The sequence below is a fragment of the Homo sapiens genome, chromosome 17 (genome assembly GCF_000001405.40).
Source record: "Homo sapiens chromosome 17, GRCh38.p14 Primary Assembly".
Classification (NCBI taxonomy): Eukaryota; Metazoa; Chordata; class Mammalia; order Primates; family Hominidae; genus Homo; species Homo sapiens.
The window spans coordinates 14793793-14937971 of record NC_000017.11 but is presented as its reverse complement, the minus strand read 5'-3'; the positions used below and the strand labels follow the sequence as shown (position 1 = coordinate 14937971).

At 38.8% G+C, this 144179-nt stretch overlaps 2 long non-coding RNA genes across 2 annotated transcripts; one reads left to right on the top strand and one right to left on the bottom strand.

Moving 5' to 3' along the window:
• Window positions 1-37417: 37417 nt before the first annotated feature.
• LINC02096 (long intergenic non-protein coding RNA 2096) lies at window positions 37418-103367 on the bottom strand. Its single transcript, XR_001753053.2, has 4 exons — window positions 103030-103367; window positions 99756-100031; window positions 97849-98003; window positions 37418-37711 (listed from the first exon to the last, which is right to left on the bottom strand). It is a non-coding gene; the product is annotated as a long intergenic non-protein coding RNA 2096 (long non-coding RNA).
• A 32331-nt stretch (window positions 103368-135698) lies between these two features.
• LOC105371545 (uncharacterized) lies at window positions 135699-137372 on the top strand. Its single transcript, XR_934243.2, has 3 exons — window positions 135699-135777; window positions 135885-136150; window positions 137178-137372. It is a non-coding gene; the product is annotated as an uncharacterized LOC105371545 (long non-coding RNA).
• The last annotated feature ends 6807 nt before the right edge of the window (window positions 137373-144179 follow it).

The following is a 144179-nucleotide window of genomic DNA, read 5'->3' as shown; positions in this document are numbered from 1 at the left end:
CTATGGCCTCTTTTTTCTTGCCTTCTTAGAGAAAACATCTTTCACTTCCAAATTGACTTGAAAATTTATGATAAGAATGAAGATAAAACAACTAGCTTACTGAGAGCTTATTGGCAAACACTTCACATGTTATATTATAAAATTTCATAGCAATCACATGACATAGGTATGTTTCTACTACATAGCTTTTCAGAGGATGACACTAAGGCTCAGAGAAGTTAAATTATTTGTCTAAGGTCACACAGCTAGCAAGTAGTGGAATTGAATTATTCACAGCTTGACACCACAAACTCTGTGCTGGGCTTTGTTGGTGTCTGCACTAGAAAGGGCTGACATGATGCCTGTGATTCTGGTCTTCATCTGTTAACCCCTTCAGCCTATGTACAGAAGGCATGGGCTGTACCAAGGACTTTCTCCTTGGTAAGATTTGCCTTCTGTCGTATGCAAAAGAAAAGATTTCCTCTTCACATCAGTGGTCTTCAGAAAATAACCTACCAAATCCAATCACTTGCCTCAAGGCTGGACAACTGTGATATGCAAAACACTCTGGAATTCTCATGGACTAAATCAGCACTAGACTTGACTTGAGACCACATTCTTCTCGATTCCTTCTGCTGCTCTAGCCTGCTTCCCTCACTTACTAACATTTTTTTTTCTTCTAAAGAGCATTCAGTATATTAAGAGTATGTGAATCTCCATCTCAGAGTCTACTTCTGGGAAACCTGAGCTGAGACCATTGGTACCAGGAGTAGTCCTAGGAAGCTGACTTTAAGGATGAAATTCTGAAGTTGGATCACTTCGAACCTTCTGCTAAAGGAGGTTATCATCACTGGTGGTAGGTGCAGAGTGATAGTCCCTGGCTGCTGTAGCAGCTCAGTTAAGAAGACTCTCACCTGTAGTGAACTGGGTGGGACACATGGTAAATACATACGGTATTGATTCCCCCAGTTCTTCTCTAAAGGGAACATTGGTCATTTACTCAGGTAACAGCACAATGAGAAAAATGGAATACCCATACCATTTGAGGGCTGTAGATACAAAGTTCAAGTTGACACTGACGCACAGGGACCCAAAACTCCATCTGGCCTCCAATAGAGTAAAAGTACAGGGGAGTCATGTAATAAATGAAGTCCTGACCCAGGTCTATCTCACAATGTCCACTGGATCCAGATACCACCCAGTGGTCGTTTCCTCAGTTCCTGAATACGTAATGGAAAGGGACACATTAAGTTGTTGGCAAAATCCTTACACTGGTTCATTGACCTATACACTTAGAGCTATTTAATAAGAAAGGTTCAGTGCAAGCAACTGAAACTCCCTTCATGTCCAGCCAAGATAGCAAATGTAAAGTAATCATTATATTTTTGGGGAAATGGTAGATAAAGATTTAAAGGATGCAGGGGCAATCGTCCTGCAAAAACTAGGTTCATCATGGAGAATAACAGTGTGCCACTGCAAACTTAACCAATTAGTACAGCCAATTGCACCTGCTGTTCTGGAATGGTGTCTTTATTAGAGACTCTGGCAAGTGGCATGAAGCTATTGATCTGGCAAATGCATTCTTTTCAATACTCATCAAATAGGAAGACAGAAGCAATTTGCATTCATATGGGATGAATAGCAGTATACATTCATGGTCTTGCCCCAGAGATATGTTAATTATCTTTCTCTCTGTCCCTATATTGTCTGAAAGGATCTGGGCCATCTGGACATTCTATAGATGACCACATTCACCCATATTGCTGACATCATGTAAGTTGGCCCCGATATGCAAGAAGTGGTAAAACACATGCACTCTAGAAGGAGAGAGAGAAATTCTAAAAATATTTAGAGTCCTGATGCATCAGTTAAATATTTATGGACCCTGTATTCTGGCACAAAATGGGTCATCCTTTCTAATGTAAATGACAGGCTATTGCACCATGTACCTCTTACCACTGAGAAAGCAGCACAGGGCTTAGGTGGCCTCTTTGGGTTTTAGACACAGCATACTACACTCTTGAGAATACTACTCTGACCCATTTATTTGGTAATGCTGATGTTTTAAGGGGACCTAAAGCAAAAAAGGGCTCTGAGGCAGGTCCAGCCTGCACTGTGAGCAACCCTGCCACTTGGGATGCTTTACGGAGTTTCTAGCAAGTCCCTATAGAGAATTCATAAGGTTTCCTATGATTTCCTAGGTTCTTGAGCAAAAGAATACTATCTGCAACTTAGACATACATGCTATTAAAACCACACGCATGTGTGCACACACATGCTCAGACTCATCTGCTACTGAGCCCTGACAGAGACACCATGAATTACCATAAGACATCAAATGGCCGTGGAGTCAGAATTGCACATAATGAACTGGAGACTGTCAGACTCATCAAGTCATAAAATTGGGGCGGCCACTGCAAGATAGGAGTGGTATATTCTGAATTGAGCTGGACAAGGTTCAGAGAGTACAGGTGGCCTAGACATCAGACCTCATGTCAGTTTCCTCTATTATATCAATGCCTCTCGCACAGCTCACACCTTTCATCTCAAGAATCATTCTCTATGTTCAGAAGGCGGAGGAGAAAATCTCCTGTACTTAATACATAAATGGACTCAGATCGGTAGGTTTGTATGAACTGGAGATGAACTGCTTCACTCTAGCCCCACTTAGAGGTGGCCGTGAAAAACAAATGAGAAGAAAACTTATCAGTGGGCAGAGCTTCAGGTCATGCTCATTGCCATCTGCTTTGTATGGAGGGAGAATTGACCTGAGATTAGAATATATATGGACTCAGGACCAATGCAAATGGCTTAGCTGGTTGGTTAAGGAAGTGGGAAAAGCAAGATTGGAAGAGAAGACAAGGAGATCTGAGGAAGAGTTATGCAGATGGACATGTGGGAATGGACATCAAGTGTGATCATCCTTGTACTGCATTTTATGCCCATCATAGAATATCCACTGAAGAAGAGGCACCAACACCCAACTGGAAAGGTTGATGCAACCAGTTAATGGCAGCCAACCTCGTTCCCTGACCACTCCATTGTTTAGTAGTGAGTGGGGTTGCCATTACAGTAGAAATAGAGGCTATACATCTGTCTAGCAACACTGGCTTCCTCTCACCAAGACCGAGACTTGCCAGGTTGGACTTCAACTGTTTAACATCCAACCTGCCAGTAAAAGAAATCAAATTGAGCAACTACATGGTTACCATGACATCAGTAAGACCAACCAGCTACTACTGTTGGCCATTCAGTTACACCGGATCCCTTCTTCTCTGGAAATAGCAATTCATCTTAATCACAATTGGTATGTATTCTGGATACCAGTTTACCTTTTCTGCCTGAAGTCGCTCTGCCAGTACCATTATTCCAAAGGCTCACGGAGGGCTTGATCTTCCAACATGTAATCTTGCATAGTACGTCCTCAGTCCAAGAGACTGGCAAAGAGTGGCACAGCAGTGGGCACATGGGCATGGTATTTGCTGGTCTTACCACATATTATACCATGTAGAAGCTACCAGCCTGGTAGAACAGTAGAATGTCCTTTGGAAAGTGCAGCTGAGGCCTCAGCTTTGAGATGACACCCTCTAAGAATGGAGATTTAAAAATGTTTGGAGTGCGTCTCCAATATAGCTATTGGAAGCAGTATTATTCTAGCGAACACATGGGTCCAGGAACCAAGCAGTAGACTTAGGAGAGCCTCCTATGACTTTCATTCCAACAGGCCCTCTTAAGGAACTTGTGCTTCCTGCCCCTGAGTGTGAGTCTCAAGTTCTGGTTCTCAGAAGGCCTGTGCTTCCATCAAAGGACCCAGTAAACATCATGCTGAACTTTAAATTGCATTTACCACATGGTCACTTTGGGTTTCTCATGCCAATAGACCAGCAATTAAAGAAAGTAGTTACCATGTGTCTTGTGAGGGGCTATAGCCTAATCATCATGAAGAGGTAGAATTCTGATTAAACAAGGCAGGCAGGGAAGTGATCCACTGGGGTACCTCTGGGCACTCTCATGCCCAATTATAACTACAAACAGGTATAGAGAAGGAAAACGATAAAATCAAGTAAAGCCTTGAGTTGAGATCAAGTACAGCAGCAGGGGTATGATTTATGCTGTTCTTATCAGTTTCCCCAGAATTTACGACCAAGCAGGATCATGGAGAAGCTGTATCCAGATGGGGGAGAACTTAGCGCCAGAAGCACCCATAGGGCTGAGAGCTAAAGGAGTGGACTGTAGTAGTTGCTATTGGTACTTATGCCACATTCCCCTTACTACCCAGCAAACCCACCCCTCAGCCCCTGCAAGTACCGTGGCTAATGGTTCACACCTGCAACTGTCCCTATCTTCCTTCTTTTGCTACTACTGTGTAGCTGCTTATGCTGCTGTTGACCCTAACGTGTTGCAACTTTAAGGAGAGTCACTTTCCTCTACTGCTGACCCCTACTTCTAACTATTCCCTAGCATTTGGGAAGAGACCCTGCTCAGTCACAATCACAGTAGTAACTGAATTTCACTACTACTACTAACTAAATTTCAGTTTAATTCAGGGAAGATGTTCCTCCTCACTCACTGGATATGGTCTACATTCCACAGCATAGAAAACTCACTCCCAAACTTCAACAGTGTCCTGATAAGGTGTGGCATGGTCAGCCTCTCAGCAACACTGTTAATCCAGGTACTCCAGCATCAAATTCAGTTCAATCCCTGCAAGTCTATCCTCTAGCACAGTGGTCCTTACTGTCTCACTTAAAGCTTCTGCATGGCTCTCAAACAAAGTGGTTGGGGGCCCTATCCTTTAACAAGGAGGAGCAGTCCACTTCTACAGGCCCAGACAATTCAAGGCTCTCCAGGGCGCCCACCCAGATGTCCTCTCCAGAGTCTCAGTATCCCACCCTATAAAGACCTAGACTTTAGTTTAGGAGACTTGCTGGGGCTGATTCGTCAACCTTTTCTCAAGTTCTGGTGCTCTTACAGATAGATCGTGAGCCTGGTTCTCAGAATGACCAGCCCTCCAAATATAAGAGAGAAGCAGTTCTTTAAAGGATGCCAAATAGGTCCTCTGGTGTTCACATTTTACTTTGAATTTTTGATGATCACCCTAAACCTCTCATTTTCTCTCTTCAAAGCCTCAGTGGTGTTCAGCCACCCAGTTCCTCAGTTCTTATAATTACCATTTCCCCCATGCTGCTCCACTCCCAGAGAAAGTGCACAAGCAGGGGCATATCCTTCTGCCTGTGTCCCAGCCCAGAGGCTGAGAAATCTTGCTCTAGCAAGAGGAGCCTGTCCTCCCAGTCGTAATGTGGCTCTCCAATAAAAGTCTGGCTATAAACATAAATATCTCTCTCAAGAACAAGCTATATATTTAAGGCACAGAGCAATTTAAATCTAATTTAAAGAAAGCAAGTCTCTAATTCTGTGTTAATCTTGTCCCTAAAAATGTTTTACCTAGTTCATATAGTTGAACTGAAAGTTAATATTGCTCAATCTGAAATTATCTACATTTAAATTAGTTCACCGATTCTAGACAGCATTGGTTACATGTTTGTTTCACAGCTATGCCACAAGAGGGTTTGTCTTCCCTAAAGATAACTTCTATCTTCCATCTTAAAAATGAGGTGAGAACTTGCAATGGCCCCAAGGACAGTTTTCTAACTTTGAAAACATAAAGATACAGCCTCTATCAAGTACCTGTTCCATTTAAAGATCAATGCATGTGTATAGACAAATTGTTACACCAAAGAAAACAAACACTACCCAAAGCTAATTACTCTTAACACGTTGATATATTTCCCACCAGTAATGTTTGCTCAGAAGACGCACATCAGAATGAATGCGTTTTTAAAAATCTCAAGGAGATAATTTATATTATTTATATTTTGTAATTGCAGTGTGAATTATTTTTGTGTGTAAATTATTTAGAAGGTTACTTCAAGGTTTTTATTTCTGTGGCTTAATAATTTGATCATTTTTAGTTTTATTTTATTCTGGTAAGAAAAAAGGACGATAGGAAAGGCTGTACCGTTCATTTATCGTTTTTGGTTTTTTAATTTGAGATTTTTTTTGTAACCTAAAATGCTCAATTTAAAAAAATGTATTCTATAGATGGTGAATGTTGAGGTTTATTGCTCATTTCTAAGAGGTATCCATGCTACTTATTGAGTAGATTTTGTAGTTTCTATATACACACTTCATCATTGCTTGTTTGACCTATCACGAATAGTGATATATCTTAATATCCTCAACTATTACTGCATGACCATTTTTCAGGTTTTGTTAAATCTGCCTTGCTGTTTTATTCACCTCATACATGTATGTACCACTCATCAAAAGAAGTGAACTTTTGCTCCCTTCAATATTTTTGTCTTGAAGTTGGTGTTTGATATTCTTGCTTGTACTTCTCCTTCCTTTTGTTTGATTTTGATTGATGTATCTTTGTCTAATATTTTTCTCTTCACGTTCTGAACACCTTTGTTTTAGATGTTCTCTTGTGGACAGTAATTGGCTAAATTTTGAAAAAAAAAAAAAAAACAACTCAAGTGTCTTTGCCTTTTAAGAGCCGTTTAACATCAGCTCTGACTACCACAAAAGGCCTATTTCATGTTCTAACATATAGTTTTATACTTTTTAAATATTGTTTTATGCTGTTTCATTTGTGACTCCTATTTGCTCTATAAACCATGTTTTCTTTGCTTTTACTTTCTTTGATGTTTATCTTTTAATGTTTCAAAAGCCTCTGGCTGCACCTTGACTAATTCTCAGAGTCAAGAAGGAAAGGATCTTTTGAGTACACAATCCTCCACGCTCTCCTCTCTCCACATTTCTCAGGCTTTGTTAATATTAGCTGACGTTTTAAACTCAGATTTTTTTCATAGAATCATGAATTTTACATTATTTTAAAAGGAGCAGATGTTTTGATTTTAGATTCATTTTACAACTAGATTTACATTTATCCTGGAGAGAACAAGATAAATATGAAGCATGTTTATCTAGTTTTAGAGCTGAATCCTGTCAAATTTAATGCAAAGTCTCCATTTTTCAGTTTGTAATATTTTAGTATCTCTCAGTGAGTTGGAGATAATCTTTAAATAATTGTTTCCTATGGATTTTTTGGAGTTCTTGTTTAATACCTACATCTTTTTTTTTATCACTTCCATTGATAAAAGACGACTTGTATCTCAACAGTTTTTGCTCCAAACTGTGACTGTTGCTCCACTACCTTGTGGGATTGATACTGCAGATGAGAAGTTAGAAGATAGCCTCTAATTTGCTTTTCCTTTTCTACATAACCCTTTCTTTTTTTTTTTTGAGACGGAGTCTCGCTCTGTCACCCAGGCTGGAGTGCAGTGTCGCGATCTTGGCTCACTGCAAGCTCCGCCTCCTGGGTTCACGCCATTCTCCTCCCTCAGCCTCCCCAGTAGCTGGGAATATAGGCGCCCGCCACCACGCCCGGCTAATGTTTTGTATTTTTAGTAGAGACGGGGTTTCACCATGTTAACCAGGATGGTCTCGATCGCCTGACCTCGTGATCCACCCGCATCGGCCTCCCAAAGTGCTGGGATTACAGGCGTGAGCCACTGCGCCCAGCCTCTACATAGCCCTTTCTTTTTGCTGAAGTATTTTTTAGGTATATTGATCCTTTTAATTTAAACAGTATTACAAAATTAAATGAACATGTTCATACTATTTTGCCTAAGACAGCATGGGAATTGCAATCCATACACAGAGATCATTTTTTTTTTTAACCTTGGCCAGTGAAGGGTTGATTTGTATTTTTTCTTTGATAATTGCTTATGCTTTATTTCTCCCCTTGATCTTTACTCCTGGTCTTTCATCTCTGTTATTTCCTTTCTTAGTATTTCCTTTCAGACCTTTCCCTCTGTATCCTTAAGCATGGATTTAATTTGTTTTGCAGCATCAACTGTCTTCTCCTTTTTTTTTTTTTTAACTTTTCAAATGATAATTCGAGGAGGTTTTCATCCATAGAAGCTCCATTCTACAAGTCTGACATCTTTGTCCTCCACCGTTCCCCTGATCCTCCTGATCTTCCAGCCTTGTGGAGAAATAGAATTGGCTTTGGGGTCCCATCTGTGCTCTGCCCACTCCGGTGTCCTTGTCCTTCCTTTCCTTAGCCAGGCTCTTCCTCTTAGGATGTATTGCACCATGGCCACTTGTCACCACTGTACGCCCACTGTTCATGGAGATTTAACCTCCAAATAGATTTTAGAAAGACAGGAGGTGGAGTGAAGAGAGAGAGAAGGGAACAACTGCACTCTTGGTGTCTCAAAAGAAGTTTCTTGGGTACTCTCCATTGGGGTCCTCAGAGTTCTGGTTTGCACCAGTCCTGGATTGCTTTTTCTTTTTCTTTTGAGACAAAGTCTCACTCGGTTACCCAGGCTGGAATGCAGTGGCATGATCTCAGCTCACTGTTACCCCCACCTCCCGGGTTCAAGCAATTTTCCTGCTTCAGCTTCCCAAGTACCTGGGACTACAGGTATGCACTACCATGCCCGGCTAATTTTTGTATTTTTAATGGAGACAGGGTTTCACCATGTTGGCCAGGCTGGTCTCAAACTCCTGACCTCAGGCGATCTGCCCGCCTTGGCCTCCCAGAGTGCTCGGATTACAGGCATGAGCCACTGCACCCAGCCCAGTCCTGGATTGCTGATGGTGTATCTCCCTCTCCCTTCAGGGTCTCCTTCTCACCAGATGAAGGTTTTTCTCAATCCATCTTCACCTGCCTCATCACTCAAGTTTTCCTCCCAGACTCAGGCATGCAGTTGCCTGCTAGTCACAGGAAAGTCCACCTTTTAAAACCGTCCACTCTGCCATCTCCGGTATCTCCCGAGAATCTTTGAGAAACTGCACCAGAGGCTGCTGCTCAGATGCCCTTTTAGAGTAGGAGTGTGGTTACTGTTCTTTACGGAAAAAAATGAACAAACAATATCAAACTAACTGTGAAGAAAAGTATGAAGGATGTAGGAGGTATCCCATAGGAAGTAAAACTTAAAAACCAAGTTACTGGAAAGGCAAGGGTGATGTTGGTCCTCAGGAATAAACGGAACCAGGGACTTCAACACTGCTACAGTTCTTCTTCATCATTACCTATATTTATGTGACATTTCATTCTCTCTCTGTCTCTCTCTCCTGTTTTTGTCTCTCTCTCTTCCTCTCTCTGTCCCAATTCTGGATCAATCTATTGTAGCCAAGGAATAAGCTTATCTTAAAAAATGTAACCCTCCATAGAAACCATGTGTTTAAAGTGGAGGAATAAAATTTGCTGAGAAAGGAGTTTGCATTTTTAGAATAATCACGGGGAGAAAATGGACAGAAAAAACAATCAAACAACCAACGACCAAATAACTGAACAAATAAAAAAAAAAAAACGTGTCCACTACATCATCCTCTGTTCTTGTTCATTAAAAATTTATTTAATGATACATACATACATGCTTTAAAAACTTACAGCATTGCAGTAGTGATAATGAAAATCAGCAGTCCCAAGTCTTATTCCTTCCCTGTACCCTGCCCCCTAAGACAACTGCTTTCATCTTTTAGCCAATGTTTCTAGTCTAAACCTCCATATTACCAAATACTATATTGGCACTGCTATATTTCTTAATATCATAATTGTAGACATTATTAAATTTTTAATTGAAAGTGAACATCCAATTCTTTTACATACTCACATACGCTTATTGTCCTTTCTCTACTCTCAGTATAGCTAAATCATGCTTATTGGCAAATTCAGAAGTTTGTCCTTATGTTATTAATATTGTGATAGTGTAAGTATTATTCATTACTAAGCCACGTGGTATACTGTAAATAAATATATTTGTCTTTTTTTTTTTTGAGACGGAATCTCGCTCTGTCGCCCAGGCCAGAGTGCAGCGGCTCGATCTCGGCTCACTGCCAGCTCCGCCTCCCAGATTCACGCCATTCTCCTGCCTCAGCCTCCCGAGTAGCTGGGACTACAGGCGCCTGACACCATGCCCGGCTAATTTTTTGTATTTTTAGTAGAGACGGGGTTTCACTGTGTTAGCCAGGATGGTCTCCATCTCCTGACCTCGTGATCCGCCGGCCTTGGCCTCCCAAAGTGCTGGGATTACACCGCGCCTGGCCATATTTGTCTTATGTAATGTTTTTCCCCTTGCAAATTTGTAATTGTCTTAACTTTTTTTGTTTTTTTATCATTACTACTAATACTTCCCCAAATATGTAATGCAATTATTAAACTACTAATTTTTATTTTTCCTCGTGGTCAAGAATTGATGCTAGGGAAAGCTCAGAAGTCATTGGAATGGCATAATACTGGAAAGAACGCCTTTCCTGATTTCTCAGAACCAGAAATAATTTCTCCTTTGAGAATTCCCATTGACTCTATCTCTCACGGTCCTGAACCTTTCTGACTTATCACAGCTATTTGTCTATGCATCTTATCTTTTCTACTAGACTGTTTTTGCTCTTTGAGGGCAGGATCTATGTCGAATTCATTTTCCCAAGTTCCCAATCCAGTGTTCTTATGAGAGGCCACCCCATAAACACAGAGAGAATAAATAAACTCTGCAATTCACTCTAATATTTTTACATTTTTTCTGTGTTCATGTTGAATAGGTACAATGATGCTGATGGAGGGAGATTGAATTTCATGAACTTAATCCATATGCTGTGTTGAAATACTTAACGGAGAGTTATATAAAGGAAAGTTAGTGGCTTTAAGTAGCTTCTCCAGTAAGTAGAAGAACTAGGGTTCGAAACCAGGTGTAACTGTAAATCCTATGCCCTCATCCACCACATGCCAGGCTCAGATCAAGGCCAAAAAATAGGTGGCTATACATTAGCATGTTGCTCGGGTCTCTAAGATGTTTCCCATTTTTATCATGGTGGTGCTAACCTTTTTTTGTTCCATATAACCTCAAAGTCTGTAATTTTAAACATGAATATCCTTAAATTCTAAAAAGATTTCATTTTTAGTGGATGCGAACATTCCATCTGAAAAGCTTCTAAAACCAGTGTTTGCCATCTCTGAGCCCAGGGTACTCTTTAAAAAATTGTAATAGAAGTGAGCACAGACACCTTCCAGGATTTGTAAAGACATGAAAAGAGTTTTCTTCAATGAGGTATGGCCTGGTTTGAGCTTGTTTTCCATTTGTAAATCCCTGAAGACAAACACCTGCATTCTAGGTCATTTCAGGAAGAACGAGGATCCCAGAATTGTAAAAAAAATCTTTCAGCATTTGGTGGTTTTCTGTCGAGTCTACCAGTAGAGGGCGCCTAACCATCAGCAATCTTCTCAGAAACTTCCCTCCATGCGTTCAGGCACCAAATTTATCTTGTACTTTTTCAAGCTGCCAATTAACAGAATGGGCAAACCCATTGTCTCTTCATTTTGCAATTGTCTCGCATTGTGTAAATGAAAATGCCTGCCTGCGGGGTGGTGGGGATTTGGGGGGCTGTGTAAGAGAGGAAAACACAGCTTTCCCTTCACATAGAAAATTGGAATAAATTATAGACAAGATGTTATTAATTCTGGCACTGTGTTTACCTGGTTCATCCATCGCAATTTGGCGACTGGCATGCGGCTTTCTCAGCTATTTATAAGGTCTTGTATATGATTATGCCAAATGTGTTTTTTTAACTCATCCCTATGAACTTATGCCAGATGTCAATGAATTATACAACCTCAGACTGTTAGCAGAGACAACGGTGATCATTAGTAAACACTGGTCAGTATACAGATGAGTAGACTGATGCCAGAGGATGCAAAGGTCTTCGCCAGGAATCCCCAGTTAGTTAAAGAAGAACAGTGGGTACCAAAACCCACTGCTGACCACGCACCCAAAACCACTTATTTAATCCTTTGGATGGGAAACGCATTTAACACTTCTGAGTAGGAAATCCCCTGTAACCAGTACCTGCGGGAACCCAGGTCATAATGTCAGAGCCACTGGAGCAATGAGATTAATTTATGAAGATTTTTCAGAGGGTTTAACTCAAATGCATACACGTGGATTGGCTTTAGTACTGGGGTTTAGATTGGCTCTCGCTTATGTAGCCCATTTTGCCTTCTTAACTTCTCATGCATGCCTTTGTCCTTCTGAGCTAATATTTTCCACTTTTTTCTACCCTAGGCCACCTCTAGGAGACAAGGTTTTAAAGGGAAAGTCATACCTGTTACCATGATACACAAAATCCTGCATGATCTAGCCCCTAGCTACTGACTGATCTGCACCAAATTCTGCCTGTACTTTGACCCCCTGAACTAGTGCCCTTCATTGACACTGTAAACTCATCCCTGCCGTAAAACCTTTACATAAGCTGTTCCCTTTGCCTGCAGTTTTCTTGCCTCAGATCTTCTCATGGCTGGGTGTTTCCCCTCCAAATATCAGCTCTTCCACCATGAAGCCATCCCTGACCAGTGGAACTAGGTGGTCACCCACTGATGCTTTACTCCATCAACTTGTGTTATTTATGTCGCCCTTGTAACTCACTGGTAATTTTTTCAATTTTGTGTTTACTTTTGTCTTTCAACCCACTCCCATGACTAGAATGTGTATTTCATGAAAGCAGGGACCTCATCTTCCTTTTTCACTATTTTCTCTCCAACCCTCTGAACAGGTACTCAAGTCAGGCTACAGAGAAATGTTCCTCTGAGCTGTGCGTAGGGAACCTTTCCTTAAGCCTGTTGTCATACAGCATCCACAAGCCACTTTCTCTTCAGAGGGAGTTCAATGTCTTCACGGCCTTTGGAGGTTTCTTTTCTTTGAGTGGGCTGCAGGCTGCAGTTGTTGCTAACTCTAAGGTTTGAATGGCTTTGGGGTGTACCCACCTCCTCCTCAACATGTAGACAAATCTGGTCTGGCTGCGTAATAAGCACAAATCACCTGCCTTTGCTGACTCTCCCTTGGGACTCCAGAAGTCCCTCACTAAGGTTATTTCCGCCATAAAACTCTATGGAGCAGAGTCACATGGAGGGCATAGACGAGTTGTGGGTGATGAGTTAGGATATTATCTGGAAATTGACTTTAAGGGAATGAGCAAAAGCAACTTAATCAGTTAGTCTCATGGGACTGTGAAACATCTTGGGATATCCAAGGTATGTGATGAGGTCTGCCCACTCATTAAAATTATTAGATCCTCTGGGAGGACAAGTTTAATAAATTTCCTTCGTGTCTCTTAAAATAAAACCTAATGTTGTTTCTTTTGGAAGAACGAGCAAGGCCCTTCTCTCTGCTCCGTATCTCAGACTTGTGCTACAATTGGTGGGGCGAAATTAGGTGTTAAGAGGAGTTTGGGAGGGTCAAAAAGAAAGGAATTCCACTGCATGTAACTGTACAGCCATCACGATTTCTGCCCTCTCTCTCTTCAACCCACGTCAAGGAGCAGAGGTACAACTGAATACTCAGTAAGGTGAATATTATTATTAGACTTGGGTATCAATGGTGTCTAATATTATTATTATTCCTAATAATTAGGACTAATAGACACCATTGACTGAATGCTTGTTCTGTGCTAGGTGCCATTCTAGATGCTTCCTATAACTGGTTTTATCTAATTCTCACAACAGTCTTATAAGGAATTAGTTTTCCATTTTGCAGATAAGAACACCAAGGCTCAACGAAATTTAGGGCTACTATCTCAGGCCACTTAGATGGTGAAGTCATGATTCAAATGTGGTCCTAGTGCCCTCCACTACTTCACAGCGTTTCCCCATACTACAATGCTGTGAGCCACCAGAATGTCTCTTTCTACAAGCACTGACTCTTTAGGGATTTACGGAAGCCAAAAAATTTTAAGGGGTCACTAGTGATCTCACAGTTAAACAAACTAAAAACACATGAGTCATTCAGACTGAAGTGTGCATGTTGGTTACACTGTTGGCAATAGAGACTTCATGGTGATAGAAGATATTGCATTTCTTTATTTTCAAGCTCTAACACTCATCAGTTCAAGTTTACTACTTTTGGTTATTTATTTAGCAAATATTAGGTGCTTAAACTGTCAAGACCAGTGTTGAGCACTGGTTATAGGGTAGTAGACAAGGTCAACATTGCTTCATTCTCTGAAATAACTTAGTTTAAAATTCTCATTGAAGGAAAATAAAAAAAAAAACATAACTCACATTGTCTAAATTTCCTTTAACTTGCCAGAAAATTGTTTCATCCTTAGCAAAAGTTACTAAGAAATGACTTCTGTTGTCACATTGGTTCTGGCCCTTCTCTTCAACTTGTTTCTGATATCACTCACAAGATGTGTATTTATAATAAAAGGTTCCACTATGGGGTGGCCTCTGACAGAAAGGAAGGCAGGTGGAATACTTACCCAGCCCTACTGGCCACGCTTTACAAAGACTAATGACCAGGCCCCCATTGATTCTATTCTTCATAGGGCCCCAGAGCTGGAAGAGGTCATTGCTATTCTTTAAGAGCCCCAGTAATAGAATAGAAAATACAGGTCAAAATTAAAAAATGGAAATTTAATTAAAATGAAGAACTGAATCTCCAGATTGAATAAATCACTTTCAGGAAAGTAGTGACAAATGCTACCAACAGTAGATATATTCAGGTTATGCTAATGAAAGTCAAGGCTAAAGAAAAACTAGAAAAAAACTTATGCCTTCTTTAAAGCAGAAAATTATCATGTAGGTCTCAGGTTTCTCCACAAAGACCATTTCAACACTGTAAGAAAATGGAGTAGTGTCTACAAGTCTAAGAGAAGGAAGCACGACCCAACACTATTATACCCAGCTAAGTTGTTCAGGAGTGTAGGTAGCATGCAGTCATTCTCAAACACAAAACAACTTAGAAAGTATTGTACCCATGACTCCTCCTTGAAAAAAAACAAAACAAAACAAATTTTACTTGATGAAATTTAGCAACCAATGATGAATGGAAAAGCTAGTTACTCATGCCTCTGAGGAGTTTCCAGACTTAGGAAGCAAATAGTGTTGCTTGGATATAAGATCTTGCTGAGCTTTATGAAAACTGTGTGGGATAGTAGAGAGAGCCCGGGATCCAATCTTGGTTTTATCACCAACTTACTGTGTTCAAGAATATTTCTCTTAACACCTGGGCCTTAGTTTTCTGCATCTGAAAAATGAGACTACCCTAGCTATGTACTCTCCATATACAATGAAAGACACAAATTTAGACATCCCCAAATAATGGTGCCATTTCTCTCCCATCAAATTCTGCATCTGCCTACAACCCTGGATTGGTATTCTTTTTTGATTCCTGTTTACACTCCATGTCAGTGACATTTGGGGCATTCCACAGTTGGTTATCCCTCTGGTCAGTTTACTGCTTAGTCAAGGCTTTTGTTAAAAGCCAAGGCTCATTCAATTGAGGCCTCATCTTGCTTGCTATGACATCATTAATCATGGACTTGGCTGGGCAGCCACTCTGGGACTTGGCTGAGCCCCAGCAGCTGTATTGTTAGCAGAAGGTTGCCCTGAAAATTGTGATGCTGCTTTTCTTCCTGGGTTTGCAGCAAAAGCTTCGTTTGCTGGCAAGGTTTTAGGGAGGACATTCGAAGAGAGGACTTTTTAGCTCTACAGTTCTTTGCTTTCACCTTTCCTCTGATGGGGACACTTGTGAGATCTGTGTCTCTCGAGTTTTCTTACCACACTGACAATAAAACAGCTGTCACTGCCTTCTGTACAGCAACAGATACAGAGATTAAAATGGTGAGAGGAGGGACAGGAACGCTGACGCCTGGCATAACTGCCTGTTCTATGGGTGCCCATGACATCCTGTGATTCTTTAGATTAGAGCACTTGCCACAGTATCTACTTGTTGTATCTCTCAACAGGCACAATTCTGCATTTTATTGGTATTGCATCACTAACACCACATTCCTGCTACATAGGAGTGCCATTAATATTTGCTAAATAGCTGAACTAATGGATGCCAAGGCAAGGGAATCACAGGGGGAGAGTTAATGATAAGCAATGTAGGTAACACAGGGTTTATTTATTCATTGGCACAAGTAATTCATTTTTTTGACCCAGCACACTGGAAAGAGTGTCTACAACGGACACACTCAACATCAGATCCTAGCTATCCTTCTATCTTATACCTCCATACTTCTTTACCCTACCTTAGCCCCAACAGCCAAGGTGATGAACGTAGTCCACTGTCCATCATCTTTCTATGGACTGGAAACCATTTGACACTAGGTTCTTATTTAGCCACATGGATACTGTAGACTATTGCTTGTGTGACTGCACCAGTTATAGTAGAAATGATGGCCTGGCAGCATGCTTCTCTCTTGTATTGCTCATTTTGGAGCCAGTGCCCAGATTTTAAACTTCCGCTCACTTATTTAATGAGCACATTCTTTTTGCCAGGCACTGTTCTGAGCACTAAAATGCCTCAGACTCAGTTATCTGCCCTCAGGAGGCATTAAACCTAACTATTGACTCACGCCCTCTAGTAGCACTTCTAATAACCTAATGCCTTTGGGTCGACTTGCTCATCTTCCTTTCTAGGGCTTTTTTCACTGTAATGATGGCATCTGATGAGGCAATATAGATATAAAAATGTACATGAGTTTATTTATTTGGAGTGGCCATAGCCAAGGTCAATAGGAATATAATAGGCCAGTAAAACCTATCATATATCTAAATAAACAGGACCAATTTTTCCTTCTGTACACAAAGTTCAAATTCTCCTCATAGTCTCATTTTTAGTATGTGGTACAATCTCTAATCCCCACATAATGTCTCCCCAAGGTGGAATTAGCTGGATTAGCTGGACTGTAATTTCTTTCATGACTCTTTATGTCATTTGCGTGGGACTCTTCCCATCATTAGAAGGGGCTGTGTTGAAGGTACCCAAGACAATGCATGCAAGGTGGGCTCTTGGTGACAAATATTTGCATTTTGTCTCCATTCTTGAGTCACTGCATTCACACCAAAGTTTTAAGAATAGAAACATTTTGCAGCTTCCTCCTCTGGTTTTTCCAAGAGGTCTTATTAATAACCTGTACCATCTTCCTTCAATTTACCAATAATACATTTCATTCCCACTTCCCAAACCTGGGTATTTTTTCCCTCCTGCAGTATAATGGATTCCTCCTCTTCCCAATACTACCTATCCAATATTTATCACCTCTAATTCCATGAGTTAAATTAAAATGAACTTCATCTTTAATACAGGGACTTTCTCCAAATTTCACATTATTCCAATGATGTCCCTATTCTATAGTTTCCTATGACAGAAAACTTGGAGTTATCTTGTTTCTTTTTCCCGTCACCTCTGTTGAATATTTTCTCGAACATTCTTTCTCTAACCTCTTTCTCCAACACTACTGTAATCTCTTCAGTCCATAAACACTCATGCAAATGCACACACCTGACCACTACCACCACACTGCCTTACATACAGACCATGGCCATAGATTTTTAGCTGATCTCCCTGCTAGCACACTCTTGAAATGCTAAAGCATCCTGTGCTCTACCCCCAAATTCAACTTCCTGAAATCTTGCTTTCTGTAATTCAAAGTCAATACTTAATGTCTCCCATGGTGTTAGCCCATCTCTTCCTGCCCGTGAGACTGCCTCCATCACAAACCACCTCCTCTCAGGTGCTACTTCTGTCCATGTCTGCCAATGTTAATTTCTCCTTTCATTAAACTCCTGTCAACATCGTGTCTTTCTTTCACTCTTAATAGCTTTGAAATCATTTTCATGTGTTAATCTTGTCCATCTTCTCCTCTGGTATCCTAAAATTCAGGAGGTCTGCAAAAAATAATTTAGCATTCACTTCTTTAATATTTCATGTATTTTAATCTTGTTGCCCCAAGCCAGATCTAGGCAAATTCATATGCCTTTTAAAAAATTCCTGAGAGAGAGTCCTCAGGTGAATTTCTTCCTTAATCTTCTGAGTCACTCTTTAACTCTGGTTTTGGACAACTCCCCTCTCCACCTTTGAATTGCCTAAGAATTGCATCCTCACCAGTGAGCCCAGCCTCTCCCCCTCCGCATCCTCTCTAATCTGATTCTGATTCCACCTCAGCTGGGACAGCTCAACTTGCATCCTCCCATCTTCCTCCCTGACCTCTTCATGACTGAGCCGCGTAAGAGCAATACATACGAACAACTACTAATATTTATTTAGCTCTAACGATGTACTCAGAGTGTGTTAAGCACTTTCTCTCATTTAATCCTCACAAAAAACCCCTCTGAGGTAGGTAAATGTTTTCTGGAAAGAAACCACAGAGGGCCTGTGCCACTTCCATGGAAACAAAGGCTGTTTTCAAACACTGTTAAGAAACTGTTTCTATCTTAGGCTTTCAATGACCTGGATTGTCCATGTGTGGAAGAGGGAAAAAAAGTAAGAGAGAGAAAGAAAGAAAGAAAAAAATTGCTAAGGGAAGCTCTTCTTTTAATGCATTGGTTAATTAATCAATTAATTTTGGGTTATGCACAGGCACTTTCTTCTCTGTGATTAGAAGGGAAAAAAAGCAGGACTTTGTGCTTCTGGGGAATGCTCTGATACTGAAAGGTGCAGGCTTTTGCTGCTGAAGTTTCCCTTTTCTCCCCAAGACCCATCCGTAGGTATTTCAGTGTTGAATAAACAGGCCTGCACGTTGTGTGCCCGGCTCAGGACACCCTGCTGAGAGTATGTCCTTAATACCAACAATGCTACACATTTATTCTAAGCTGACCCCACTGACCCTCAAAAGTTTGTTCCCTCAACTGGGTCTCCTTGGTCCTTTCATTCGCCTGAATTCCCTACACAAAGCCCTTGTCACATTCACAGTTCTCTTGCAACTAAACTGGGATGGGAAGAGAGGGGGAGTGGAAAAGAAGTTGAAAATAGCCAAACCTTGATCCTCCACCTAAAAGAAAGTGAGGACATTTGCATGTTAAACCATCCGCACACATTTCAGCTTCCTCTCACCCACACCCACCCCCGTTTTAACACATTCTTTTCTAAAATCCTGAGAATTGGGGCCCACATCCCCATCTGTAGGAACTAGAGGTCAGTGTAGATAAGAAACCCCACTGCGAAGAAAGCTCTTTTCTCTCCTTTACATTTGTAATTATCAAGAGTTTTAAAAAACATTTATATTCCAAATGGAAGGCTCTGGCTTTTAGAAGGAGGAGAGAAAAGATACTTTTGGCTTTAAGGGTGCATTTTATTCCCGGTTTCTGCCCATGCCTCCTTCCCACCCCTGGGCTGTTTGTTTATCTTTGATCTGTGGAGGCAGTATTTCAAGGAAGAATGACATCATTGGCTGTGAAAAAATATTTTACGTTTTTCCTCATCGTTTAATTATCAAATTCTTCTTTGCCACTCACCCACCAGGAATGGAAACTGCCTATGAACTTAGGATGGACTGGCTTACTTCAAAGAAGAGTCTTTCCTAGCCAGCCTCTTCTCATTTTTCTTTGTTATTAGTTTTATCTCTTCAAACCCAATGTAATGAGAACGCTCCCTTGAGTACAAGTAAAGCAGATAAAGAACTCTGAGGGTACATTTGTGTTTTTCCACATGTCTCCATGAGGGGAAAAAAATAGGCCAATACACACTTTATTTCATTAGCATTCACACTTGAGCCGGGGGAGACTCACTTTAATTTCCCATCATGCATCGGCTCCCACAGCCCTTTGACCCTAGAAATCGCCTCTGAAGATGGGGAACAATGGTGAGAACCCTTGTGATATTTGACATCCTGATGAACGGAGATTATTTTGTTGTTGTTGTTTAATCTAGGGGAAATTCATGTAACATAAATTTAACCATTTTAAAGAGAACGAGTCAGTGACAATTAGTACTTTTACAATATTGTGCAACCATCACCTCTATCTAATCCTAAAATATTTTCATCACCCCCAGATAAAGTCTCATACCCATGAAGGAGTTTATCTCCACTGCTTCCTCACTCTTAAGATCTTGGCAATCACCAATCTGATTTCTAGAATGTGTTTATCTATTCTGGATATTTCCTATAAATAAAGTTATAAAACCTGTGACCTTCTGTATCTGGCTTCTGTCACACAAGACAGTGTTTTTGAGTTTCATCCATGTTGTAGAATGTATCTGCATTTCATTTATTTATATGGCCAAATAATATTCCATTGTATATACCATAGTGTATATATTCATTCTTTTCTTGATGGGCATTTAGATTGTCTTCAACTTTTGGCTATTGTTTTCCACTACTGTGAACAGTGACACTATGAACATTCCTGTATAAGTATTTATTTGGGTTTATTTATTTATTTTGAGATGGAGTCTTGGTTTGTCACCCAGGCTGGAGAGCAGTTGTGTGATCTCGGCTCACTGCAACCTCTACCTCCCAGGTTCAAAAGACTCTCATGAGTCAGCCTCCTGAGTAGCTGGGATCACAGGTGTGCACCACCATGCCCAGCTAAATTATTATTTTTTTGTATTTTTAGTAGAGATGGGCTTTTGCCATATTGCCCAGGCTGATCTCAAACTCCTGGCTTCAAGAGATCTGCCCGCCTCGGCCTCCCAAAGTGCTGGGATTACAGGTGTGAGCCACCACACCCGGCCCCTGTCTTTAGTTCTTTTGGTAATTTATCAAGGAATGGAATTGCTGGGTCATATAGTAATTCTATGTTTAACTTTTTGAGGAACTGCCAAATTATTTCCCACAGTTGCCGAACCATTTTACCTTCCCACTGCAATGTATGAGGGTTCCTATTTTTCTGCATCTTTGCCAACATTTGTTATTTTCCTATTTTTTTTTGTTTTGTTATAGCCATCCTCATGGGTATGGCACCTAAATGTATTGTACATCCTAGTGGCATCTCAGTATAGTTCTGATATTCATCTTTTTACCTACTAGTAGTATTGAGCATCTTTTCATGTGATTTCTGGCCATTTGTACACCTTCTTTGGAGAATGCTTATTTAAGTCATTGGCCCATTTTTAAATTAAGCTGTTTGTTTTTACATTGTTGAGCTATAAAAATTCCTTATGAATTCTGGATACTAGACCCTTATCAAGCAAATATTTTTTAATTTGATAAAGTCAAATTTATCTATTTTTTTCTTTCATTGCTTGTACTTTTGGTGTCATATATAAGAATCCATGGCTAAACCCAATGCTATGAAGATTTATCCTTATGTTGCCCTAAGGGTTTGATGGTTTTAGTCTTTGTATTTAGGTCATTGTTCCATTTTGAGTGAATTTTTGTATGTTATGAAACAATCCAAGAGTGGAGTCTAACTTTATTCTTTTGCATGTGGATGTCCAATTGTCCCAGCACCATTTGCTGAAGGGACTGTTCTTTTCTCAGTCAATGGTCTTAGCATTCTTGTAAAACATCAATTGGCCATAGTCATATGAGTCTATTTCTGGAATCTGAATTATATTCCATTGGTTTATATGTCTATTCTTACACAAGCAGCACACTGTTTTTTGTAATTTATTTTCAATTTACAAATAATAGTTGTGCACATTTATGGGGTACAATGTGATGTTTTGATCTATGCATACATTGTGAAGAGATTCAATCAAGCTAATTAACATATCTATCACCTCCTCAACTTATAATTTTTTTTGTGGTGAGGACATTAAAAATCTATTCTTTCAGCAATTTGAAATAGATAATACGTCATTATTAACTGTGGTCACCGTGCAGAGCAATAGATCACTAAAACTTACTCCTCAGTCTAACTAAAACTTTGTACCCTTTGTTCAGCATCTCTTTTTTCCTTAGTCACCCCCGCTCTGCCACTCTATCCCCAGCCTCTGGTAACCACCTTTTTATTATGTTTCTATGAGACTGACTTTTTTGGATTCTACATATAAGGGGATTACACAGTTTGTCTTTCTATGCCTGGCTTATTTCACTTAGCATGATGTCTTCCAGTTTCATCCAGTTTTCGTGAGTGACAGAATTTCCTTCTTTGCAAAGGCTGTATACTATTTCATTGTTTGATTGCTATAGCTTTGTAGTAAGTTTTGAAATTGAGAAGTATGAGTCCTCCAAATTTGTTTTTCTTTGTCAAGATTGTTTTGACTATTTGAGATGCTTTTCAATTGCCTATAAATTTGAGGATTAGGTTTTCCATTTCTGAAAAAAAGACCACTGGAATTTTGATAAAGATTCTGGTAAATCGGCCGTGTGCAGTGGCTCATGTCTGTAATCCCAGCACTTTATGAGGCCAAGGCAGGTGGACCACCTGAGCCCAGATTGCACCACTACCCCCCAGCTTGGGCAACAGAGCAAGACCATGTCTCAAAAAAAGGCTGGGGGTAGTGGCTCACACCTGTAATCCCAGCACCTTGGGAGGCCAAGGCTGGTGGATCACCTGAGGTCAGGAGTTCGAGACCAGCCTGGCCAACACTGTGAAACCCCATCTCTACTAAAAATGCAAAAATTAGCTGGATGTGGTGGTGTGTGCCTGTAATTCCAGCTACTTGGGAGGCCGAGGCAGGAGAATCACTTGAACCCAGGAGGCAGAGGTTGCAGTGAGCCAAGATTGTGCCATTGCACTCCAGCCTGGGTGACAGAGCAAGACTACATTTCAAAAAAAAAAAAAAAAGATGATGATTCTGGTAAATCTAGATTACTTTGGGTAATAAGTCTCATTTTGAGAGTATTTACTTTTCTAATCCATGAACACATGACATTTTTCCATTAGTTAGATCTTCTTTACTTTCTATTGGCAAAAGTTTGTAGTATTTATCATACAAGTCTTTTACACCTTTGGTTAATTTATTCAAGGGAATTTTATTCTTTTGGGTGACGTTGTAATTAGATTTTAAAGAATTCTACTTTTCCATTATTCATTGCTGGTGTATAGAAACACAATTGATTTTGTGTGTTGATCCTGTAGCCTGAAGCTTTTTGCTGAATTTGCTTGTTAGTTCTTGTAGTTCGTGTGTGTGTGTGAATTTGTATTTTCTTTATATAAATCATGTCATTTGAGAATAGAGATAGTTTCACTTCTCACTTTCTAATTTGAATAACTCATTATTATTTTTATTGCTTAATTGTTCTGGCTAGAACTTCTAGTGCATGTTGAATGACAGTGGTGAAAGTGGGAATCTTTTTCTTGTTCTTGATCTTAGGTGGAAATTTCAGTCTTTCATCATTGGATATGATGTTAGCCAGCAAGTTTTGATAAATACTCTTTATCATATTAAACAAGGTCCCTTCTATCTGTAGTTTTCTGATTGCTTTTTTAATTATAGAGGGCATTGGTTTTAATTAAATGCTCTTGCTACATCAGTTGAGACTAATTAATTTTTGTTCTATTAATGTGGTGTATTGACTAATTTCCTTTTTGAACTACTCTTGTTTTCCTGATGTACACTCTTCTTGGTCACGGCATAGAATCCTCTTAATATTCTGTTGAATGCATTTTTCTTTTAAAACACATAGGAAACAAAGAGAGGCGTTACAAGCTAATAATAGTATTAATTTTTACATTTACCTACGTAGTTATCTTTACCAGAGTTCCTTATTTCTTTAGATGAGTTCAAGTTACTAGAGTCTTTTCAGTTCAACCTGAAGAACTTCCTTCAGCATTTTTTAATAAGGCAGGTCTGCTAGTGACTAACTTCTTCAGCTTCTGTTTATCTAGGAATGTCTTAATTTCTCCATCATTTTTAAAAGGACAGTTTTGCCAGTATAGAATCCTTGGTTAATTTTTTTCTTTCAGTACTTTCAATATTTTATCCACTGCCATCTTGCCTCCATGGCTTCTACTGTAAAATTGTCTATTGATTGTATTGAGGATCCTTTATATGTGACAATTCACTTCTCTTTTGATTTTAAGATTGTCTTTTTGTGTTTGGCTTTGACAGTTTAATTATAATGTGTTCTGGTATAGATTTGAGTTGATTTTACTTAGAGTTCATTGAGCTTTTTGAATGTGTTGCTTTATGTATTTCACCAAATTTGAGAAGGTTTCCTGCCATTATTTCTGCCATTTTTTTTCTTCACCTTTGTATCTTTCTTCTCTCTCTGGGACTTTCATAGTGCATATCTTAGTATGCTTGATAAGTGTTCCATTGGCCCCTTACATTCTGTTCATTTTTTAAATTAGTTTTTCTTTCTGCTTTTGAACACGAATAAATCCAGTTGTCTTTTTTTCCTAGTTTTTGCATTCTTTCTCCTGTTTTCTCAAATCTGCTATAAAACCCTTCTAGTGAATTTTTCATTTTAGTTACTGTGACTTTCAGTTACAGATTCATTCTTATACTCTATCTCTTCATAATCCTTATTTACCTTTATTTATCTTTCTTCTTTATCTATGGATACTCTGTATTTTTTAATACATCATTTTCCTGGTTTTATTTGTTTGTCCATGCTTTCCTGTAGTACTTTGAATATATTTAAGACAATTTGATCAATGAGTCTTTGTCTAATAAGTTCAATGTCTGGGCTTCCTCAGGGAAAGCACCTATCAATTTGGTTTTTCATCTGAATGGACCGTATTTTCTTGCTTCTTTGTGTGCCTTGTAATTTGTTTTTGTTGAAAAATGGAAATGTTTAATATTATAATTTAGTGACCCTGTGATTCAAATTACCCATTTTCCCTATGGTTTTCTGATGTTGATTGTTAAGGGCTATGGCCATCTGTTTGGTCATGTTTTTCAAACCATTTTTTCTGAAGACTGTAATTCTTGTCACATGTGTTCACTGAGGTCGCTGTTAAATTATCCCAGCAATCAACAAATGACTTTATAGAAATTTGATTATCTAGAGCCAAAAAGAAAAAAAAAGTTATTCCTCTCTCAATCTTTATATTTTGACTCTTAGCTGAGGCACTCCTTCACTGTTAAGTCAGGCTTCCTACAACTCTACCTTACCCTTCACCTCCTGCTTGCAGGAAGCTCATAATTTGTCAGAAGTGCAAGTCAAGATCTTCTCAGATTTTATCTGAGTATGAATCCAGTCCTGGCCTTACATGATGTGCTCTATCTTCCTCAGTACATTCAAAGGCTTTTCTAAACCTGTGTTCGCTCAAGAACCTCCCTCACTAGCCTTCTCTTTCCTGTGCTCTTGCATTTGCCTGCTGCTTGCTTTGTCATCCATTGATCCAGGTGGGCATTGGTAGTGTATGTTTTAAATCTTTCTGCAGAGACCATTGCTGATGCCTCCCAAAAGCCAGATCCAGCCTGAGGAAGTGTGTCAAAACAGGACTGCCAAACAGGTAAAAGTGCATAACCACTGAAATTTAAAGAGTAGGTCAATATTATCTTCTTCACACCAGCAAGACATACCAGGAATGTGAGTTGTAATCATCATGACTGCTGCCACAGTACTAGGGAACTAAGAATGGTAGGCAGGCAAGCAACAATGCCACAGTACTCTTCGTTAAAATTCACTTACTTTTTTATTTTTTTGTATTTTGCCAAGGACTCTCCTGGTTGTTGCGATTCTTTTATTAGAATCCAGAATTCTAAAAGAAGTTGATTCTGTCATTTTTTTTTTTGCCAACTATGGCCATTTCAGTGGAGGGACCATTCTTTGAGCACCCTACTTTGCCATCTTCCCTGATGTACCCCCTAATCTGCTTTCATCTTTCTTATTTTGTGGGCTCCCAGAGGAAATGGCAAACCTATTGAACTTCCTTTCCACAATGTGTGTGTATGGTGGGGGAGGGCATATAAAAAGAGAGGTATAGTAGAAGAGAGGGGTTGTGGAAGAGGAGCAAAAATGTGAAACTCAATTTAGGACTTCCTTCTAAGAGAAGCTGTAGTTAATCTCTTTCTCTTGCATACCTTCAAAGCCCACTATAATCAAAAAATATATATTTTGTTAAGGAGGTATAAATTACACAAATGCAAAAAGGACTGCTTGCTCTCAGACATGCTGCCAGAACAAAGGACGCTCTTGCGAAAATGACAAGTCAGTGCTCTTCAAATAATGTTTGATCTCTTCATGAGCTCCTGCCCAAAAACAAATTAACTTCAACTGCATACAATAGTGTGGATGAATCTCACAAAGCTAATGTTGACAGAAATAAGATGAACAGAAAAGCATACACACTTATTATCTAACTTATACACATTTCAAAAGCAGACAAAACTATTCTACGGTGCAAGACATCAGGTGGTGGTTACTATTGTGAAGGTCAATGGTCAGAAGATGCTCCTGGGGTGGCGTCTATAGTGCTGGTAATGGGACGGAGAGCTGGCACCGCATGTTCAGTGGTGCTCCAGCAGGGAAATATTGCATAACATATTTATAGACAGAACATGACCATAAGAAAAGTTGGTCAGCCATGCAAACACAGAAAAAAGAAATATACAGAATCCAAGCAAATAATAGGAAAGAGTATTTTGCTTAAGTTCATACTTTAGTTGGGATTATTTTGATTGTACCTATCAGAAAATCTTGACTCAAATGGATGAAATAATATTGAAAATATACCTTTAAATAAGTACCTTGGCTCCAAGATTAATTCAATAATGTAACAATTAACCACAGATTCAGATTCTCTGTTTTCTTCATTTTGCCTTCTTTACTAAAATCCCCCTCGTATTCTTAATATAGCTGTTCACAGTTCCAAGTATCACATATGAATTGAACATGACATGACAGAGAAACGAAACATGAAATCCATATTATTTCCCTGTATCTTTTTATCCATGAAGAAAAAAATGTCTAAATCTTCAAGAGTATTTGCTTCAAGTGGGAACTGCATCATATTTCACTCCTAAACCATTCAATGGCCTTGAATTCCATGTTTTGCGCTGTTTGTCTACATCTGATTTCTTTTCAGTTTACATTTTCCTGGTATCATGGCACCTTTATTTTCAACTAGAGCCATGTTTCTTTTTTAGAAAAATCAGATTATCTTATTAAAGAATTTAACTAAAATGTTCAGAAAAGGCAAATACATATAGAGAGAAAGTAGACTCTTTGTTGCCTGGGGCTGGGATGGGAATGGGTAGTGAGTAACTGGAATGGGCATGACAAGTCTTGTGTGAATGATGCAAATGTCCTAAAATTACATAACTCTGTAAATTTTTAAAAAATCTTTGAATTGTATTTTTATGTTATGTAGATTATACATCAATAAAGCTGTATTTTAAAAAGTATTTAATTCATTCTCATTTGCTACAACAAATTTTTAGGTCCTCATTCATCTTGTTTTGAATTTGGTTTTATTTACTTACTTATTCATTTATTTATTCATGTTTTCTTGAAGTAGCTTCCCCTGGTTTTGTTATAAGGACCAAATTTACTTGATCATGTTTCTTTAGTGGTCTTAAAATTTTACCTTATGATTTTATTTTATTGTTATTCATAACAAAATCAATTTCCTCCTACATACCAATATAAAGACAGAGACGGTAACTACTTACTTCACCTTATAAAAGATGAGATGTAAAATACCTTACTGATTACCTCTCACTCATTATCCTATCACTTCCTAGTTTCAATAAATAATTCTGGAATATTCTGATCAAGAAAATTTTCAAATAAAATCCATACTACACAAATCCCAGATACATTCAGTTTTATAATTATGTTACACCTCCTTTCAAAGATTTAATTATTTCACCTATTTTATTGCTCACCATCACTTCTTTTGTATCCTGTTTTATCTGTTAATTTCTTAGTTCAGTATATTTCTCAATAATTTTAACATTTGATTAAGCAAATATCTATTAAGAATTTAATATGAGCCAAGTATTGAGGAAGGCTCTGGGGTTATAGTAATGGAGAGGATTAATTTCCATACATACAATGGTTATTATACATTAAATGAATGGGTATCGTATTTGAACTTTAGCATTCTTACATATGGAATGAAATTTTCAGGAATGGTAAGAACTATGTGTTGTATGTTCTATTCATTATTATTATTATTTTTAATTTAGGAGGTCATTAGGCTGGGTAGCTCCAGTGCTTTAAGTAAGCAAACTGAAGCTCAATGTAAATAGTAAAATGAAACACGGGACTTTACCAATCAGAAAACAGCAACTAGCCTCTTAACTAGGGTCTTTTCACTTTAACCAATCAAATAGGCTTTCTTTCTCTTACTTCCACATCAACCTGTAAAAGCTCACTGCTTATGCTATTGCAGCAGAGCTCTTGGAACCTCTTCCAGTTCTGAGTGATGCCCATTCATCAATCTTTCTTTGCTCAAAGAAAGTCTGTTAACAAATTTATTTTGTTTAAAGCTTTTTCTTTAACGTGTTATATGTCCAAGACTGTATTTCTGTTGTTCTCCTACAAATTATAGTTTGACTGATTATAAAGTTCTGTCATATTTTCTTCTTCTCAAAATATGGGACATTATTCCATTCAGCATTATAAAAGAGAGCTTTCACATCAAGCCAATTTTTTCCTCTTTTAGGCAATCTGATTTTATTTGAATTTTATTGCTGTTGTATCTCCTCAATACACACACACAATCATTATTTGTTTTATCTTTGGAATTAGAAAAATATTTGAATGAGAATGTGGCTGAATTAGGGTCTGTTGCTTCTACCTGGGAATTAGTGAATCCTCTGAACTTAAAAGAATTTTCTTTAATTCATTCTCTATTACTTCTTCTGGTATTTTCTCTATTTTGATAAATATATGCTATAAAATATATAAATAATCTCAGATCAGTTTTACTGTTATAGCTAAGCCATGCTGCAGTTATACAAACTTCAACATTTAGTGGCTTAAGTTTTACTTCTTGCACAAGTGAAGTCTGGTGTATTCAGATCTTTCAGGGTGATTCCCTTCATAGCAAAGATCGAGAGATCTAAGATTGCTTCTATTTTGTATTTCTACTATCTTAACGTGTGACTTCTATGGTGGCTGTAGAGGATAAAATGAGAATCCAGAGACTTTCTGCTGCTTCTTCAGTCCTGCAGCACATGACTTCAGCTGGCTGGCCAGAGCTAGTCCTGAGCTCCAACCTGGGGAGCACATGGAATATTGAATGAGCACCTCATGAGGTCATCCCTACATCCAGATGACTTGTTTTACTTTCAGAAGTGTTACAACCTTTTGATAAATGAGAGGTTCTATCAAGGGGGAATTTGATCAGATGTTTTAGATCTGTCCCCATTTCAGTTGCTTCCTATGTCCCAAATGTTCAGATTTGGGGAGAGAAGTCTATGCTTGTCCAATGTTGGAAGCTGAGATGGGTTCTCTCATGGATCATATAGGCCCCATATGAGTTTTTCAGGTCTGAATGAAGAGGGAAGTGAAGCCTCTAGTTTGATTTCTGTTTTCTTCAACTAGGTCAGAGCTTCAGCAGCTTTCCAGGGGTGAATATGTAGCCCAAATATGAAAGATGCCAATGTCCAAGCTAACTGCAATAGGGAGATTCAATTATCTCCAGAAAATTCACAGAAGAAACGCTCACGATCAACACACACATTAAAAATCGTTTCTACCCCACTTTCACCTGGGTGGCTACTTTGTCTCTAACTGGCCGTTTTGTCCAGGAGAGCTGGCAGAACTAAATGGCAGGAGAAAATCCACCCAGCAGGATGTATGAATCCCAATGTCAGGTCCATTTCCTAGGTCACTGGTCATCACTCACTGTCTGCCTCCCCCAGAGCCCTCACTACCAGCCACTGCTCTTGGGAAATGTTAAGGAGAACTTGTCCAGTGTTTTTTTTTTCCCCCCTTACTTCCCAGGAGAGTTTTTTCTTCATATGTGGTGAATCGCCAGTTGGCCAAATCTTTCCTTGGCTTGGTCTTATTCATAATATAGAGAGCAGAAATACTTTTGAATTTCTACATATGGATAGAACTCTTCCATAGTTTCTAATTCTGATAGAAAACTTATATTTCTTGGCTTATATATTATTTTTAATATTTATTTTTCTGATTAGAAAAAATCAGAAAAAAAGAGTAAAATGGTTGTTGCAAACAATCCAAACATTTCCAAAATGTGTAACCTAGAAAATGGATGTCGAGTTGAAAGGGTCAGAGATAAATAAAGACTTAAATGTTTATTGTGTGACCTTACATTGCTTAAATTTTATAAAATCTTTATACTTGTGAAACTGAAAATATACACATGCAAAATTTAATGAAAGTCTTAATTTCCAATGTAACTGCTATGGTCCTTTATATACATACTTACATACCAACTGGTTCATTTGTTAACTTGCATACATATATTTACATATTTATTAATATATATTTATTATATTTACTGATATGGTTTGGATCTGTATTCCTGCCCAAATCTCTTGTTGAATTGTAATATCCAGTATTGGAGGTGGGGCCTGGTGGGAAGTGATTGGATCATGGGGGCCGGTTCTCATGGTTTAACACCATTCCCCTTGGTGTTGTCATCACAATAGTGAGTTCTCATGTGGGTGACACTTCCCTCTTCATGCTTTTGTTTGTTTTTGGTTTTCTGTTCCTGTTAACAGTTAGTCTACTGAAGATAATGGTTTCCAGCTTCATCCATGTCCCTGCAAAATTAAACTAAAGAGCTTCTGCTCAGCAAAAGAAACTATCATCAAAGTGAACAGGCAACCTGCAGAATGGGAGAACATTTTTGCAATCTATCCATCTGACAAAGGCCTAATATCCAGAATCTACAAGGAACTTAAATTTCTAAGAAAAAAACAAACAACCCCATTAAAAAGTGAGTGAAGAATATGAACAGACACTTCCCTTCACACTTGTGCTCCTGCTCTGGCCACGTAAGATGTGTCTGCTTCCCCTTCGGCTTCCATCATGATTGGAAGTTTCCTGAAACCTCCCCAGAAGCAGAAGCCACTGTTTTCTCTGTACAGCCTATAGAACTGTGTGCCAATTAAATCTGTTTTTTTTTTTAATTACCCAGTCTCAGGTATTTTATTATAGCAATGTGAGAACAAACTAATACACTTATAAATGTTAAATTTATTTTACAGAAATGAGATACAAATTATATAACTAGTTTGATCTATTTAATATTTTTTCTTTTCTTCCATGTCACTATCTGTAGACTTTTCTCAGTACTTTTCATGGCAGTATATTGTACTCTTTCATTGTTTCAACAAGGATCTGGATTGAGGAGGGATTAAATATATGTTCTGAATTGTTATGTTTTCTGGAAATCTGTCTTATGACTGTTTCACAGTAAACCTCCTATTCTCTTTAAATAAAGAAGTTGATAGATTACAAATTTCCAAGGGAGTTTGGTTTATATCACTTGTGACTGCTCTGTTCTCATGAGATGTACTAAACCCTTTCGCTTTCGGTAATCAGTCCTCACATACATCTCTCAAACTGGTATTTTTTTTTTCTTTTGAGACAGAGTCTTGCTCTGTTGTCCAGGCTGGAGGGCTGGAGTGCAGTGGTACGATCTTGGCTCACTGCAACCTCTGCCTCCTGGGTTCAAGCAATTCTCCTGCCTCAGCCTCCTGGGTAGCTGGGATTACGGGTGCAACACCACCAGGCCCGGCTAATTTTTGTCTTTTTAGTAGAGATGGGGTTTCACCATGTTGGTCACACTGGTCTCGAACTCCTGACCTCGTGATCAGCCCACCTCAGTCTCCCAAAGTGCTGGGATTACAGGTGTGAGCCACCGCGCTGGGCCACATCTCTCAAGCTTTCTTCCAAGATTCACTATTATAGGATATTCTGTTTGGACATGATGTACATAAATACAGTCTTCCATGTGGTCCTTTTCCATTACTGGCAACAGAAGCCAAAGAAATAAAACCTACAACAGCAACCCTGAAGGTAGAAGGATAGTGTTGAAGATAGGACAACAGAATCATACCAGCCTCACCAGGAAGCTTCTGCCTATGTATTCTCATCCATCCATCTTTAGAGCCATAAGATTCAGATAACTGATGAGCTGAAACATGTAGTGCCCGCCATGCTGGAATTTGCTTCTTTCTGGATCAACCTATGTTGCCGTTTCACTTGTTTTATGATAGAGTTCACCTCAGTATTTAGATTTTGTTTAAACATTAAAACAGTGAAGACAGTAAAAATAAACACTTCTCTTTAATGCCAAAGGTGAAATTCAGTTCTCAGCCAATTAAAGAACCCACACACAATAGATATGCTGTTTGCTGAGGAAGTGCTTTTGGAGAATCGCCTCTTACTTGGTTTTAGCTCTGTGTTTAATAGCAATCAAAGTTTGTCTTCTCAAAAAATGTGCCACAGATAAAAAGCATTGTGTTCACAAAATAAAACCATGGACAGAATCCATGGATGTGTAACCAGAATGTAACCTAGTTCTTGTGACAGTGACTTCAGGGATCTTTCGTCTAAGGCCATCTTCCCCTGAACTTGTCTTTGTGTTAAAGGCTCACCTGATGCCCAGTGGAGACCCACCTGAGCCTTCTTTCTTCAGCTTGTTTACTTGTATAACCTTTTCATTCTCATCCTTAACACATATCAAGGTGTGTCTGTGCCTCATGACTGATCTTCAGGTGAAAAACAGCTAACCTCATCACCTAATCCATGTTGGCCACAAAGTCTCCACAGTTTTTATTGTGAAACTGAAGACATAAAAAGAATAATTTTTTAGACAGTGAAATGATGGCCTGGATTTTCATACTCTTGAAAACCTGTTCATTCATCCATTTTGCACTTCATTCACCAGTTAGAATGCATAGAGTATTGTATTATTCTTATGGCGCCTCAACTCAGGTTATAATTCACATCCAGGTGGAAAAATTAGAGACTTGACTTGGAGAAATTGTCTTTCTTTGCTCAGCTCAATACCTATGATTGTTCCTCAATCAGAATTTGCTTCATTCCTTCAACCCTATACAGTCTAGTCTTTTTGTCAGCTTATAGTCCTCAGGAGGGAGGGATGAGAAACTTTATGATTGGACTGAGATACACTGAATTTAATTTAAAAATGGATTCTCTGAGGCCATCTGAGACTTCTTTTAAGTCTTCTCACCTTGGATCACTTGAGGCTTGCAAGATTCTTGGCCCCACTGATCTCTATCACACACATCAGATGGGTTCTAGTCTTGAACTTGTGTCTCCTCTGTCCTCTTCCTTCCTGGCTCAAATTTTATAAGCCTGTCTTGTTTGGGATCTTCTTTTCCCACCTTCCTGGTGCTTCTCTTTGTCTTGTCCTTCTCCTCAGCCTCCTTACATTCACTTTGCCCTGGATAGAATCCACAGTATTTATCATCATTTAGTGTCATTTTGTCCACCTATAGGATGACCCAATATAAATTTTTGTTTGAAATAACATAGCTTTTCTCTGTTACCCACAGTAATACCCAGACTATGCAGATCTTGATGATGGCTGATTTTGTAAATGGTAGAAGGCAAGTACCAAGGATTTTCTTCTGTTTCTAGTTCACAAGTGCATTTCAGGAGGGGCTTCATGAAAGTGTATCTTGTGGGAAAGCAAAGCATAGCAGGATAGTGGAAAAAAATAGAGTGGAAGAAAAGCATTCAAGTTCCCCTCCCCTTACAAGTGATGCCCTCCATCTCTTGCGTACAGAGTAGTTTTGACTCAGCATTCAGGAAATGACAGTGGCTATTTTTGCTTAGACAAAATAGGCCCTTGGGCTTTGGCCTGAAGCTAGTAGAAACCCGTAATGAATAAAAAAGAATGCCCCCATTTAAAATTAAAGCAGTATCACTGCCTGTGTCCGAAGAGCTGTGCTAGGGACTAAAAGCCTACAAAAAGCTGTGTAACATCAGCTATCTCCGTTTAGGATATGCACACTGAATTGAGGAGGTATTTATGGAGAAAAAATTTTAGACATCCAATCCCATGATTATGATGATCTAATAATTAGAATTTGTAGGACTAAAAAGGTAAGGTCTACTTTATGAAATAATGGAAGCAGCTCAAAGCAAATGTAAACAGTTGAATCCTTTGAAAGAAAAAACTAAAAACAAATAGATGACTTAGATGCACACTGACTAAGATTCAATGCAGAAGACAGGCCCTGCCTTCCAGAATAAAGCTAATGAGGGCAGCTGCAGTCAGACTCCATAGTTTAGATAAAAAATGCACATAAAACCTCAACTTGGCGACACCAAAGAAAGTCTGGCATCAAATGACTTCACAGTTCTGAGATATGCATTTGCTCCTCCAGTTGCTGATAAGTGGAGTGGGTGTGGCAAGGCTCATTCCTGACTAGACTATAAACAATCCAAATTATGGGACACTTGGAATTGAATGAGCTCATAGCATTGACAGTGAAATCAGAGAAAAGGATTTCTAGTTACAACAGTGGTGGACATTATCAGAGCTCAGTCCCCTATTAAGAAGACTATATCCTAAGAGGATGTGCACCTAGTCCTGGGAGGTGCTAGGTGTTTCAGTCAAACATCAGGCAAGAGACAGGAGAGTCCTGAAATGGACAGGACATCTGTATCTTACATAGAAAACCTCAGATACTACAAACAGACCAATCTCTGTTATTTATATGTAAAGAGAAAGAATGGATGGAAATAAATATAGTGTAAGAAATTCTGGAAGAATGTAGGGATAGATGTTGAACCTTTGTTGGTCATGTAGTCAGAAGACAAATGGGCATTTAAAAAAAATTTTAGAGTGGCCTATTTTATGACAGACAGAAGGTACTTAAAACTGATGACAGGATGGTTTATCTCATGAGAAAGTGAGGTTAGGGAGGAAAAAAGTTTAATAACAATGAGGGGTTCACATATATGTTTGTAAGACAACAAAGACAGGAGAATGAGGGTGTAGGAAAAGAAACCTCCAAACGTTCCAATCTACTGGGAACATGAGAAAAAGAGGAGGAGAGATGAAATGGAACAGAGAATCAAGGGGAGGGGAGTTGGGGTGTAGGAAGAGGCAGCTAGACAGACAGAGACAAGAGGACTTTGCCGAGGACTTGCTGAGACTTTTGGGACAATGTAAAATGCTTGGTGCCCAAGGATGCTTACCCTAAATTGTGCCTTGAGATATGCAAATTCTGAGAGGAGGTGCAGAGATGATCCTGATCAGAATCAGGATCCTGATTCTTTTCAAGAATCTATAGCATCAAGATAATTTGACAAAATAGAAAAGAAATAGTCTTCATGTTATTTTAAGTGGAAAGAAAAGTCATTTTGCTCTAACATTCTCCACTATATTGTCAGGTCATCAATTTCCCTTCACATCTGAGAGGCTCACAATAAACTATTTCTTGTAATAGCTGGAGATTATACACATTGTAAAATTTCAAAATATTAATTAGTTACTAGACCTGTATTAAAAGAACTGTTTTTTCTCTTTGAAGGCTTGCAGACCATGTAGCCTAATCTTTTGTGATTTTTCTCCCCAAAGCCAATGGTAAACTTAAAAAAAAAAAAATTAAAAGATTCCCTCATTTTCTTTTGTTACTTTTTAGAACTAAATTTCTTTTGTGATTTGGTCATGCAAGCTTTGTAACTTCTACAATAAGGCTTTTCTCTATGGAAACAAAAACAATAAAAATAACTTTTAAAATGTTACATGCAAGACACTGAAAATGAGATTTTTAAAAGGAGAAAGGATCTGGGATACAGGGAACACAATTCCTCCCAGGGCCATTTGCATCATAAAATGTGATTCATCAGCCATTACATCTGCATGGTTCTCCAACTGATGGACACTGATTGCAATAACCAGGGGACGTTGCTATTCATGGTGCGTAATGAGCAAGTCTCTGAGACACACTGCCAGTCATGGGTCAGGCAGAGGTTTGGGGTTTCAGAAAACTCAGAGATCCAAACACCACCACCAACACAGCGCCTTGCAAAAAATAAACCCAAACCAAACAAACAAAAACACTCTCTCCTTTATTTCCAGTTTTCTCTGATTTTGGAGAAAGTTGTTGATAGCTGTCTGGTATTTTGCATATAGAATATATCTTATGTAAGAGTTCAGATACTTCTTTCTATATACTTCTTGAAGAGTTTAGAGGCTCGAGCTCAAAATCTAACTAGCTTGAAACAATAAAACCCTCAAAAGATTAAATACAGCCACTAGTCCATTTCCAACACTGTAGCCTGTCTGAATCAACTACTTTCCTCGCCATTTATAGAAGATACATAGTCTCTGGAAGTTTAACAGAACTTAATTGAAGGTGTTAGAATGTGTGCTCATATATTTCTTCCAAGGTTTGCTCAGTTTAGATTATGCAAACACACCCAGTCTTTGCAGAGGCTGTAGGTTATTTTCAGAGACTTCCATTAGTGTCACTCTTTTAACCTTATTACAAAAAGTAAAGTTTACAGCATAGAGTTGAAGGTTAAGAAGTGGTTACTTAATACTTTACAGATAGACTTACTTTCAAGGAGTTCATATTTCTGCTCCTGGTGCGAACTACCATGAGCAAATAAAGCCACATTTTTCAAAAAAATTATTTATTTTTTTCTTTTGGTAGAAAATTGTCCATTTTTTGTTGTTGCTAAAGCAAAAGTCTGATGTGAGTAAAGTGAACCATGCCTCCAAATGACTCCAAAACTAAAGAAAGATTTACTCAGTGCTTCAAAGGGATTCTGTAAACTTTTCAAGGTTTTGCAAACTATCTTCAGATTATTGATCTGCAAACACATGCAGGTGTGCAGGCACATGTACACATAGTAAGTACGTGTCTGGTTGAATTATATGGTCAGTTAAGTTAAATAACAAGGCATTTCAAACAATAAGTTGACTGATTTTGTATTTTGACTAGTTAAAATTCTTAAATGTGTTATTTTGTGAAAACTTAGACATATTCATGCCGCATTGTTAGAAGTTATAGTGGTTCCATAGTTGGTGATTTTTTTCTCCCAATGTTTTCTTTCAAGTTCAATGAAGTTTTCTTTCTTTGATTCCCCCTTTTTGCAGCTGATTCTTAAAAAGAACATTATTTCTTCTTCTGAACAAGAACTATCCATTACATTTAAAGCTTATTATTTAAGGCATTTACCCATGGAGCCCCAAGGGACTATTTCTAAGTAGAGACAACTGCTCCAAATGTCCCTAGATTTGTTTTTGTCATTATGCAAAGGAAAACATAAAAGAGAAGAATGAGTCCTCAGCGCTTTGGGACATTTATTGATCTTGCTGGAGGATGAGCTTCAAACAACAAGTCTTCCTCTGAAGACACAACTTTGTTATGACCAGATGCTTTTGAACATGTGAATTAATCCTGCATCACTGCATGGATGATTGATGTTTTTACTCTGAAAGCTCTGGGGCCCCTGTGAAATTTCTGAGGTCCAATGATATTGAGACAATGATAACCTTGGCACCATTGATTTTGCTGTGAATTGGGATCATGTTGCAATATGTGCCATGTCAAAGATATGTACTCAAACAATACACTGTGCTATTCTAGAAAACTCAGCAAGCTTCTTCTCCCTTTAAGCAACAAAAGCTCAACAAGCTAACAGAGCAAAGCTTCCAGTGGAGATCTTTACTCTTTGATGTATGCCACATGTGTCTTCAGACTACAAATCAGAGCCCTGAGCTTCTTGGCTGGCAGTATACTTCATCAGTATTCATCTTTGTGGGAGGCCACATAATTAATAAAAAAATGAATCAAGAGTCTCTGGGTGAAAAAAAATCATATCAAGCTTGTTTAAACAAATAGGGAAATTTATTGGGTCAGTAAAAAGGAAGCATAGAGGTGCATTTAGCTTCAGGCAAGGCTGGAACCAGGGCTCCAACTAGGTTGGTAGAGTATCTTCTCTGCTCTGCTTCAGTTGGTTTGCTTTCTCAGACAATCTCACCCAATGTGGCCACAAAATGACTACAGGTAGCTTTAGCTAACATGCTTCCAGTTTGGCAACCCTCATGGAAAGAAAATGCACTTTCCTAGTACTTCCTGCAAGTGTTCCATGCTGGATTGTCTCAGTTTAAGCCTGTGTCACCCTAAAGGGAGAAAGGAAAGTAAAGGAGCATGTATGGGTTGTAGCCCACTTGAATCTCATGGGCAGAATATTTTCTCAAATGGATGCCACACAGGAGAAACAAAATTCCTTAACCAAGCATCTCACAGCAGGGAATGTTGCACCATATTCACAGTTTATTCTTGATTGGTTTTTAATAAAAGTTATAAAATATGAATGTATATTAATCCATTAATTTTTAAATAATAAAATTTGTCTAGACTATTAGCTGACAGAGTATAACGTAACTCAAAACTTATGGCCAGGTGCGGTGGCTCACGCCTGTAATCCTAGCACTTTGGGAGGCCGAGGTGGGCAGATCATGAAGTCAGGAGATCAAGACCATCTTGGCTAACACAGTGAAACCCCATCTCTATTAAAAATACAAAAAATTGGCTGAGCGTGGTGGCGGGTGCCTGTAGCCTCAGTTACTTGGGAGGCTGAGGCAGGAGAATGGCATGAACCCAGAAGGCGGAGCTTGCAGTGAGCTGAGATCATGCCACTGCACTCCCACTTGGATGACAGAGCGAGGCTCCATCTCAAAACAACAACAACAAAAACTTATACTACTTGTCACATTTTTAAATGTGCATAAATTTGCTTGTAATTTCAAACTACATGAAAAGAAACAAATATGTCTCGAATTTATCCTGGATAAAAGGAAATTAAATTAGAAATAATGAGCCACTCAGAAAAAAATAGCAAAGAACACTATTTGAAAAAATATTTCATAAAACAACCAAAGATTTAGTCAGAGGCAATTTCATTGCCTTGTAATTTTATTAAAATAAAAAGAAAAAAGTAAACATATTCATTACCAAAACTAGGTCAATGAAGTAAAGAAGAAAAGTGAAAAGAAAAGTAATGAATTAGAAGACAGAGCAATAGAATTGATCAATTCAGAACTTATTTTTTGATGTATCATGAAAAAGTGACAAAAATTTGTTGTATCTAATAAAGTATAAATGATATGAATATAAGAAATATTTAACAAAAGTACAATATAAAATTTTGAAAAATTTATATATACTAATAAAAATTCTGTTTGAAATAGATATTTTGCAGATTAGTGACCAAAACTGACTCAAAAAGTGAAAAACTATACTAAATTAGTGGCAATGACAGTTTATTTAATTTATTCTAAAGAACTATCTGCAAATGAGATCCCCGGCTCAAAAAAAATTTATGGGCAAATGTTTACATCATAAATAATTCTCATGCTATATAAATTGTTTCACTTGATATCAAAAGCTATTATCATCCTACTTAAGATGTCTGCAGAAACCTGAAAAAGATGCAACAGAAAAGTAGATACATATTTTAAAAATTGTAAAAATCCTCAAAAGTATAATTAAATATCTCAGAGTATTTCAAAAGTATAGCACATCAAGCCCAAGATAGGCTTTTTCTAGTAATGCAAAGATGGTTCAATATCTGGAAAACTTTTAATATAATTAATCATTCAAATAGGTTAAAAAGTTGAGGACTTCATAAAAATTTTAAAGGCTTTTTTTTGGTAAAATAAGACATTTATAAATAAACATTGGGATACATCTTTAATATAATAAAGATGTTTTCCCCAAGACCTGCTCCTATTTCAGTACTCTTAACAAGTCCAAACCAAACTCTTATTTTTCTCTTATAAAAAGCTAAGTTGTTCATATCCTTCGGATCAACGATTCTACTCTTAAGACCTTACTGTTTGATATATTCATATACATTCGTGATAAAATATATATGTTTGGAATAGCAAGGAATTGTACACAAACATGTCTTTCAGTGGGATACATGCTGGTTAAGCACATGCTACATAGAAAAAAATTTACAGCCACTTAAAGTAATGTCTACGAACTGATGTGAAAGATCTCCAAGACAGTATATAAAATGCCCCCCTCTTTTCTCTCTCTCTCTCCTCTCTCTCTCTGCCTCTCTGTCTCTCTCTCTCTCTCTCACACACACACACACTTCAAATAGTAAGAGTTCAGAGAACACATATAATGAGATTCTATATTACTCAAATCTATTTTATTTCTGAGTTTCAGAGAGTGAGAAGAAAATCAGAGGGTTTATAAAACACAACTTAGTTAGATCTATTTGGATTCCAAGTTCTGACCATGACAGTCTTGTGTGTATACACATAAGTGTATGTGTTTATGCAGATAGAATTAATTCTCAGGAGAATATACTATCAGCTAGATTCTGATTGCAAGGGAAAAAAATTCAATCCAAGTTTGCAACCAGGGAATTCCTTATCTCTTATAAGCTGAAAAGTATAAAATTAGACTTCACATATAACTGGGCAGGGTTCAAAACCATACTATCAGTCTCTGATTTCCTCCATATCTTGGCTCTGCATTCTGTTTGTTGGTTTTATTCTTGGGCTCTACGTGGTGTGATTTCTAACAGCTCCAGATGACATCTTGACTATACCAAATTTAAAGTTTTTTTTTTTTCTTGCTCAGTAGTTGAGATAAAACTCCTAAAATTGAGTCTTGTTGGCTCTTGTTGGCCTGACTTGTATCATATTCCCTTTCCTGATGCAATTTCTGTGACTAAGGAACCTCATCAACTTTGGGTTAAAATCAAATCCACAAAAATTATATGAACTGAGTTAAAGTGGGATGCTTTATGCAAAGCTAAATTATTAAAGATGCTGCATGGAAAACAATTATTTACTGCAGTGCAAAACAACAACAGCAACAATAACAAAAAATAGGAAGACTGGTTGTCTTTGGTAAGAGAGATAAAGCTATAAATGGAAGGAAGGGTTTCTTTTCTCTTGTGCTTCATTTATGGTTTTCCTCCACGTGCATACATTATTTTTTCAGTAGTAAAAAACAACTTGAAAATATTTATGGAGAGTGAAATAATGGTAAAATAAAATCCCTACATCACACCATATACTAAGCATACATTCTAGATAAATAATTTATACTATCCAAAGCAATCTGCAGATTCAACACAATTCCTATCAAATTACCAATGTCAGTCTTCACATAATTATAAAAAACAATCCTAAAATTTATATGGAACCAACAAAAAAGCCCAAATAGCCAAAGCAATCCTAAGCAAAAAGAATAAACTGAAAGTGTCACATTACCTAACTTCAAATTATATTACAAGGCTATAATAACCAAAACAGCATGATACTAATATAAAAATAGACATATAGATCAATAAAACAGAATGGATAACCCAGAAATAAAGTCATATACCTACAACCGACTGACCTTTGACAACATCAACAAAAATATACACCTGGGAAAAAGATAGCCTCTTTAGTAAATGGTGCTGAGACAAATGAATAGCCATGTGCAAAAGAATGAATCTGGACCCCTATCTCTAACCATATAGAAAAATTAACTCAAGATGGATTGAAAAAGTAAGACCTGAGAAGATAAAAATCCTAGAAGAAAATCTAGAAAAATCTCTACTGGACATTCACCTAGGCAAAGAATTTATAACTAAGTCCTCGAAAGGAAATGCAACAAAAGCAAAAATAGAAAAATGGGACTTAATTAAACTAAAAAGCTTTGCACAGAAAAGTAATTGACAGAGTAACCAGACAACCTACAGAAAGAGAAAATATTTGCAAACAGTGCATCTGACAATAAGCTAATATCCAGAATCTATAAGGAACTGAAACAACTCGACAAGAAAAAAAAAATCTCATTAAAAAGTGGGTGAAGGACACGAACAGACAAAACAATATTTTTTCAAAAGAAGGCATACAGATGGCCAAGAAACATATAGAAAAAAAGAAGTTCAACATCACTAGTCATCATATAAACGCAAACTAAAACCTCAGTGAGATGCCATCTTATACCAGTCAGCCTTGTTAATATTAAAGAGTCAAAAAATAACAGATGTTGGTGAGGATGCTTATACACTGTTGGTGATAATGTAAATTAGCACAACCTGTATGGAGACCTCTATGGAAAATTGTATGGAACTTTCTCAAACAACTAAAAATAGAACTACCCTCTAGTAATCCCACTGCTGGTATTTACGCAAAGGAAAATAAATCATTTTATCAGAAAGACTTCTGTGCTCATATGTATATCACATCACTCTTTACAATAGCAAAGATATGGAGTCAATGTGAGTGTCCTACAATGCATGATTAGATTTTTTAAAATGTGGTAATACTACTTGGCCATAAAAAAGAAGGAAATTGTGTCTTTTGCAGCAACATGGATGGAACTGGAGATCATTATCCTAAGAGAAATAACTCAGAGACAGAAAGGCAAATATAGCATGTTCTCACCTACAAGTTGGAGCTAAACAATGGGTGGCTTCAGCTTGTAAGTGACATATAGAGTGGAATAATAGACATTGGAGGAGGGTGGGAGGGGAGTGAGAGATGTAATACTATCTATTGGGTACAATGTTCAATGTTTGGGTGATGGATTCATGAAAATTCCAGACTTCACCAGTATGCAATAGATCCATAACAAAACTAACTACATGTGTACCCCTAAATCTGTAAGAATAAAAATTTAAAAAGTAAAACATATATTAAATAGTTTAAATATGAAATTACTCATTTAAACTGTGCTGAAGAATATATAAGTAAATACTTATTAATTATTGTATTCAGGGAGATCTTCAAAGTGAGCCACAATTGGCAAGGTCCACAAGAAAAATAATGATATTTCCAACCCATTTTTACAGTAAAATAAAACAAAAATACCAAAAAAACCCAGCTGAATATAAAGCTTGTAAGGTGAATACCCTTTTAACCACCATCCACGTATAGAAATTTAACTTTGCCGCCCATACCAGAAGCCCCTCGGTATGCCCCATCTTAATCTTAAGCCCCTTCTTTTTCCCCACAAAGTAACTCCTATCCTCATTTCTATATCATTATTTCCTTCCTTGTGTTACTTTACAGTTTTATCACCCACGTGTTCAACTCAAGACACAAGAGTTTAGTATTGCCCATTAAAAAAAAGGATATGTCTTCTAAATCTCTTTTACTACATAGATTTTCTTTTCATTCCCTTCTTCCCTTATGATTTATTGTTGAAGAACCCAGGCTGTTGGACCTGTGCAATTTCCTGCAGTCTGGATTTTTCTGATTTTGCACCTGTGGGGCAGTTCACCATGCCCTCTACCCTCTGGAGTTCCTGCATGTTGTCCATTAGACTGAGACTGGATCAGCCTGATCCCAATGGTAAGACTGTAAGTGGAGCTGGGCTCTTTCATCAGGAGGGACATGATATCTCAGTCTCTTTTTTATGATGTTGAGCAACTCTTGATGCTTACAACTTAGATTCATTAATTCAATGGGATTGCAAAATAGTAATATTCTATTATTTATTTGTCATTTATTAGTGGAAAACATTTACAAATAGGTACTACCCCTCATCTACTACTGGATGCCTTAAGTGAAAGTTCATACAGAAAAGACAAAATAAATGTTAGGTTCTTTTTCTTGATTTACCAGTTTTAAATAATTAATATGTTCCCTGCTCATCTCCACAGGTGACTTATTAGGTTTAGGTTTTTAAAAATATGTTGTTATGAGTTCAAGGATTTAAATTTTTGATGGGTTTCAAGCCATTGCAATTGTTATCAAAGCTCAAATTGTTCACTTTTGACCTGTGAAAATGTCTTCAAATTAGCTTCTGCTTTCTTTTCTACATGAGTCTTGTAGTTTGGGATAGTACCCACACATTTGGTGTAAAAGATATTCCAGGGTAATCCTGTACAATTCCTGCCACAGATGTGGATCAGCTGTTTCTCGAAAGACAAAAACCAACCAAACAAAAAACCTTGATTTCTTTTAATAGAAAATAATATTTCAAGATCTCTGTGTGGACTCTAGGGATGTTCTCTATTACTTGATTGCTCATTGTTTCTAGATCTCTTCAGTAAATAAAACTAGAAAATATGTATATAGCACCTGTAAAATAAAACATCCCACAAATTCATACAAATATTTACAATCCAAATTTATAAGTACAGGCTTTTTGAACAAGATTTTTGTTTGTATTGTGTGGCTACCTTCTTTCTTCAACACTGAGAATCATGGTTCTTAAGGACACAGGGGATCATAGAATTGGAATATCCATAATGATTAATTTACCTTATTACACATTACATAGACAAAAGCCTCAGTTTAACAATATATTATAGCCATCCATTATAGTTTTTGAGAATAGCTTAAAAAGTTGGTTTTGTCCATAATCTCAGTATTCTTTCCCAGTTTTTGAAAAGAATTGAATAAAATTTGAAACAATTTATAAATATTTGATAAATTTAAAAAATTAATTTTATTCTTAATTTATAAATCTATTATATACTATACATTCTATAATGTAACCCCTTTAACTCTTAGTTCTACTAGTAACTATATGTTTATGCCCCAGTCCCTATTCCCATGTGACCTGAATCATTTTGGTTGTCTAAAGCTGGTTTTCTGGCCAGGTACAGTGGCTCATGCCTGTAATCCCAGCACTTTGTGAGGCTGAGGCGGGTGGATCACTTGAGGTCAAAAGATTGAGACCAGCCTGGCCAACATGGTGAAACCCCTCTCTACTAAAAATACAAAACTTAGCTGGGCGTGGTGGTGTGTGCCTGTAATGCCAGCTACTCTGGAGGCAGAGGCAGGAGGATTGCTTGAACCCGGGAGGCAGAGGTTGTAGTTAGCCGAGATCTCGCCACTGCACTCCAGTCTGGACGACAGAGTGAGACTCAGTCTCAAATAAATAAATAAATACATAAATATAAGGAAAAAAATAAAGCTGGTTTCTTGATTACTCCTCAAGAAGAAATCATGGGAACAAAATTCCTTGAGTTCTTGCAATTTGACAGCCGATGATCTATGCCCTTTATACTTAAAAGTCATATTTGCCAGATATAAAATCTTTAGCTCACATTTTTTTGAGTTCCTCACATGTATTATTCCATTTTATTCTGGCATAAATTATTGCTGTTAACAGTCAGATCATCTATTCTTTGCCTTACTGTTGTTTTGTACTCCTACAAAGCATATGGTAATTCTATGTTTAGCACTTTGAAGAAAAGTGACTGTTTTTTAAGATGTGGTAATTTTATTAGAATATGTCTTTATTGTGGTCATTCTGGGTCAATATTTTTTTTTTTAACTTTTAAGTTATAGGGTACATGTCCAGGTCTGTTATACAGGTAAACCTGTGTCATGGAAGTGTGTTGTACAGGTTATTTTGTCACTCAGGTATTAACCCTAGTGCTTATTAGTTATTTTTCCTGATCCACTCCATCCTACCACCCTCTGCCCTCCGATAGGCCCCGGTGTCTGTTTTTCCCCCTACGTATCCATGTGTTCTCATCATTTAGCTCCCACTTGTAAGGGAGAACATGAGGTATTTGGTTTAATGTTCCTGTGATAGTTTGCTAAGAATAATGGCTTCCAATGGATCAACTCTTAAACACGTGGTGTGTTCTCGCAATACATACCGTGGAATTTTTTTAACTTTATAAAAAAGTTTTTTTGATTTATGGTTTTTGTTTTGCATTTTGATTTTTTTCTTTGGGAACTCTCATTATCTGTTTATTGAACACTATCTTTACCATTGTCCCTTTCTCTTAAATTCATTTTTATCTTTTCCATTATTATTTTTACTCTTTCCTTCCTTCTACCTTCTTGGTGTGTATTTTACTCTTTTTTCTAGTTTCTTAAAGTGAAAGCTTAAATTCTTGATTTGAGGCCATTTTTTTATTCTAATATACGCATTACTTCCAAGGAAGCAGTTTTACCTGCATCCTACAAATTTTGATGTGTTAGATTTCATATTTTCTCAGCTAAAAACATTTTCTATTGTTCTCCTGAAATGACTTCTTTGATCCATAGATTATGTCCAAATGTGCTGTTCAATTTTCAAGTATTTAGAGATTTTTCCTTTGTCTTTCTGCTGTTAATTTCTGATTTCATTCCATTAAATTTAGAGACCATACTATGTATAATTTTAATTATTTAAAATTTGTTGAGGTTTGTTTAATAACCCAGATATGATCTATCTGGCTGAATGTTCTGTGTGCCCTGAAAATAATGTGTATTCTGTGGTTATGAATTAGAAAGTTCTATAAGTGTAAGTTAGATCTCATTTTATGACAGTGTTGTTTATTTCTTCTATTTTCTTGCTGATTTTCTCTCTACTAGTTCTACATATTAGTGAGAGAGGAGTGTTGATGCTTCCAACAGTAATTGTGGATTTATTTCTTTTTTTAGTTCTTTCAGTTTTTGCTTCATGTATTTTTAAAGTTCTGTTGTTACATGCATAAACATTTAACTTTGTTATGTTTTCTTGGTGAATTAATCTCTTTTATTAACATGCAATGTCCCTCTTTAACCCTGCTAATGATTTTTGCTCTAAGATATACTTTGTCTAATATTAACACAGCCACTCCAGCCTTCTTCTGATTTATATTTGCAAAGCCTATATTTATCCATGCTTTTAATTTTTTAATTTTTAATGTTCCTACAATGTTATATTAAAGTGAGCTTCTTGTACACTCATAACGTAGCTGTGTCATTTTCAAATTAATTCTGACAATCTCTGTCTTTAATTATTGTCTCTAGATCATATACACGTAATATAATGATTGACATATTTGGATACAGGTGTACCCTTTCACCGTTTGCTTTCTTTTTACTTGTTTTTCCCCCTTTTCTCTTTCGTTTCTTCTGTGATACGTGAACATTTAAAAACCTTCCCTTCTAAGTTATCAATTGTATAGTTTAGAATATCTCTCTATATATACATATATAATATATATATAGCTGTTTTACCAATTGCTGTAGGGATTAAAATATGCATAATAATAACAGAGTTCTCAGTCTATTTGAATTAATGTTTTATGTAGAAATTTCACCACCCCATAGATCCCTTTACTTTACCTATTTTATGTTTTAGTTGCCTTGTATATCATTCACTGAAAATTTCACAAGACAATGCTGTGATTTTTGCTATTAGCTGTAAAGCATATTTTAAACCTAAGAGGTGAAGTCCAGTCTATATTTGCTCAAATATTTACTATTTCTGATATTGTATTTTTTCAATTAAAAAAATTCCTTATTTTCACCTTCTATTTCTCTTAGGGCACTCTTTGTTTTGTTCATTTTTTCTGTGTTTCTATGAGTTTGTATTTTGATTCTAATTTTTTACATTTTTTTTCTGAGTTTTGGCACCTCATTGCTGAATATTGCAAATTCTAATTTATGTTGTTCTTTTATGATATTGTATGACACACTTAAAGTCTTTTATCTTGTTTTTAAATGAAATGTTATGGTTTTGATATGTTCAAAGGCATGCTTATGGGATGCTTTAATTATCTGCGGGGATATTATTTGGCTTCTCATTATCTTTCACCTAATAGTAAAATTTTGTGGGAAGCTTTCTGTTTCTAGACATAATTTAGTCTTGGACTAGTCCTCCTACCATTTATAACTATAAAATTGTTACTATATATAATGAGGAAATGGCTTTCAGGCAGTGAAAAACAGGCAGTATAAGACTGCAATCATTCGGAAAAGGGAAACTCGTTAGAAACCCTATAATTGCTTTGTTCTTTTCCTTGAGACAATTTTCCGAGTAAAGAGGGAGCTGGATTCTGAGCAGAACCCAGTAGTTTTTTAACCTGGTAGGTAGCTGATAAGAAATAATTAAAAATTCAGAGCAGCTGAAGTGTCTAGGATCTGTGAGGGCAGCAGAGCTGAGGGAGCTCTATAGAGGGGCAGCCCCTAAAGTCTGTTTAGAGGAGTCTCCTGTGAGTCTGTAGCTACACATAAGAGAGCGACTTCATTCAACAGAGATCAGTTGATTTGGGGCTGAGATACAACAGATACTAGAGATCAAGCTATGCTAGGGGAAGAGTACTGCCCAGGGATGTGAGAGCTATGGTCCTACAGAGTAGAGAGATTTTCATAATTCATCAACATCTTGGCATCCCACTGAAACACCAGAAAAACTATATCTTCAGAGTGAAAACCAAGCTTTAGAATGAAACTTGGTCTAGAGCCACCCTAGCTAAGCATACAATCAAGCCCAAACAGACAGAATCTGACGTCAGGTCCTGCCAAGTTAGAGGTTCCTCGAAAGCCTACAAGCATAAAGTAATCAGCCAGTAATTTACCTGCTTAGCAGGACAAGAATGAATACTCTCTAGAGATCATTAACAGAACCCAGAATCTCTATTACATATTTTTAGAGTACTTGTATTATCCATTATGGCAATTATTTTATTTAAAAATAATGATTCACATAAAAACAAAAACAAGAAAATATATTTTAATAAAGACAAATTTGTTAAAGAATTAAATAAAAATATGATCTCAGATAATGAAAATATAGGGAATCCAAGCAGGAAAAAAAGTATTAAAAATGGAAATTCTAGAACTGAAAAGGACAAAAAAAATTTAAACTACTGGATAGACTTAGGAGCACATTAGAGATGGCAAAATAAATACTAACCCTGAAGACAGACCAATAGAAATTATCCAATCTGAAAAAGAGAGAAAAAATTAAATGGACGAGCCTCAACAAGGGAAACAGTATCTAATGGTTTGATATAAATGTAATTGGAGATCCTGAAGAAGAGAGTTATATTTGGATGGAAAACAAAACTGAAAAATATTGAATAAAAATATTTGAGGAATAATAGCTAACAATGTCAAAATTTGATGAAAAACACTCATCAACAGATTGAAAAAATTCAGCAAAATCCAACTGCAATAAGTATAAAAAGAATGGTATCTAGACTCATCCTAGTCAGACTGTTGGAAACCAAATTAAGAAAAAATGTTGAAAGTAGTAGGGGAATAAAGGAGTTTATAGAACACTTTATGTACAATAATCCTGCAATAAGAATAATCGTTGACTTCTTACTATAAGTAATGAAACTGGGAGATAATGGCGTAACATATTTACCATACTGAAAGAAAATAATTATCAACCTAGAATTTTATATCCAGAAAATATGCAAGCAAAATGAAGATTTTTTAGGTAAGTGAAAACAGAACGTATTGTAAGCAAACTTGCTTTCTAAGAGATGCTAAACTATGTCTTTCAGGCTGAAGGAAAATGATATTAAATTGCAACCTGGATCTATCTAGAATGGAACGCACTGGTAAATATTCATAGTTAGAAAAATATAGAATATCATTTTTTCATAAATTTTCTTAAATAACCAACTGATTAAATTAGAAGTAAATACACTGAGATAAGGGTTACAATATACATAAAAATAAAAGATAACAATTGCATAAAGGATGAGGGAATGAGTAAATGGAATTGTACTGTTGTAAATATATTACATTTGTAAAGTAACAATGAAAAGCAAAAAGTAGGGAGTATCTGGTCTGAACTGAGAATAAAAAAGAATAAAGCAGGAGGTGTGAAGAATCAGGAATAAAGTGTGAAAACATACAATATTCATTCTAAGTAGACTGTAAGATAACAATGCCTAGCTAAAAGACAACAAAGAGGCGTGCCAAGGAGGCAATAAAGGAATTGTAATTTAACACTAACACTTATTCAATTAATTCAACAGAAAACGGGAAAAGAGAAAACCAACAAAAACAAGAAATTACAACAGAAGATACAAAAAAATACATAGCAAGATAACAGACTTAAACCTAACCACATCAGTTACTACATTAAGTATAAATGTACTAAATGCCCATAGTTAAAAGGCAGATATTGACTAAGTGGATAAAAAGGAAACACCAAACTAGAATCTGTCTACAAACTAGAAACTGCAGATTTTAGTTATAAAGATACAGATAAACTGAAAAGAAAAGGCATGTAAAAGATATGCTTTGAAATAATTAAGCCCAATAATTCTAAATATATCATATATAATTAGAAAAATGAAATATACATTTAGAATTATGCTAAATATATATTTATAATTATGCAAAGTATATATATTTAGCATAATTACAAATATGTACATATTTAGAATAATCCTAAATATAAACCTATATATAGGAATAATACTAAATATGAACATACATATTTAGAATAATCCTAAATATGTGTGTATATATGTGTGTGTGTGTGCGTGTGTGTGTATATATATATGCAACTAATGACAGAGAACAAAAATTCATGAAGCAAAGTGACATGACTAAAAGGAAAATAATCATATCTATAATCATAGTTTTACACCACTTTCTCAGTAATTTATTAAGAACAAGTAGCAAAATGAGAATTCAGGAGCCTAAATTGGTATTTACAGTATCCTACATAGCAAAACTACAGTGAAAAACACTATTTTCAGCAAACGTGGAATATTCATCAAGATATGCCACATACTGGACTATAAAATGTCTCCATAAATGTCAAGAAATTGAAATATTTCAGATTATCTGATCCTGATAGAATTAAATTAGAAATCAATAATAAAGTATTTCAAAATCCACAATATTGAGCATTAGATAAAAAACTCTTCTAAATAATTCATAGACTAAAAAGGAAATTATAATATTAGAAAAATGAAATTAAACACATTTTTAACCAAAATGATAATGAGAATACAACATATCAAAATTTGTGGAATGGCACTTAGCAATGCTAATTGAAAAACATATAGCTTCAAATTCCTGCATTAGGAAAAAAGTGATCTTTTTTCCAAAATGGTGAATTAGAGGCTTTCGGCATGCCTCAGCCACTTGGAAACGGCAAGAAAGTGCATAAAGATCAGTTCTGTGAGCTTCAATTCCAGAAGGAAAATGGGAGTCCACAGGAATCAGGAAGGTCACTCCAGAATCCAGGGAGGAGAATGTGGGCAAACAGTCTCATGATGGCATCTGGCTAATAAAAGGGAATGCATCCCCAGTATGTGAGAGAGGCAGAGAGCCTCCCTCATTCCACTCCCCGACCTTTTCACTGGGCATCCGAGCAACCCAGACTGAAGGAGAGCACTCTGCTTCTCCAATGCCCTGGAGTGAACCTGGGGAGAGGCTTGGAAATGCCGTGAGGGAAAGACACTGGGAAAAGCTGCAGACATTTTCCCAGGCCTGAAACAGACAGCAGAATGCCCTTGTTAATCTGGGTGCATACAAAGTCACCCATTCCCTTTGATGACCTGGTAACATGGCCATGCAGACAATTTGGTCTCAGCCCAGAGACTGGAGTGAATGCTCTGAAGCTAGGTAGGGTCCTAGGTAAGGTCCTCCTCAGCCAGAACAATGGAAAGCATCTCAGCAGTAAGCACTGGATTGTGCTCTCCCTCATCACAGGGGCAGGAAGAAAGCTGCTACAGCTATAGGTTTCTCCTGGGCGATGAGACTTGCAGTTAGGTTGGCAACCTGGAACTGGTCTGTGTATGCCATACTGGGTGCCCCTGTCTGCTTCTCTTAGATCGTGATGCAGTAAGGCCCTCTCTGCTTGATGCCAAGGCAGATTTCCAATCATTCAGAGAAGCTGCTCATCTGAATCATCAGCCTGAATTGCCCCACCCGTCCTGTGCATAGATTTTGGTGCAGAAGGGCCCTCTCCACTCCATACTCAGGCAGATCTCCAAGCATTTGGAGGACCCACTCTCCTGGATTTAAAGTTTAGTCTACACCCCATCCCTGTGCAGAGAACTTGGGACCAAGGAGTTTTCCCAACTCCCCACCCAGGCATAACTTTTGGTGCTTGGTGGTCACCCACTAGATCCTCCGTTTGTGCTTGCCATCAGCAGACCGGTAGGCCAACCTACAGGTCCAGCCCTGTCCATATTGGTCCCCACCAGCCAGGGGCTGAGCAGTGAGCTCATACCACTGTGCACTCCTTGAATCAGCTCTATGCCTGGGGCAACAGAAAGCTTCTCCCAGTAAACAAAGATCAAGTATATACCCAGCAGTGTTGACTGCAACCAGCTCTTACCTATAAGTGCCATCTACTGGCTTTTATGTTGAACTGCACAGCCCAATATAAAACCTGCTGACCTGAGTGCATAGGGCTACAGAAACAAAGCCAAAATACCTACCCAGCATTCTCTACAATCACATTCTTTAGGAAAGGAGGAGAGGAAAAAGGAAAGAAAAAAGCAATAATATTATAGGGAAAGAATGAAAAAGAAAAAAATCTACCCACACGAAAATAATTACAAAAATTAGAATTGCCAGCTTCTCCTGATGAGAAGGAACCAACATACGAATTCCGGCACCATGAAAAATCTGAAAGTGGTGATACGACCAAAGGATCACACTAGCTCTCCAGCAATAGTTCCTAACCAAAAAGGAAACTCAGAAATAACAAATAAAGAACTCAAAGCATGGATTGCCAGGAAGCTCAACAAAGTGCAAGTCAAGGTTAAAAATTAGCACAAAGGAACTTCTGAAGCAACCCAAGAAATGAAGAAAGAGATAAACATCTTCAATCAAAATTAATCAGAGCTTCTGGAATTGAAAAACTTACTTAAGGAATTTTAAAATACAATTGAAAGCTGTATTAATAGACTGGGTCAATTAGAAGAAAGAATTTCAGAGCTTCAAGACTGGTCTTTTGAATTAACCCAGTTAGACAAAAATAAAGAAAAACAAATTAAAAAAATTAACAAAGTCATTGAGAAATATAGAACTATGGAAAGTGACCAAACCTATGAATTATTGGCATTCCTAAGAGAGAAGGAGAAAAATTATACAATCTGGAAATCACGCTTAAGTAAATATTTCAAGAAATCTTTCCTAATCTTGATAGAGACGTAGATAGCCAGATATAAGAAATCTAGAGAATATCTGTGAAATACTACACGAAATGAACACCACCAAGGCCTATATTCACCAGAGTGTCCAAAGTCAATGCTAAAGAAAAAAATAATACTGGTAGCTAGAGAAAAAGATCAGATCATTTACTAAGGGAATTCCATCAGGCTAACAGCAGACTTCTCAGCAGAAAACTTACAAGCTGGGAGAGACTGGGGACCTATTTTCATCATTTTTAAAGACAAGAAATTCTAACCAAGGATTTCATATCCTGCCAAACTAAGCTTCATCAGTGAAGGAGAAAGAATATCTTTTCCAGACAAGCAAGAGCTAAGGGGATTCATTACCAGACCAGCTTTACAAGAAATCCTTAAGGGAGTTCTAAACATGGAAAAGAAAAAACAATACCTGCTGATATGGTTTGGCCGTGTCCCCACCCAAATCTCATCTTGAATTGTAGTTCCTATAATCGCCACATGTTGTGGGAGGGACCTGGTTGGAGGTAATTGAATCTTGGGGCAATTACCCTCATGCTGCTGTTCTCGTGAGTTCTCACAAGATCCTATGGTTTTATAAGGGGCTTTCCCCACTTTGATTGGCACTTCTTCTCTCTCTTGCCACCATGTGAAGAAGGATGTGTTGCTTCCCTTTCTACCATGATTGTAAGTTTCCTGAGACCTCCCCAGCCCTGTGGAACTGTGAGTCAATTAAACCTCTTTCCTTTATAAGTTACCCAGTTTCAGATATTTCTTCATAGCAGCATGAGAATGGACTAATACAGTAAATTGGTACTGGTAGAGTGGGGTGCTGCTATAAGGATACCCAAAAAATGTGGAAACAACTTTGGTAACAGGCAGAGGTTGGAACAGTTTGGAGAGCTCAGAAGAAGACAGGAAAATGTGGGAAAGTTTGGAACTTCCTAGAGACTTGGAGGGCTCAGAAGACAAGAAGATGTGGGAAAAGTTTGGAACTTCCTAGAGACTTTTTGAATGGCTTTTACCAAATGCTGATAGTAATGTGGACAATGAAGTCCAGACCTAGATTTGTCTCAGATAGAGAAGAGGAACTTGTTTGGAACTGGAATAAAGGTGATTCTTATTATGCTTTAGCAAAGAGACTGGTGCCATTTTGTCTCTGCCCTAGAGATCTGTGGAGCTTGAACTTGAGAGAGATGATTTAGAGTATCTGGTGGAAGAAATTTCTAAGCAGCAAAGCATTCACGAGGAAGCAAAGCATAGAAGTTTGGAAAATGTGCAGCCTGACAATGCAATTGAAAAGAAAAACCCATTTTCTAGGGAGTAATTCAATCTGGCTGCAGAAATTTGCTTAGGTAATGAGAAGCTGAATGTTAATCACCAAGGCAATGGGGAAAATGTCTCCAGGGCACATCAGAGACCTTCATGGCAGCCCCTTCCATCAGAGGCCCAGAGGCCTAGGAGAAAAAATGGTTTCTTGGGCTGGGTCCAGGACCCCCCCTGCTTTGTGCTGCCTTGGGATGTTGTGCCCTGCCTCCAACCCTTGGCCACTTCCAAGTGATGTTGAACCCAGGGGTGCACAGAAATCAAGAATTGAGGTTTGGGAACCTCTGCCTCAATTTTAGAGGATGTATGGAAATGCTGGGATCTCCAGGCAGAAGTTTGCTGCAGGGGCAGAGCCCTCATGGAGAACATCTGCTAGGGCAGTGTGGAAGGGAAATGTGGGATTGGAGCCTCCACACAGAGTCCCCACTAGGGCATTGCCTACTGGAGCTTTGAGAAGAAGGCCATCATCCCCCAGACCCCAGAATGGTAGATCCACCAACAGCTTGCACTGTGTACCTGGAAAAGCAGCAGGCACTCAAAGCTAGCTCATGAAAGCAGCTGGGAGTGGGGTTATACACTGCAAAGCCACAGGAGTGGAGTTGCCCAAAGCCATGGGGCCCCACCTCTTGCATCAGCGTGACCTGGATGTGAGACACGAAGACAAAGGAGATTCATTTTGGAACTTTAAGGCTCATAGGCGGAAGGGACTTGCCTCATGTCAGATGTGACCTTGGACTTGGAGTTTTAGGTTAATGCTGGAATGAGTTAAGACTTTGGGGAACTGTTGGAAAGGCATGATTGTGTTTTGAAATGTGAGGACATGAAATTGTGGAGGGTCTGGGGTGAAATGATATGGTTTGGCTGTGTTCCCACCCAGATCTCATCTTGAATTGTAGTTCCCATAATCCCCACATGTAGTGGGAGGGATGCAGTGGGAAATAATTGAATCACGGGTGCAGTTACCCCCTGCTGGTGTTCTTAGGACAGTGAGTGAGATCTCACAAGATCTGACGGTTTTATAAGGGGCCTTTCCCCCTTTGCTTGGCATTTCTTTCTCTTACCACCATGTGAAGAAGGATGTGTTGCTTCCCCTTCCATTCTGATTCTAAGTTTCCTGAGGCCTCCCCAGCCCTGTGGAATTGTGAGTCAATTAAACCTCTTTCCTTTGTAAATTACCCAGTCTCAGATGTTTCTTCATTGCAGCATGAGAACATACTAATACACCTGCTACAGAAACACACTTAAGTATATAGCCCATAGACCCTATAAAGCAACCCCAGAATAGATCCTATTGTGAAATAAGATCAAAACCTCACAGATCAATATTAACCTTGAATATAAATGGCCTGAATGCCCCTGCTTATAAGGCACAGAATGGCAAGTTGAATTAAAAAACAAGATTCATCCATTTTCTGTCTTCCAAGAGACTCATCTCACACACAATGACTCCCATTAGCTCATAGAAAGGGTTGGAGAAAGATCTATCACACAAATGGAAAACAACAACGAAAAAAAGCAGAGGTCACTACTCATATATCAAATAAAACACATTTTACACCAACAACAGTAAAAAAAATGACAAAGAAGGACATTACATAATGATAAAGGGTTCAATTCAACAAGAACACTTAACACTTCTAAATAACATACCCAACACTGGAGCACCCAGGTTCATAAAACAAGTACTTTTAGACCTAGAAAAAGACTTAGACAGCCACACAAGAATAGAGGGGGACTTCAACACCCCATTGACAGCATCAGATGGATCACTGAAGCAGAAAACTAACAAAAAAATTCCAGACTTAAGTTCAATGCTTGACTAAGTGGACCTAATAAACATCTACCAAATACTCCATCCATCAATTGCAGAGTATACATTCTTCTCATCTGCACATGGAACATAGTCCAAGATTGACCACATGCTTATCCATAAAGCAAGTCTCAATAAACACAAATAATTGAAATCATACCAACCATATTTTCAGACCACAGTAGAATAAAAATAGAAATAAATGCCAAGAAGATGTCACAAAACCACACAATGACATGGAAATTAAACAACTTGCTCCTGAATGACTTTTGGGTAAACAACAAAATTAAGGCAGACACCAAAAATTCTTTGAAATAAATGAAAACAGAGACACAACATATCAAAATATCTGAGATACAGGAAAAACAGTGTTAAGAGCAAAGTTTGTAGTACTAAATGTCTACCTCAAAAAGTTAGAAAAATCTCAGATTAATGATCTAACATCACATTTAGAAGAACTAGAAAAATAAGACAATACTAACCCCAAAGCTAGCAGAAGAAAATAAATAACTAAAATCAGAGCAGATCTGAATAAAATTGAGATCTAAAAATCCAACACAAAGAATCAAGGAAACAAAAAATTGGTTATTTGAAAGTGAAAACAAGATCAACACACTGCTAGTTAATTAACCAAAGACAGAGGGAGAGAGAGACAGAAGATTCAAATAAGCACCATCAGAAACAACAAAGGTGACATTACAACTGATCCTACAGAAATACAAATGATCCTCAGAGACTATTATAAACACCTCTATGCCACACAAACTATGAAATCTAGAGGAATTTGACAAATTCCTAGAACCACAAAATCTCCCAAGATTGAATCAGGAAGAAATTGTAACTCTGAACTGGCCAATATCAAGTTCTGAAATTCAATCAGTAATAATAATAAAAAAAAAATCTCCCAAGCCAAAAAAAAGACCCGGACCAGATGGACTCACAGCTGAATTCTACCAGACACACAAAGATGAGCTGGTACCAATTCTACTGAAATTATTCCAAAAACTCAAGGAAGAGGAGGAGGGACTCCTGCCCTAACTCATTTTACAAGGTCAGCATCACCCTAATACCAAAACCTGGCAAAGATACAATGAAAAAAGAAAACTACAGGCCAATATTCCCTCATGAAGTAGACATACGAATCCTACACAAAATACTAGCAAACCAAATTCAACAAAACATCAAAAAGTTAATTCACCATGATCAAGTAAACTTCATTCCTGGGATACAAGATTGATTCAACATATGCATATCAATATATGTGATTCATTACATAAATAGAATTAAAAACAAAAAAGTGATTATCTCAAAAGATAAAGAAAAGTTTTTGATAAAATCCAGCATCTCTTCACAACAAAAACTCAAGAAACCAGGCATTGAAAGTACCTAAATAATAAGAGCCATCTATGACAAACCCACAGCCAAAATCATATTGAATAGGCAAAAGCTGGAAGCATTACCCTTGAGAATTGGAACAAGACAAGAATGCCACTCTCACCATTCCTACTCAACATAGTACTGGAAGTGCTATCCAGAGCCATCAGGCAAGAGAAAGAAATAAAAGACATACAAATAGGAAAGGAAGAAGTCAAACTATCTCTCTTCACAGACAATATGATTCTATACCTAAAAGGAACCTAAAGACTCCACCAAAGGGCTCCTGAATCTGATAACTGACTTCAGTAAAGTTTCAGGTTACAAAATTAATGTACAAAAATCAGTAGCATTTCTATACACCAACAACATTCAAGCTGAGAGCCAAATCAAGAATGCAATCCCATTTACAATAGCCACAAAAAATAAAATACCTAGAAATACATCCAACCCAGGAGGTAAAAGATCTCTGCAAGGAGAACTATGAAACACTGATGAAAAAATCATAGATGACACAAAAAATGGGAAAACATTTCATGCTTCTGAATTGGAAGAACTAATATTGTTAAAATGGCCACACTGCCCAAAGCAATCTACAGATTTAATGCTATTCCTACCAAACTACCAATGTGATTTTTCAAAGAACTAGAAAATTCTATCCTAAAATTCATATGGAGCCAAAAAGGGCCTGAATAGCCAAAGAAATGCTAAGCAAAGAGAACAAAGCTGGAGACATCACATTACCTGACTTCAAACCATTACCCAACTTCAAACTAAACTATTGGGCTACAGTAACCAAAATAGCATTGTATTGGTATAAAGACAGACAGACAGACAAATGGAACAGAATAGAGAACCCGGACATAAAGCCACACACACATCTATAGCCATCTGATCTTTGACAAAATAAAAAAAATGGAAAACAAGGAAAGGACTTTCTACTCAATAAATGGTGCTGTGACAGCTGGCTAGCCATATACGGAAGAATTAAACTAGATCCTACCTTTCACCATATATAAAAATTAATGCAAGATGGATTAAAGATTTAAATGTAAGACCTCAAACTATCATAATCCTAGAAGAAAGCTTAGGAAACATCATTCTGGATATCAGCCTTGGGAAAGAATTTATGACTAAATCCTCAAAAGCAATTGCAATGAAAACAAAAATTGATGAGTTGGAGCACAGGAAAAAAAAATCTGCCAATAGAGTAAACAGACAACCATAGAATGGGAGAAAGTATTCACAAACTATGTACCTGACATAATCCTAATATCCAGAATCTATAAGTAACTTAAACAACTGAGCAAGCAAAACCCAAATAATCTCAGACGAAAAATAAAGAAAACAGCCAGGTGCGGTGGCTCATGCCTGTAATCCCAGCACTTTGGGAGGCCAAGGCAGGCGGATCACCTGAGGTCAGGAGTTCAAGGCCAGCCTGGCCAACATGGTGAAACCCTGTTTCTACTAAAAATGCAAAAATTAGCTGGGCGTGGTGATGGGTGCCTGTAATCCCAGCTATTTGGGAGGCTGAGGCAGGAGGATCGCTTGAACCCGGGAGGCAGACGTTGAAATAAGCTGAGATCACGCCACTGCACTCCAGCCTGGGTGACAAGAGTGAAACTCTATCTCAAAAAAAATAAAAATAAAAATAAAAAAATGAAGAAAACAACAAAGGCAAAAGTTGATTTATTACAAATATTGGTAAAATAAAAATCTTTAGCAATAATATTCAACAAAAAATGTTGGAGTAATAGAAATACAGAAAATTGGAACTAGAATCCAGAAACAGATTTTCACTTATAGAATAACTTGACACGTTTCAATGTAATTTGTTTTCATCTTTGACATGACAAAAATCCGTATTTTATAATTTGTTAACAGCTTTATTGAAATATAATTCACATACCATAAAATCCACCCACTTAAAGTATACAATTCAACGATTGTGCTATATCGCATTATTAACCTTTAAAAATTATAGTAATATATAACAAGATTTGCCATTTTAACCATCCTTAAGTGTACAATTTAGTGGCATTAATTATATTCACAATCTTGTGTAGTCTTCATCACTATCTACATAAAAACTTTTTAATCATCCACACATAAGTCTGTCACAATCAAGCAATAACGCCTCACTCCCCTTCATCCCTAGCTCCTTCACAGCCTCTAATCTACTATGCTAGATAGTTCATGTAAGTAGAACCGTACAATAATTTTCCTTTTGTGTTTTATTTCACTTGGCATAATGTTGTCAAAGTTTATGCATGTTGTAGCATGTTTCAGAACTTTATTTCTTTTTATAAAATACAGTAATCTTCCGTTATATGTAGAGATAACATTTTGTTTATCCATTCATGTGTTTATCACCTGGGTTGTTTCTACCTTTTGGCTATTGTGAATAATGCTGCAATTAACATGGGCATACATGCATCCATTCAAGTCCCTCCTTTCAAAAACACTGGGTATATACCTAGGAGTTGATTTGCTAGGTCATATGACATTATGTGTTTCGCCTTTTGAGGAACTGCAGAACTGTTTTCCACAGTGGCTGGACCATTTTATATTCCCACCAGCATTGTATGAAGGTTTCAATTTCTCCACATTCTCACCCACACGTGTTATCATCTGACTTTTCAATTATAGCCATTCTTATAAGAGTGAAGGGCTATCTCACTGTGGTTTTGATATGCATTTCTCTGATGACCTATGATGTTGAACACTTTTTCTTGTCTTTTTTTGGTCATTCGAGAATCTTCTTTGAAGAAATTTTTATTTCTATGTGTTGCTTATTTTTTATTTGGGTTATTTACCTCTTTATTATTGAGTTGTGTCATTTATATATTTTAGACATAATTTCCTTATATGAATGACTTGAAAATATACTCTTCCATTCTGTAGTTTGTCTTATCACTTTCTTGATAATGACTTTTGATACACAGAAGTTTTTAACTTTGATGAGGATAAATTTACCCATATTTCTTTTGTCGTCTGTGCTTTTGATGTCATATCCAAGAATCCATCACCAAATCCAAGATCATAAAGATTTACTTCTACGCTGTCTTCCAAGAATTTTATGATTTTAGCTTTTTAAATTTAGGCCATTCATCCATTTTGAGTTAATTTTTATATATGATGTTGAGGTAGGAATCTAATTTTATTTTATTTTATTTTTGCACATAGAAATCCAAATGTATTAGCACCGACTTTTGAAGGTACTATTCTTTTCCCATTTGTTGGTCCTGGCACCCTTGTTGAAAAATCGGTCGTCCATTGATATGTGTGTTATTTCTGGATTTTTAATCTATTCCATTTTTCTCCTTGTCCACACTGTTTTGATGAATGTAAAGCTTTTAATAAGCTTTGATGTTGAAAAGTGTAAGTACTTTAATTTTGTTCCTTTTCAAGACTGTTCGGCTACAGAGCACCCCTTGTAATTCTTTATGTATATGAGGATTGTCTTTTCCATCTCTGCAAAAAAACTGCTGCTAGAGATGGCATTAAGGGCTGGGTGGGGTGGCTCATGCCTGTAATCCTGGCACTTTGGGAGGCCGAGGCGGGTGGATAACAAGGTCAGGAGCTCGAGACCAGCCTGGCCAAGATGGTGAAACCCCATCTCTACTAAAAATACAAAAATTAGCTGGGCGCAGTGGCGGGTGCCTGTAATCCCAGTTATCCGGGAGGCTGAGGCAGGAGAATCACTTGAACCCAGGAGATGGAGGCTGCAGTGAGCTGAGATCGAGCCACTGCACTCCAGCCTGGGCAACACAGTGAAACCCCATCTCAAAATAAAATAAATAAATAAATAAATAAAGAGATTGCATTAATCTATAGGTTGCTTTGAGTAATACTGACATCTTAACTGTGTTAAGTCTTCCTGCCTGTCAACATTGGGGTATCTTTCCATTTATTTTGGTCTTATTTAATTTTTTTCAGCAAAGTTTTTTATTTGTCAATGTACAAGTCTTTTACCGTTTTGGTTAAATTTATTCCCAGGTATTTTATTCTCAATGTTACTGATTTTTGGGTTTTAAAAATGGTGTTAAAACTGGATATCTATTTTAAAAAGGATAAGCCATGCCTTCTACCTCACATCTTACAAAATTACTTGAAGTGAATTACAGACCTAATGTAAAAACCAAAACTGTAACATTCCCAGAAACACAGATGGGAGGAACTCTTGCAAACCTGGGACAAGAAAGGATTTTCTAGGATACAAAAAATATTGACCATAAATGTGAAAACTTTTGTTGTTTAAATGATACACCCAAGAGAATTAAAAAGCAAGCCATACTCTTAGAGGAAATATTTGCAACTCATATATCTGGCAAAGGGCTTTGACCCAGAATTTATAGAGAATTCTTACAACTCAGCAATAATAATAAGAAAACCTAAAAATGATCAAAATACTAAGTAAAGTCAATGGGAATGGAGAAGTAAGGACCTCTGAAAACCATCTCACTCATAAAAGCAATAAGAAAACTGGCAAAAATGCTCAGAATCAGTTTTTTCAAAACTCTGGAAATTAACCAAAGGCTTGCTTGCAGCAATCCAAAGAGTCTCACACACACACACACACACACACACACACACACACACACACACACGTCTTGGTAAAAACAATGAGCTTTGTGTTATTTTATTTTAATAATATGTAGTCCCATTCCCTCCTCTCCTCTTGAGATTGCCTGTAGTTTCACATAGGACAAAATCAACCCTCCGCAATCACAGCCCCAGGAAGGAGTAGAATGCAGTAGGAACTCCTTCAGAGTTGCAGTTTGAGAATTGTTATTTGACCTGTCGGATGGTTTCCTGGAAGACCTCACCTACCAGGTTTATCTTTCTTGCACTAACCTCAAGGTCACTTAATGTGAACAGACTTAGGGCATTTGCCAAAATCAATCAGAGTTAATTGTTAAACATCACAGCTGCCTGAAGAAATGGATACTGTTTGGACAAACAATGGATTGGCAGAAAACTTAAAAGGAAAAGCTGGGGTATGAGACACCCAGGGGGCTTTGAAAAGCTCCAACATATTCTGGGACTCTGGAAGGCCATGTGCACATGCAGGGCTGTGTGTAAACCCAGGACTGTACACATGCTTAGAAAGGCCCAAGAAGGCCTTAAATCCTCACCTCTGGCTGACCTTGAGGCTCTGCATTAGCAAAAAGTGAAGACTAAGGCAGGGCTGTCAAAATTGCATGGCTGAGTGTTAAAGGCGTGCCCCAACACACAGTTTCTCAACAAAGACTGGGAGACTTACTTGTTACTGGCATTAAAAAAAAATGTCGGTCCAATCATTGACTGACTACTAAGCTAACCAAACACAGATTTGAATGGCCACACACAACAAAGAATACAGACTTTGAAGAGTTAGTTCAGAGAGGTCACTAAACCAATAAGCAGCAGGAACAATAAACAGCATAAACAGCAAACTCTGTAGAAGGGGTAGAATCTGATTTCGAGTTTTCACATATTATTAAAAATGTTCATTTTTTAACAAAAAATTATGAGACTACAAAGAAACAAGAGGAGATCAATCTCTCCACTTCAGAATAATTAACTTAGAGCATAAATTCTACTTCTCTAAAAGTAGACAGTAGCATTGTCTCTAAATATGATGCGTCATTCTTTGTTTTCTAAACTGGAATTACCTAGTTCACAGAACTACAAACAGTAATCTTGTAGTTGCACCAAGTTACTGAAGCAAGAAAGAACACAGAAATACAGTGCAATGAAAAATGTTTGTTGTAGAATGCTAGACATAAACAAAATTACCTCATTTATTTTAAGGACCATTATCCTATTTCTTTTTTTCTCTTTAGCCAGACCATTATTCTATTTCTTTTTTCTCTTTAACCCAGAAGTGATGTTCTAGTAATGATAATCACAGGGTATAGATGTGGTCTTTATCTCATGGATATTTTTATCTGGATTGCTAAATGCTCGCCCTTTTCTGAGAAAGGTATAGTCAAACATCCTATCACGCTCTCCTTTTTATTGTCCAGAAGGTCCAAGAAAGGGACTAAGGACTCTCTGAGGGACCAAGGAAGAGGCCCTCTGAGCTAATCATTAATAAAGGTTGTCTTTAAGAAGCTCAACTTGTTTTGGGCCGGGTGCGGTGGCTCATGCCTGTAATCCCAGCACTTTGGGAGACCGAGGCAGACGGATCACCTGAGGTTGGGACTTTGAGACCAGCCTGACCAACATGGAGAAACCTCATCTCTGCTAAAAATACAAAAATTAGCTGGGCGTGGTGGCACATGCCTGTAATCTCAGCTACTCGGGAGGCTGAGGCGGGAGAATCACCTGAACCCAGGAAGCGCAGGTTGCGGTGAGCTGAGATCAAGCCATTGCACTCCAGCCTGGGCAATAAGAGCGAAACTCTGTCTCAAAAAAAAAAAAAATCTCCGTTGGTTTTGACACTGAACAATGAGGATCGTGGTTTTGAGCTTCATTCTGTTCACAGACAATCTCATTTGCAGATGATAGCATAAGCCTGTCCAAATTTATTACTGCAAATGATGCAGCCAGTGTATGGAGGACTCAGGACTAATTCCTCTCTCAGAAAACCAGCAGCACATCCTAACAATGTGCTACTCATCTCACTCTTTAAGGCACAGCAGATCACAAACTTGAAGATTATACAGAGAAAGAAAGCCATAGATCCCACAGCCGAGCAACTTGAATCCGAAATATCATATCTGCCTGCCTACTTCTCTGAACTGACAAAACTACAAAGAGTATACATTCTGCCATTAAATTCCCCAGACCTTTAAAAAATTCAGCCAACTATTTAACTACCCTGTTGTAAAATCTGATGTTAAACCACCACCAAAAAGTTTGAATTACACAAGTTTCCATAAAAGCATTTTTCTCACCACACATTCACTTTATTATCCTTTTTATTGGAGGACTGAAATAGTCGGGTCTCACGTCCTCACTGCCATCTGGCCAGAACAGCTAGTGACCTCGGTCAAGGTTTATGCTGACAGTTGAGCATAGAGTTTTCTTAAACAGCACTTTTCCCAAAATTTACCTTATGGCAATGTGACTCTTAAAGCTAAAGGTTCATATTTGATTTAGGGATAATTAATGAGACTATATTATGGCACCAAAATGCATTCAATGGGAACGATGAGTAGGTAAAGCATGCAAGGCTGCGAAGGTAGACATGGGGCAGAACATGGTTGGGGAAAGGGTTGGTACACAGACATAAATCCTGGAGAGAATTTGTTTGTAGCTCTATGAATGGAGGTGAATTTGCTTCCACTCCCATCCCCAACTGAGGGTAGAAGCGAATGTACAAATCAGAATGCCAATTATGTGTCAACACCAGGCACACACTGTCACATGCCTTTTCTCATTTGTGGCATATGAACCTGGAGTCACAGTTTATGGTTTTCTGCTATCTGGTGGCTTTGGCTGGCATATTAATACTTACGTAGAGCAGGCAAAGAGGAACAGACTTTTTTTAAAAAAATCTATTCTTCTCATCAAATCTTATGATGACTATCTACCATAAAATGAGTAGATAAGTGTCCAAAAAGTGTTGACAAAATTAAAAAAAATTTTAATTTTGTAATAATTTAAGTCTCATAGATTAGATACCATTTTTCAAGAATCAGCTGTAAGGATTTTGGCTTCCAATTTATGGCTATTCCAGCTGCATCTGAACTTTCCTTTAAATATTTCCCTTTCCCTTTTCTTTTCATTAGGGTTCTACCAACAAGCAGTTTTGTTTCTGAAGTGAAGGACAGTTATATGTATATTTTTTATGAATAAATATACATTTGTAAAGAAGCAAAATCAAGAATAGGACTAAATATTTATGAGAATTCAAGTCAAAATGAAAAATTTATCTTTTACTACCTTATAAAACTCTTTAAATGATACAAATTTTTGAAAAATAATAATTTGAGTCAATAAGACATCACAATACCTGTTCAATGAGTAAAAGATTCACAAGCAAAATATCAAGAAGATATTTTATTACTAAATTCAAGAAAATATTTATCACACTAGGTATTTATCTTTGTATAGGCTAAAGCAATAAAAACAAAATAAAGCCCCAAATGGCTAAATTATTAACTGAAAATAATCAAATCTGTTTTATTTCCACAATGCCAGACACTAAAACTTAGAAAAATGAAAATCATTGATTCTGTTCTTATGTTGTGAAATTACCTAGGTTTCTGCTTTGTTTCAACAAATCTTTAAGTGCCTATTGTGGACCATAAACTTTCTAAGTATCTGGGATACAGAATAAGGTATGATCTCTTCCTTTGCAAAGCTTAGAATCTGGTTGTAGAGATAATGCTGAGCAAACGAGCCCACAAATAAATAAGAACTTAGAACGCCCATGAGTAATCTGAAAGAGTAGCGGAAGGTATTAGTGATGGCATAGAAGGGAGGAGTGGGCCATAACAGGCAGGTCAGAAAAGACAGCTTCAAAATGTGCCACTTAACACAGGGAGCTCAAAGAAGAAGAACTCAAGTCAGCTAAGGAAAGGATTTGAAGGCGGAAGATAGGTTCATGTAGAGGGACCGTCACATATACATCCTGAGTTCAGATGGAACATGTCATGCTTGTGCAACTACAAAAAGACACTGTGGCTAGATTACAGAAATAGCATGTAAGAAAGTGTGGATTGAGATAAGACAAGAAAGGTGAGTTCAGCCAAGGAAGGTTTTATGGATTACATTAAGATTTCTTGCCTTCAACTAAAGCCTGGGAGAAGCTTAAATATGTTTAGAGTCGTTTAATGGGAATAAAATCCAAGGAATAAAGTTAATTTTAAATTTCACCAAATTCAAAGCAGCACAGGACTTAACTTTAAACTATTTATTAAATCTACTCTAAGTTCTATGAATTCCAGTTGGTAAGATAGCAAAGGGAAAATTACTTAAAAATATATTGCATAAGCTATGAGTCACTCTTCCCTAAATGGACACATCATTACAACTTCTATTTCATAGATTTTTTTTTTTATTTGGAATGTTCCCAATCTTTTTTAGTATATTTGGTCCTGGATTTCAGTAATGGTTGACAAACCTGCGTAGAGTTTTGTAAGTTCTGGGGAATGGTTAGGCCTGTGACCCAGATTGTTAAGAACTTGGAAATCTATACAAATTCATTGCACATAACTACAAAGACAGAAAGAAGGGAGGAAAAGAAGAAAAGGAAGCCAGCAAGCGAGCAAGAAAGAAGGCTGGGGGAGGGAGGAAGGGAGAGAGAGAAGGAGGGAAAAAAACAGGGACACAGTCAAAAAGAGAGGATTAAAAAGAAGATGGAGAAAGAAGAACAGAGAGCAAAAAAGCAAGGCAATATAGCAAATCCAAGAGTATGTTGGGAAGGAGTATTGGCAGGTGCTATCAACTTTAATCAAATGGAAATGTTGGCTAAGTTTTGAAGAGAATTACATCACTGAATAAGACAGTGATTTCAAACAAGCTTGGGACCCCAACTATGATCAAGAGGTGGTATTCTGATGTCCTGTTTAGAAGTGGTCACAGTGGGACAAGAAAAGGGAGAACTTCTCAGAAGAAGAGAATTGTTCCAAGGGTTCTAAGGGCTCCAAACCAGTAGACAGCTCAGTGAGAAATGCAGAAATGGTCTATAACCTCAGGGGAGAGGTCTCCGCAATGATTTCCCAGGGAGATTTCAGAATTGCCATCGAGTGGTGATTGCTCTTTTTTTTTTCTCATTCTCCCTATTTCACTATTTTATATTGAGTATGTGTGGAGATAATTTGTCTTTTAATTTCAAAGGGCTCTAGACCAAGAGGAATCACCTTCAGTCCTAATAGAGAGATTGTGAATATCACTTAGAGATTCCAGACACCAGACACCATGGTGGATGCAGTGAATTTTGTTTCCTGTGAAGAGAAGGTGTGTTCTGTTTGTGAAAGAATATTTTGTGGGAAGAAGAGCAGATAATAGTAGGTATCAGTGTGGTCCACGAAATATCCGTTTTTTCTTCTTGCTGTGAGGCAGTATGCCTTTCCCTGCCCTCTTAAGGTTGAGTTTGGCTATGTCTGACTTGCTTTAGCCAATAAAATAGCAGATGTGATATTATTTCTCTTGTATATATAGCTAGCAGTGCAATTGCTGGGTCATATGGAGACTTTACATTTAGCCTTTTAAAGAACTACTAGACTCTTTTCCAAAGCAGGTGCAAGATGTTACATCACCATCAGCAATGAATGCAAGAGTTTCTTTAAATTTCTTCACATCCTCACCAACACTTGTTAATATCTTTTTTATTAAAGTCATGCTAGTGCGTATTAGACTGTGATTTAGATTTGCATTTCCCTGATTACTAATGAGGTTGAGCATCTTTTCATGTGCTTATTGACCATTCATATATCTTTTTTGAGAAATCTCTATTCAGATCTTTTTCTATTTTTGGAGATCTGTTATTATCCTTGTGTTGTAGGAATTATTTATATATTCTAGAGACAAGTTCCTTATTATATACAGTTGACCCTTGAACAACCCAGGTTTGAACTATGTAGGTCCACTTACATGTGGATTTCCTTCCATCTCTGTCCTCCTTGAGACTGCACGACCAACTCCTCCTCTTCCCCCTCCCTCCTCCTTAGCCTACTCTACATGAAGACAAGGATGAAGACCTTTATGATGATCCATTTCCCCTTAATAGTAACTATATTTTCTCTTCCTCATGATTTTTAAATAACATTTTCTTTTTTCTAGCTTACTGTATTATAAGAATGCAGTATATAATACATACAACATACAAAATGTGTGTTAATCAACTGTTCATGTTATTAGTAAGTCTTCAGGCCAACAGTAGGAGATGAGAAGTTAAGTTTTTGGAGGTTCAGAGTTGAATGTGGATTTTCAACTGTGTTGAGGGTTGGTACCCCTAACCCTTTTGTTGCTCAAAAGTCAGCCGTATATGATTTGCAATTTTCTGTCATTCTGTTGTCTTTTCACTTTCTTCATGATGTCCTTTGAAGCGTGAAAGTTCTTAATTTTGATGATGTCTAGTTTATTTATTTATTTAATTTTTAGATGGAGTCTCACTCTGTTGCCCAGGCTGGAGGGCAGTGGTGCGATCTCGGTTCGCTGCAACCTCCGCCTCCCGGGTTCAAGTGATTCTCCTGCCTCAGCCTCCCGAGTAGCTGGGATTACAGGTGCCCACCACCACTTCTGGCTAATTTTTTTTGTATTTTCAGTAGAGACAGGGTTTCACTATGTTGGCCAGGCTGTTCTCGAACTCCTGACCTCAGGTGATCTGCCCGCCTCAACCTCCTAAAGTGTTGGGATTACAGGCATAAGCCACCACGCCTGGCCCAGTTTATTTATTTTTTTCTTTTGTTGCTTTTGCTTTGGGTTTTTTTTTTTTTAATCGCCTAATTCAATGACATGAAGATTCACATCTGTTTCTTCTACATGTTTTGTAGTTTCTTCTCTTACATATAGGTCTTTGATTCATTTTGGGTTTATTATTGTATGTGGTATGAGGTATGGGTCCAACTTCATAGTTTTACATATTCAGTTATCCCAGCTGCATTGGATAAAGAGACTCTTCTTTCCCCCATTAAATTGCCTTGGTGCCATTGTCAAAAATCAATTAACCAGAAATGTGATAGTTAGTTTCTTGATTCTCCATTCTATTTCATTGATCTATGTCCTTATGTCAGTACCCACTATCTTGATTACTTTAGCTTTGTAGTTAAGTTTTAAAGTTGGGAAGTGTGAGTACCGTAACTTTTTTCTTTCTTAAAGATGTCTGACTATTCTGGGTCTCCTGAATTTCCAAATGAATTTTTGGACCAGTTCATCAATTTCTGTAAGCAAGCCAACTGGGATTTTGATAAGGATTATGTTGAATCTGTGGGTCAATTTCAGAAGTACTGTCATCTTAACAATGACAAATCTGATTTATGAGGATGGGGTGTCTACTTAGTTTTCAATGTTTTGACATTTTTTATAGATTACAACAATGTTTTGCACTTCTTTTGTTAAATTTATTTCTAGGTATTGTATTATTTTATGCATACATTGAATCACTTTCTTAATCTTTTTTTTTTTTTGGCGTTTGGGTGGGGGAACAGGGTCTCACTCTGTCGCCCAGGCTGGAGTGCAGCGGAATGATCTTGGCTCACTGCGACCTCCATCTCCTTGGTTTAAGCGACTCTTGTGCCCCAGCCCCGCCAGTAGCACGAATTACAGGCATGCACCACCATGCCTGGCTGATTTATTATTTTTTTTAGTAGAGATGGGGTTTCGCCATGTTGGATAGGCTTGTCTCGAACTCTTGACCTCATGTGATCCACCTGTCTCTGGCTCCAAAAGTGGTAGGATTGCAGGTGTGAGCCACCACACCCAGCCTGAATCACTTTCTTAATTTCAATTTCAGTTTATTCATTGCTACTGTATAGAAATACAATTACTTTTTACATATTGATCTTGCATTCTGCAACCTTGCTGAGCTCATATATTAGTTCTAATCAATTTTTAAATGGATTCCTTGGTGATTTTTATATAGAAAATCATTTCATCTGCAAATAGAGATAGTTTTATTTCCTCTCTTCCAATCTGGATGTCTTCTATTTCATTTTCTTGCCTAATATGCTCCGATTAGCCTATCCAATACAATGTTAAATAGAAGTGGTGAGAATGGACATTCTCCTTTCCTGATTTTTAAGTGTGAGGTTAGCTGCGAATCTTTTATAGATTCTCTTTATCAGGTTGAAGAACTTTCCTTCTATTCCCAGTTTGTTGAGTATTTTTATCATGAAGTAGTATTGAGTCAAATTTTTTTGTGTTGACTGAAATGTGTTAAAAAAATTTTAATTCAATATTTGTTTTATCATTGAGTTTCCTTTGAACCCAGTTTGAGAGATTTGTTTAAATGACATGATGACCTCAATACAGAGATACGCAGGCTACTGGTAGGGTTAAGATCTGAAGGTGTATAAAGAGTGCAACTAAATTTGTATGTGGCACGGTATGAAAAATTTTCACAAACCAGCTGAAAAATTACATTGAGTAGTGTTTTAAAAGAATAATACATCATGAGTAGGAATGCTAGGAGAGCTCAATATATGAAGATCTATTAGTATTATCTTTTATAAGCAGAAGAGAAATGCCTGAAGACTTAACGATCATCTCTTGATGATAAGAAAACATTTGGCAAAATTTCCATTTACAATAGTTAAAAACATTGCAGTATCTAATGCATTTCTGGCCCCTGCTCACTAGTACCAGTAGCACCTCAAGGTTGACATAGAAAATGTAAAATAAGCATTTTACTTAGCACTAGAGGCATTTCTATTAAAAATTGGGTGCTCATTATTTTTCCTATTATAGCCATTATTCAATATTGTGAAAATCTCAACAAACGCAATTATACATGAAAACAAAAACTTGCAAATACTGGAAAAATGAACAAAGTATTATTTTCAGATGCTCTCATTGTCCACCCAGGTAATCTAAGGGCCAAGTAGGAAAGTGCCAAAGTAAGATTTCAGTAAGATTGCCTGTGAAAAAATGAAATGCCAATATCTATCCAATCAATATATCAGCCATATATAAAGAGAGGAAACAATGGGGAAAACGCACTTATAATGGATAGCGTAATTATAATATGATGTCCAGGGAAAGATGGAGCCATGAGAAGTGGCACCTGTTTGACATGGTCAAAGGTGAGTTAAATAGCATGAAACCTGAATCGCACTAAAACTAGAGAGATGTGTCATAGACATGCCTCAAACTTTGAGGAATTTTCTATAAAACACAGTGCAGATAACACATTTAATGAATTCACTAAAACTAAGTAATAATTTTTTGTGAGAAAGAAGTGTAGTACCTAGGGAAATAAGTAAAGAAAATCTTGGCAGAAGGCCACCAACACCTTCTAATTTGGAGGCACTAGTGTTCTGGCAGCAAGAGCAGGAGTAGGAATAACCCTGTCTGGAGACCCTCTTCCTGCTACAGATACAGCTGCACCACAGACCTGAGAGCAAAGGTTATGGGGCCGCCATGTCAATGCTGGGACAGTCTCCAAGTGGCCAACCACTTCCCTGCACATCTAGCGCTTTCTCCAAAACAGGGGCTTTGACTCTCAGTTGAGGAAACTCATGAGGAAAAAGACATTCATTTGACAACATTAAAACCACAACAACCATGACAATTCAAAAGCAATTCAAAATAACATGAATATATTTGCAACACAATCAGATGCAGAGCTAATATTATTAGTATGCAAAGACCCCTGCAAATGAATTAAAAGATCACCCAGTAAAAACGGGCCGGGATGGATGAGCAGTAAACTCACATCCACCCAAACACAGAAAGACCAGTATGCCAGTATGTGCCAAGACGCTCCCCTTCATTAGTAATAAAAATATTTAAATGTAAACATTGAGAATTCATTTATTTGACACATATTTTCAACAGTATAATACTTCAAAGAGTACGTATTGCCAATGGGGCGAAAATCGGAACAACTTATCTAGAGGAAAGTGTGGCAAATATTTCAACAGTCTTGAAAATGTTCTTATCCTAACCCAGTAATTCCAGTGCAGGAAATTTAACTGTAAGGACATGAGCATAGATTTAGTTATAGGAATGTTCACTGCCGTGCAGTGCGGTTTGGAGAGTGGAAATTTGGAAACCACTTACATTCCTGACAAAATGAATTGCTTTAAAACATTAGAGAGCCGTCATATAAATACCAAGGAACTATGAAAACACAGCACGTGAATATTGATATTCAAAGAAGAGCTCCATGACCATTTTAAAATCCATCTGAAAACATGGTTTTATACACTTGCACACGTATGAGAAGCCAGAGTGCGAACTTAGTTTTTCCTCTTGATGGTGCATTATTACTTTGTTGTTCATTTTTAACAGCAAAAGGAATAAAAGTTCATAAATAGATAAAAACGAACTAAATGACATTTAGGAAAAGGTGGGCCCAATGAGAAAGGAATCCGTTATTTTTTCGGTACCAATCATGAGGACACTTTTTTTTGTATGTCCCAATCAAAGAAAAAGTGTCAGACTCCAGATCTTGCCTAGCGAGGAATTTGTTTGGTTTGGACTTCATTCGATGTGTCAAGGAAACTGTTTATTGTCTTTCTGAGGGGCCTTTCAAGCTTGAATCCCAAATAGGTAAGGCTGATTGGATAATGCCCTGCTTGCTCAAACATTTGCTGACTTGAATCTGCTGCTTTTGATGGTGGTACCCATTGTCTGAACTGCAAACAAATCAACCTTTAACAATGCATCCAACCGAACAAAACAAGGAGGTGCAGCAGCTCTGGTTGTGGAGAGGTTTCTTGAGTGATGGGCTTTGCACTGTCTGCCTCTTTGACATAGCTAAAGACATCTATAAGGGACAGGGGAGAAGAGGAAGAGTTTAAAGGTTCTTGGGTAGGTAGCCCAGGGTAAAATGTGGAGTCTATAATCCTTGCAGATTTCAGTGTGAATGCTAGCCCTGACTCACCTCATTCTGTGCAATGGGATTACAAGAGCACTAAAGCACTATAGGTGGAGGCACTGGCAAGGTTGTTAACAGATCTGATCAGGCAAAAAGAACATCGTAAATGGCACAAATTCCTGGAACCAATAAAAGTTACCTGGGCTTTATAACACAAAGCATTTTACTTGTGTTATCTTAAATTCTCACAATAATATGGTGAGGAAAAAAAGAGCAGGAATTTTTCCTATTCTTCTGATGTAGAAACTTAGAATTTTAAATGATTTGTTCAAGGTCAGATAGGGCTTCTGGGTATCAAAAGAAAGTTTTCTAAAATCGTAGAATAGGGTTGTTTCCACCTATTATTTTGAATTCACACAGTAACAAAAAAACTTTGTGTGAAGAAGCTTTGAATGTCAGAGTAAGAAAGTGGCAGGGGAAGGGGTACAGAGAGAAAAATGAGTTGCATTCTATTTGGGGAGGAATAAATGAGCATGTCAGCATGATGTGGCTTGCTTGACTCTGCTCCCTATTTTTTGTTTGTTTGAGACAGGGTCTCGCTCTGTTGCCCAAGCTGGAGTGCAGTGGTGTGATCACGGCTCACTGTAGCCTCAACTTCCCAGGCTCAAGTGATCCTCCTACCTCAGCCTCCCCAGTAGCTAAGACTACAGGCATATGCCATAATACCTAGCTAATTTTTATTTATTTTTTTGGTCTCACTATGTTGCCCAGGTTGTCTCAAACTCCTAGGCTCAAGTGATCCACCTGCCTCAGCCTCCTGAAGTGCTGGGATTACAGGTGTAAGCCACCATGCCCAGGCCTGCTCCCTCATTTTTTCAACTGCTATGTATTGATCACCTATAACGTGCCGAAAATTGGGATGGAGCTTTCAAGTATGTGCATACAAGCATGTCTGGAAGATGGAATGGCTTTCAAAAATCATCTCAAAACATTCCATTTCAATAATATAAAATGATATCTCTTTCATATTACTACTGACTAAATAATTCTTCTTTATCCAGAGATATATTTTAAATGCTAAAAATCTTATTTCTGAGTATAAATTGAAAACCACTGCTGACTAGAAAAACTTCCATTGAAAGAGATTTTTACCCGTACTATAAATTAGAAAGAATCTCAAATGTAGAGTGCAGGTACAATAATGCATCTACTATGCTTTACTGGTGAATGAGGTCTTGTCAATGGTTGTATGACAGTTTTTTTCATAAAGCCAATTACAGTTTCCATAAACAGAGATTCCTAGCAATCTCTCATAGATGTTTCTATCAGTGAAATGATCCTCACACTGGATGTCTGCACATAGTTTACAGTAGTAATTGTCATAGTTATGTCTTCACATTTTGACTGATGGCACTATTTTCCATAGTACTTATTACATCAATGCATAAAGGTAATTTTCACTAAGATAGATAGATATGAAGAATGAAGATAGATAATTGCAGGCAGTGAAAACCTAAATATAAAATACTTGTTGAGTTGCAAAAGCAATAAATGCTGATTATAGAAAAAGTTAGATAATATTGGATTGAAAGAACAAGACTAAAATCGCCAGTATTGCTGTTACCCCAGAATCCCACTGTTAGAATTTTAATATATATAATTCTAGAACCTATTTATGCGTGCACAAATCAATACGTGAAAAGGCCTGTACCCTATTTAGTTCTTTAAATTTCACCATTAGATTAGCATGTAGGCAAAAACATATTCTCAATATGAGGAGGCTTCAAATTTTCTACTGTATAGATGTACCATAATTTATCCATTCTCTTATACTTATTAGCATAATTTTCTAGCACTAGAACTTTTGGGTCAAAATTTACAAACATTATAAATACGTTTAAAGTACATGTTGCCAGTTGTCCTGCAGAAAAATTATATTTTACATTCTCAACAGCAGTACATGTAAGAGCTTTGGTTACTCAAACCTTAGCCTGCAGTGGACTTCTCAAGTATTTGCCAATCTCATTAGCCAAAGTAATAGCCTTCATATTCAGATTTTCTTTTCTCTGATGACTGGCAAATGGCCTACTATTTATACCCTTTATATAATTATTCCTGTGACCTCTTTTTATATTGGTGTGAACTCTTCCTATAAGAGATTATCAGCCCCTTGCCATGTGTAGCCAATGCTTTTCCAAATCTGACATTTATGTTTCAGCCAGTTGGCCTTTTGATGTCAGCCTTTCCTCTCCTCATGACTCTCAGTTCTTGTTTCAGAGAGGCCATGGCTCCCTGTGCTTTGAAATCTAAGATATATTATCTTCCTCGGCATACCATTGCTTTAAAACCTCAAATGCCATTCCAATTTCTATCTGTGGTGTGATTTTCTCTTTTCTTCATCTTTGTCCAAACTGTTATGTGAACTCTGCTAACCAGTCAGGATAAGTGGCTTGCACTTGGCCCTGCAACCCTTCTTACCTTCACTTGCCCAGTGACTGAATCTGCTTCTCAAAGTCAGAGGTAGGAAGGCAGGTTGTGCATGGCTTCAAGTCCAGCCCCCAGTTTATAACAGGATCTAGTGTATCCCTGCACCTTCAGGAGGACACATCTTCCTCTTTTCTCATTACATGGTCCTCTTCTTCTCTGATCTAACATAGGCCAATTATCAGCAGGCATCTCCACCACAGTCCTTCCTATCTCTTCCCCTACCACTTGACTTGAAGCTCTTTTCTTCTCTGTAGGCACTGGGAGTTGCCTATTTTGCAGCTTCTGCTTTATTCCTAAATGTTTTGTGGGATCCTCAATCTCTGTCTGGTTGTAGAAGTGCATCAGGGCTAGAAGGTGGGAGTAGCAGATCGGGGGAGAAGAGGGAAGCGAGGCAGAAAACTACCGTATTTTGATAGTCCCAGGGAGCAGCACCAGAAAACAGAGGAGGCCAGTTGCCCCATGTTTTGGTCAATACTCACTCATCACCTGTCCCGATTCAAGGTACCTTCTACCATTTTCCGTGACCTCTTGTTTTCATGATTGAAAGTTCAACCATGAGCTGAAGTCTGAGTAGAACTTTTCTTAATCCACTTCTTTCTGTCTTATAATTAATACCAGTTCTTCAAAGTTTCAGGCATACTTAGTGGAGAATTCAATGACCTTCATAGTTATTTTTGAAACAAAAGCAGAGAATAACTGAAGTGCAACAACTGTTAACATGTATCTTCTATCCACAAATGGTCTCTGGGCCTCTTCTCCCACTTCCTGTGTAATGGTTTACTTTTATAGAAGATTCTCACTGCATAAATAGATATTGTATCATGGCCCTTAGGTTATGGGGAACACAGGTAAGGCAGATTTTAAAAAGTGATTCATGTGCCACACCTTTTGAAAGGATTCTTATACAGGAGAGACTGTACAACATATAGCTAGGAATAATTTTTTTAACCCTGAGGTAGTGGGCTAATGTAAGAAATAGCATGTTTGGGAAGGTAAAGGGCAGATTTCAACTTTCTAATTCGAGAAGAAATGAAACAAACATCTGAGCATCCACCACTTGTGTATTAGTTATTTATTGCTGTATAATAAATGATCCCAAAACTTAGTGGCTTAAAACAATGAGAAACATTTATTGTAACATGCAATCATGAGTTCAGGAGCAGCTTGGCTGGGTAGTTCTGGCTTGGGATCTCTTTTGTTATTGCAGTTTGATGTCAGCTAGGGTTACAGTCATCCAAAGGCTTAACTGGGGCTGGAGGACTCTTTTCCAAGGCAACTCACTTACAAAGCTGACACTTTGGTAAAGGATTTTGGTGGGAGGCTTCAGGGTCCTCCCCATTTGAATGTTTTCATAGGGCTGCTTGAGTGTTTTCATGACATGGCCTGTATCCAAGACGAGAAGGCAGAAACTGCAATGCCTTTCATAATCTACTCTGATAAGAGAAGGCTAGTCTTGGCCTCACAAGACTAGCTGTGATTGAGTGTAGAAGGACACCTCACAAAAACGTGAACACCAGGAGGTGATTATTGAGGGCCATCTTGGGAGATGGCTACCAAAATACGTCAGATCCTCTTTTATTTCTTTTTATTCCTATCCATTTTGTGTAACACATGGAAAAAATAAAGCACAGAAACTGGTAAGTGACAGACATAGGATTTAAACCCAGAATTCTCTGGCACCTAAATCCATGCTCTACCCACTGCAGTGGGCTTCAGAGCAGGTGGCTGTGTCTCTGTCACCTGGGATTCTGGAGGAGGAGCCTGAGGCAGTAGTAGTCTCAATGCATCATGGCTTTCCAGGGTTAGTAAGTGCCTGAGTAGGGGTTCACAACCAAGGATAGTTGAGTTTAATTTGTAGCTTGAGACCACATGGAATGTATGAAGGGAGGACATGGAGCAGATTGGCTCTGGAATGAACTACAGGTTGAATGGGCAGGAGAGGTGACCAGGAGTAGAGCAGAAGAGTATGTGCATTAGAACAAAGGCTAGAGTGATCTGCATTGTCTAACAATCACTTTAAGGGAATGTAGGGCCTGTGGTTATGGGGATAATAATGAGGAAGATAGTTTCAATCAAATTGTGTGTAAGACAAAAATGAGGCTAGGGTAGATATGTCATCTGAATCCAGGTGTGTCAACTTACTTGGTAACAAAGGAGCAGCTCCAGTTCTGTTTACAGTGTGAGAGTACACAATGATTATGCTCCAAAGGGCCCCTCTGACACAAAGCTAGTTGCCCGAAACAACCTTGAAACAGACCCATGATCTCTCTTCCAGGTAGTTCTCTTCTGAAATTGGGCATGTTTTGGAAAGAATTTAGCTCCTCTCCCTTCTGATGTTTCTCATTTGGAGAGCTAAGTGGATTTTAACTATGACTTGTCTGAAGATTATCTGCTTGGGAAAAATGGCTCAAGCCCCTGAAAAGTTTCCCATGGAACATGCCTAGTGAGAAATGCTTAGCTTGCGGGGAAGTTGATCTTTTAGAGGTAATGATGCAGTTCAGGCTCTATTACCTGCTTTAAGCTTCAGAGAAAATATTCTTTAAATGGAAACAGATTGAGAGGGCAAATGGCAAACCTGTGGCTCTTGAGCTCTTCTTCCCCATTAACCAAGGCTAAAAGGCAGGCCTTGGAAATCCCTTTTCAAGAGCTGCCAATGACATAACTTCATTTTAATGTACTACAAGTTCTTACGGGCACATGCTTGATTTCATTTTTTCATCTGAACTTCTGATGTAAAGGAACCCAGTGCAACTTTTAACTTGGCCAATGTCTGAAAACCAGGCTGCTGGATTCTGAAGTACATCATCAGCAGAATGAATTCTTTTCATCTTTGTTCTCTACTTTTTATTTGCCTGCATAAAGGAAAGAGAGTCCCTTTAATGTTGTGTGGATAAAAGCCACAAGAAAGAGATAAAGCATGGAACATGCACGGGGCCCTCGGGGTAGACAGAGCAAGGAGTTTTGGATGGCTCTTTTCAACAAAGAAAGGCATATTGCTAGTTTAGACAATTACAGACAAGACAACTGTGGTTTAATTTGCATTAATTGAGAACTGTCCCATTGTGTACAAGGAGATTTTGGCAATGACAGATGAAGACTGATGTACATCTATAACCGACAGTCAAACAGATTATTACATTGAGGGGAAAACAAATAGCTTGAATGTTGCTTTAAAGCTATTCACTTTTGGCCCTAAAAAGTCACCAGAATTTCCAAGCATGGCTTAAAGCAGAGTCTTTGCCGTCTTCCTGCTTTCTCCAAATTCCTTATCAAAGGTCAAGAATGCAGTGCCCTTGGCATATTATCATGTCTGCATATGTTCCTTTTCAGCCACTGACCTAGTGTTCATTTTAAGGGCCCAACTGTGGATATTCCTACTATGTCCACCCTCTTGTCTGACTATATTTCATTAGTCCTACTTACTACTTTTAAGACCAGCAGAAGGAATGATTCATCCCTCTCCTCGTTAAATATAGGAATGTGTTCTTTTCACATTACAGCAGCAATGGCCACAGAAGAGAATTTTATTAAGGTGGACAAAGCCCTCCCTTAACTTCCTTTAAATTCCAACGTTCAGTTAAGTGGAGTGAGATCATCCTCCTCAGGGAAAACTATTAAGCCCTTAATTCATCTTGAGTTAATTTTTGTATAAGGTGTAAGGAAGGGGTCCAGTTTCAGTTTTCTGCATATGGCTAGCCAGTTTTCCCAACACCATTTATTAAATAGGGAATCGTTTCCCCATTGCTTGTTTTTGTCAGGTTTGTCAAAGATCAGACAGTTGTAGATGTGTGGCATTATTTCTGAGGCCTCTGTTCTGTTCCGTTGGTCTATATATCTGTTTTGGTACCAGTACCGTGTTTTGGTTACTGTAGCCTTGTAATATAGTTTGAAGTCAGGTGGCCTGATGCCTCCAGTTTTGTTCTTTTTGCTTAGGATTGTCTTGGCTATTCATGCTCTTTTTTGGTTCCATATGAAATTTAAAGTAATTTTTTCTAATTCCATGCAGAAAGTCAATGGTAGCTTGATGGGGATAACATTGAATCTGTAGATTACTTTGGGCAATATGGCCATTTTCATATTGATTCTTCCTACCCATGAGCATGGAATGTTTTTCCATTTGTTTGTGTCTTCTCTTATTTCTTTGAGCAGTGGTTTGTAGTTCTCCTTGAAAAGGTCCTTCACATCCCTTGTAAGTTGGATTCCTAGGTATTTATTCTCTTAGAAGCAATTGTGAATGGGAGTTCACTCATGATTTGGCTCTCTGTTTGTCTATTACTGGCGTATAGGAGTGCTTGTGATTTTTGCATATTGATTTTGAATCTTGAGACTTCGCTGAAGTTGCTCATCAGCCTAAGGAGATTTTGGGCTGAGACGATGAGGTTTTCTAAATATACAATCATGTCATCTACAAACAGGGACAATTTGACTTCCTCTCTTCCTATTTGAATACCCTTTCTTTCTCTTGCCTGATTGCCCTGGCCAGAACTTCCAATACTGTGTTGAATAGGAGTGGAGAGAGGGCATCCTTGTTTTGTGCCAGTTTTGAAAGGGAATGCTTCCAGCTTTTGCCCATTCAGTATGATACTGGCTGTGGGTTTGTTATAAATAGCTCTTATTCTTGAGACATGTTCCATCAATACCTAGTTTATCGGGAGTTTTTAGCGTGAAGGGGTATTGAATTTTATCAAATGCCTTTTCTGCATCTATTGAGAAAATCATGTGAGTTTTGTCACTGGTTAAGTTTATGTGATGGATTATGTTTATTGATTTGCATATGTTGAACCAGCCTTGCATCCCAGGGATGAAGCCAACTTGATCATGATGGATAAGTTTTTGATGTGCTGCTGGATTCGATAAGACCTAAAACTATAAAAATCCTAGAAGAAAACCTAGGCAATACCATTCAGGACATAGGCATGGACAAGGCTTCATGACGAAAACACAAAAAGCAATGGCAACAAAAGCCAAAATCAACAAATGGGATCTAATTAAACTAAAGAGCTTCTGCACAGCAAAAGAAACTATTATCAGAGTGAACAGGCAACCTACAGAATGGGAAAAAATGTTTGCAATCTATCCATTTGATAAAGGTCTAATATCCAGAATCTACAAGGAAGTTGAACAAATTTACAAGAAAAAAAACAACCCCATCAAAAAGTGGGTGAAGGATATGAACAGACACTTCTCAAAAGAAGACATTTATGTGGCCAACAAACATATGAAAAAAAGCTTATCATTGGTCATTAGAGAAATGCAAATCAAAACCACAATGAGATACCATCTCATGCCAGTTAGAACGATGATCATTAAAAAGTCAGCAAACAACAGATGCTGGAAAGGATGTGGAAAAACAGGAACGCTTTTACACTGTTGGTGGGAGTGTAAGTTAGTTCAACCATTGTGAAAAACAGTGTGGCGATTCCTCAAGGATCTAGAACCAGAAATACCATTTGGCCCAGCAATCCCATTACTGGGTATAAACCCAAAGGATTATGAGTCATTCTACTATAAAGACACATGCACAGCTATGTTTCTTGCAGCACTATTCACAACAGCAAAGACTTGGAACCAACCCAAATGCCCATCAATGATAGACTGGATTAAGAAAATGTGGCACATATACACCATGGAATACTATGCAGCCATAAAAAAGGACAAGTTCATGTCCTTTGCAGGGACATGGATGAAGCTGTAAACCATCATTCTCAGCAAACTAACACAGGAAGAAGAAAACCAAACACCACACGTTCTCACTCGTAAGTGGGAGTTGAACAATGAGAACACATGGGCACAGGAAGGGGAACATCACACACCAGGGCCAGTCAGGGGGTGGGGGACTAGGGGAGGGATAGCATTAGGAGAAGTACCTAATGTTGATGACGTTGATGGGTGCAGCAAACTACCATGGCACGTGTATACCTATGTGACAAACCTGCATGTTCTGCACCTGTATCCTAGAACTTAAAGTATAATAATAATAATAATAATAAAAGAAATTAGTAAGCCCTCACATTTCTTTCAGGTGTCTTACTTTTTCATGAAGCTTTCCATATCGACCCATTCCATAGATGAGCAAATAGAGACTTGTGAGACCTGCAAAGTTAGGCAACCCGAGGGGAAGTTTCTGGTAATACAATCCAGGTGAATTTTCTAACACCCTATGAATGAGCTGCAAGCCTAAGGCTAAACGGAAAACCAAGTCCCAATAATTTTCACCTTTCCTTCAAATTAAGGAGACAGTATTTTGACATTTGTATAGCCCCAGAGAGATCTCCTGCTCGTGAGCTGAGCTTTAAAGTATTATTGGATATGCTCCATTGAGTCTTCAGGTTTGAGCAGCATTTATCCAAAAAGCAGAACTTCAACGTATTTCTCTGAAAATCACCCTGGTTTAAAATATCCAGGCTGCTCTGTGAAAGCACCTTTGCCTTTTCTCCTCTCAAGCTTTCTTCATATGCTCAAGTAAACAAGCCACGCTGAAGCTGAAGGACTCAGACCAAAAACAAAAGTCAAGGGGAAGGCCCAGAAAGCGGGGCCAACACATTCCCACATTTCCATATTTCCAGATTTGGGGTTCTGTGTTCAGAGCATGAACTCTCTCAAACGTTCTGCTCCCATCGGTCTGCCTTTTTAAGCAGCAAGATTTGTTGCTGGATAATTCTAAATGACCATCGCATACTAACAAAGCCATCCTATTTAGACGTGGGCAGATGAGATAGAAAATGGGTGGTTCGGGCAGATTTCATGAGGTCTAATAAATCTTCAGTAAATTAAAGCTCATCCCCCGCTCCTCCCTTCGTGGGCTCTTTGTCTTGCTAATACACATTAGGCCTTGCCTGGCTTCACACTTTCAGGCATTTCAGAGGTGAGGCCTGTACAAAGCTGCAGATGTGGAGACGGAGGAGACCTTTGCCCCAAATGTTACCCATTAACATTAGCGTGGCCCACAGAAGAATTTTACTATGGTTCTCCCATCTCAAAAGAGCTCCCAACGAGCAACTTGGGAGCTTAAAGCAACAAGAAGAGAGGTGGTGAAGAAGCAGAGAAGGCCACTGTATATCTCTGTTTCCAAATTGTGTGGTTCTGGTTCATTCTTTTAAAATATCCAGAGAGAGAGAGAGAATGAGACATGGCCTTTATAATTACAAAAACAATACAGTTTGAGTATGTATAAATGATAGTACTGACTGGTGTAGAGTGAAAAGTTAATCACCCTCTCTGCCTACATTTTGATAACTAATGTTAAGTTTCTTATGTATGCTTCATGAAAATTTCTAAGCACTTGTAAGCACACAACCACCTTTGAAAAAGGAACACATACAAATGGGATCATACCGTCCTGCAGGTTGCTTGATGCAAGAAGAGTAGCAAACTGGAAAAACATACATGACAGAAGACTAATTTCCTTAATGCATAAAATACTGGTGTAACTCAATAAAATAAGGAGTAGTTACCCTATGGAAAAATGAGCAATATATTAAAAAAACAGCAGCCAACAACAACAAAAGTGGCCAAAGAAAAGTTTCCCATTCAATTGAACAAATAAAATATTAAACAACAAGCTGCTACCATATTTCTCCTATCAGCGTGGCACAAATTCATAAGCTTACTAATTAATATCCAGTGTTATCAAGGATGCAAGAAAACATATTCTCATAATCGGAGTAGAAATTTTTGGACAGCAATTTGACTAGGTATCAAATGAAATATCCATATATCCTTTGACTTAGCAACTTTCTATTGGGGTTTTTCTTATTGACAGAACTTTGTACGGTCCTACAAATGTATGTACAAGAATGTTTACTACAAGCAACACTAATAGGAAAAAAGAGAGGAAATCTATATTTGCATAAATAAGAAATAGTTTAAATAAAATACAGACCCTCTATGAAATGGAACACTAAAAGTAGAGGTTGTCACAGAAACCCTCCTTCAAAGGGATAAGAACTAGGAGGGGCCTTAACTGATTGTTCGGATTTGGCCAGGTAGATGAGAGGAGAGGAGGGGAAGGGTATTCAAGAGTGGTTTGTAGTGAAGACCGCTCCTCTCCCAACAATCCTCCAGATTCAACCCCATCTAGCCCCATGGCTGCACAATCTGGAGGGTAGATCGGAGGCAGCAGCAATAGTAGAAGGATAAGCAAGGATTTAAAGTGAATCTACCCAGAATCAGAATGCACAGCAATTAGGAGCTATGGTGACAATGGGGGGGTTCTATTTTTCCTACTCGCAATAGCTCATTGGGCACCTGCTGGCCAGGCAATGCACTCTGGGAGAAAGAGTGATGCATATGCCAGGAACAAAGTCCTGTTCTCATAGAAAATTATGTGTTTTCTTTCTCATTCCATGCAGCAAATATTTTGGTCTGGGAAAATGAGCACATGCTTCTTTTCTGCACCTATCTCTTTACCTATAAATTTAGCCTCTCATTTCACTTGTGGCTTCTGAATTGCCTGGATCGCAACACGCATTAACAAACAAACACACAGTTATAGCCAAATCCACCTATAGGAATTCTGAAGGGGATTAACCTCACACAGGTCACATTCTGAGCAAGGCATGGCCACATCACCATCTCCTTTCTTCCTGTGCTGTCTTGGGCTGTTTCTGTCTTAGACTTCCATGGCTTCATTTTCTTCCAAATATTTCCACTGTGCCTTCTGCAACTTTGTCCCATAATAAATAAATTCTGTCTCTTCACAGAACATTTCTCCAACCTTTCCTACCTGGCCACAGCTCAGAAGTGGAGGAACCATTGTTTCACCAAATCTTGCAAATTCCAAGCATTTCCCTGTGCTTTTGTTCTTGCATTACACTCAACCAAGAAAATCCCAAACCTGGGAGAGTCTAACAAAAGCCTCCCGAGGGCAGCCCTGCACAACTAAGTCCTGCTAGGAAAAAGACTCACAACAGAGCAGATGGATAAGCAAAGATTTGAAGTGAATCTACCCAGAATCAGAATGCATCTCCTGGTGTGTTCTGCCTTCTGTAGTGACTGTTGTCATACCTCCTTTGCCACTCCTTTTCACCTTTGACTTCCGCCCATACCAAACGAAGACCAATTTCCATCACCACAACTACAACCCCCGCCCCCGCCTCTGCACTCATTGTCTTCTCTCTCCAATTAGAGTGCAGGACATTCCTCTCCTGCATTCTAAGACCAACTCCATCCATTTTGCCTCCTCACTGACCTCATTTCCTCACCCACATGCATTTTCAATTTTCTTCTCTCTCTCTTACTCTCTTCTCCCAGATCACTGCCTTCAAAAATCAAACATGTTCCAGGTTCTCCCATCTGAATGAACTCTCACTGCATCTTGCATCTTGAGCTGTTCTAAACAGTTGTAGATACATACCATCTTCTCTTCCTCCTCCATTCAATCTCGCACCCTACCATTCTATTGAAATTGCCTCAGGAAAGGTCAGCATTTCACTCTATGTGGCTAAATAAGAGACAGTTTAATCTTCATTTGTGCTTTCAATGGACTCCTTCCTCCTTCTAGAACTTTCTCTTCTCTTAGTTTCCATGACACCTCTCTCTCCTTTCTTCTATTTCTCTGGCATTTATCTCTCAGCTAACTTTTCTGACTCACCCTCTTCTACTAACTCCTTAGAAATTGGGGCTTGCCCACCTTCTTGCTCTGTACTTTCCTTAGGCAAGTTTATCAGTCTTTTACATTTAAATAATATCTCTATAAATAATATTACTATTTACAAAACTAATAAAATTTATCAAGTTATTTGCACATCTTAGCTTATCAGTAACTTATCACAAAAACCCTATACAAACAATAAGCATATTACATAAAAAACAGGAACTGGCTCAGTAGGGTAAGATTTGCCTAAGGTTGCACAGTAAATTGTAGACCCTGTTGTCGCTAGTCAAGTCCCAGGCTACTTGACTTCAAAACCTTATTCTTCATCATTGTACTCCTAACAATCCTACTGATAGGATTTCAAGTTCCTATCTCCAGTCCAGGCACTTTTTTGGAACTTCAGGATCAGACAGTCAAGTGCCAGTGCACCTACCACCTGCTTCAGTTCAACATGCTCAGAACTGAACTCTGAACGCTTTCCTCCCCCAGATCTCTTCCTAATCTGCTTTTGCCTTGAATTCCCCATCTCAGTAGATAACACCCTGATATGGTGTGAATATTTGTCCCCTCCAAATCTCATGATGAAATGTAACCTCTAGTGTTGAAGGTGGGGCCTGCTGGGAGGTATCTGGATCATCAGAGTGGATCCTTCATGAATGGCTTAGCCAATCCCCACGGCAATGAGTGAGTTCACAGGAGATGTGGTTGTTTAAAAGTGTGTAGCTCCCCTTGTCCCCCCTCCTCCACTTGCTCCTGCTCTCATCATGTGAGGCACTGGCTCCCGCTTCACCTCCTACCATGATGGTAAGCTTCCTGAAGCCCTCACCAGAAGCAGTTGCCAGCACTTGAGCACAGCTTGCAAAACTGTAAGCCAATTAAACCTCTTTTCTTCATAAACTACCCAGCCTCGGTATTTCTTTAAAGTAATATAAGAACTAATACACACCCTGTTCTTCCAGTTGTTCCAATTTGGATTCATTAATGACATCTTCTATTATCATTTATCCAGCTAACAAGGCCTGGAAATACACACACTCACACACACACATACACATATGCACACACAGATTTCTCTCCAGCTTCTTAAATAGTGCAAATTGATTGTCATGTCCCTCTTAAACTCCCCCTGAAGCTCTACAATGATTTAATGATAATGTCAAAAATTATTTCCATGATGCACTACACTCTCCATGATTTGTCTTCTTCTTACCTCTGTAGCCTTATCTCCCAAACTCTGTCCGGTAATAATTTCCAGCCACCCTGGCCTTCTCTGTTCTTCACATGTGCTCTTTCCATGGGTAATTTTCCTGCTAGGTCCCTTGTTTTCCTATTATCCCACTTCACATCCCTCTTCTTAACCTTTAAGAACCAGATTAAACTTTTTTCCTCATTTAATCTCATTGCACCTTGGACATTTTCTTCATGGCACTTATTACAATTATAAAATTGTATATGTTAAACACAAGCATGTTTACATGATTAAACATGATTAAACACAATCACGTTTAATATTTATTTCCCAATAGACCAAATGCTCTATAAAAACAAGGAATGGCAATCTGGATAACTTACGCATCCTGAACCTTGCATAGTGCTTGAAATATACTTGAAATTCAGTAAGTATTTGTTGAATGAATAAATAAAGCAAAGGTATGACGGCATACCAAGCAGAAGTATCAAAGACTAGACAGCAAGGTCTAGGTATATGGTTCTCAAATTGGGGTTCCCAGACCAGCTTATGATGTTGCTGCTGGTTCCAGTGCTTGTAGGCAATAGTTTCATCTGTGAAATGGGAATAATTTCTCTCAAAAAACGCTATTGGGAAAATTAAATCCTAGTATATGAGAAAGCACAGTGTCCTATAAACAATTAGTATGAAATAAATGCTAATACCTTTCCTTGGTCTCTATTGTTCCCCCCAAACAAGTGTCATGCTATTTAAAAGGCAGCCTAAGTAAAAAGATTATTTGGGAAACTGTTATCTGTGCTGAGACTTTTAGAAGCGTAAGGTAGAATCAAAAACCTCCCTGGACCAAAATGGAATATATAAAGTCTTTCAGGACCACTCCAACCAATTTCTTTGTTTGGAACAAACAAACAAACAAACAAACTTTCTTTGTTCTTTTCAATTGGATTTTAGCTTAATAGTAACCTAGGACATCTAAGTAACACTTAAACCTTAGTAAGTAGATAATGGTTCCCAGGAACTGACAGTATTTCTGGAAAAGGAAAAGATCAAAAACTAAAAGGATTTTCTACACTAAAGCTCCGATCCATGAGCTCTTCTTATGTTGCATCCTGTTGGATGCAAGAGATAGGCTAACATCTGCTTCTAAAAGATAAACTTAAGATAGTGTGATTGAATGTGTATGATATTCCCCCCCTCTGTTAGTCTTGGTCTTGGCAGACTCCAGCTTCCAAATTTATGGGCTGTAGAATACTGATATCTAATGGGTTTAGGAAATGTTGGCTGGAAACATGACCTTCTTGGTACAGGTCTTGCCATCAGTTAACTACTAATTTAAGATTCAGTGAAGGAAAATAAATTCAGATCTCAGTGACAAAAATTGCCCTTAACGTCTTTCATCTTTGTTGTTAATGCTAATGGCTAATAAGGGGTACAGAACCCTTAACCCAACTCTGTCATTTTTACGGCACAGGGCAAATGGAACACCCTGGAGTTTTAAAGCCTAACAGCTTTAAGATTGTGTTTTTGTTTTCAAATCTCACTGCCTTAGTTCAGTTTATTACCACCTCTCTGCTGATGATATCACTTCTCATCAGGTTTTTTGGTGCCCAGTCTCTTCCTTTCCCAAGAAAAGAAGATTACTGCCCTATTCATCCCAATTAATATCACCCAGTGAGATTACACATAAAGGATGCAGCCAGCATCTGGCATGTCCACTTCTATAGTGAGTTATTGAAAGTGAAATATTAGAGATAGACGTCTTAGATTTTCATGCCAATCCCGAAGGGTGAAATGACTTCCAAGGTTACAAAGACTGCTCAAGGCAGAGAGGAGAGTAGACAAAATGTCAAATTCTTTCCATCACTACTGTTAGTCTGGACTTTTTTTCCATCCTAAAGATCAAGATCACTAATTATTCTTGTAATGGTAACAACAGTACATAGATTCTAACATTAAAGGGTATCATATAGAAGCAATAAGAGGCATTCACAATTTTCCTTATTCAACTAATTTTTGAGCATGTATCATGGGTTAGACACTTTTCTAAATGCTTCTGATTCATCATAAGCAGAAGAAAATCCCTTCCTGCATGCAGCCTGCAGACTGAGGGCGTGTGTGTGTGTGTGTGTGTGTGTATGTATGTGTAGAGAAGTGAACCAATTAGAAAACAAATGTAATATGTAACTTGTTAGATGATTAAAAACTATGGGGCTAGGGGTGAATTAGAACAAGGTCACGGGCATTGGGAGTGCCAAGGGGATTACAGTGTTAATTAGGATCGTCCAGGTAGGCTACAGTGACATTTTAGAGAATACTTACAGGTGAAGGAGTTACCTGAGTGAATATTTAAGGGAAAAGTTTTCCAGGCAGAAGAAATAGCCAGGGCAAATGTTCACATGATAAGTCCCCTTAACAGACAACTTAGCTTTATTAAGATTCCCCTGCCCTTTCTGCCACCATTGTCCTTATAGTGATGTTGGGGACCATACGTTAAAAGAAAGACACATGAAGCATTAACTCCTCCTTCTAATAGGACCCCCACCCTTATTGGCAGTTGTTTGTGGCTTCATAGAATATGACTAGCAGCCCTTTATCATCTTCCAGATGCTAGGGATATAGAGATCTCATAGAGATTGCGTAAAGATCTCATTCAATCTCACAACCACCCAAGGAGTAAGTTAGGTGCTGTCTCCACATTACAGAAGGTAGAATCAAGAGTCCTGGAAGAGATATCCCCTACCCAAAGGAACATTACTCTACTTTCAAATCCTATAAAACATTTCTTCATACCAAGCTTCTTTCTTTACAAATTATCTATATTGCAAGTATATACATTTTCTATACTATTATTATATATTAATGTTCTAAAGAATATGGAAAGGTAAAAACTAAAATTCGTCTTTTCAAATCCTTGGACACCAAAGCCATCTTTTTGGTAGCAGGGACATTAAATCCCAAGTCACGTTTTGGGGGGCCCTTCTCCCTCCCCACATTGCATTGGAATCTTTACAGTCTTCTGCTGTCCAGACGACTCAGAGAAGGATCCTCTGGTCTTCAGTCCATATTGGTCACCTTTGATGTGATCATTGTCTGGATTTCTACGTTTTCTTGAAAGCAAGAGAAACTGATCTCTACTTTAGGCTCAAGGGCAATGTCCAAGCCTGACAGCCTCTCTGTTCCTTGCCTGGCCTGCCTGGGGACCCTCTACCCAGTCCCATCTGATAAAAAGCCCCCTTCTTGGGGGAGGAGCCTTAAGTCCTTACTGCTCATGGAAACTGCAAAACCTAATTCCCCTAGGTTTTCAGTCTTTGAGGGCTCTACAAGCACCTGAATTTCTGGAATGAGTCACTTCTACCCTTCTAACTCCAAGCACTGGACTCCAATTCCACATACCTGGACCCCACATTAGTGTCCTTCATGAGCCTGACACTCTAGTAGCTTTCGTGCTCTTTCAAGAAGGAGAATATAAAAAAAGCACAGACCTTTAGAGAAACTAAATTCTCTGCATGTGGGAGAAGAAGAAAAAAAAGGAGATAAATATAATTTAGTTCTTTTTCCTTAATAATTCATATATTTTTAATTATATAAACAAGTTCATTTCATCCTCATATAAAATCTTGTACCTTGTTTGGTCTCACTCAAAATTACCTCTGAGATCTTTTATCAGTTTATGCGTAACAATCCCTGTACTTTTTGAGAGCTGCATTGTATTCTAATAGCAGCTTCCATATTGACAAACTTGTTTCCCATTTTGTGATTGATTACTAACAATGCTCCAGTAAGCAATCCTACACAGATAATTCAGTGCACTTTTATGAATATAGCCATATAGTTAAATCCTAGCAGTGGCACGGCTGAGTCATTGCTTGGGGTATGTGAACTTAAATATAGTCAGATATTTCAGACTAGGCAACATGGCAAAACCGCATCTCTACAAAAAATTAGCTAGGTGCGATGGTGCCTGTTTGTAGTCCCAGCTACTCAGCAGGCTGAGGCAGCAGGAGGATCACTTGAGCCCAGGAAATGGAGATTATAGTGAGCTAAGATGGCACCACTGCACTCCAGCCTGGGTGACAGAGTACAACCCTGTCTCAAGAAAATCAAAGAAAGAAAGAGAGAGAGAGAAAGAAAAGAAAGGAAGGCAGGAAGGAAGGAAGGAAGGAAAATAAAAGAAAGAAAGATATCATTAACTGTCCTCCAAAAAGATTGTTCTAAGTTCCCAACAAATCAAAATTGTAGCTATTTTTTGCACACTCCTTCAAAGTCTCACATTTATTTAGTGCATCCTATGTGAAAGGCTCTTTTCTAAGTGCTTTTTGTATATTTTCTCACTCTATCTTCTTCACAACTTTGTAAGTATTTTTTTTCCATTCTATAGAAGAGGAGTCAAGCACAGAGAGGCTAAGTAATTTACCTGAGGTAACCCAGCTAGTAAGTGGTGAAACCAAGCTTGGAACCCAAGGGTAGTCTGATTTAAGATACTATATATTTTTTACCACCTATAAATCTTAATATTTACCAATTCTGACAGGTTAAAAACTGGCATTGCATGGTTATATTTGCTACTTTAATTATGAATAAGAGTTAATGTATTTGTTTGCTATTGATATTTATTTCTGTGAGCTGTTCATGTATACACGTTTTTGTTTGTCTGTCAGGTTATATGTTTCATTGATCCGTATGAGTTCTGCATGTCACAAAAATTAGCCCTTCATCACATGCTGTAAGTTTTTCTTCCCCTTATACTGTTTGCCTCGACTTTGTATGTAGCATTTAAAAAGAATTTTGCTATGTATTATGAGTTTTAAATTATGTGATTAAACTGATCAGTTTTGTAGGGACTTCTAGAAGGGGAAGGAAGGAACAGGGAGGCAGTAAGGGCTGAAAAACTATGGGGTACTATGCTTACTACCTGGATGATGGGATCGTTTCTACTCCAAAGCCCAGCGACAGGCAATTTACCCATGTAACAAACCTGCACATACACCTCCTGAACCCAAAGTAAAAGTTGAAAGAAAAAAATAATAAAATTATCAGTTTGAGTTTGGAAGATTTTTATAATGCTTTAAAAGGCCCTCCCACAATAGGATGATAAAAAATAGTTTGCCTGGGTTTTTTGTAGAAAGAATATTTTATTCAATATATACATTTTCAATAAATTTGGTATATTAAGCAAAGGGATGCTCTATTTTTTCCTACGCTATCAATTCATTTGAACCAATGTTATCTAGAAATTTCAGAAGTGTCACCTTTATCATATTCCGAATTCATATTTATATCATATTCTAAAATTAAGTGGTTTTTAGTATATTCACAAAATTGTACAATTATCACCACTGTCTAATTCCAGAACCCCTATATATTTTGAGGCTAATTCTAAACCTGCATTCAGTTAAAGATACCTGTGTCTATTGGTGCCAGTAACACCAGAATCTTTTAACTACTGAAGCTGTAGAATGTACATAAATCAATAAATTTACTCATATGCTTTTTCCTTTCTGGAAGGCAGGGAAGCATGGATAATTCTGCAGAGCAGTTATCATTTATGGGATACAAGAAACCCCAATATTTTTACTTTAATGAAAACTGAGATTGCGACGGTGCTTAACTCACCACACTGAATGTATGCCTGTTATCCCTTACTGATTCCGGTTTGAATTCAAGATCTGTAATACTTTGTATCACTTGTGCTTATTAATACAGGAAAAGTGGCCCCTCTTTATATAATTGGTTTAAGTACTTGGACTTGTGTTTTCCTGTTTCCTTATGAGTATTTCACAAGCTAATCACGTTTTTTTCTCTATGCATTAAAGCAAGACCCTCTCTGCACATCTTCCCTTCATCTGTTAACATTGTTTGTCCAGCCACCCCCATTTATGGAAACACTTACTGACAGTCTGGTGTTTGCTAGGTAATATACGGCAGGACATAAAATGACAAAGAGTCTTTGCTCTTAATTTGGCCAGGAAGCACTTAATAATGAGGACTTTTTTTTTTAACAAAGAAAAGGTAAAGCAAATTCTGAGTCTTCCACTTTTCACCACTTCAAGCTCTTATTTCTGGCTTAAGGACATTTTATTCTGAATATAAACTATTTCTCAATTAACTGAGGATAAAGTAGCAGTGGCCGCTTCCCTTCCACCCCCATTCTCTATCATGCATCTATCACAAGCAAAACCTTAAGTGAATGCCAGGATTATGACATCTGCATAATTTACATAGTTGGCCTCCATGTGTCTGCATCTGTCTGCATGTCAGTATGGCCTCTCCCCATGTGCAGGTTGAAACTGCCGATTTCAGATGTCACGTTCCTAGAGAACAAGCAAAGCTCTGTTCCACTCTGCTTGCCAGTCCCCACGACAATCCTGCACAGGTGGGAGCTGGCTCCCTGATGATAAAGTAGTAATGAGCACCTAATTATGGATAATTGCATAATGAAGGGCTCTCTCGCTTCTGCCAGTTCACATTTGCAGCTGGTACCTGAACGATTTCTGCTTGTGGCAACAGGTTACTTTCTTCTGGAATCATGCGACGGAAAAAAGGCAGCATGCCAGCACACCAGCATGGATTAAATTATCCCCAACAAGTCTGTACCTGATTCCTATTTCTCAAGGGCAGGATGGGGAACTTGACTAGTCATTCTCATTATCCAGGGAGATTAGTTTGCACTCCCAGGCTATGGACTAATAATAATGTCTTCCATTTGGAGAAGGCTTTAAATATTCAGGCTATGCAACCACACCCTTCTGAATTTCTGTAACAAGCTGCCCATGTGCCAGTCTGTAACTGCAGCAGTGTGCAGTAAGCTGTAGCAGTGTTCTTCAAATTTGTCTGCTTATAAGACTCACCTTGTACATGTATTAAAAACATGCATTTCCCAATGCTCATCCGGACGTACTGAATAAAAATCTGCCAGGGTAGTTAAATAGACTCAGGTTCTATTCCCAGATCTGCCACTAATCATGACCTGGGTAAGTCACAACTTTTGTGGGTGTTAGTTTTCTCAACTGTGATATGAGATACAGAACTCCAAGATCTATGAATGTGATTAGATAATACATTATTCTCCAGATAGGAAGTGTTACTCGACCACTCTCCTAAACCAACCACTGATTCAAAGTGCAGCCGACTGCATTTTTCTAAAAAGACTGCCAAAAAATATTTCCCATTCTATTTTCTTCCTCCCTCCATTCCTCCCTTCCTCTCTTCCTTTTCCTTTTTCTCTCCTTTCCCTTTCTTCTCTCTCATCTTCTAGTGTGATCTTGATTCATTCAATTGAATAAAGATCTTTATTTTCTCCCCTAGAATTTGGGTGCTCTTGTGACTCTTCAACTTCCAAAGGTAGGTAATAAAATGTGATACAGTTTCCTCTTGGTTCTCTTAGGATGCTGACACTTGGAACCCAGCTACCACGCTGTGAGGAAGCCCTAGCAGCCTGAGGACGTGAAGAGACACCATCCTGCAGTCTTGGCTGAGCACCAATTTGCCAGCTATGAGAGTGGGCCATCTTCACAGTGGATCATCTGACCCCCAGTCAAGCTGCTCCAGCTTATGCTGCATGTAGACTGGACTAGCAGTCTTCACATAGTCCTTCCCAAATTGCAGTGTCGTGAGCAAAATAAATAATTGTTGTCTTAGCCTGAAGATCTGCGATGGTTTGCTACTCAGCAATACAAAACTGATGGACCACATGACTGAGTGTAAAGTATATATTTGAGCAATGAAAATAAGATGGGTGAGTGGTATTGGGCCCAATTATGGATAACCCTTATGAGGGAATCAGATGTGTTCTACTTGGCAATATTAATTATAAGAGATATACCAGATGGAGGAGGTTAGAAATGACATTAAGAGGCCAGGCGCGGTGGCTCACGCCTGTAATCCCAGCACTTTGGGAGGCCGAGGCGGGCGGATCACGAGGTCAGGAGATCGAGACCATCCCGGCTAAAACGGTGAAACCCCGTCTCTACTAAAAATACAAAAAATTAGCCGGGCGTGGTGGCGGATGCCTGTAGTCCCAGCTACTTGGGAGGCTGAGGCAGGAGAATGGCGTGAACCCGGGAGGCGGAGCTTGCAGTGAGCCGAGATCCCGCCACTGCACTCCAGCCTGGGCGACAGAGCGAGACTCCGTCTCAAAAAAAAAAAAAAAAAAAAAAAGAAATGACATTAAGAGACCAGAATTATGGTTAAGAGGCCACCTCATTAACTCCAGCATGAGTTGATAAAGTCTAGCATTAGGTCTATCATGGTAGAAAAAAGCAGATAAGGCAGTTGAGACATTAAAAATTACCAATAGTACACATTTTCTGAATAAAAATGAGCTATGAGGTTGGGATTAACACTGCTGAGTCTTTCAGCTTTTTTTTTTGAGATGGAGTCTCATTCTGTTGCCAGGCTGGAGTGCAGTGGCACGATCTCGGCTTACTGCAACCTCCACCTCCTGGGTTCAAGCGATTCTCGTGCCTCAGCCTCCCAAGTAATTGGGACTACAGGTGCATGCCACCACGCCCAGCTAGCTTTTTTGTATTTTTAGTAGAGATAAAGTTTCACCATGTTGGCCAGGATGGTCTTGAACTCCTGACCTCGTGATCTGCCTGCCTCGGCCTCCCAAAGTGCTGGGATCACTGGCATGAGCCACCGTGCCTGGCCAAGCTTGTCTTATTGAGAATCCTGGTACTCTTGACAATAATGGGAAAACTTGGAAACTGGCATAGGAAAATCCTTCCATTACTAGCAAGTTGAGTCAAGTTCAAGTCAACTTGAATTTACTGAGAGTTTCCATAATGACAGACATCTGACCCATAGCAAACATAAGGCATCTGTAGACACGCAAAGGAGAAAATGTTGGGTGAGGTTGGAGCATTGTCAGGGGCATGCAGGAATGTCAGTCATCCACAAGGCCTTGTCAGGTGGAGTTTTTGGGTGAATTTACTCTGGTCCAGGGTTTGGTTCTTAGCCTGACAAGTTTAGAAACTTGTCCTTTCAGCGTACTGGGACTGAGGGGAAAACACATTAATCAAACTCAAAAGACTGAGCTATAAAATCAGTGTTCTAATTTAACCATTTATAACAAAAGATGTGTCACCCGCCTGGAATATGCCTTTCAGCATGACCAGCACATTCCTTCCTTATGGGCAAACCTACATATGAAGCCAATTCATAATCATGAATCTTGTTGGGCATGAAATCAAAAGGGGAAGCAGCTGAAGTGACCGTCTAATTAGCAAGCCTAGAATGCCTGATGCAGATATGTCCGTGATAAGGTGGGCTTTCAATGGGCACGAACTACACAACTCACCTGTCTCCCTCTCTCTCCCCTAGACTGTGCCCAAGGCATTTAGAGACACTTTCTCTGAACTTCATTAGAGGAACCACCACGTCCCTTTTAGAGTGACGCATTTCGCTTTAGACAAGGGGCTACAGTAAAATGTCTGGGATCATTTTGGTTTTTCTTCCCTAGGGTCTCTCTGGCTGAATCCATTTTACAGCAATTTCAAAATACTAATGGAACTAATCTAATTTTCAAATTTTTGTTGGGGTAACACCTTGTGGTAGTTCTGACTATATCCAACCAAATAGAGCCATTTTAAAGCTGTTGGAATTGGAAAAGAAAGGAAATTTCTGCGAGAAAGAGATTTCTAAGCCAAAGAAACAAAGGGGATGGTTGGAGGTTCGGGGGGGCTCTTCCAAGGAAAACTGCACAGAGGGGAGTAAAAGAGTTAAAACTTCAGGAACATAAATGTGGGAAACATAATGTGTAGGCTAACAAGTACCAGGGCAATGGGGACAAGTAGTGACAACTGTCCAAGGGGTGAGAAAACGTTTGTGACAGAGAAGGTAAAAAAGGTGTAGGTTATCGGTGTAGCCACAAGGAAGTCTTACAACAGAGCTTCTTTGTATATTTCAGCTTGTTTCCTCTTCAAGAGTTTATTTCTAGACAGTGTCCCTGAACTCTGGGGATGCCAGGTGAACACCTGCCAGTCTCAACAACCAGGTCTGTTTGATTTTCCATGTGGCTCCTTATAAAAAAATCTTTTAACGGAATCAACCTAGGTGTCCAACAACAGAAGACTGGATAAAGAAATTGTAGTATATATTTTGGAATGGAATACTATTCACCCATTAAAAAATAAAATCCTGTCATTCTTGGCAACCTGCATGGAATTGGAAGACATTATGTTAAGTGAATAACCCATGCATAGGAAGTTAAACACTGCATGTTCTCACTCATATGTGGAAGCTAAGTAAGTTGATATCATAGAAGTAAAATGTGCAACAGAGGATATTGACGGCTGGGAATGGGAGGAGATGAAGGGGGTGTATAGAGATTTGTTAAAGAATACAAAATTACAGTCAGAAAGGAGGCATAAGTTCTAGCGTTCTATTGGACTGTAAAATGACTATAGTTAACATAGTTTCCAGTAGCTGGAAGAGGGATATCAAATGTTCTGAACACAAAGAAATCATAAAGGCTTAAGATGACCCATATGTGGCCGGGCGCGGTGGCTCACGCCTGTAATCCCAGCACTTTGGGAAGCCAAGGCGAACACATCACAAGGTCAGGAGATTGAGACCATCCTGGCTAACATGGTGAAACCCCGTCTCTACTAAAAATACAAAAAAAGTAGCTAGGCGTGGTGGTGGGTGCCTGTAGTCCCAGCTACTCAGGAGGATGAGGCAGGAGAATGGCATGAACCTGGGAGGCGGAGCATGCAGTGAGCTGAGATTGCGCCACTGCACTCCAGCCTGGGCAATAGAGCGAGACTCCATCTCAAAAAAAAAAAAAAAAAAGAAAAGAAAAAAGAAAAAAAGATGACGGATATGTTCATTACCCTAATCAAATCACTATACATTATATATGTGGAAACATCACTAGGTACCCCATGAATATGTACAATTATATCAATTTTAAAAATAAAACAAAAAAGATCTTTTAGAGCAACAGGTATGTCAACTGTAATTAGAGATACATTTAAACGCTACCTTGGGAGGTAAGTTTAAGCGCTTGGCTATAATTGAGGTGCTTTGCATTTATCAGTGCTGAATCTAATCTTGAGGTTTAGGTGTAAGAGTTGATCTAAATGTTGCTTCTGACTTCCCCTGAATCTGTATTTTGAAGTCTGCACAAAAATTCAGAACAAACTTTCTAATAAAAATCCTCTCAGCAGTTTTCTCTTACCTCTAGAAGTTTATCTTAGCAGCCTCAATCATATATTACTTGTATACCATAATCAGGATGTTACGACTGTATAAAACATAAACTTTGCATTCTTTATGTATTAGTGTCCCACCAAGTATCACTATAGGATCCTGTGTTTTTTCCTTAATCAGACATTTTCCTGACAATTTATTATCCTAAGAGGACTGAAACAGCCTCCTTTCTCCTCTTCTCCAGGTCTTCTTTATCCAGTAATTACATGATTTGACAAAATGGTAGCAATCCTCTTAAGAACTTATTTAATGACTTACTCTTGATGAAAAACTAGGTTTATACCAGAATAAGTAGGGGAGGCTGACTCTTGGCGCACATACAAAAATTTCCATTTAAACAAGAATTTAACATATATTATTTTTAAACAAAATGACTAAGCACCGGGGCATCTATAATTTGAAGAAAGATTCCAGATTTACCACAAAGTATGTGACAATCTTTATGAATTCATGTCAGTTAGTGGTAAGAAAAGTCAAACTGAAGGGAGTTCTGAAAGAAAATACTGGTTAAAAAAAATTGTGTCCCAGAATAGTCTCTCTAAATTGTCTTTAGGTAACAGTCTCTTGGCCTTTTGACTAAATTCTTTCCTTCCTTAGTCTGTTCAGGCTGCTATAACAAAAATACCGTAGACTGGGTGGCTTATAAACAACAGAAATTTACTTCTCACAGCTCTGGGAGCTGAAGTCTGAGGGTAGGGTGCTGGCATGGTGGAATTCTGGTGAGGACCCTCTTTTGGGTTGAAGACTACGGACTTCTCTGTCCTTATGCAGTAGAAGGTGTCTCTCTAGGGCCTTTGTTTCTAAACTAGTTTACTAATTATTTTAAATTGACAAATACTTGTTTTGAAATATGCTTACACTGTAAAATGGCTAAATCAAGCTAATTAACAAATGCATTACCTCACATACTTTTTGTCGTAAGAACTCTTAGAATCTACTCCCTTAGCAATTTTCAAGAATGCAACGTATTGCTATTAATTATAGTCACCATATTGTACCACAGAGCTCTTGAACCTATTGTTCCTAACTGGTTTTTTCTTTTGATCAACACTTACCTCACATCAGGCCTCTTTCACTGATCCCATTCACCAGGCTCCATCCTCATGACCTAATCAACTCCCAAAAGTCTCACCTTTAAAAGCGTTAAAGCCTTTAACACTGTTGCTGCTAGCATCACTTGATCATCAATACTTTTCCAAGGGAAATTAACCTGTAAAAAGAAAAAAAGATTCAGTAAGACTCAAAAAATATATATAATGCTTTTTTTAAAAAAAAGGAATTATTAATTTAAATAAATGTTTTTCCCTACGGCATAGGACTCTTAGTTGGAACAATCCTTCAGCTTACCACATAAGCAATTATTTTTTAGCCCTCATATTAGTTCATTCTCATGCTGCTACGAAGAAATATGCAAGACTAGGTAATTTATTAAGGAAAGAGGTTTAATTGACTCAGTTTCACAGGCCTGGGTAAGCCTCACGAAACTTACAATCACGGTAGAAGGGGAAGCAAACACATCCTTCTTCACGTGGTGGCAGGAAGGCGAAGTGCTGAGCAAAGGGGGAAATGCCCCTTATAAAACCATCAGATGTCATGAGAACTCACTCACTATCATGAGAACACTGTAAGGGTAACCGCCTCCATGATTCAATTACCTCCCACCAGGTTCCTCCCATGACCTGTGGGGATTATGGGAAGTATAATTCAAGATGAGATTTGGGTGGGGACACAGCCAAACCATATTAATTCCTAAAATAGACCTCAGTGAAATTAGAAAATATCTCAGTTCCATAGCAGACCAAAACATGAGGGAAAAAGAAAAAGCTTTTTTTAAAGCCTGGAAAAAAAAGGAAGAAAAAGATTTTTAGATATGGACAACAAATCCCTCAAGTTGGCTAATTTCTAGGACCTTCACAAATATTTCATGGACTCATTATCTTTCATAAATTAGGCATTCCCTGTGACTGCATGACCTATAGATCTACAAGGTGACAAGACACCCACACCCAGCCCCCAGATAGGGGTTGTTTACCAAAGGACCAGGGAAACATCTTGTATTTCCAGACTTCCAGAAAGCTCTTTTTGGGCTTCTTCCCTCTCAGTTCCCCAGCCCCTGAAGCTTATGACTCCCCCTGCTGCAGTGATAGGATTGTCCTGCTCTTTTCTTTCAGGATATTTTTCCTGTTCCAGCAGACAATGTCTTTGAGAGAAAGTAACAGAACCTCTGACAACTTTGGCTTTGCAGAGCTCAGCAGTAAGATATGCCCTATGCCCCTTCCCCAACCTGTCTGGTCTGCAGTCTTTTTCCATCCTCTTCCCAAACCTATCTTCTGTCTGGGCCTTCTCCTTGTGTCCTGGCTCCTGACTCATCCTCCAGAGGTCTTGGGGAGGGCTTCACATCATGCTGTAAACATGCCTGTGCAAGAAGTATTTTTGCAGACAAAGGTGACCAGTGCTCAGCAGGTCTGGCATCAGCACATCCCTATGGTTTGCCAGGGCAGAGCAGGTCTAAGATCAGACTCTGAGATCCAGAGAAAGGAGGCTTACTGCCGTGGAGAAATGCCTCTCATCTGTACTCTGCCATTTTGTGGGCCTCAGGTGAGTTAACTGCTTACAAAACTATCCCTGGCCACTGGGGAAGGCAGCGGCGTTCAAAGAGAAGATGTCATTGACAGGTTCCATCAGCAGCTGTTTTGTAACAACCTGCTTGTGTGCCAGGTATGATTTATTGCATTTGAAACAACTTCTAAAGCCAAATGTTACAACCATTTCATTCATCATTAGATCCAGGTACAACATAGTGCATCACCCATTGTTCTTGTGGGGAAGAAGTGATGGCTAGATATTCTTGCAGACTCCAAAACAAAAAATGTCTGCCTCTGCAGAGAACTTAAGTGCCACCTGCCATAGGAGACCAGGCCCTGGGTATTAAAATCCACTGCACTGCCTTCAGGAAACCTACCCATCCATGTAGAGTGACCACGGGGTGTTCAGTCTCAGAAATGAGACAGTGCTGAGCTGGGGGAAGTGCTGCTTGTTCTACTGAGCAGACGTCGCTGGCAGGACCAGTCCAACAGCTGGAGATGTGAGTTGCTGCCTCACTGCACAGTCCCTCAAGCCCCAGGCTCCATGGGATGGACAGAGAAGCATGGAAATATTAACGGTTGGGTGCTTATCGTGGGCCTCAGAAAATGCAATTCTCCCGGTTGTCCAGAGAACCAAGGACTATTATTCCACTCTAAAATGAAGAAACAGACTAAGTGAGGTGAGATGACATATGTAACAAATGGTTCAGCATTGAGACCCTTAAGGGAGAATATCAAAGGCACCTAAGTACCCAAGGATTCTAAATACCTACTAGTTCACAGTCCTTTAAATTGGTAACCCTCAACTTAGAATGGGTTTTTGGTATGAAAGGTTTATGCTGGACTTTCCAGAATAACTTCTAACCTGTAATGGAAGATTTCACTTTTGAAGGATTCGTCTCCTGAGTGGATCATAATCTAAGTAGGGATTGGCTACACTTTAGAATCACCTGGAATATTTGTTTAAAATACAGATGTCCAAGCTGTTATCACGAAAGATTCTGATTTAACTGGTTTGTGGTGGGGTATTTTTTAAAGTCCCTCAAGGGATTCAGACATCCAGCCAGGATCTGGGCACTCCTGAAGGTGGATGGAAGCACTCCCCTGAGTCTGAGGGGACACCCTGTGACTTTGTACTCTCCTTCCCATCCCTTGTGGACTACACCCGTCTTTTTGACCAAAAATTGGATCTGAGAGGTGAGGGTGTGGTCACTATAAAAGGCTTTGGAAAGTTTGCAAAATAAGTAGAGAGCTTCCATTTGTCCTTGGATGGGACAAGTCAAGTGGCTCTGAGAGACAAGGGAGAGTCTTGAAGTTGGAAGACAACTGGTTTAGAACAGGCAAGAAACAGAGGGGAAGGAAGCCCTGGATTCAGTGGAGAGTTGACTCAGTGGGCATCTCCACTCCTTTTGCAATGTTTTGGGTAACCTCACGACTGACGGGGTTCAATTGTAAAGTGATGCCAGCCTATTCTCTTAATACATCTGTGAGTAGGGCAACAAATTACTCATTGGAACACATTTTCAAGGGGGAAAAAATGATGTGAGTGGTCTCTTTGGGGCATGTAATAAGCACCTGCTGTACCAGGAGACAGGTCTATGGAGACCTGCTAGCCTGTTGAGGACTGCCCTTTCCACAACGTTCCATTACACTGAAATGATTGCTTCGGCAGGGACAGACACATTTGCTTAAGAGCTGTGTTTGCTTCCAATTACTCTTATGACAAGTTACCACTAATTTCGTATCTTAAAGCAACACACATTTATTTTCTTACAGTTCTGAAAGTCAGAATCGTAAAATAGGTTAGCAGGTCTGCATTCCTTCTGAAGGCTCTAGGGAGAAGGCGTTTCCTTGCCTTTCCCAGCTTCCGGAGGCTTCCTGCATTCCTTGGCTCACAGCTGCATCACACAACCATTGCTTCTGTTACCACATCACCTTCTCTGACTCTGACCTTCCTGCCTCCCTCTTATAAGGCTCCTTACAATTACATCCGGCTCACCAGATAATCCAGAATAGTCTCCCCCCTTCAAGATCCTTAACTTTGTCACATTTGATGTATCCCTTTTATCATGTAAAGAGACATATTCATAGGATTGGGGTCTTAGGACATGTACATCTTTAGGGGGCCACTGCCCTGCTGACCAGAGGAACTTATATGGGCAGGAGATGAATCAGGACACCTAGCGTTCTGAAATTCAGTGTTATCAGAGTCTCACTCATGGATTGAGACGGTCCCAAATAAGTCCCCTGCCAGGAAACGATGCTAAGGTCCCCACAGTGCATTGCCCTGTGGAGGAAGGGGTGTCTATGTGGGTTGCCTAGCAATGCACGTTAGGCAGAGGAAGAATGAGAGACCTGCAGACCCCGCCACTCTGACACACGGCCATGCTTTGGGAACAACGTCCTGGAACAAAAGAGCAACTTAGTTGAGCCCAACTCAGGGAGTTCATTGGCGATCTGCACCAGCAAGTGCATCGCTGTAGCAGACGACCTGCATCTGCGTGGTAGATGTACCTGACAGCAACCACTTAAGAACACCCGGGGCTGGGCACGGTGGCTCACGCCTGTAATCCCAGCACTTTGGGAGGCGGAGGTGGGCGGATCACGAGGTCAGGAGATTGAGACCATCTTGGCTAACACAGTGAAACCCCGCCTCTACTAAAAATACAAAAAATTAGCCAGGCGTGGTGACGGACGCCTGTAGTCCCAGCTACTTGGGAGGCTGAGGCAGGAGAACGGCGTGAATCCGGGAGGCAGTGTTTGCAGTGAGCTGAAATCACGCCACTGCACTCCAGCCTGGGTGACAGAGCGAGCCTCCGTCTCAAAAAAAAAAAAAATAAACAAACAAAATAAAATTTAAAAAAACACCCTGAGAACAACCCTGTATGGCAGATGCACCTGAATGTTTGTTCAGGGTTCCAAGCTAAGGGAATTGGGAGTAGCCAACCTGGAAATTCCTTTTTTTTGAGATGGAGTCTGTTGCCCAGGCTGGAGTGCAATGGCACAATCTCGGCTCACTGCAACCTCCGCCTCCCGGGTTCAAGAGATTCTCCTACCTCAGCCTCCCGAGTAGCTAGGATTACAGGTGCCCGCCAGCACGCCCAACTAATTTTGTGTATTTTTAGTAGAGACAGGGTTTCACTACGTTGGCCAGGCTGGTCTCAGCCTCCCAAAGTGCTGGGATTCAGGCATGAGCCACTGCACCTGGCCAATTCCTTTCTTATCTATAAGGAACTTTTAAGTCCCTAGCTCACCCTGTTAAACACAGATAGGCTGGTAGAGGGGATCAAGGCCCTTTGGGGTTAAATGAAGCTTACCAGGTGGCGGTTGTTAACGGGAGGGTGCTAAGTGAAAATGCCATATATTCTATGCTTTTTGCAAGTGGTGGTGGTTCTTCCATCCAGCTTGCCGCCACTGAACCACTCTATCTGTAAGTTTCCCACTCATAAAACCCCATGTCTCACTTGTTAGCTCCAAGGTTCTGGCTTCCTGAACCTGACGCTATGCCTCTTGCGATTAATAGGGGTTTGGCACCACAGGATCTACAAGAGGATTGACCTCTCTGCCCCAGCGCCTCTTTGGAGGCAGCCACCAAATAACTCGTGGTGGGGACTGGTCAGTAGCAGAAAAAGGGAAGAAGAAATAACTCACAAAACGGATGTGTCCACAATTGGTTCCTTTCGGTGCGCTCTTGGTCTCGGCGACTTCAAGAAAGAAGCTGCGAGGGTGGACGCCACGGACCGTCGCGGTGAGTGTTACAATTCTTACATTTGGTGTGTCCAGAGTTTGTTCCTTCGGAGTCTGGAGTTTCTTCCTTCCGGTGGGTTCGTACACTCGCTTGATTTCAGGAGTGAAACCACAGACCTTCACCGTGAGTGTAATAGCTTTTAAAGACGGCTGGGACCCAACAGTCAGCAGCAGCAACATTTACTGCAAAGAGCAAAAGAACAAAGCCTACACAGCAGAGAAGAACACCCAACCAAGTTACCGCTGTTTGCGCGGGTGGCCAGCTTTTATACCCTTATTTGTCCCCACCCACATCCTGCTGATTGGTCCATTTTACAGAGAGCTGATTGGTCCATTTTACAGAGAGCTGATTGGTCCATTTTATGGAGAGCTGATTGGTCCATTTTTGCAGAGTGTTGATTGGTGTGTTTACAAACCTTTAGCTAGACACAGAGCGCTGATTGGTGCATTTACAATTCTCTAGCTACGCAGAAAAGTTCTCCAAGTCCCCACCCGACCCAGAAGCCCAGCCGGCTTCACCTTTCAGTGAGACTTGAGACTTTCTGCTAATATGTACAGATGGTATGTGTGCAACTATGTGCAGAAATAAAAGATTGACCACATTTGTATCCCAAGGTGGTGACGGGTGGGGGGGGGATGTGAGACCAGAAACCAGTGCTTTGAAAATCTGATGAAGGCAAGCCCAGGATGAGAGGACTGAGGCTTCATAGCTGGGCATCTGTAGGTTTAATGTGCACTGGAGTCTCCTAAGGAATTTTGTCAAAATGTAGACTCTGGTTTGGTGGGTATGGAGTGCAGCCTGAGATTCTGCATTTCTAATTAGCTCCCAGGGGATGCTGATGCTGCTGACTCTGAACTGTATTTTGAGGAGGAAGGGCTTTGAGCAGGGCCAGCTTTCTGGGCCGGTGACCTGTGCAGTTCTACAGGGCCCCACCCTTAAAAGGGCCCTGTGCTTGGTTTGGTGCTCTGTGGTTGCCATTTTGAAATTCTTAATTTTTTTTAACAAGGAAGCCCGCATTTTCATTTTGCATTAGTCTCTGCAAATGGTATCCAGTCCTAGTTCAGAGTCAAGGTAGGGTTCAAATCTTGGCTCTTCCTTTCAAGAATGCCATGTGCTGGGGAAAGGTCCTTCGCTTCCATGCATCTGATTTCCTTTGGTTTAAATAAGGCTAATGGTGTTGGTGGGAGGCTAGGTGGGATGTGTAAGATCCGGGCTCTGAGGCTGCATGTGATGACAAGCAGCTGCTGATATGACCCGGGCAGATGCTGCTCCCATTAGCAGCCATTCTTGAGCACAATTTGTGTCAATACTACACTATTAGTATTACTATTTTTCACATTTAATTCTTAGTAATCATTTCCTGTTTAATCTCATGTAATTGGTATTAAAGCCTTGTGGTTAGTCTTGTTTTAAGATGATCAGGCGTCATTGGATGCTTAAAGGAAACAGGAGTAACTGTTCAAAGGGAAACTATGTAACCCTGAGGCCAGCCACTTCCTCATAACTGTGTCAGCCACAATTCCTTCTTGATGTTAGTCTCAAATCCTTACCAGGCTGGCTGGCTGCACCATTAGATGTCGTAAATTTCCCCTGAAATCCGCTGCCTGGAGACTGAGCCTTTCTGGCCAGGTAACAGAAAAAGGTTTAGGAAAGAGTTTAGTTTAGGTTTAGGTTTAGGTCAGAAACTAGAAGCTCCGAGGCAAAAAATCAAGGCGTGTGTGAAAAATTAGTTTGGTCCTATGTGAAACGAGAATGAATAAGAATAAAGCATAGGAAGAGTAAATCTGTAAGTGCCGAGAAGTTTCGTCAACAATATCCAGAAGCCACTAATTGGTTAAATCGATGCCTTGCTTTAATTTCACCTGCCTCTTTCTTGGTTCTGGCTTTCCTGGAGCAATGTCTTATGTACTTGTCCTTCCTTAGTGCTCCCTTCCCAAACGTGTACAATGTAGCCATAATGATGCTGTCATCTCAGTTGCTTTAAAAGAAAAAGCAGGCCGGGCGCGGTGGCTCACGTCTGTAATCCCAGCACCTTGGGATGCCGAGGCGGGCAGATCCCGAGGTCAGGAGTTCGAGACTAGCCTGGTCAACATGGTGAAACCCCGTCTCTACTAAAATACAAAAATTAGCTAGGTATGGTGGCGAGCACTGGCGAGCGCCTGTAATCCCAGCTACTGGGGAGGCTGAGGTAGGAGAATGGTTTGAACCTGGGAGGTGGAGGTTGCAGTGAGCCAAGATGGCACCATTGCACTCCAGCCTGGGCGACAGGGCGAGACTCTGTCTCAAAAAAAAAGAAAAAACAAATAAATAAAATAAAAATAGAAAATAAAGCAAATCTGGAGGGTCAACATAGTCACCTGACATTTTAGCACAGTTGTTCTCAATCCTGGCCACATATTACAATCGCCGAGGGCACTTTTAACACATACCAATACCTGGGCTACATCCCCAAAGATTTTCATTCAATTTGTTTGGGGATGGTCCAGGTATTAGCACTTTTTAGAATCCCCTTAGGTGAGTCTAAAGTGCAGCCACGTTTTAAATTGACAAGATTGTTTCAACCTTAGCCAGTAAGCAAGCATCAGAGCCTGGAGGCCAAGAGCACAAATGCTGGACTCACGCTGATTGGGTTCAAATCCTTGGGCTGTCCCTTCCTGGCTGTGTGACCTCTGCAATTTCCTTAGCTTCTCTGTGCCAGTTTCTTCACCTTATGAAACAGGGAAAAGAAGAGTTCCTCCTTCACAGGGCTATGGTGAAAATTAACTGAGGGTTTTTTAAATCTGTAAAGCACTTCAAACAATGTCTGGCACATGATAAGCACCTTGCAAGCTTTTGATAATTAAATGTACTTTACACACAGTAAAACATAATATGTGATTTATAAGGAAGGTGTGCTATTAATGTAAGGTACTTTGCTAATTACTTAGATTAAATGATTTAAAACATTTGTTAGGTTTAACTTTTTTTTTTTAATTCTAATTTTGATGACTTTCTTCAGGCTAGTTTTCCTCCTCCCTCTGGCTCTGGAATTTAGCCTGTGTTACTAAAGCAGAAAAAAAAGGATGTCAGCTTTTCTTTGAGCCTCCTAGCACAGACTTTATTGCTCAGAAGTCTGTCCAATTAGAGCTAATTAGCAAATGTATATTTTTCTTCTGCACAATAGTGTATAGAGAGCCTTCTCATCATTAGCAAGGCTTAAGTCCCAAAGCCTGTGATCCTTGCAGAGAATTCATACGGGTGGAAGTAGCAGGATGATGTTGGACTTGAAATCCGATTCCTGCATCTAGATTGAGCTCTGGGGAAAGTTGATTTAAAAAAAAATCATGTTAGTTACTTCAGTGCAGCAATTCTCAAAGTGTGGTCCTGGGACCAGCAGCCTCAGCATCCCCTGGAAAGTTGTTAGAAATGGATATTTGGGGCCCCACCCCAGACCTACAGAATCAGAAACTTGCAGCTGAGGCACCGCAGTCTGTGTTTGACTCTGATGCTGCCAAAATTTGTAAAACACTCTCTAGAAGCTTTTCTTCAATTTTAAAATTATGCAGTTCTGTTTTTGCAGTAGATTAAAATGAGAAACTCCCTACAGCAATTCCCACCAAATTCATATCTTAAACCTTTAAAAATATATTTTAAAACCCCACAGCTGTGGTATAAACCAGAACAACTGTAATTTTAATTAAAAGTATTAGTTAGGACCAGCCGCGGTGGCTCACACCTCTAATCCCAGCACTTTGGGAAGCTGAGGAGGGTGGATCACAGTGTCAGGAGTTCGAGATCAGCCTGGCCAACATAGTGAAACCCCATCTCTACTAAAAATACAAAAATTTAGTCTGGCGTGGTGGCGGGCGCCTGTAATCCCAGCTACTCGGGAGGCTGAGGCAGAAGTATTGTTTGAACCCGGGAGGCAGAGGTTGCAGTGAGCCAAGATCGCGCCACTGTACTCCAGCCTGGCGACAGAGCAAGACTCCGTCTGGTGACAGAACAAGACTCCGGTTCAAACAAACAAAAAAAAGTATTAGCTAATGATTCATTTGGTTGACATGTTTTAGAAACAGCTAGTTAATTTATTGTCAATGCCTCTCTAAATTCTGTCCAAGGGCCTTAGCTGTATATTTATAACATAGCAACATTTATTTCCTATTATGAAGTTCTGTGTTTTATTTACTTCCTCCACTTTTAGCTATTTTTACCATTTTTGAGGGATTATGCTTTATCAACATAATGTTTTTATGGATTTGTTTCCATTATGGTCAGATTAAGACTTTTAGAATAATCTGTCATAACTTTACCGATGTGATTGACACTTGGAAACAGTTGATAACTAAAACAAACAATAGTATGAGATGTATTTGCTTGGTATGAGATGTGCAGTGACATATCTTTTAATATTTTTTGCCTGAAAAATATCTATTTTCCTAGCAAATTAAAATAAGTAATCATAAAAATGATAAACAATGCACAGTGTGTTTAGACAAATAAAGACAAATCTCAGGGCAAATGTCCAAAAGTAATAACTATTAAACTGTGTTCTTAGTTTTACAATTTTAGTACTCACTGCAGTGTTTTGGTATGATGCGTTAGTTTCCTCTTAAAGAAAATTAAAGAAAATATTTCTACTAATATCTTAATGAATTCTAAAATTTAAATAAAAGTGACCATTCTTTTAAAAAACATATTAGTTAATATATTTTATACAAATATCCAAATTGACATAAGTTAAAATTGTTGAGTTTTGTGGCTTGTATCAATGGATCTCTTTACAATTTCTCAATATATACTATAAACACGAGTCTAGTCATTTAAATATGAGGGATGCCTTCCACATATCAAGAAACTGACCTCTTTAGAGGTTCAGGGAAGAATTATATGCATAAAACTTTAGTTTCATTGTTTCTAAAGGATTCTGTGAATTTTGGCAAAACCATACAGCTCTTCAGTTGGTATTACTCTGTGATGAATGATCCTACTTTCTATTTGTGTAATGTTTTATAGTTTTCAAAACTCTTTCATGTGGATCCACTGAGCGATCCTGGAAGATAAGCAGGACAGATATTACAATTGCTTTCTCCCATTGAGAAAACTGAGATGAAAACACTGACTCCCTTTTTCAGAGCTGGACTGCAGGTGGGAGCTTGGGACTCAGAGAGGGTTTTCTGCTTCCCACAATTCTTATTACACCAAGACATTCCATCTAAGCCAGAAGCAGCTCCTTAATGCTTCATGAAACGTAATTTCACAGGACAGGTGGCAGTGACTCCATTGCAAAAGTGTATCCATTCATTGAGAGCCAGGAGTAAGAAATAGAAATGCTTTTGAGATTGCTGTAAGCTTCAGATACTAAATAGCTGCTTCTGCATAACCCATCATTCCCACGCATGAACATTAAACAAATGGTCTTTGACCGACAAAGATTACTAAAGAAAATGGAACCTCATGAACTTTTTATAGGTCTCAGATATGGTTTTTCAAGTATTCAGAATGTTTTCTGGCTTTTCTTGGGACTTATGGGAGAGGATGAAAAGACTCTGGACAAACAGAGGTACTGGGGATCGATCAAGGTGGTGATTCAAGTAGGGACTGGGGGTCCTGAGGAGAGTAAGTTCTCTTTCATATACCCAGAATCTGTAGAAACCTGGTAGAACAAATTGATAACGTACAGGATTAGAATAGAAGTTCATAATCAGTGTGTGGAGGCATCTGCATTAGGCATTTCCCCCAAATGTTCAACTGCTACATTTTAGAGATAGACAGTGAACCATCATGATGAAGAACCCAAGATTGGAGTCAGGCTGCCTGGGTGCAAAACCTGTCTCTAACACCTGCTTGCTGGGTGTCTTACCCAAATTATTCTCTCTGGGTCTCTGAGTCTTCATATTTAACATGGGAACAAGAACCAGGGCGGTGCTGAAGCCAGCCTTCACCTGCCTGTGACAGCCAGCGGTACATATCTTTTTCCCAACTCTGTGTTCAGCGATGTAATGTTGGCAGCTTGAAATTGGCCATGGTGGGAGTATTTACACCATTAAAATTGGCAAAAGCTGCAAGGCAGGGCTTTTTTCTCTTTACATATTTCTATATAAATATATATGAAGAGCTGGTTGTTAAACATTTAGCAGCACTGAGAATATCCCTCCACAATTGTTGACAGCATTCATTGAAATACCACAGACTGGCATAGTGGCTGGGACATGACAGGAGTCCAATCAAGGGGAGGTGTTAATTTTAATAATAGAATAAACAGTCACAATAATAAGACTTAGGGTCAGGCCCTAGCTCCATTTTTGAGTTTGGGCAAGTTGACTTTCCCTCTTTTTACTTACTTGGACTCCACCTTTTTCCAGAGGGAGGTGAGATAACAATTCCCTACGCTTCTCTTTCTCCAGAATCCCTTTTTATCTCCCTGGATGTCCTGACATTTTTCCCTATGATACTTTTAGCAAGAGCATCCAAGAAAGCACAGTCAAAATTTCAAAAAGAAATTATATACTTGGCCTATTTGGACCTAGTACCATAGTTTCTGGTTTTGTCTTTTGAACCGGTGGGTTCGCATTAAGGCAAAGCTCACCAGACACCTGGGAAATTCTCAAAGGACATATCCCGGAGTTTGCTCTCATTTCGATTTAAATGACTCCTGTTTCCAAATGGCTAAGATAAACTCAAAGTAAAAGAGATGAGAAGCTCTTTCTCTCCAAGTAGGTAACAGAAGTTCATAGACTGCCCAGAAAATCCTCAGGAGCCACATTATGAACTATAGAGCCCTGAAATGCACCCCCTCCCACATGTCTAGAAGTTAAAGAGGACATCCTGACATGTCAGAGCTGCAAGAGACTTTAAGAGTGATCTTATACAATCCTCTCCTTTAACAGAAGAGGAAAGGGATGTCTGAGACTTTATGAAACCTGCCCAAAGGCGCACAGCTGGCTGGAGGCTCCAGCAGAAGGAAGCCTTGGGTCTCTTTCCGGTCACAATGGTGTGGAGGTTGCTGATCCATTTTTCAAACTCAAGAGTATCGACATCAAAGCAAATTCTATGTGACCTCAGGGGTTATCTTTTGTAAACATCTACTAATTGGTTTTGCCAACCTGAGACCTTTATGGTCTTTCCATCTAATTTCCCTTGTTCACTGCATTTCTTCCTCTATAAAAATATCCATCTTTCCTCCCTGTCACATAGATGCACTCTCATGGCACCTCCTTTCAGCTCCTCCCTCCATTGAGCATATAAAGCTGTCAGCTCCACCAGTGACAAGAACCAGGCGGACTGCTCTTCCTTTGTCTCTTCCAAATGGGGGAATCGGAATCATGTGGGTGTCCCGCAGGCTGGCTCTCTCTGGAAGCTGATAAACCAGAGAGGACTGGGTGCTGAATCTACTAGTCTTGATGTAGTCAGGGTACCTACCATAAAGGAAGTCCCCAGACTCACGCCTTCCACCTGTGCTTATATCTAAGTCCGTGCTCTAGAAGGCAACTGGTGACAAGTTCTCTTTCCCTCTAAATTAAGGTAACCTTCTAGCAATTTTTGTAATAAGTTGAGGCAGTAGTTTTCCATTCTGGAATGATTTTATGTCCATATAAAGCTACTCAGCTTTCAAAAAGTCAATGTTGGGCTAAAATGGTCTCCCTATTAGTATGAGTTGATTTGTTTTTCTTTGGATCAGTAAGCGCTAATTTTTAAAAATTTAAAGCAGTACGTGCAGGAATGATGTTTTATGAGAAGACTGAATGATTGTGTGTGACATTTTTTCTGTAATAGAGAAGGGATAAAAATAACCAACTACACCTCTTTGTCCCTTCTGAATATTCTAATGCGATTACAAATATACTCAAAGCCAGTGGTCCTCCAACTTGAGCATGTATCAGACTCACAGGGCAGGCTTATTAACACTCAGATTTGCGGGGTCCCAACCCCCAGAATTTCTGATGAGCAGATCTGAGTTGGAGCCTAAGAATCTAAATTTCTGACAAGTTCCCAGGTGGTGCTGATGCTGATGCTGCTGGTCTAGGGACCGCATTTGGAGAAGCACTGTTCTAAAATGTAGGGGCCAATTTTCTTCTTGGTGCAGATGGGCCTTCCCAGGTATTGAATCCCTGCACTTGGCCTTTTTGAGCAATAAGCTTACATGACTGAGCTAATTAGTCCATATGCAGGACACAGCGCAGCTGCACTTAATTTCAAAGCAGGCAGTGTGCTTCTGTTAGACAAGGGCTGTGGCTGTGAGTGAATTTTAGAGAGCAATTCACAGCCCAGCTTTGGCCTGAGGACAGGCAGCATGATCCGTCAGGGTCACATTCATGGGTCAGAGAAGAGCTTTCATCTGTGAGGAGTCCATGGCAAGAGCAACTATATTTATTGCACATCATTTAGTTTCTACTTAAAGAAGTGTCCCTCAAGGAGGAGAAAGCTGGCTCTGAACTTGCCAGGAAATGCGTGCTACTTAAAAATACAGCATGGAAGAATATAAATCAGTGCTACTTAAATCATAGGTAACACAGTGGAAAATTTGTGGTTTTCAGAATAAAAAATCTAGAGTTTATACATGAGTTCCAACACTTACCAGCCTGTAGCTCAAAGGAGTTATGTTATCCCTTTAAGTTTCATTGTGTAAAAAGGTGAAACCCATACTCAATCAAGAGTTGATGGGAAGGTTAACAATTAAGCAGATTTAAAGTTCACACTGAAGGGGTAGAGCTGATACTAACCTCTAGAGACCTACCATGCCAGCTATGATCATCAGCAGGAAACAAAGTGGTAGTAGGTGTGCAGCCTCACATAAATCTCAGTCTTTCTGCTCTGATTTAGGCCTTTTTGGTTCTGGTAAGCCATGGAGGCCTGCCCATGCAACATGCACCTTGCACAAGTGGATTGTGAGGAAAATGACACATCACATACCCTGAAATACCTTTATAGTCCAATTACAAGCACACCCTCTCTTGAAAAAGATAAATCAACACACACACACACACACCCCAAAACAAAACTAAAAATGCTAGCATTATTCCTTTCTACAACTTCCTCCATGTTTCCTTCAATAACTCAGTATTTGCTAATCATCTATTTCCTTTTCCTGACAATTGGGCCAGACCCCCAACTTCATCAGCACAACTTTTCACAATCTCTCAGTCAACTCAGTCCTTGTAAAGTTAATTCTTACACTGATAAATGGTAAGCATTAAATAGTAATTTTAATTTTTATTATGAGAACATAATAAAGCACACTACGACAATCGTCTTGCTCCTCTTCTCTAGGGGACTTCTCTAAAACAGTTCTGTAGAGTACAAGGATTTTACCTTCTCAAACATGTGGAAAGAATGGGGACCTAGCAATAACACCACTCTTAAGTATTAGCTGAAAATGTTGTGGTATTAAGTATACTGAGAGAATAAGTGTCAGAGGCCCCAGAACTAGAGGACAGAGCACAGAATTATTTCTTGCTGAAAATGTCAAGATTGAGGAGTACAAGATGAATAGAGGATGTGTTAGTCCATTTTTGTGTTGCTGTGAAGAAATACCTGCAGCTGGGTAATTTATAAAGAAAAGAGTTTTATTTGGCGCATGGTTCTGCAGGCTGTACAAGCATGGTGCCAGCATCTGCTTGGCTTCTGGTGAGGCCTCAGGAAGCTTTAACTCATGGCAGAAAGTGAAGGGAGAGCAGGTGCATCGCATGACAAGAGAGGGAGCAAAAGAGAGAGCAGGGGTGCCAGACTCTTTAAACAACCAGCTCTCAGGTGAACTAAAAGAGTGAAAACTCATTCATTACCATGAGGAGGACACCAAGGAATTCATGAAGGATCTGGCCCATGCCCCAAACCCCTCCCACCAGGCTCCACCTCCAACATTGGGGATTACATTTCAACAGGTAATTTGGAGGGGACAAGTATCCAAACCATATTATAGGCCTCCTTGAATCCTCTCTGCTACTGTGAAGCAGAACAGTCTCTTCATAACAATAGAAAGCTTCCCCATAGCTATTAAGTTTGATCAATTAAAGAAAAGTAAAGGACAAGTCTTCTGAGACATAGAGCTTCATGGAAAGCCAGGGAGAGAGCCTACAAACATGAAGCATGCATCTCCTTGGAACAAAATGAAATCTGCATTAGTTATTTGTTGCTGCATAATTAATTATCCATGAATTTAGCAGATTAAGACAATAAACACTTACTATGTCACATCATTTCTGAGGGTCAGGAATCTAAAACAGCTTTGCTGGAGGGGTTTGGATCATGATCTGTCGTAAAGTGCAGTCAAACCTTTGACAGGACCTCCTGTAGGCAGTAGGCCTTAGTTCTTTGCTTGTGGTTGGCACAGGCCTCAATTCCTTGCAATGTGGTCCTCTCCATTTAGCTGCTTGGTTTTCCTCATGTGATATGAATTCTCCAAGAGCAAGTAATCCAAGACAACAAAACAGAAGATGCAAAGCTTTTGCCTTAGAAGTCACACTGTCTTTTCTGCAATTTTCCATTGGTTCTATATGTCAATCCTATTTAACTATTCAGTGCAAGAGGGCACTACACAGTGACATGAATGCCAGGTGGTGAGAATGCCAGGAGGTGAGAATGAGTGAGGGCCATTTTGGAGGCTGGCAGTTACAGTTAGGAGAATTATTTATGAGAAAAGAGAGCAAAAATTAAACAGCCTGTTAAAACAGCTTATTCTCTGGCTCAAATGCTTTCACAAATAATGGCCACAAAGAACTAGATCTGTACATATATAAGTAAACACTAAAATTTGCCAGCCAACAGATATGCTGTGATACTGTGTATGTATAATTGGTATCCCAAAAGGGACAGAGAAAGTGGCAAAATAAATATTTGAAGAGATGACAGATTTTCTAAAATAAATGAAAGAAATAAGAGAATTTCTAAAATAAATGAAAGCAAATTATAGGTCCAAAAACTATCAAAAAAAATCTAGCACAAAGAAAAACATAGCCCGATACATAATAGTCGAACTTTTGAAAGCTGATGATGGAAAGAAAATCTTGTAGGCAGAGGAAGTGGAGCAGAATACAAAGGAATGAAGATGAAAATTCCAGCAGACTTCTCATCAAAGTATGGAAACAAGATGACAAAGTAGAAACATCTTTACCAAAAGAAAATAAAACAGCAACATCAATTCAAAATGCTATACCTAGCAGAAACACCATTCAAAAATTAAGATGAAATAAAGATCTTTTTCCAAACGAAAGCTAAGATAATTTGTTATATAACAAGACATGGTAAGGAAAGTTCTTCAGGTAAAAGGAAGTATGATAGATGAAAATTTGGATCTTCATAAGGAAATGAAAGTTGAAAATGTAAAAATAAAGGCCACTATAACAAACATTTTCATTTTTAATCACTTTAAATGATAACTGTGTAAAACAAAAAATAATAAAATGTAGTTTTCGATTACAATTTAACAAAAATTGAAATGAACAATAACAAAGGTAAGCAATGTTTCATGTATTTGGAGCCTTAAAAGTACCCTTATAAATAATTCAAGAGTCAAAGAAGAAATCTTTAAAAAAATAAAATTAGAGAATGTGTTTAGCTCTGAATGACAATGATGACACTATGTATTTAAGCCTGAGAAATACAGCTAAAATGGTACTTTACAGGGAAACAGCTTTCAATGCATAGAAGATATTATTGAAAGTTGATGAGCAAAGCATGTAACTCAAGCCTCCAAATTAAAATAAAAAACAAAAACCAGACTACATCCAAAAAGCAGGGGAAATAAAATAGTAAAAATAGAATAAATTAATATAATAGATGATAGACAAAAAACAATGAAGAGTGTCAATAAAAACAAAAGGATGAAAAAATACATTTCCAGAAAAATTGTTCTGTAAAGGTGAATGCATTACTGTAACTTTGTAATATACATTGATGTCAGGAAGTGTGATGCCTCCAGCTTTGTTCCTTTTCTTCAAAATTGCTGTAGTCTGTGGAGCTCTTTCGTGATTCCATATTAATTTTAGAGTTTAAAAAAAATGCCCGTCAATATCTTGGGGATTATGATCAGGATTATGTTGCATTTATAGCAATGAATTTGTAGATGGTTTTTGGTAGTGGATATTTAACAATATTAATTCTTCCAATCCGTAAATAGACCACGGGATGTCTTTCTATTTATTTCTATTGCATTGGATTTCTTCAGCATTTTATAGTTTTTGGTGAACAAGTGTTTCACCTCCTTAGCTAGGTTTATTCCTAAGTATTTTATTAATTTTGGTGCTATTTGTAAATGGTATTGTTTTCTTAATTTCCTTTCAGGATAGTTCATTTTTAGTATATAGAAATGCAACTAATCTTTGTAGGTTGATTTTGCACCCTACAAATTTTCTGAATTTTTTCTAACAGTGTTTTTGTGGCTTTTTTTTTTAGGGTTTTACATATAATATGTCATCTACAATGAGATGTAATTTTACTTAATTTGTTGAGAGTTTTTATTGTGAAAGAATATTGAATTTTGTCAAATGCTTCTGCATCTATTGAGACAATTGTGATTTTTGTCCTTCCATTAATGTGATATAGCAGCATTGATTGATTTGTGTGTATTGAACAATCCTTGCATCCCAAAGATAAATCTCAGTATGCTACTAGCATAAAAATAGACATATAGACCAATGAAACAGGATAGCTATCCCAGAAACAAACCCATGCATATATAGTCAACTGATCTTCAACAAGGATGTCAAGAAGGTACAATATGGAAATGATAACCTCTTCAACAACTAGTGTTGAGAAAACTGGATATCCTCTCCCCTCACCCTCAAAATGAAATTGGACCCTTATCTTTTACTATGCCCCCAAATCAACTCAAAATATATTAAACATTTCAATTTAAAATCTGCAACCATAAGACTCCTAGAAGAAAACATAGGGGAAATGCTTCTTGGCATCGGTCTCAGCAATAATTTCTTAGATATGACACCAAAAGCACAGGTCATTCTCTCACATGGCCAGTAAATTGTGACCAGTTTGGAGACCAATTTGGCAGCATATATAAATTTAAAATGGGCACCCTTGCTGACCCAGCAATTCTACTTCTCATAATTTAGCATGCACATATTAGGATGTTCAGTGCCACGTTGCTTTTCTTAGCAAAACGTAGGAGACCATCTGTGGGTCCATTATTAAGGCACTCAGCAAATAAATTGTTATACCTCTATATGGCCATGCAAAAAAAAAGAGGTTAATATTTACGAACTGATATCTTTGAAGTTCTTCAAATATTTAAGCAAAATAATCAAGGTGTAGTACAGCATATACACTATATTCCTGTTTGTATAAACATGGGTGATGATATGGGTATTAGTACTAAAAGCAATAACATATATTCATATAGTAAGCTGATAACGCATGTAGGTTTGACTGTCAATAGATGGTAACATGTATTTATTCTACTGTCTGAAAAAATATTTCTGGAAGGCTAAGTTGGTTGCAGCAGTAGTTATTTCTGAGGAACGGGACTAAGGAAATCTATAAACAAGACAGACTTGCTTCCCGTTCTATATACTTTGTGCTCTGGAAGTTTTTTCTAAATGCGATGTTAATTTTTAATTGAAAGCAGTTAATCAAAGAACCCATATGGAATAATGAGTCATTGAGATTTTTGAAAATTGAGAATGAATCATAAACCTCCCAAAGGCAGATATTATCTGTTATTAAAATGTTCTTTACATGTCCTCCTCTGTCTAGGAACTATAACTGCTCCTGTTATCTACACATAGAAATTAGTTTATGCAACATGATCTCAACTAGCAAAGCAATGCATACATGCACACACATATACAGTCACACTTGGCCAAAAAAAAAAAGACTGCATAAACATATAAAAAATGTTAGGTGCTTATCTATCTTTTCCTATCTTTTTTTTGAGACGGAGTCTTGCTGTGTCACCAGGCTGGAGTGCAGTGGTGCCATCTCGGCTCACTGCAACCTCTGCCTCCCAGGTTCAAGCGATTCTCCTGCCTCAGCCTCCTGAGTAGCTGGGATTACAGGTGCCCGCCACCACGCCTGGCTAATTTTTGTATTTTTAGTAGAGATGGGGTTTCACCATGTTGGTCAGGCTGGTCTCGGGCTCCTGACCTCGTGATCCATCCACCTGGGCCTCCCAAAGGACGGCTCCTCAGCAGGGATGTGAGGTGGATGAGAGAAAGCAAGAAAATGTAACCATTTCAAACCAAAGTGAAGCCCAGGACCAGCGAGATGCACAGCCGAATTCTACCATATGTATAAAGAATAGCTGGTACCATTCTGACTGAAACTATTCCAAAAAATGGAGGAGGAGAGACTACTTCCTAACGCATTCTGTGAGGCCAACATCATTCTGATACCAAAACCTGGCAGGGACACAACAACAACAACAAAAACTTCAGGCCAATATCCTTAATGAACACAACACAACATTCTTCAAGAAAATATTAGCAAACTGAGTCCAGCAGCACAGCAAGAAACTAATCTATCACAATCAAGTCGGCTTTATCTCTGGGATGCAAATTTGGTTCAACACACACGATTCAATAAATGTGATTCATCACATCAACAGAACTAAAAACGAAAACCACACAATCATCTCAATAGATGCACGAAAAAAAGGCTTTTAATAAAAGTCAACATCCCTTCATGTTAAAAACCTTCAAAAAATTAGATATGAAAGAAATGTACCTCAAAATAATAAGAGCCATCGATACAAACCCCCAGCCAACATACTGAATGGGCAAAAGCTGAAAGCATTCCCCTTGAGAACCAGAACAAGACAAGGATGCCCTCTCTCTCCACTCCTGTTCAACATAGTACTGAAAGTCCTAGCCAGAGTGCTCAGGCAAGAGAAAGAAATGAAAGGCATCCAAATAGGAAGAGAGGAAGTCATTTTATCTCTGTTTGCAGATGATGTGATTGTATACCTGGAAAATCCCATAGTCTCTACCCAAAAGCTCCCTTATCTGAAAAACAAAGTTTCAGGATACAAAATCAATGCACCAAGGTGAGTAGCAGTCCTCTACACCAAAAACATTCAAGCTGAGAGCCAAATCAAGAATGAATACCATTCACAATAGCTACAAAAAGAATAAATACCAGCTGAGCATGGTGACTCACACCTGTAATCCCAGCACTTTGGGAGGCTAAGGCAGGCGGGTCACTTGAGGTCAGGAGTCCAAGACCACCTGGCCAACATGGGGAAACCCTGTCTCTACTAAAAATGCAAATATTAGCCAGGCCTAGTGGTGTGTGCCTGTAATCCCAGCTACTCAGGATGCTGAAGCACGAGAATTGCTTGAACCCAGGAGGTGGAGTTTGCAGTGAGCCAAGATTGTGCCACTGAACTTAAGTGTGGGCCACAGAGCAAGACTCTGCCTCAAACATTCAAACAAACAAACAAAGAAAATAAAAGAATAAATACTTAGGAAGAAAACTAACCAGGGTTTAGATTAATATGGAACCAAAAAAGACCCTGAATAGCCAAGGTAATCTTAAGTAAAAAGAACATATTAATAGTTGGAGGTATCATGATAACTGACTTCAAACTATGCTGCAAGTCTACAGTAACCAAAACAGCATGGTACTGGTACGAAAACAAACACATGGACCAATGGAATAGAATAGAGTCCAGAAATAAGGTGGTATACCTCCAACCACCTGACCCATGACAAAACTGACAAAAACAAGCAATAGGAAAAGGACTCCCTATTCAATAAATGGTGCTGGGATAACTGGCTAGTCATATGCAGAAGACTGAAACTGGAGCCCTTCCTTACACCATGTACAAAAATCAACTCAAGATGGATTAAAGACTGAAATGTAAAACCTAAAACTATAAAAACGCTGGAAGATAACATAGGAAATACTATTCTGCACATAGGCCCTAGCAAAGATTTAACGACAAAGATGCCAAAAGCAATTGCAGCAAAAACAAAAATTGACAAATGGGATTTAATTAAAGAGCTTCTGCACAGCAAAAAGAAACTTTCTGCAGAGTAAACAGACAGCCTACATACAGAATGAGAGAAAATATTTGCCAACTATGCTTCTAATATCCAGCATCTATAAGGAACTTAAAAAAATTTACAAACAAAAAACAACCCCATTAAAAAGTGAGCCAAAGGACATGAACAGATGCTTTTCAAAAGAAGATATACATGCAGCCAACAAGCATATAAAAAAATGCTCAACATGAGTAATCATTATAGAAATGCAAAACCACAATGAGATACCATCTCACACCAGTCAGAATGGCTGTGATTAAAAAGTCAAAAAATAACAGATGCTGGTGAGGTTGCAGAGAAGAGGCAACACTTATACACTGCTGGTAGGAGTGTAAATTAATTCTGCCGTTGTGGAAAGCAGTGTGGTAATTTCTCAAATAATTTAAAGCAGAAGTACCATTTGACCCAGCAATCCCATTACTGGGTATATACTGAAAGGAATATACATTGTTCTATCATAAAGACACAAGCATTTGTATGTTCATAGCAGCACTATTCACAATAGCAACGTCATGGATTCAACCTAAATGCCCATCACTGGTAGACTGGATAAAAAAAAAGTGGTACATATACACCATGGAATACTACACAGCCATAAAACAGAACAAGATCGTGTCCTTCACAGCAACATGGATGGAGCTGGAGACCATAATTTTTTTTTTTTTGAGACAGAGTCTCACTCTATTACCCAGGCTGGAGTGCAGTGCAGTGGCATGATCTTGACTCACTGCAACCTCTGCCTCCCGGGTTCAAGTGATTATCCTGCCTCAGCCTCCTGAGTAGCTGGGATTACAGGCACGCACCACCACGCCTGGCTAATTTTTGTATTTTTAGTAGAGACGGGGTTTCATCATGTTGGTCAGGCTGGTCTCGAATGCCTGACCTTGTGATCCACCTGCCTCGGCCTCCCAATAATTCTAAACAAATTAACACGGGAACAGAAAACCAAATACCTCATGTTCTCACTTATAAGTGGAAGCTAAACATTGATCACACATGGACACAAAGAAGGGAACAACAGACACCAGGCCTACTTGAGAGTGGAAGGTGGAAGGATGAAATACTCTGTACACCAAAACCCTGTGGCATGCAATTTACCTTATATAACAAACCTGCACAAAATCAAACAAACCCGTGACCTAAAACTGAACAAACAAAACAAAACAGAACAGTCCTGGTTTTACATTTATGAGAGCGAGAACACCATAGTTAGATAAAACACAATCCAAGAAGAGTTAAAGCATTGTAAAAGAAGGTGCTAATGTGTATTTACGTGCATGTATTCCTTTAACCTTTGTTTAGTAGCATGCCTATACATTTACATTATGATTAAAGTACTTAACAATAATCGGTCTTTTGTGGAAAGTGCGTGCTAGCACAACATCACTGCAAGTTTTTTCAGAGACACATTAACATTTGTTGATTTTTTTTCCCAACTTTCTTGACTCACTTGGCAGCCACATGAATATTGCATCCTAATGAGGATAGAGAAGGAATGAGACGTAGACAAAAAAGAGGTGCTAGAAGGCATTTAAAATTTTATAGAGATATGAGTATTAGATTGACATCTTCAGGAAAAAATGGAAAGTAATATATTTATTTCTAAAAAAGAGTAACATAACAAGCACAAATACACCAAATACTCAAATTTAACAAGTGTCAACATTTTGTCACATTTGTTTCATGTTATTACTTTTAAGAAATAAAATGTTATAAAGTTGAGGTCACCGTTGTACTTCTCTCCTGTATCATTTCCCATCCCTCCTTCACCAGAATGCCATTCTTCTTCTCGTGTATGTAAATCTCCACAAACAATAGATTCTACTGTTGTGTATAAATTTAAAATAGGTGCAAGAACGCCGTCTTGTATATATCCTCCCACAAATTGGTTTCTTTGTTCCACGCTATACAGGATTTGATCTGCTTGCTACATCAAGGTCTGGTTCATTCATTTCAACCGCTTTAAAGTGTTCTGTGGATATAGCACAATTTATCAAATCTTCCATTGATGCATATTTAGGTCTTTTCACCTTTTTTTTTGCTTTAACAGGCAACACTGCCATGAATATTCTTTTATCTCCACGTGAATCTGCTCTAGAGTTTTTTAGTACAATTACTGAGTCTCAGGGATTAGGCAGCTTTAGTCTTAATAGATGTTGCCAAATTGTTCTTCAAATAGTTTTATACATTTATGTACTTCAATTAGCAAGACATTAGAGTTTACGTTTTCCCATATTCTTGTCCATTTAGAATTTCCAATTTTTAATTTTTGTCATTCTTTTGAGTGTGAAACGTTACATCACCTTTGTTTGTTTTCATTTCCATTCTCCTGCATGAAAGCAACATTATTATCTGATTCATATGTTTATTTGTCAATAGGTTTCCTCTTCTATTAAATGTCTATTTTTTAGATTGTTTCTATTTTTATTAATTTGTAGAATTAAAAAATATATTTCCTGGACACTATATCTTTGTCAGCCATGTAGGTTGAACTATTGGGTTTACTATTATTATACAAATTTTAATATTATTATAATATTTTGGGTCCCCTGAATTTGTAATATCCCTATTTCCATTATATGACTTTTTTCCTCTAAAGCATGCTTAGAAGCCTAAATGAAGCTGGCAAATGTGATAGTAAGTCGGAGTGGTAATAATAATAGCAGCTATAGTATCCATGATGTCGTTACATGCTCTTAAAAGGCAGAAACTCATTTAATCCTAATAGTTCTATGAGATAGGCAATCTATAAACAATATAAATTAGCCCAATCTGTAAACACCATAAATTTGTTCACATTATATTTTTTGCCCATTATCTTATGAAAAGATTTTAATTTACATTGAATCAAACATAAAAATGTATCCTTTCATGGTGTGTGTTATTTTTCACTGTTAAGAAATCCTTGCCCTATCTGAAGTCATAATGATATTCTCTTGCATTTCTTTCTAAAAGTTGTATAGTTTAGATTTTCATATTTTGCTTATCTATTCAATTGTAATTTAACTTTTTGGATGGTGTGGAGTAGAGAACTAATTTCATTTTCTTCTTTAGAAATAGCCTTTTTTGGGTGTGCTGCTTATTGAATAGTTTATTGTTTCCTCAGCAATTTGCTGTACCACCTCCACCTTTTATCACATTTCATGTGTGGGTTTGTCTGTTTTGGAGATCTCTATTGTAACCCACTGTTTTATCTATTCCTAAGTTATTACCATACTTTATTAATATGGTTTTATGATAAATCTCAATAAATGAAAAGGCAAGTCCTCTCCCCCACATTTTCTAAATGCTTTACTGGTTGTGTTTCTTTATTCTTTCATACAAATCTTAGCTTCTTAATTTTAGTGAAAGACTATATTTGAAATTTGATTTGAATTGCATTGAATTGATGGGTTAATTTGGAGGGTTAGTCACCACGCACGTACACTTCGAAATCTATACCCATTTTGATCTATTCACTTAACAATGTTTACCGAGAACTTACCATATACCAGGCCTGGTTCTAGGCATTAGCTATACAGAAGTAAAAACATAAAATGTACCTACATCCTGCCTTTGTGAAACATAAATAAATGACTAAATGAGTGTGAAAATGAGTAAGCTTACATGAGTAAGCTATGAGTGTGAAAATGAGTAAGTGATATGGAGAAATACAGCAAGGAAGAGGGATAGAGAGTGGCAGAAGCAGGGAGAGATACGAGTTTAATGACGCCTGTTTATTTGACAAGGTTCAATCAAGCAAACAAAAGCCATTCAACCTGTTTCAATAAAGAAGATTTATCTACCAAATCCTGATAGCAGTGCTGAGGAGGCATATATGAGACTATGAGGCAATCCAAAAATTAGCACCAGTTGGAAGCTACTACCCCCATTAAGGAAATCCACACAATGCACCCAGAACCCACTTCTGTCAGTTCAGTGGCACGAGGAGGCCCAAATCGTCTCAGCTGCTAATCTGATGGGGGCCTTTCTCTGTCACCAATGGAAGCAGTCCTCCATTATGAAATCAGAACTTTAGACTGGAAGAGTCCACAGGAATCAAAAGTACAGTACCTGTGGGTGGGTTACTAAGTGTAATCATGACTTCAACCTTTTGGTTCCTGGACTCATTATTTTGGCTGTTGGAAAAATGGCACCATGTATTGATTGCTGTTTCAAATTGTATGCCACAAAACTGTGGAGGCAGTAAAAAGATCCGTGGTTGCCAGGGAGTGTAGGGAGTGAGGGATGAAGAGGCAGAGCAGAGAGGACGTTTAGAGCAGTGAAAATACTTGATGACACTATTATGGCGGGTATATGTTATCATACATTTGTTTAAACCCACAGAATGTACAACACCAAGAGTGAACCACATGTAAATTACGGACTTTGGGTGATAACGATGGGTGAATGTAGGATTATTGATTGTAATAAATGCATCCTCTGCTGGGGGATGTTGGAAATGGGAAAATAAGGAGTATATGTAAAATCTGTATCTTGTCTTCAATTTTCCTGTGAAACTAAAACTACTCTAAAAAATAAAGTCTTAAAAATTTAAAAAATCATAGTAAACGTATGATACATCTTGCAGGGCAGTGCTCCGGTGTCTCAGGAGACTGGAGACTGTTGTTGTTTAATAGCTGGCACCATAATAGAGAGTCTCAATTAGGATCTCACCAGGGGACAAATGATTCAATCATTTGACCAGGGCAAGTTGGCTACAAAGAATTATTAACTATGACGCGGAGTTGGAGGAATGAGGGATTGTCTGGAAGGAGGTGATGAGAACTCTAAATAGGAATAGAACATATAAGGAATATCCTCTACCCCTAGGGATGAGATAGAGCAACCAAGGACAAGACCCGCATCTACCCTAGAGCTTAGCCTCAGATCACATTGGGGAAGGAAAGACCGTGGCTCCCTGAATGGCAGAGAAGAGTTTGTAGTGCTGCGCCGGCAGAACTTGCTGGAAACCTCCTCTCCAGAATTTGCCAGATATCCTCTTTCTAAGACAGCAGGGGGCGCTTTTCAAGGGGCAGGTCGAGGGAAGTTGCTGGCCCCGCGGCTGCTGCTGTGCATGGCAGGGAACCTGGTTCCCGGGCTGCCGCTCACACTGTTCAAGTCGAGCACTGGGAGCTGCATGCACTGCTAAGAGAAGACGCTAGAACCGACAAAGACCCTTCTTCCTGCACTGTCTCCCCAGTACACTCCATTGACAAGCCAGCTACCAAAGGAAAAAGAAAAGCGGGTACCTTTCAAAATAGCTAGAAAAAAATAATTCGAATGTTCCTAGCATAAAGAAAAGATGAATATTTAAGGTGATGGATATCTCAATTACTCTGATTTGATTTTTACACATCACATGAATGTATCAAATTAACACATGTACCCCCAAAATATGCACATCTATTATGTATCAACAAAAAAAATCAACAAAAAAGAAAGCAGGGAATGAAGAGTAAATTTGGAGAGGAGAGGCAACACCTTTGTAACTGGAACAGAGAGTATCCTGCAAGCAGTTCTAAATGGATGCGGCCAGCTGCTTCCGGGTGATGGTGAGCATAAGAAGAACCCTTTTCTGCACTCCTCTCTCAGTGGAATGTGTTCCTTGGGCAGAAGCATTTGAGGGTTAGAGTGGAAGGACAGAACACCATGACGGGTGAGACACTTCATCCCAAGCAAGCGCAGATAACACATTTAAATAATTGTGACTCTACCATATGCTATGGGACATTCATAGTTCCCCACAATTCTGCAAGGAAACCACCACACTCAAAGACGTGAGCGCTGCATCCTGAATATCTGATTTATTGGGGCCAATTCTGGTACCAATAACTGTAGTAGTATCCAACTGTGCTAGTATCCAACCAGGAAGGTGGGAACCACTCTGAATATTTAAAACAAAGGAAATCTAAGATAGGAAGGTTGTTGCACAAGTGTTGGAAGAGCTAAATCAAATAGAAAACAGTAAAGTCACCTAAGCAGTAGTAAGAACAGGAAGCCACTATCATCCGAGGCTGAAGGGACACAGCAATGAAGTAGTAGGACTGGCATCCAAGGACTTTCCATGGGGCAAAGGAAGGGCTGGTCATACCTGTCTGAATAACATTCTGGTTTACCCATAGAGGCATCCCCCTCTGGCCTGTTCAGAGGAAGCTGAAACCTCACCACTATCATGGTTACTGCTGGAGGTGACACCAAAGTCAGGGGGACGGGAGAAACACCTGCTTAATCCCTTCCTCCTTCCTCCAAATTTCCCTCTTCCTATTTTCCAGCTGACAACCTCTCTGCAATACAGAACGAAGCAGAGGAAATGTGAGCGAAACAGCCTGAGGACGGACACACTGAGTATCTGTAATTTTTTTTTAAGTATTCAGGTGGGGCTGTGAATTAGCCAAGTTTGTGGACCATTGGTACATCCCAGTATTAGGTTATGTTCCCAGAAGGCAGGGCCTCATCCTATTTATATTCATATCTCCAGAAATTAACACGATGTGTGGCATGCAGTAGATGCTCATAAATGGTAAATAACTTATTGAATGACTCAATTAATGAGATGCCTAAATTAATAAAAGCTACAGAGATGAAAGAAGGATCTGCATGGGGGCTTGAAGAAAAGAAGGGTCAGGGGAAGGTACTCCAAACGAGAGGAAAAGCAAAGAGGCAGGAACATACAAGATACAAAGGAAGTAATACGTAGATTAAATTGGCCAAAGAGGCTGGTTCATTCTGGCTTCCCTGCGAAGAACATATCATAGAAGGCAGGCATAGAAAAGTGATCATTGGTCACGCTATTTGACATTGCCATCCAGAGAAGAGACGGCAGTGGTTGGCCAGGATGGCGGCCATGGCGGTCAAGAAGGGCACATGTATCAGATGTATTTTAGACACCTTGCTGACTTCATGCCTCGCACTGGAAATACAGAAATGAAAGACATGAACCTTGCACTCACAAACCTCACAATCCTAGTGGACAAATAGTGGAAAGACAGGAAATTCAGGCAACAGAAGCCAGAGCACGACTCAAGCACAGGTTCCATTTGAGTTCAAGATTTCCCATCAACCTGTCCTCGCGTGGGTCCCATGACTGGCAGAGTTCACCTGAGCCCCTTTCCATGGGGCAAAGGAAGGCCTGGTCATCTCTGTCTGAATAACATTCTGGTTTACCCATAGAGGTAACCGCAGCCTTCTGTTTTTCATTAAAATGTTTTTTGAGGCTTATCTTCTTAATGCAAGAGACACTAGGCCTGAATCTGTTATTTACTGATATAAAGTATCATATTATGTACATATAATAATCTGTTATATCTGTTATATATATATATATGATTATTTTCCAGTTTAGTCTTTTTTATACTAGAAAACTAATTGATTTTCCTTCTTCTAGATGACTCATATATATATATATATTTGTTGTTGTTGTTGTTTTGTTTTGTTTTTGAGACGGAGTCTCTCACTGTCGCCCAGCTGGAGTGCAGTGGTGCGATCTCTGCTCACTGCAACTTCCACCTCCCAGGTTCAAGGGATTCTCCTACTGATTTTTTTTTTTTAACACAAAAACACAGCCATTGTTTGTGTGGATCAGAAAACCGCCATTACCACTTGTCTTTGGTATTCATAGCCACTGAATAAAAAGCAAAGTGAAAGAAAGACTGAGAGAACCCATCACACACGCTTGGTCTCTGTGTGATGCTCTATTATAAGCATCCTTAGGCTTCATTTGATTCCACAATCTCAGGCCTGTGACAGGAACCCATGTCTTTAGATGCAGCCTGCCATGCTCCAGGCCTCCCACTAACTGGAACTTTCTCAGCCTAAACATTTCTTTATTAAATTCCTCCTGAAACTTGGAGTTATACCCTTGATACCACCCACAGATGTCTTTCTCCTTTGGCTGTTTATTCTATTAGCAGTTATTGCCTCATCAATCCCCCTCTTTCACTGGGTGTTCCAGAAAGAAATGTGGTTTGTATTAATATCTTCAATCATCCTTCATAAAACAATACTCAGAGTCACTTAATTATCTTTATTACTTTTCTTTCCACTCTTTGCTATGTACTATACTTGTCACATGCTTTTCCAAACAAACATTTTAGGACTGTCAGAGGTGTCAAATGAAATAGCCACTGGCATTTAATAGGGTTCTCCAAGGAAAACCTTTACCAATGAAGCTGATTGTGGTGGGGTATGAATTGGTACAAATTTATCATCATATCCAGGAACTGAGAAGGAGGGCACAAAATGGACTCAGGCTGAACACTCCAAGCCATTTCCCTAAGTGACTGAAGGAATATAGGGGGCACAAAAGCCAGAAGACAATTTAAGTAAAAATACTAGTACAGTTCTCCTTATCATGACCAAAAGGATCAAGAAAAACAAAGTTGGGGTGGAGTGAAGGGATGGGGAATCAGGGCAGGGTGGTAACAATATACCACAAGGACATTTTTCCAAATACAATAAAAGTTGAACTAAAGCTAAGGAAGATAAAAGCAGATGAGCAGAAATCTTGAATTATGATAAAGTTAAATGTACCATTCTATTCCTTTATGGATAGTACCTTTTGTATCCTGTCCAAGAGATTTTTTTTTCTACCCCAAGGTCACTAAGGTATTCTGTTTTCTTCTAGAAGTTTTATATTTCTGACTTTTGTGCTTGAGTTGAGGTGACTATGATCCACTTCACATTAAGTTTTGTGTATGGAATGGTTAAGCTTTTTGTCCTCATACCTTTATCTAGTTGCTCCAGCATAATTTATTTAAAAAGGTGTCCTATTTGCCATTGAATTGACCTAGCCCCTTAGCCAAAAAGCAATTGACCATATGTGTGATTCTGTTTCTGGGCTCAATCTGTTCTGTTGCTTTAGTTGTCTGTCTTTATGCTCATACCATACTGTCTTGACTACTTACCTTCAAAGTCAAGACAGTATGGTGTGAGCATAAAGATAGACAACTTTATTTAGACAATTTCAAGTCTTGAAATCAGGTAGTGTACATCCTCCAGTTTTTTAGGACATTCTAGATCCCTTGAATTTCCATATAAAGCTTAAGAGTCATGGGATTTTGGTAGAGATTCTCCCCATTTGGGAGAAAAAATATCTTAACACTGCTTTCTTCCAGTCTGTGAAGATAATATCTGTTTACATTGATTTAGTGTATCTTTACTTTTCTTTTCAGTAATGCTTTGTAATTTTACCTATAGTTATATTAGATCTCTATTGTAAGATGTATTCCCTTGTATTCACTGGTTTAATGGCATTTTAAGATTAATTTTGTTGTTAAAATAAAGATACACAATTTATTTTTCATACATTGGCTTTATAGACTTTGGCCTTACTAAATTTACTTATTAGTTATAGTAGATTTATTTGTAGGTTCTACAGTGTTTTCAGCACATATAATAATGTTATTCTGGTAAAAAAGACATTTGATGTTTTCCTTTCTAACCTTTCTGAACTTTCTTTTTAATTCCTCCACCTTTTTGCACTGACTAGAATGTCCATTATACTGGTGAATAGTAAGGATAATGAACATTATTACCTTTTTTTTTTTGGTCTGAGGAAAAAAGGGCTTAATATTTCACAATTAAGTATTATGTTAACTGTAGGTTTTTCATTGATGTTATTTATCAAATTGAGTAAATTTTATTTTATTCCCACTTTTCTCAAATTATTTTTAAAAAATTGTTAATGAGTGTTGCATCTTGTCAAATGCAATTTCTGTGTCTAAAGAGGTGATGTTTTATTTCTTTATTCTGTTCATGTGGTAAATTACATAGATCAATTTTTAAACTTTGAAACCACTATGCATTCCTGAAATTAATCCCTAATTGTATATAATGTGTTACTATTTTGATATGTTGCTAAATTATATTGGCTAATATTTTGTTGGGGCATGTTTAATCTATGTGTATGAAGGATTTAATCTCTAATTGCCTTTTCTGGCAACATCTTTGCCAGGTTTTTATATCGGGCTAATGCTGCCCTAGTAAAGTGAATTTTGAAGTTACTCTCCTCCTCCATTTTCCAAAACAGTTTGCATATAGTTGGTGTTATCCCTTCCTTAAGAATTTGATAACATTCACCAGTGAGTATATCTAAACCTGCAGTTTCTTTGGTAGGAAGATTTTTTTTCCTATTATCACAAATTCAGTTTTTTAATAGATATGGAGTTATTTAGGTTTTCTGCATCTTTGCATGTCAGTTCCATATGTTTTACCAGGGAATTTGTCAATTTTGTCAAAGTTGTTCAGTTCATTGACATAACTATGTTTATAATGTACCATAATTTTCTTTTTAGTGTATGTAGGGTCTGTAGTAGTATCTCCTCATTCCTTCTTGATCTTGGTAATTTGTATTTTTTTATTATTTATTAATGTATCTGAAGATTTATTCTTTTCATTATTTTTTCAAAAAATTAACTTTTAACTTTATTTTCTATGCTGCTTATTTTCTGCTTTATTGATCATTATTATTTAAAAAAATCATTTCCTTCCTTTTACTTTAGGTTTAGTTTTCTCTTTGTACAGATTAATGAAATGGAAACTTAGATTATTTTATACCTTCTTTTCTAATACAAGTATTTAAAACTATCAAATTTCCTTGCAACTACTAACTTAGCTGCATTTCACAAACATGATGTGTTTTGATTATCATTCAGTGTAAAATATTTTCAAGTAATTCTGCAATGTTTTCTTAGACTCTTCAGCTATTTAGAAACGTGTTGCTTAATTTATAAATATTTTGGACTGGGGGTATTTTTGTTATTGATTTCTAATTTATTTTATTTTATTTTTTGAGACAGGGCCTCACTCTGTCACCCAGGCTTCAGTGCAGTGACATGATCTGAGCTCACAGCTACTTCCACCTCCTGGGCTCAAGCAATCCTCCCACCTCAGCTGCCTGAGTAGCTGGGACTACAGATGCATGCCACCATGCCTGGCTAATGTTTTTGAATTTTTTGTAGAGATGGGTTTCACCATGTTGCCCAGGCTTGTCTCAGACTCCTGGGCTCAAGAGATCCAACTGCCTCAGTCTCCTAACATGTTGGGATTCCAGATGTCAGCCACCGTGCCTTGCCCTGATTTCTAATTTAATACCATTGTGATCAGATAATATACTCCATATGAGATGTGTTTCATAGCCCAGCACATGAAACAGATTTCACCTGTGGGCACAGATATGCTCTGTGTCTAGGGCTCCTCAGAGCTCTAATTCATCATGCTGTCCTACATATTCCTGCCAAAAGTATTTACACTCTTCAGTCAGATTCTCCCTACTCTCTTTCACGGTGCATTCCTTCTCCTATCTGTGGTCTGACAGGCATAAGAGCAGCCATGCTCTTATGCCTGAAGTTTATGAACAGATTTTCTGAAGTTTAGTTCGCCTAACTTTCTCAGCTATTTTATTGGCTCCAGGAAGAAACCCTCTATGACCAGTAGTTTATCTGGCTTGTCTAGGTTATTAGATGAGACACAATCTCTTATAACCTTATACATCCTTCCACTCAGGGTCTTTCTTTCTTTGCTTAGAAATTTAAAATTTTTTTAATTTTGATAATATATACATAACACAAAATTTACCATTTTAACCACTTTAAGTGTACAGTTTAGTGGCGTTAAGTATATTTATATTGTGCAACCATCATCACCATCTCTCTCTGGCACTTTTTTATCTTTCCAAGCTGAAACTCTATACCTATTAGCAACTATTGACAAGAATCTCCTGATGTCCCCTTGGCAACCACCATTCTACTTTAAGTCTCTATGAATTTGGCCACTCTAGGTACTTCATGTAAGTGGAATCACATAGTAGCTATCCTTTTATAACTGGTTTATTTCACTTAGCATGATGTCCTGAAGGTTTATCCATGTTATAGCATGTACCATAATTTCCTTCCTTTTTAAGGCTGAGTAACATTCCATTGTATGATGAACCACATTTTGTTTAGCTGTTTATCCATTGATGGACACTTGGGTTGCTTCCACCTTTTTTGCATTGTGAATAATGCTTTTGTGAACATGAGTGTGCAAATATCTGTTAAAGTTTTTGCTTTTAATTATTTGGAGTGTATACCCAGGATTAAAATTACTGGATGATATGATAATTCTATTTTTAATTTTTGAGAAACCACCATATTGTTTTCCATTGAGGCTGTGCATTGGGATCTTTTTAAAAACAATATAGTTGGATTAACAGATTAATTTTAGTTGGAAACTCTTAAATCTGGCTTAGGAAGAGTAGGCTTTTGGATCAACAGAGTTTCCAATTCACTTGTAGCTTTTCTGTAGACCAGCAGCCTCAGAAGAAACAGACAAATATATGACTGCATTTTCCAAATAACACATTGCTAGTAAGGTTTCTATTATTCTGTAAGCAATAAGCCTGTGTCATTTCAAAGCTGATGATCAATCTTGTGCCACTGGGACATCCTCTCAAAGGGAAAGGCTACTTCTCCAACTTGGTAGAGATGGTACCTTATAACATGGTTACATAAAATATAGAAGAAAAAGTGTTCAATGGCAAAGTTACTTAGCTTCTGTGACCCCTCTTCCCACCTCCAGGCTCCTGAAATTCTGGCTAATTATATAAACTTGAACCAGCCTTCACTCTGTGTCCTCCATGGAGGATATTCAAAGAGAGCCCAGGTAAATAAGAAGGAAACCCAAAGTAAATCTACCCACACTTTTTATGATAAATAGGAAGACTGGATAGATTAGTATCCATTCTAAAATAAGTGAACCAAAACAACAACCAAAAAAGGAAACACAACATAGGATTTGTACAAAATTTTCTAACACAACAAAAAAAAAAGAAAAGAAACATAAGCAGTAAAAAGAAGACGAAGAGAACACTTCTAAAAAGACATATTTCTGCAACTACAAGACAGGTTAGAAGAGTAAATGCTTTACTTTTCAATATAATTAAAATTAATGGGCAAGCACTCTACAAAGGTGAAGAGAAAACTGATAGTGCTAAGAAAACAATGGTAGGAGACAAAGCCCCTATGAAAAGGAAAGAAATAGTAGAGAACATAAATTAAGATGGCATAACAAATGGAATTATGTAGAGGATGTTAGCCAGAAGGCAGAGGAAAATTTTAAAAACACATAAAGGCAGCTAGATAGCAGGAATTTTTCTGAAAAATTGTTGATAGTCCCTAACATGCAACAGGCAAATTATTTAAAAATGACTAAAATCAAGACATATCTTGGTGAACTTATTTAAGAATGAATTGTCCAAGCATTTAGATTAGGGTTTCTCAACCTCAGCACTGTTGACATTTTGGAGCAGATAATTCCCTGCTGTGGGAGGGGCCTGTTCTGTGCATTGTAGGATGCTTAGCAGCATTCCTGAACTCTACCCACTAGATGCCAGTAGCATCCCCAAGTTGTGACAGCCAAAAATGTCCCCTGCAGGGCAACATCATCCCTGGCTGAAAATAACTGAAGCAGGGTAAGCATGTCACCAATAAGACAAAAAGTAGTCTATTTACAATATTTACAACTTTATACACCAAAGGCCTGGGAGGCAAGGTCAACAGTTTTGAAGGAAATATGATGTGCCCCAAGAATTCTCTACTCAGTCAAGGTGCTGTTCATCAACTTTTGCAGAGTTCTTAAAAATCGCTATGAAAATAGGAGTGGCCCCTGTAATAAAATGGGCAGACACAAACAGAAAATTTACAAAAAAAGAAAAAAAAGAGAAAACACAAAAGTGTGAAAAGGTTCAGCTTCATCAAATGAAAGTAAATTTTAAAAATTCTTTTTCAAAGATCAAATTAATAAACTGAATAAAATAGAAGACACTACAGTGTGGGCTAGGAGTGCGCAAACATTTCTTTTACTATTCCGATGGGTGATTGGGAAATATTTATCAAAAGTATTCATTGCATTGTTGCTTATCATAGGGAAAAACTGGATTGAACATAAATGCATTACAATAGAGAATTGATCAATTCATCTATACGGCAGTCATAAAAAGTTGTTTTGAATAAGGATCCTTATTGGCATGAATAAAATTCTAATTGTGTTTTAAAAAGAAATATATAAATGCACATACACACAGATAAAGTAACTGACTTAAGGTACTTATGCCAAAAGGCCACAGTGGTTAACTGGATAATAAGATTCATTTTTTTCTTTTTTATTGTGATTTATCTGTATTTATCATTTTCCATATTCTGTACTTATCATATTTATTGTTACTTTTAAAATTTAATTTAAAAAGCCATTTTGAAATAAAAGTTTTAAGCGGTTTTTATGGAACATTTACTCTGAATTTGGATAAATCCACTCAGGTGATGTTAACGCCATAACAGAGTCAGCAAATCCATCCTGACTTGGTCCCTCTCTGCCAGCTTCCTGGTTCTCATTTGGGCTGACATTGGACATGCAATATTTCAGATTCCACGGAATCACCCATGTCATGTTATCATAACAGTCATAATTAGAGCAGTATCCAAAGATACCAAAACATGCCAGGGACGTCAGCTAACAATTACTCCTGCTCCCTTTTAAGAATGGAGTGCGGTGATCCCCACAGACCCGGGAATCCACTCTTGGATTCAAAGTCTCACTTGAAAAACCTCTCTGTTACATGAGGAAATCTAAAGTGCTGGAATATGGTTTACAAAAATTAAATTGGCAAGGAATGTGGCAATAAAGTTGTCTAATGTGTTCCAGGGTGATGGTGGGGAGATGATTTAAAGTCGCCAAGGGCAAGAGTGGTTTAAAATCGGCTGCTGAGCAGTGAACACTTTCAGAGCTGTCTGAGTTTTGGGTTGGGTGTGCAGCATTTTAGTTCAAAGGCTGTAGTCCATTTCAGGGTTTGACAGGAAGAAGTAAGAGGCCAGCTGAATTCTTGCCAGAGGATATAACAAAGAATTCAGAATCCAATACCCAGCCGGCTCACACTCACACACAAAACAATGCTTCTTTTTCCCCTTGTTTGAAATGCAAACCAGTCATTTTTCTGTTCCTACAATTGTAACTAATGAAATCATCTTTGCAGAGCTCTTACAATGGCTTCCCTTTCTATCTCTGGGGCACCCTTTCCTTATTCTTGCTTCCTCCTTCCTCCAAAACTCAGGCCTCTAAGAAGAGTTATAATGGCTAGGACATATTGTTCTTGGTTACTTCATTAGCCTGGATCCTGGAATGAGATGATAAGGACAGGTAGCAGAGCCAGGGCACGTAGCATGAGTCAAAATAAAATCTTTGTATTATAAGCCACAGGTATCTGAAATTGTTTGTTATTGCAGCATGATCTAGCCAAAGCTGACCAATACACAGGCAATTTATCCTATAACTGGCATTAATATATATGGATGCAAATGTGCTCCCAGCATAGTATCTGGGGTGTGTGAAGTGGGCACTCAATAAATATTTGCAAAAATAAATGCAGGCCAGGCACAGTGGCTCACGCCTGTAATCCCAACACTTTGGGAGGCTGAGGCAGGAAGACTGCTTGAAACCAGCCTGGGCCTACATAGCAAGACCCCGTCTCTATAAAAAAACAAAAAATTAGCCAGGTATGGTGGTGTGTGCCTGTAGTCTCAGCTACTTGGGAAGCTGAGGCAGGAGGATCTCCTGAGCCCAGGAGTTAGAGGCTGCAGTGAGCTAAGATGGCACCACTGCACTCCAGCTTGGGCGACAGAGCAAGCAAGTCACCCTGGGTGACACAATCTCTAAAAAATGAGCGATACAAAAGAAAAGAAAAAAAGAAATGCAAGGAAAAGATCTGGTTTCCAATGCCAGCTTTGTCATTTTCCGATTGCAGGACCATCATGTAATTTCATCTGTAAGTAAGCATACAATTAGCTGCTGTCTGCTCCAAGTATTGCGATGCTCCAAAAAGCATTTGGTGAAGCACAGAATAAGCCATAAAGTGTTGTACAAATGACCTTACCTATTTGAGGGGTTTTTACTCATTTATTTTTGGTTGAGGCATAAGTTGGAAAGTTTTCTTTTGCCTCTAAATAAAGGAGAAAATGGAGAAATGGAACAAAGTATATAGGAGTCCAGAGGGCTAGTGTCTAAACCAGGGTAAGTCATCAAGTAGCTGTGTGGACTTAGCCAAGTAACACCCCTTCTCTGGACCTCAGCTTCTTTATCTACAAAATAAAAGAGTTACCCTAGATTGCATATGAGTTCCTTTTCAAATCTACCCTTCTAGAATGGACTTCATGTGGTCATAGACCTCATGGGGTTGGGCTTCCCAAAGCTGTAATGGTGAATTGATCTGCAGCCTCTCGATGTCTTTGGTCAGTGCTACATCTACCAGCATTTCTAGATGAAAAGTGTACAATGATTGATTACTTAGATGCTCCTCAGCACTGAGCAGTTTGGCATGGAGGCCTGGTGAAATGGTTTCAACTTGTGCCCCTGCCCAAATCTCATGTCAAATTGTAATCCCCAATGTTGGAGGAGGGGCCAGGTAGGAGGTGATTGGATCATGGGGGCACCCTTTCCCCTTGCTGTTCTCATGAAAGTGAGTGAGCTCTCTAGAGATCTGGTTATTTAAAAGTGCGTAGCACCTCCCAGTTCTCTCCTTTCTGCTCCAGCCACGTAGGATGTGCCTGTTTCCCCTTCACTTTCCGCCATGATTGTAAGTTTCCTGAGGCTCCCGGCAGCCATGCTTCCTGAACAGCCTGAGGAACCATGAGCCGCTTAAACTTCTTTTCTTTATAAATTATGCAGTCTCAGGTAGTTCTTTAGAGAAATGTAATAACAGACTAATATACCTAGCAATTTAGTGATTGACTAAATGTGTTCATTTTTCACCCAGACTTTTTGTCTTGTTTCCGATGCAGTCTCTTTCTCCAGACCTGGAAGAAATTGACCTATGATGATGTGAAGACCCAAAGTCCAGACCAAGAGAAAAGTGTGAGCTTGGAGCTCTTTATCATACAGAGACTTGGTGTAGATAAGAGGGGCAATGGGTTTCCTGCTTTCCCTCAAACTGTCCTGCTTTGGTCTCTCAGTCTAAATATATTCATGACTCTAGATGCTTTGAGCCCCTAGAAACTATAGAGACAAATGACATCCACAAGCAGTTTTACCTTGGCCCAGTCACCGGGTAACTCAAAGACTGCCTTCAGTCTCTCTTTCTTGGTTATCCCTTCCTCTGCTCTCTGTACATAGCTAGCATGGACATGCCTCAAGTTTCATTTCCTGACCTTTAGCTCTTCTTATTTATCATCTTCAGAAAATATGTTAATTTTCAGAACTTCAGGAATCACCTTAATCATAAGTATAGAGGGAGAATAAAAATGAACTTAAGTTGCCCTAACACCCCAAAGCAATGTCTTCTTCTAAGTGGGGGAAGCCCACTGCAACAATTGAAATGTGATATAGGTTCCAAATATCCACAAAAACAGTTATGGATATTGTAAAGCATAATATGTGTATATTGGTTTGGTGAAAGCAAATTTTGCCAAATTATGTAAAGATAGGAAATAAAGAAATAAAGAAAAGCCATTCATTCTGCTTAACAAATATTCTTTGAGGACTGTGTCAGTGCTCCATATTAGTCATCTAGTACCATAATGCAGAATAGCAACTCATCCCTCAAACCAGTGATTTAAAGCAATAAATATTTATTTAGCACATAATTCTGAGGGTCAGCAGTTTGAGCTGGGCTCAGCAGGGCAGCTCTTCTAGTCATGGCTGGACTCACTCATGCACTACAGTCGGTTGTTGTGTTGATTGAGGACTGGCTAGTCTGTGATGGCCTCAAATTAGAGAGCTTATCTTTGCTTATCATGGTCTCTCATCTGGTAGTCGATTATCAAGGCTAGTTCTCAAAGTCCTAGGCAGTGTTCCAAGAGAGAATGTGGGAATGTGGACAGTTTCATTAAGGCTTGGGCTTGGAAATGGCACAATATCGCTTCCATCATTTTCTGTTGGTCAAAGCAAGTCAAAGATTAGCTCAGATTCAAGGAATAATAAAATAGATTCAACTTTGTGATGGGTGGAGCTATAAAATCAAATTGCCTAGATTATGAATATAGAGAGAGGTGGAGAATTAGGACTATTCTTAAAGCAATCCATCACACCCCTTCCCATCTATTCTCTACCCTTCTCCACTCTAATTTCTACCCAAGAGCCTGACCTGTATGGGCTGCATCAATGAAGTCCCCTGTGCATTGCCTTCTGAATGGACACAGCCAGTGGGAAACTGGAGAGACGGAAGGTTGGAGCAAGAAAGAAGATAGTGCATTTGTTCCCTGGTTTCCTCAGGCTGGCTTTTTCATGCACGGAAGATCAGCGCTCCTCTCAAATTGGCCACCAGAGGTAGATGCCAGGTATTAATGGGGCCTGGGACAGTGTGGAAATGTGGGGCTGGGATGTGTTCTTCTAGTTGACATGGTTATGGAAGATCTTTCCAAGGAGGAGGGTTTTAAACAGGTCTGAATGCTGTGAAGAATGAGCCACGCAGGAAAATAAAGATGTGGGAGTAAAGCACTCCAGGCAGAGGGAACAGCCTATGAATGATGTTATAGACAAGACCCTTCACCCATCACAGCTCCCTATTCACAGCTGCTGGCAGGACATCTGATGAATACCCTTCCATCCTCCCACTCAGCATCTTCCCAAGTAAAACGATCATCTTTTTATCCTCCTGTAAGTCTCACTATCCTATTTCATCGTTCTTAGGATTTTCTGCATTAGAAATTTACAGTCAATTTTGGTGTCATTCCAATTCAATATTTGTTTATTTTTACATATGATGAATTAACTTAGAAACTGAAGTTCCTAGTAATACTAAGATTCTATGAGCCACCTTTACCTTATCTGAAATAGATAACAATAGACACAACATAGTTGTAATAAGAATTGAGACAATATAAATGATCCGGTTTGGCATGATTTCTGGTACATAAACAATGTGCACATATACACCATGGAATACTATGCAGCCATAAAAAATGATGAGTTCATGTCCTTTGTAGGGACATGGATGAAATTGGAAATCATCATTCTCAGTAAACTATCGCAAGGACAAAAAACCAAACACTGCATGTTCTCACTCATAGGTGGGAACTGAACAATGAGAACACATGGACACAGGAAGGGGAACATCACATTCTGGGGACTGTTGTGGGGTGGGGGGAGGGGGGAGGGATAGCATTAGGAGATATACCTAATGCTAAAGGACGAGTTAATGGGTGCAGCACACAAGCATGGCACATGTATACATATGTAACTAACCTGCACATTGTGCACATGTACCCTAAAACTTATCAAGTATAATAATAATAAAATAAAACAACAACAACAATGCACAATAAATGTTCACTTCTTTGCATGGATACACAAGAAATTTTACAATACATTTCGTTACTTCTTTTTAATTGTTTTTGTATCAAAGGGTCTGGGCTCAGGAAATGATACCTAAAATGAGGCCTCAGAAGCTGAAGTTTTTCTCTGACCTTCTCCTACCCACCTGTCTCTGGCTCTTCATTCTTCCCGGAGGTTAACAGTAGAAACTAGAATCCTTCTTCTCCAAGGCAGCTCACAGTTCAGAATGCTTTTTCCCCAAATACAGCCATAAAACCTAAAATTATTATTCTAACTTTCCATCTGCTTTTCTATGTAAAAACTGGCCATAAAGAAATTATCTGACCCATCATGTTTGACTAGGGGCCATAAGAGCCCCATTCCAGAGAGGGATCTGTCTCGTATCCAGAAGGAAGGCATGCTCAGAAAGGCCAAGAAGAATTTACACAGACAGACCTTGTGGGGTTTCCCCATTCAATCTATGAGCATTAGATCATACCTTTTGGTCCAATCCTATTTCTTTTCTTTTCTTTTCTTTTTTTTTTTGTTTTAGATGGAGTCTCACTCTGTTGCCCAGGCTGGAGTGCAATGCCGCAATCTCAGCTCACTGCAACCTCCACCTTCTGGGTTCAAGTGATTATCCTGTCTCAGCCTCCCAAGTAGCTGAACTACAGGCACATGCCACCATGCCCGGCTAATTTTTGTATTTTTAGTAGAGATAGGGTTTCGCCATATTGGCCAGGCTGATCTCAAACTCCTGACCTCAGGTGATCTGCCCGCCTCGGCCTCTCAAAGTGCTGGGATTATAGGCGTGAGCCACCGTGCCCGGCCAATTTCTATACGGTTGTCCATACTTTGTTGAGCCTAAGAATAAAAATGGACAGTTCCATCTGTCACATAAAACTGTGATCAAATAAATTCGTGTGCTCGTGTGCTAGGCTGGGCACAGTGGCTCATGCCTGTAATCCCAGCACTTTGGGAGGCCGAGGCGGGTGGATCACGAGGTCATGAGATCGAGACCAGCCTGACCAACATGGTGAAACCCCGTCTCTACTAAAAATAGAAAAATTAGCTGGGTGTGGTGGCACGTGCCTGTAATCTCAGCTACTCGGGAGGCTGAGGCAGGAGAATTGCTTGAACCTGGGAAGCGGAGGTTGCAGTGAGCCGAGATTGCGCCACTGCACTCCAGCCTGGTGACGGAGCGAGACTCCGTCTCAAAAATAAATAAATAAAATAAATAAATAAATAAATAAATAAATAAATAAATAAATTTGTGTTCTTTTTCTCCTATTAATTTGCCTTTTATCAGTAATTTTCAGCAAACCTTCAGAGGGTGATGGGGAAGTTTTCCCTGTGTCCCCCTAAGATTAATATGCACACAGGGTAGTTGTAGCAGATGCTGTCCGTGCCCCACCCAATATCTATGCATCCACACCATTTCCATGTGGTCCCCAACACTGCTGACTGGCACCATCCCCATCTCTGCGCCTGAGCGCATTCTTCCTAGAACCACTGCAGGCTGTCCTAGAATCGTGGGCCACAGTTGCTGGGAAATTAACAACACTCTGGGAGTCACCCTCAGCTAACAGCTGATAGGGATTGGCATAGAAATAGCCCCCAGCTCCCTTGCTTCTCAGTGGGGGGTATGTATAAGATGTTTTCCGGTTTCTCTTTGGAATGAATTTTCCTTGTTTGCTGTGGTGTGCTGGTTTAATAACCGAGTCTTTCTGGTTCTCATCCTGCATTATATCATTTCCTCTCCTCCCTGACAGCTGTGCCCTGCACCACTCAATAGACAGCGTGCCTCCAAATCCTGGTTCAAGGTTTACTTCTAGGGGGACCCAAACTAAGATAATAACAGTTAAGCAGCACAGAATCTTCTGTGATAGAAGCCAAGGACCTCATTCCTCCTTCTATGTCCTACTCTGCAGGGACGAATTTTATTTACTCCTTCGGTTCTTAATGTCTTCAAAACTTCAAATTGAATGCGTGTATCTCTCGTTTGTCGATTAAAATATTTTGACAATATCCACAGACTCCCTCATGTGAGATGAATATTTAGTCACTTGTAATACCATCCTCATTCTTCAATATTTGACATGTGAATTTTAATATTTGGTTCTCATATGGGCTACATTCTATTTTAAAATAATATATTCAAACATTTCTCTATTTCTCAAGAAATCAACTTTAGACAGTGTACATGAACACCCTACTTAGTAAAGTGAGGCGAGTTCCCCCACCTTCCTTACCCACACTCCCATTATCCACTTTCTGTCAATTCCACTTTTACTCTCACTGTTTCAAGGTTGTTAACATTTACCTTTGCGCCTACAACCTCAATGAAGCTTTCCGTGCTTTATGCAAAAGCATGTGGAGACTGCAGGAGAGAAGGTAAATGTTAACAATCTTGACACCGTAAAAGCAGAGTTGGCAGAAGTTAGGTAAATATATAAAATCACATGGGATTGTGTTTCCATTTCAATAAGCCCAGAGTCATAATTCCTGGCCCACTAAAAATGGAATATTCCTAAAGTCCAATGAGCTCTTTTATCTTAGATTCCATCAATTGCTTAAAAATCATACCACATTTAAGTTTGTTTCACTGTTGTTGGATCATGGCCTTTTGGTCGGTTTGGTTTTTGTGTGTGTGCGTTCTTTGTTGTGTTTTCCAGAGGATCTAATCGCCTACTTTTTTCTCCATTTGTTTGCCTTTATCATGTCCTCGTTAGTTTTCACAATAGTTCAGTCATACGCCCTATTCCCAAATTCCTTTTCTTCTTGGAGACTTTCCTACTGCCGAAGAGATGGAGCCTGAGTTCCAGCAAACCTTTGGATGGAGCTACTGATGTGCCGGAGATCCGGGCAGTACAGGAACGTGGTGAACACACCAGGAGTGTGCCCTCAGCAAAGTGCAGACCATGAGACATTCAGGTTAAAGGGCTTCTTCGGCAGATAAATTTTAAGTAAACGAAAGTGACCAATGGTTGGTGTGTGTGTATGTTTGCAATGGGGAAAACTAAATTCTAGTGTCGGGACACACTTTTCCATAAGGAAATGTGATGAAATGTGTTCTATAAGATGAAGATAGTGATTTCTTTTATAGGGAGGCAGGGGGCCAGGAGTGGAAGGTGCTCATGCAGTAGCTTGGGGGTGGTTGGGGTGGGGGGCTGGCAAATCTGTCTTTAGACTTGGGTGATGTTTTACAGGGATGTTAACCTTTTAGTAATTCACTAAGCTATTTGTGTTTATATTTTTGTGGCTTTCTCTCTCTCTGTGTATGTGTGTGTGTGTGTTTATTCAATACATGTTTTGGGAAAAAGAAAATTCCAAAAAAAAGGCTGATGTGGAAATAATATTTTTAACAAAGTGTAAAGAGGGGTTAAGTAGCGTTAAAGTCATTTTATTGTGATAATAAATACATAAATGTCAATATAAATTATCTTATTAATGACTCAGTGAGTAAATGTGAATATAAATTATCTTATTAATGACTCCATGAGTCTATCAACAAATACCTACCATTTTAGAATATCTTTTCTGTTCTATGGGGATGTGAAATAAGCAGAAGCACAGGATATATTTTCTTTGCTAGAGAGTTTACAGGTAACAGAAAAACATCTAGGGGGTGTGTGTGTGTGTGTGTGTGTTAGAGACAGGTTCTCACTCTGTCACCCAGGCTGGAGTGCAGTGGTGTGATCACAGCTCAAGGCAGCCCCAACCTCCTGGGCTCAAGCCATCCTCCTGCCTCAGCCTCCTGAGTAGCTGGGATTACAGACATAAGCCACCATGCCTAGCTTGATTTTCATATGGGACAAAAGGTAGAAAAAGAAAAGTCTGTGAGGGTTTGGAAGATTTTGCTTTATTCTGCTAGTTTGGTGAGGTGGGGAGTGCTATATGAAATATTTAGTGATCTGTGCCTTGGGCAAGAAGATTAAGAAACAGTAACACAGTAACATACTCAACCCCTGGATCCGCCACTAAGCCAAGATGTATGTTTGCTTGAATAATGTAATCTCTCTATGTGTTAACGTTCTTGTCTGTAAAATGGAAATGGTCTCTATCCCTAACCCTCATGAGAGAGGAGGGAGCCCTTTCCAAGCCTTCTCAGCTGTTTCTTGGAAACACGATGCAAGTTTATGTGCCAGCTTGAGCAGGGTTGTGGTTGTTTGGGGGGATAGAAATGACTGGAGGCATGTAGGCAGCACGCAAATAGAGGCCTGGGGAGCAGCCTCTAAAACACAGTGGGCCCATTCTCCCCTCTCTTTGCCCACTAGCATAAAAGAAGAAGAGCTGGAGGAAGCCTGGTTACCTGGAATACTGCTTCCCCCTCTGCCCACCTCATTTATTTTGCTTTGCAACCTCCTTCCATGTTCTCACACACATAAAAAACAAAAACATGTGTATGTGCTCAGGTAAGTGCACTTTGGCCAGAGAGGACCAGCCTGGAGTCTAACGCCACCCCATGGGCTGAAGGGATGCATGTCTCACCCACACAGAGCCCTCACCATGGGCTGCAGGTGAGAAGTTCTGGTCTAACTTGCAGCAGAAATGGTAATGTAGTCAACTCAAAGCAAATGTGTGAAAAACAGGAACTCAATTTCTTAAATGAAATTCTCTACCTCCCAGTGAATGATGTAATTGATCAGGTTTTCTAGACCTGAGATATGCTGGGGCCATCTTGTCCCAGCTCTCAAGAGCCATGTGTATGCACCTCTTCCCAAGCTGACAGCACACTGGGGCCTAACACAGAGGAAGTATTTCCACCACAGAGATAGGCAAGTGCTCCATAGGAGCTTCTTTCTTTCTCTTTTCCTTCTTCTTTAAAATCTTATTAAACATTCACCAGCACCCCAGAAACCAATATAAAAACCAATACCATTGCAGAACTATAGTTTTACTGATTTTCTTTGTGCAGTTAAAAATTAGTTTGTTAATGACAGCTTCTGCTTCAAAATGTTGTTCTTATTTGTTTGATAAATAATTATTTAACACTTACTATATGCCAAGTACAGCCAAGTAATGAGGTTACATACAGTGGTGAACAAAAGACTCCCAGTCCCTTGCCCCAGATGAACAGATTGGAAAGATAAAACCAAGCAAGTAAGTAAAAGATTACAAACAGACACGTGCTCTGAAGGAAAAATACAGGGTGTTTGGAGAGCTCACAAGACAGGAACTTGATTCAGATAAAAGGGCCAGGCAAAGGATTTTTGGAGAAGTGATATTTACTCCAAGATACAAAGAATGAGTGAAAATTAGTAATTAGTGTGATGTTTGTGTGTGAGTGTGTCTCAGGAGAGAGGGAAGAGCAAATAAATACAAAGTCCCTGAGGCAGGAAAGTGCTTGACATTGTTAAAAGAAGAACCTTAGCCAAATTAAGTTTTACAGAGTTTAACCAAGGAAAGAATCATTGGTGAATCACGCAGCTCACAAAGGGGAATAGGTTGAGAGCGGGTCCAGTGCAGCCACGTGGTAGATTTCTGGACAGAAAAGGGAAAGTGATTTGCAGAAAACGGAAGTGAGGTAGAGAAAGAGCGGGATTGGCTGCAGCTCCACATTTGCCTTATTGGAACATGGTTTGAGCAGTTGGCCACATGTGATTGGCCCAAACTCAGTGATTGGCACAATCATAAAAGTAGGTTACAGAGCCCCCCGCGCAGTGGCTGCCGGCTGGAATCCCAGCATTTTGGGAGGCTTAGGCAGGAGGATAACTTGAGCCCAGGAGTTCAAGACCAGCCTGGGCAACATAAGACACCTCATCTCTACAAAAACGAACAAAAAAATTAGCCCAGCACAATGGCAGCGCCTGTAGTTCCAGCTA